This window comes from Lontra canadensis, unplaced genomic scaffold (assembly GCF_010015895.1).
Source record: "Lontra canadensis isolate GAN:19392208 unplaced genomic scaffold, GSC_riverotter_1.0 scaffold1, whole genome shotgun sequence".
Lineage (NCBI taxonomy): Eukaryota > Metazoa > Chordata > Mammalia > Carnivora > Mustelidae > Lontra > Lontra canadensis.
Window position 1 is genome coordinate 122,979,284 of NW_022630995.1, and position 142,771 is coordinate 123,122,054.

General features: G+C 38.0%; 1 protein-coding gene across 3 annotated transcripts; it reads left to right on the forward strand.

Annotated features, from left to right (window-relative positions):
* Positions 1–52,651: 52,651 nt before the first annotated feature.
* GUCY1A1 (guanylate cyclase 1 soluble subunit alpha 1) lies at positions 52,652–111,896 on the forward strand. 3 transcript variants are annotated; one of them, XM_032862910.1, is made up of 10 exons: positions 52,652–52,867; positions 52,993–53,066; positions 83,712–84,071; positions 87,483–87,544; positions 90,982–91,040; positions 92,383–93,092; positions 94,654–95,139; positions 98,663–98,806; positions 102,424–102,578; positions 111,506–111,896. In XM_032862910.1, the coding sequence occupies exons 3-10, from the start codon at positions 83,817–83,819 to the stop codon at positions 111,705–111,707; spliced, it is 2,073 nt and encodes a 690-aa protein (XP_032718801.1). In that variant the 5' UTR covers positions 52,652–52,867; positions 52,993–53,066; positions 83,712–83,816; the 3' UTR covers positions 111,708–111,896. The 3 variants fall into 3 exon arrangements, with proteins under 3 accessions (XP_032718801.1, XP_032718780.1, XP_032718790.1); XM_032862889.1 differs by having other exon boundaries at positions 52,652–53,066; XM_032862899.1 differs by lacking the exons at positions 52,652–52,867; positions 52,993–53,066 and adding an exon at positions 53,385–53,664.
* Positions 111,897–142,771: the final 30,875 nt, after the last annotated feature.

A 142,771-nucleotide genomic window follows, 5' to 3' on the forward strand; every position in this document is an offset into this window, starting at 1 on the left:
ATCCTACCCATAAATAAATTTGAGATTCATAATAATTTCAAATTGCTCAAACTTATCTGTACTTAGGGTCTCCTTTAATTCACCAATTACTCATTCCCCAAATCCCTACAGGGTAATATCTAACCTCCCACAGACTATTAAACTTCACCCCTTTAAGAACACTAATGACTTCTGTGACTTTAAATATAGCCCCTTCTTCCTCCTTGCTACCCCCAGGACTACTTGGAGATACCAATACTTCTCTAGGCTCCCAGGAATAATATGGAGTCACCCTGTGTGTCAGACATGGTGCTTTGTGACAAGAAACAGAAACTGGTGCTGGCCATCTGAAATAAGAAAGAATTTTTAGCAGAGTCAGGGACCTCACGATCAATGGGAAGCTGCAGAACTGCCCCCGAAACCTGGCAAGAACAAAGAGGTCTTGACAGCAGGATTCACTGACTGCCCAGTTCCCACTCCTAAAGCAGTATGTTATTCTCACACTCCAGACACCTTGCTTATTTCGATTTCCAAGCTTCTTTGTATAGGAGTCAACGTGTCACTCTTCAAGAGTCAAAAGTCCTAGAGAGAGCATCTGAGGGACAAGCCAAACACATGACCGTGCTTCCTCCTACTTGCAGGCTTGAATGTTTCCACAGAATCTTTCCACTCTTTGTTTTCAGGAAACTGTTTCACTATTATTTAGAGAGGGAGAATGCCTCTGGCTGGTTTTCTCTGCTTCCTTTGCTAAAGTGCTAATTGTAGACATAGCCTCCCCTCTCTTGTCTGTCTCTAAATTTTCTCTCCTAAGTCACACTCCATACTTAAAGAATACCTCTCCTAGCCTACATCTTTTATCAGCCTTGACTTCTCTTCTTTTTAGTCTCCACAGCCTGCTAGATATTTCTACTTGGATATATTACTGTAATTTCAAATTCAATATATTTAAACCTAAACTTATAATCTTCCCTCTCCTCTCTCCTAAAAAACTTTAATACCACATTATCCCAAGCATACACATAATGTCAGCCTTCTACCTTGAGTTATTCTTAATTCTTAATAAACCACAGCTTTAGTTCCCATGTTCTCTTCCAACTTGTTCATCTGAGATATGAGTTTATTTATTATCCATTAGTCACCCCATGTGCAGAATGCCTGGGTTCTGCAACAGGTTCTCTGAAGGGCTTTGTTTGAAATGTCAACAGCAAATGCAAGGAGTTTCAGAAACTATTTGAGAAACAGACACTGTTTTTAAGTTTTATTTAAATTCCACTAATTAGCAGACAGTGTACTATTGTTTCAGGTGTACAGTACAGTGACGTAACACTTCCGTACAACACCTGGTGCTTATCACAAGTGCCCTCCCTGTTCCCCATCACCTATTTCACCCATCCCCCACCCACCTCCTCTCAGGCAACCATCAGTTTGTTCTCTATAGTTAAGAGTCTGTTTTTTGGTTTGCCTCTCTCTCTGTCCTTTTTTTCCCCTTTGCTAATTTGTTTTGTTTCTTAAATTTCACATATGATTGAAATTCTATGGTATTTTTCTTTTCTGACTGGTTTATTTCACTTAATATCATACTCTCTAGTTCTGTCAGTGTTGTTGCAAATGGAAATGGCAATATTTCGTTCTTTTTTATGGATGAGTAATACTCATATATACAAATTAGTGTTTTCATATTTTTTGTGTAAATACTCAGTAGTGAGATTACTGGATCATAGGATAATTCTGTTTTTAATTTTTTAAAATTTTTTAAAGATTTTATTTATTTATTTGATAGAATGATAGAATGAGACACAGCGAGAGAGGGAGCACAAGCAGGGGGAATGGGAGAGGGAGAATCAGGCCTCCCACTGATCAGGGAGCCCCATGAAGGGCTTGATCCCAGGACCCTGGGATCATGACCTGAGCCAAAGGCAGATGCTTAATGACTGAGCCACCCAGGCGCCCCTATTTTTAATTTTTTGAGGAACCTCTATACTGTCTTCAACAGTGGCCACACCATTTTGCATTCCCACCAACCAAATCACTGTGCAAGAGGGTTCTCTGTTCTCCATATTCTTGCCAACATTTATTGTTCCTTGTGTTAATTTTAGCCATTCTGACAGGTGTGAAGTAATATCTCATTGTAGTTTTGATTTGTTTTTCCTTTATGATCAATGATGTTGAACATCTTTTCATGTGTCTGTTGGCTAACTATGTGTCTTCTTTGGAGAAATGTCTGTTTGTGTCTTCTGCCTATTTTAATTGGATTATTCATTTTTTGGGTGTTGAGTTGTATAAGTTCTTCTAAAAAATATTCATTTATTTGTTTTAGAGAAAGAGAGAGCAGGGGGAGGGGCACAGTGATAGCGAGAGAGAGAAGACTCCCCACTGAGCACAGAGTCCAATGCAAGGCTTGATCCCAGGACTCTGAGATCATTACCTGAGTCATAATCAAGAATCGGCCACTTAACTGACTGAACCACCCAGGTACCTGTATAGTTTCTTTATATACTTTGGATACCAACCCTTTATCAGATACATCATTTGCAATATCTTCTCACATTCTATTGGTTGCCTTTAGTTTGTTTAGATTGTTTCTTCCACTGTGCAGAAGTCTTTTATTTTAATGATGTTCCAATAGTTTATTTTTACTTCTGTTTCCCTTGCCTCAGGAGACCTATCTAGAAAGAAGTTGGTAAAGCTGATGTCAAAGAGGTTACTGCCTGTGTTCTCTAGGATTTTTATGGTTTCAAGTCTTACATTTAGGTCTGTAATCCATTTTGAATTTATCTTTGTGTAATCCATTTTAAATTTATTTTTGTGTTTGGTTTAAGAAAATTGTTAAGAAAGAAAAGAAAAAGAAGAAGGAAGGAAAGCAGGGAGGAAGGCAGGCTGTAAATTAAAAAGTACCTAATAAAACTTGAGGAGATCCAGGTTCTACTTCCATACTTCCCACTAATTACCTCTAGTAAGCCATTAAATATCCCCTGGATTTCAGTATCTGAATCTATGAGATGAGGCATTAGGTTATGTGGCATAGGATCTTTCCTAGTCCTAACACTTTATGATTTTCCTTCAGATGACCTTGTTTTCCAGTTGGTGGTATTAAAGCTAAGTTATCAGAGGCCCCTGATTTAAGTAGAGTTCTCAACAAGCCCCTCAAGTGGTGCTCAAAATTGCTGAAGGGGAGTGAAAGAGTCTATCATTCTCCAATTCCCCTTCCTAAGAAATCAGGATCTGAATCTGAAATGCTCAGCCAGAGTTGGGGTGCAGTGTCTGGGAATCTGGGTCAATTATAGGATAGGCATCTCTCACCCATGGGCTAGAGTATATAGCACAGAAGGATAATCTAAAACGTCATCTTGGGAAGAATCTGAATCAGAAGCTAATTAAACTGTGCAAACCAATCTAAAAGAGTTAGGCAGAAGGGAGAAAAATACGTAGGAGTTGGAGAAAGATTCTAGGAAATTTCTCTTAGGAGACTTGACACAGGATCTTCATGATCTCAAGCTAAAATCTTTGACTTGGCTGCTGTTGCTGCTGCTGCTGCTGCTGCGTGTGTGTGTGTGTGTGTGTGTGTGTGTGTGTGTGCATGTGTGTGGACAGAATATTAAAGCTATAAACTAAAAAGCAATGGGCTAAAATGTCTATGAAATGTTAGAAAGTGAAGGTGAAAATTCATAAATTATTCCTTTAATCGTTTTAAGACGTTTGATAGTGAAGGGAAAAAATGTAAGTAGTAGCAAGAAGAAGATTGGGAAAAAGTACTTATTAAAAACCTGGTGCACATATGGCACAATTCTAGAGAGTCAGTAACATATATCACAAACATCAACCTAAAACTGCACTGTGATTTTAATGTAAAACTTAAATTATCATAGTTTTAGACCCAGTTTAGACTGCCAAACATTTCTGATGAAAACACACATCATAAAGAAGAAAGCAGATTAAGTAAGATGGTGATTTATCAAATCTTACAAGACTTCTATAGGTCTTCCTGAAATAAGATGGCCTTGCTGTCTCACATTTGTGACCCCAGGATGAACTGTTCATGGCTTCTGGAGTTGTTAGGGTCATGACTACCACAATGAAATTGAATACACTCAGGGGATTCATCATACGATACTGTACTCCGAGCTACAATTTATGACTAAAACTTTTCACAGAGTTCTATAGTTTAAAAATGTGTGATAAACAGAAAATGAGACTGGTGTGTGGTAGAGGTTGGTGATGACATCTTTTCCTTTTAGAATTCCATCTGTCACCATAGCAAAGAAAATGTCCATGTATCGTTGGTGTTCACACAACCTTCCACACTACTTAGGTATGTGAGAACTGCTTTGACTACTTTTCTTTCACTGATTTATTTATCATTTGTTCATGCAGCATGACTAAGGCACACCATTTATGCACTAGGTACTAAGAGAGAGGAATAAAATGACAAAAGAACAACAAATGCCATGTCCTCAGAGTTGACCACCTAGTAGGGGACATGAACAATAACCAAATAATTGCAATGCAGTGAACATTATTATTATGGGAGGTACAGAATGCTATAGGAACACAAGAGTTTGCACCCACTCAAGAATTTAGAAATGAATTCTGAAAAGAACACAATTTCAGCTGAAACAAAAGAAGTTAGATAGACAAAGAGGGAGCAGTCTCTTCCAGGCAGATGTATCAATAAAAATAGTCTAATTATGCTGAGATTACAAAAAAGATCTCCAAATGTCAATGGTTTACAATTACGAAGGCTTGTTTGGCTTTCATTCTATGTGTCCGTCACGGATTGGTTGCAGATTTGCTCCACATCTTCTTTTTTTCCTCCAGGACACGAGGTGATGACTCATCCTCCAGCTGAAACACTATCTCTCTGTGGCAGAAGACAGATGTCTCTTAGAGTTATCATCCAAACGTGCCACGTGCCACTTTCTGCTTACATTTCACCGGACAAAGCAAGTTGTGTGGCCCAATCCACAGGGCAATGAGGTATAATCTCCCAATGGGCAGGAAGGGAACCATATTGAGAACTGGATTTAATGGCAGAAGAATTAAATCACCTGTCAATGGTTTAAACAAAGGGATAGACCAATACAGAATTTGGTTATGTGTTGGGACTTAAATCGATTTCAATTAGCTTGAGTTTAGATGAAGAAGCCGGAAGTGATCAGGCATAATGCTGGTCAGCGAGCATGAGCCAGATTAGGCAGGTTCTACAGGTCAGTTAAAAAGTGAGAACTTTATCATGAATGTTTTTTGTAGCCTTTGATGGCTGACCGGAATATGGAAAGTAGATTAGAAACGGACCAAACTGCAGTAAGAGGGGCCAGTTAGAAAGTGCTGGCCTTCATCGGTGTGAAAGATCATGAGACCTGAATAAAGGCAGAAGGAATGGAAAAAGCCACTAAGATTTATGGTGTTTGGAAAACTGACTCTGCAGTGGTTTGAGAATGCTTGGAGGTGATCAGGGAAGCAAGTAAAGATGAAGCCCAAGTTTTGTTTCTTTGGTGCAGTAGTATCAATCTCAACACAGAAAACAGAGAGGGATTAAGTTTGGGAATAAAATGGGAAAGTCGTTTGGGGACATTTTGAGGATGGCTCTCCTAGAACACATTCCACTGGAAGTATACAGGAGATAGGTACACATTTAAATCTAAAGCTATGAAGGAAGGAAAATCTAAGCCAGAGAGATAAATATGGGAGTTGTCAGGATATTGTCTGTAAACTAAGCTAAAGAATGACTGATGTCATCCGGGGTGATGGTATGAAAGGAGAAAGGACTAAAAGTTAATGCAGCACAACACAAACATTTTTCTTGTGGAGAGATTTTCTATGGCCTTTATTAAAAGCATGCTCCCCAATACCTTTATTAGTCTGCCGGAAGAGGAAGGGCCTTCATTCTTGAAGCAGGTCCACAGGTGCTTCTTCAGGATCGTCAACAGCACTCCGTATACAGTGTCAGAAGAACAATGCAGTGGTGAATCCCACAGTTTGGGTTTCAGTTCCCTGCTTTGCTCATAGCAACATTGTGCCCTTGAAAAACCCCCTAATCAGCCCTGTCTTAATTCTCTCATTTGCAACATGGGGATACTAATCCCTCTATTTCACACTGGGCAAGGCTGTCAGGACTGGCAAAGCTGAATGATGTAGACGGAAAGCTCTTTGGAAGCCGAAAACTATCTTCGAAATGCAAGTTGGTATTATAATGTCCACTCTCAGAAGGGAAATTCCTAAATCTATTTCGAGGTCTCATAAAATATGGAGAAAATAGAAAGTTCTTTGCCAAACCTCATAAAAGAAAAATTGACAACATTTCTGACATGACTCATTCTTCCTTTGAAAACCAACTATCAGATAAGGGACAACTCCTTTTAAATAGAAACTTAAGGAAAGCAAAACTTTTAAGAAGTCTTTTCTATGTGAGGGCTGTTGTTTTTCACGTTGCTCATTTCGGAGGTGTCTATTACTTACATATGAGTTGATCTCTGGCCCTAACCTTAACCCTAATCTTTGTCCTTTTTTCCCCTCAAGCAGATACATTTGAATGGTAATAAAGTAGTTAAATTTTCCAATGATGTTATCAAATCAGCAATCTTTCTTGGGAAGCTTTTTGTATTAACCAAAAACTTTGAACATCATTATACTTAAAAAAAAAATTAATTCCAGAAGACTTTTCTAGAGATAAGAAACCAGGAGTTGAGTGTTTGCACTGCCAATGGCCCAGTGAATGTGTTTTCTATAACTTACGTTTTCAAACAGTAATTACAACTTCCTTTTCAACAATTTTCATTTATTTAAATTAGAGCCAAGCTTCACTGTCATTGTTTATGTGTTTTGTTCTTGTAAACTCCAATGTAAAAACTCTTTAGTACTCACTAGCCAAGCAGTTTATGAGAAAGTTTGGACTCTTGGCTGTACATCAAGTGTTTTTTTTTTTTTTAAGTGTTATTTTGAATACTCTGTCAAGAGTAGGACTTATACTTTCAATTTACTATAATCTCTTTGTTTTATTTTCATAACCCAAAATTGCCCCAAACATGAAAGCAATATGAAAGTTAGTATATGTCACAGAATGCACTGTGATTTAGAGAGAAAAAGAAATAAAACTTGACTATATACTTCATTAAATTTTAGTTTTGTAGAATAAAACATTAACTATATTTTCAGAGATATATTGATAGAAATTATGATGTTTGCAGTTAATTTCTAAACTGTATTAACTCTAAAGATAATATATATTAGGTATATGGGCCATCACTTACCACCTCCACCCCAAAATCCCTAACCTGTCATTATATATTTTCTCAATGAGTCCTCAGGATCTTCCTCAACACAGTGCCCCAGGCAGCCTCTTCCAATCACTTAGGCTTGGCAAAGAAGATGAAACAGAGTTGCCACTCTGAGACCAACAGTCTCAGTGATGTATTTTAAAACAGAAATGCATTTCATCCTACTTTATATCAGATATAGCTTGTATGTAGATACGATCTTTGAATGTAAAAAAAAACCTTTCTTGTAACTTAAATTATACTATAAACACGAAACTTTCATACAACTATTTTTTATAGGTATTAACACTACTTATGGTATAATAGATTTTTTCTCTTTTATCAGTACCCTCTGTGTCACCCTTCATATCATCCAAAAATAATAAAGTGTTTGCTAATTGTTAACCATTAAATGCTCATTTAGCAATTATCACTACACTCATTTCAAACAAACTGTTAATTTAGGAAAGGGAGAACATGTGGATTTTAGATCCTACACAAACTTCTTTATCATTTCTATGACTACAGCCTACTTTTTCATATTTCAACTAATCATTTCATTGCTGTTTGCAAAGCAATAACAAAATGGACACTTTTAATACACTAATGGGGAAAGTTATTATTTTTTTGGAATGCATCCTTTTGTCTCTTATTGAAGAAAGGAGTTTCCCTCTTTTTTACATTCTTTTGGGACTCTTCCAAATGAAACTCTGCTAACTGCATTGTAAAGTCACACCAGGTAGCTTTTGAGATCATGCAGATGTGTGTTGACAAAATAGCTATTTCCAACTTTGTACATTGTCTTGAAAAAAGTGTTTTAATGACTGGGAAATGACATTTGTTAAAGAAAACAGGTCGACTGAGGGTAAGCAGCTGTTTCTGTTTTAAATATTCCACCTGTTGGACCACATTTTTTATCTGTCCCTTTTTCAAATCTTCAACAGATTCATCTTTTAGCTATTATTTACTTAACAATAGATGTCTGATATTTGTAATTTTGATATGTGCAGCAAGCTGTTCGGTGTTATACTGTACCTCCTGGCTGGGACTTTTGGGAATTCTATTATAATGCACAGTTCTTGGTTGATAGCATCAAACAGATTTCCAGCTGCTATGAAAAAATGCAGTGATATCTCATCATCTGTAGCATTATGATGTGAAATCTTAGAAATGTAGTTCCTTAAAAATACATCTTTATACATTGGCTTTGAACCAATACTTAATATATAGCTTTCTAGAGAATCCCTATTTAAAACACACTTTGAATCAACTTAATAAATCCTTGCTATGAAAATCTTTTATGGCTACTTATCAAAGAATCTTTAAGTAAAACTAATAATAATTATAATTATCGTAAATTTATGTTTGCTGATTTTTTATCATGCATACAGTATTATTGTAATATAGTCATTAAAATACATTTAGATTATTTATATAAATCACTACTTAAACATCTTGAATAAATGGATTATATATTAATTCATTCAATGTTAAGTGATTTTTATTAACAATATTTCTTGAACATATACATGCCTATTTTCACATATACCCAAAACTTCAACCACCAACCACATACATCTTCTTTCACCAGATTTAGAGATACACAGATATGAGACACAGTTCCTATTTTCAAGGAGTTTATAGTTTGGTGGGAATTTAAGTCAAATAATCAGCCTGTTCAAAAAAAACTTGATCAAGGCTGATTCATCTACTTAACTTGTTTGTTGACAAAATTAATTGAACAAACCACCAGCAGGTGTAAAGCAATTGAGTAGAAAGTACCTTATAGATCCTATTATAGAAAATATCCTGCCGCCCCAGAAATCTCACAACTCATGAGCAGGATCATAGCACCTTCAATTTCTCTTGAATAACCACAAATCTCAAATAAGAATTAAAGTGGCATATGCTACAATTTGTGTGGCATTGATAAGCCCCAGAACACTTAACAGGTCCAATTTCCATGATTCAAACATATGGTCAGGGAAAATGTATGTTCCCTCTCTCAGAACCAGAAATCAATAATTTGAGGTATTTTCAATTAATTCTATCACACACTACAGATTTTATTAGGTAACAATAGAACTAAAGAAATGTTGGTGTATGGGAATCATTTAAACAAAGAACTATTTGAAATTTAAGTAGAGTTTAATATGTTCACAGATATATTTGAGTAGATCATAGTCAATAATTTGAATTCTTCTCAAATGATACATTTATCAATAAATTATAGGAAACTAACCTAATGAATGGACTTGGAACTGTCTGAAATCCAATTATTGGTCACTCAGTGATCAGTAACTTGGGAATGACCTATCACGGAATACCCTGGGAAGGCCCACAGAGACTCTGTATAGCTCTGGGTTAAGCTGCAGATTTGAATGGTGCATGTGGCTGGTATTCTCAGAGGTGGGCAGTCTGCAATTTATACAACCTTCAGTTGCCTCCAAAGTGCAAATGGCTTGATATTAATGTGATTAATGGTTTTGATGATTAATATGATTCTTACCTTTATGTCAAGATTAGCCCTGAGTTTGCTAAGAGAAAATTCACTCTGTTCCATTCAGAGAGACTGTATTAAATGAGTTAGAAGTTCTAAATTATGGTTTGTTAAGATTCGTTGTGTATTCAAAATTTGACAAATTTTAACAAAATCCTCAAGTATGTGCAAGATTTGATTGAAAAATAAATTAGATTCCAGGTTATCACTGTAAGAGTGGCACTGTCATTTGCATCTCCAAGTGTTTTCTTGAGTAGCAGGTGAGGAACGACATCATAGTAAGCACTCCTGGATCCATCTAACCAGCTCCCGCCTGTCTGTACCAGTCCTTCTTAGAGGTAGACCAGGAATGTGGGGGTATGACGCAAGTCATTTTTTGCATTGGGGAGACGAGAAAAGAGGAAATAAGCTCTGAAAAATAAATTGCTCTGATAAATAAATAAATCTCACAAATACAGACTAGTCAAGGGAAGTTCAGACATTTGAGAATGAGAATAAGAAAAAGAAAACAGGGGCACCTGGGTGGCTCAGTGGGTTAAAGCCTCTGCCTTCAGCTCAGGTCATGATCCCAGGGTCCTGGGATCAAGCCCCGCATCAGGCTATCTGCTCTCCAACAGGCTCTCTGCTTGGCGGGGAGCCTGCTTCCCCATCTCTCTCTGCCTGCCTCTCTGCCTACTTGTGATCTCTGTCTGTCAAATAAATAAATAAAATCTTCAAAAAAAAAAAAGAAAGAAAGAAAGAAAGAAAGAAAGAAAGAGAAAACAAAAATAAAAACACCCCTTGAGACCACCGAGTCAAGGGCAGCAGATTTGCATTGTCAGCTGTTTCTGATCCAACTCAATGCCCCTTTAGCCACCTTTGATGATTATTGTAAGGGAAGACCCTCCCTGCTAACTAGGCCACTCATCTTAGGTAAAGCCTCAAAGGGAATGAATTCAATGTTAAAGTTCTTATTCTTTAGCAACTTTTTAGCTTTATTTTACTCATCTGTTCAATAAATATATATTAATTTCTAATGAATATGACATAGTCCTTTCTCAAACAGCTCATAGTCAAGTAATGCAGACAGATGTAAACAAAATACTGCACTATAGTATCCTAAATCTTAAATAAGAGCAAAACAGAGAAGAAGCATGCTCAACTTTTATTTACAGTTTGGGCATAGAAAAGAAAGACTTCACAGATGAGAGAAAGTTAGAGCAGCAAGGGGAAGGAGTAAAGACCCGTATGAACGTCGATACCAATCTTGGCTTCTCTAATCTCTGGAATAAGGAGAAATCTCCATGGAATGGTCTACAAGGGGCTGCAGTTGGGTCTTTCTCACAACAGAGCTAAGTTTTCCTGCATCTTGCAGATGGTGATAACCTTCTGGGAAGAAATACAAATTCCTAGGAGACTAAAGAGTAACATGAGTCCAAAGTGGATATGGAGCTGAGAGAATGTGATTTCTGGCTCCTCCCCGGACCACTGTGTTTTCTTTATTTTTTAAAAATATCTATAAATATTTATAAACATAAATATAAATATCCAAATATTTATAAATAAATAAATATATATATATATATAGTTATATAGTTATATAAATACAAAATTTGAAGCCTCTGGAACCCAGAGCTAAAACAAACATCAATATTTATTTATTTATTTGAGAGAAAGAGAGAGGGGGAAGGAGATGGACAAAGGGACAGGGAGAGAGAGAATCTCCAGCAGACTCCCTGCTGAGTGCAGAGTCTGAGGTTAGGCTCCATCTCAGGACCTTGAGATCAAGACCTGAGCCAAAACCAAGAGTCAGACACTTAACCGACTGAGCCACCCACACATGTCCATGAACCACTGCTTTTAAACACAAATCAAAATCAGAAATTGTTCTTACACATTGCCAAGGCCATGTGTTTCTTTCTGCTGTTTCCACACCAGCTACACTCATCTCCCTTTCATTCTTCCAACATGCCATATTTCCTAACCTCAGGGTTCTTGCATATCCTGTTCCTTCTGTCAGAAACACTATTCCTTCCCCAACACTACTGAATTGCCAAGCACACTTTGTATCTCAGCTTCAACTTCATTCCCCTTGGAAGGTTCCCTGACCATATCTCTACTTCCCATCTGATTCCCCATTTACAAGTTCTCAGACCTCCCTGTTCTTTTTTTCATAGCACTTAGGTTGTTTTTAATGATATATTTGGCTATTGTTTCCCATCTCACTAACTATGGAGCAGAGGGCAAAATATTAAACTGTTTTGCTTACCACTGTATTTTGTTAATGTGTATTTAGTCTCAATTTTATTTAACAAATAAGAATATATGCTTAAACCAATCTGAAAATGTTCTCTTTGATACACTCCTTTTTGTTGTGGCTACTTCAGTGGTATCCTTCATTTCTGAATCTCAACATAGACTACTCAAATCAAATGTTTTAGTTTTTTTCTATTGCACTTTCTAGTGTATAATCTCAAAAACCCAAAGGAAAAATATCTTTACTTATTCCAGAGTAAGGCTTAAGGGAAAAATCTTTAATGTCCACTTTTTCATTTCTGCTCTTCTTTTGATGCATCTAACTTGGCAGTTATAAAAATTTTCTTCTGAGAAAGAAAAGACCTCTGAGCCACAGGCCCTTCTAATGTGAGGCATAGGAAATTTCTGTTATAAACAGAGGAAACCGGATGTTTCCTCTTCCATAACTTCTAAGAAAATTATTATAGCTAAAATATATTCCCACCTAGGAATAAAAGAAATTTAATTACAAATACAAGAGAATCCCTCATCACAAAGATTTATTTGCTTGATCTAGAGAAATAGATGTTAAACAACATTCTTACTAACTTGACAGGAATATTTGCTGTTTGTACATAATATAGATAAGTACATTTTAGTTATTGACAAGTCTACACCATTTTCTGCTAAGGCAGGTGATTTTATGTTTATCAAATACTTGAATTGGTAATGATAACTAGACATTGATTCTTCTTAGACCAAACAAAAAGCATTATAGTTGAAGACTTGCATAAGACTTTATAACTGTGGGTGCTTGAGTCTTCCCACATAATTTATATTCCCAATCAAACAATTTTGGGAGTGTAAGAGGATACTAAAAGTAATTAAAATCATATAACTTCTGAAACATTTAATTTTTTCTTTAATTTTAGGAGAGTTTTAGTATATTGTGTATATATACATATAATTTTATATGTCTATTTTCAAAAGTGTTTTCTTCTTAAAAGTAACATATTTATATAAATTAAATCAAAATGATATTTTATTCTTTTTTTATCTTGACTACTTTGAATATAATATAAGCCAAACTGTCAGTTTCAGCTCTGAAATGTAGAACTAGGAAGTTGTCACTCTCATTAAAAAAAAAAAAAAAAATTGAATAAACTGAACATCAACTACTTTCTTAAAACCACCAGAGAACTGAGGTGGCATGGAAAACCATAATCCCCAAATCCGAAGAGATAGGAGAATCAAGAAGACCACAGCTTGGATCTACTTACCAACAGCGGAAATCGCTAGAGACATAACTGGTAGGAAATTTGAATAATTATTTTGATTAATAACTGGATGTTGAGAAAGGTCTGGGATGAGAGTGAGAAAGTCCTGGAGGCCACAGTCTAGAAGTGTTTCCATATTTGTGGATTTTACTTCCAGGCACCTCTCTAGGTTCTCATAGTGGAGATCCAAGAAGAACAGTAGGGGGAAAGACAGAAATCATTGTGAAACATGCCCACTACATTTTCCATAACACAAACCCATTATCTAGGGAAAAGATTTTACCAAAACCATCTTATCTGAGGGAAAGGTATTTCTCCCACTCCAACCTTCTGCATTACCTAAGGGAGGAACACATACAACCACTGGAAAAACACTATGACTGTCACATACTCAAAACTGAGATTCAATGATAAGATTATAGAATATTTTCCATCTTCCACATCTCACCACCGTATCAACAGAACCCTTGTACAACAATAGTGGATCACAGCTGAAATTGCCACAAGATGCAAATTCTCCAGAAAGAGGTATACTTAGGGAAGTCCAGAGTCAAGAAGGAAGATAAAAACAAGAAACTAAAAGAATTTGAAGACTCTGGAACCCAGAGCTAAGGCAAACATCAAGCACAGCTCAATGTCTATCATAACATAAATTTTCACACTACATGCCTATTTTTCTTCAATTTCTATTACCCAGTATAAGACATGCAGCTATTTCCAAAAGTTACAAGTCATGGTAAAATGCAAAAGAAAACAACAACAATAAAAGCAAACAAACAGAAAACCCCACAGTCTAAAGGAACAAATCAAGCACCAGAAGGAGACTCAGATATGACTCCAATGTTGGAATTATTAGAGCAAATATTTAAAATAATCAAAATTAGTATGTTAAGTGGTCTAATGGAAAAAGTAGACAACAAGCAAGACCAAATAGGTAATATAAACAGAGAGATGGAAATTCTTAAGAAAGAATTAAAAGAAAAGAGTAGAAATAAAAATTAGGATAACAGAAATGAAGAATGACTTGGACTGATTGATTAGAACAGGACTCAACCAAGGAAAGAATCAGGGAACTTGAAGATAGATTATTGGAATCTTTATAAACCGAAATGCAAAAACAAAAAAAAAAAAAAAGAATGAAAATATAGAATAGACCATTCAAGAACAATGGGAAAACTTCAAAAGATATAACATATTTGGCAAAACCACAGTGAGATACCACCTCACACCAGTCAGAATGGATAAAATTAACAAGTCCGGAAATGACAGATGCTGGCGAGGTTGCGGAGAAAGGGGAACCCTCCTACACTGTTGGTGGGAATGCAAGGTGGTGCAACCTCTCTGGAAAACAGCATGGAGGTTCCTCAAAATGTTGAAAATAGAACTACCCTATGACCCAGCAATTGCACTGCTGGGTATTTACCCTAAAGATACAAACGTAGTGATCCGAAGGGGCACGTGCACCCGAATGTTTATAGCAGCAATGTCTACAATAGCCAAACTATGGAAAGAACCTAGATGTCCATCAACAGACGAATGGATAAAGAAGATGTGGTATATATATACAATGGAATACTATGCAGCCATCAAAAGAAATGAAATCTTGCCATTTGCAACAACATGGATGGAACTAGAGGGTATCATGCTTAGCGAAATAAGTCAATCAGAGAAAGACAACTATCATATGATCTCCCTGATATGAGGGAGAGGAGATGCAACATGGGGGGTTAATGTGGTAGGAGAAGAGTAAATGAAACAAGTTGGGATTGGGAGGGAGACAAACCATAAGTGACTCTTAATCTCACAAAACAAACTGAGGGGTGCTGGGCAGAGGGGGGTTGGGAGTGGGGGGGTTCTGGACATTGGGTAGGGTATGTGCTATGGTGAGTGCTGTGAAGTGTGTAAACATGGAGATTCACAGACCTGTACCCCTAGGGAAAAAAATATATATATATATGTTTATAAAAAATAAAATTATAAAAAAAAAAAGATATAACATATTTGGAATACTAGAAGGAGAAGAAAGGGAACAGAAGAAACATTTGAAATTAAAATGGTTGAGAACTTTTCAAAGTTAAGGATAGCAAACCACGAGTGAAGGAAAAATAGGGAACACCAATCAGAATAAATACCAAAAAAAAAAAAATGACACCTGGGCATAACAATATTCAAACTGCAAAACTACAAAACAAAGAGAAAATCCTTAAAGAAAATGGAGAGAGGGTGGGGGGGGGAATATAAACTGTAGAAGAATAAGAATAAGAATTATACTGGACTTCTTATCAGAAACACACAAAAAGAGAGTAGAGTCAAATATTTACAGTATTAAGTGAAGAAAATCCACCCACCTCGAATTATATATCCAGCAAAACTAATCTTTGTAAGTGAAATGGAAATACTTTCTCAGACAGGCAAAGTTGAAGAGATTCATTGTCAACAGACCTGTATAAGAAATGTATAAAATTCTTCAGAGAGAAAGAGAATAATATAGGTCAGAAACTTGGATCCACATAAATAAGGTGTTGGAAAAGGATAAAGTTTTTTTTTTAATTTTTCTTAGTGTAATTTATCTAAAAGATGATTTTTTCTTTAAAGTAACAATGTTAAAAGTATATTGAGTGATTCTAGTTATTGATAAATAATCTGAATGATACCAGTGTCATAGGGATAAGAGCAGGCTTTGGGAATATTCTGCTATAAGTCACCTATACTACAAGTGAAACAGTCTAGTATTAGTTGAAAGGTAACTTTAAATGGTTAAAAATATATATTGGAAAGCTGAGGGCAACCCTAAATTTTTTTTTTTAACATAAGTATAACTGATACGCTAAGATAGGAGATAAAATAGAATCATGTAAAATGCTCTTTAAACCCAGAGAAAGCAGAAAGCAGGAAAGGAAAAGAAACAATGAACAAATGTAATGAATAGAAAACAGTTGCAGACATGGTGGATGTTAACTGTATCAATAAATACCTTAAATTGTATAAATACACTAATTAAAATATAATAATTATATGAATGGATTATTTTAAAAACTCAGTTGTATTTTATATACAATAATACAAACACAGAGGCTAAAGTAAAACAATGGAGAAAAATAGACAATGCTAACACTAATCAAAGGGAAATTATAGTAGCTGTGTGAATCTCACACCAAGTGGACTTCAACATAAGGAAATTTATCAGGGATCTAGAAAGGTTTTTGACAATAATAGGGTCAATTCTCCAAGAAGCATGACAATCCTAAAGGTGAATGTACAAAACAATAGAACATCAAAATAGGCAACACTGATTGAACTGAAAGGATAAATATACAAATCCACTACTGTTGTTAAAGATTTCAACATCTCTCATTTATTAATCCATAGATTAACCAGGCAGAAAATCAATAGGGGTAAAATTGACCTGAATAGCACCACTAACTAATTTGATCTTATTGACATTTGTAGAATAATTTATCCAACAATAACAGATTACACATTCCTCTTAAACCCATGTGGACCATTTGCCAAGATAAACCACATTCTTGGCCACAGAATACACATTAACAAATTTAAAAGAATACAAATCATAGGACATATTTTCTCTGATCACAAAAAAATTAAACTAGAAGTCATTAAAAGACAGATAGCTGGAAAGTCCCCAAATATTTGGAAATTAAGCAACACATTTCCAAATATGATGGGTCAAAGAAGTCTCAAGTGAAATTTAAAAATTTTGAGCTAAGTAAAGGTGAAAATTCAGCTGTCAAAATTTGTAGAAGCAGTGAAAACATGTTGAAAAAATATCAAAAATTCGTGGAGAGAGCTACGAATTTGAAAGCAGGAAACAATCGAGAAAATCAACTCAAAAGCTGACCATTTGAAAAGATAAACAAAATTGATAAATCTCTCATCCAGGCAAATGAAGAAAAAAATAGAGAAGATACAAATGACTAATACCAGAAATGAGAGAAAGGTTATCATTACTGATCACATGGACATTAAAAAAAAATGCAAAAGGAATATTATGAACAACTCCATGCCCACTAATAAGTGAAATGGATCCATTCCTTGAAAGACACAAATTACCACAGCTCATACAAAGAAAAATGAATAGTCTTATCTCCACTAAGGAAATTGCGTAAAAAATTTAATAACCTTTCAGAAAACAAATCACCAGGCCCAGATGGTTTCACATGCAAATTTGACAAAACGTTAAAGGAATAAATGATCATAATTTTCAACAATTCTCTTTTGGAAAATAGAAGCAGAGGAAATATCTTCTAACCCTTTCTATGAAGCCAGTATTACCTTAATATGAAAGCCAGATAAACATTACAAGAAAGAAAATGATGAATGAGTGCAAAGCGAGTGAGTGAATGAGTGAGTATGCAAAGTGAGTATGCTGAAGGGATTCTGGGAAAAAAGCAGGCTATCACATAAATATTAATACACTATGGAATTTAGTTAGTAATAATTTGTCATTATTGGTTTATTAATTTTACCAAATGTACCCTACTAATGCAAGATGTTATTAATAAGGGACACTAAATGTGAGGTATATAGGAACTCTCTGTAATAACTTCTGTAGTTTTCTAGAAATATAAAACTAGTTTTTAAAATAAGCTTCATTTAAGAAAATGTTTTGCTCTATGAAAAACACCACAAAAAGAATAAAAAGATGAGTCTTAAACTGGAAGAAATTTTTTGTGAATCATATATCTGATAAAGGATTATGCCCAAGTATACAAGAACTTAAAACTCAAGAGTACAAAAAAAAATTTTTTAATGGGTAAAATATCTGAAAAGACACCTTACCAAAGAAGGTATGCAGATGGCAAATAACCACATGCAAAAAGTGCTAAGCATTATTTGTTATGAAGGAATTACAAGTTAAAACAGCAGGATACTAAGACACACATTATAATGGCTAAAATCCAAAATCTGACAATACCAGTTCCTGGCGAGAGTGAAGAGCAACATGAACTTTTATTTACTGCTGGTTGGAATTCATAACGGTACAGCCATTTTAGCTCAACTGCCTTTGAGCTATTTACAAAGCTAAGCGGTCTTACCATGGACTCTAGTATTGCTTTCCTAGGTATTTACTCAACTGAAATGAAAACTTAGGCATATCCAAAGAACTTCATATGAACGCTTATAGCTACTTTATTCATAATCACTAAAAACTAGAAACAACCAAAATGGACAGACTGCAGTGCATTTATATAATGAGACATTATTCAGAAATGAAATTAATGAGCTATCAGCGAAAAAGGAATGGATTAATCTTAAGTGAAATTAAACAAATCAGTCTGAAAAGGTTACATATTGTATGATTCCAATCACATGACATTCTATACAAGGGAAAACTCTAGAAACAAGAGAAATGATAGTACTTTCCAGGGGAAGAGTTGAATAGGTAAAGCACAGGGGGATTTTTTTAGAGTTACTCTGTATGATATTGTAATGGTAGATACATGACACTATGCATCTGCAAATTTGCATTTCCAGTTTTCACTCTGTATTCAGAAATGTACAGCAAAAGTGAATCTTAATGCGTGAAAAGTAAAACAAATTTGTTTAGGAGGATGAGGAATCCCAGGATGGACTGTGCAAAGTGATGAAATTATCTAACTACATTACAGATATATGAAAAGACCTCACTGAATAGAATCAGGAAAATAGCTGCTGACCTAAGTAAATCTGGATATGAGTGGAATCTCTAAGATGAGGCAGGAGAAACTATGCACATTATATTCTAGCTGATAAAGTTGTTTCCTATTGGGGTAAAATTAATAATTCTGATTCTACCATACATGTACACTGGAATTGAGCAATAAAGCAAGTGGATAGCAAATGCAGGGAGCCAGCTTTCTCACTGGTGGAGCGGGAAGTTACAGTTTAGCCAGAGAAAGAGACTAGAATGATCCACATGGTAACAGATTAAGAGTCAGAGATATCAGTGTGAACTCATGTTTAGCTTAATGTAGATAGAGGTGGTTACATAGGGAAATATTAATAGATATAAGTACAGACAGTGGTTAAGATACATGCATATATTTCCATGCTATGTCAGCTCAGGAACCTAAAAACAGTAACACCCTACCATCAATGAACAGACCCAACACCAGATCTTGGTCCTTAATATCTTTCTTCAATAAAAGGAATCAAGCCTCCTAGGGGATGACTGGATCCAGGATGGGGACAGGAAATATACAACATTACAACACTAGCTTGTATCATCTTCCACTGCCAGAAAATAAAAAGGTGCTCCAAAAACAAAACAATAGATATTAGTCAAAAGATAAAGGAGTCATTTGGAAGAGTTCCCAATGGCCAAAGCTGGAAAAACGTGAACAATTAAAAAAAGTAGTATTGGATTACAATCCCAAATATAACAGATATCTGAGTCCACACTGACATACACAATTGATTGAATAAATGGATAAATGGAGAAGAGACAAATATCTCCTGCAGAAGAGTTTCAAATAATCAATGTGGACACTCTAGCCTCAAAGAAATGCAGCCTAATGCCCCACTACATAAGTGTGAGCTGCAGCCTTCCTTCTACACTGTATGGCAAGGAGAGGGTATAAAAGGAATAACTTTTAAGCAGAGAAACGGACAAACACTACCTCAACCTCAATCAAGATTATCATCAACACTAAAGTCACATTGATAGTGTGCATCCTTGATACAATGTGATGCCAATGGCACTTTGCACCTGTGGTCTTTCCAAAAACATGTAAACTCAGTCTAACCATGAGAAACACATCAGACAAATCCCAACTGAGAAACATCCTACAAATTACCTAACTAGTACTTGCCAAAACTGTCAAGGTCATTAAAAAAAGAAAGAAAGAAAGAAAGAAAGAAAGAAAGAAAGAAAGAGGTCACAGCCAAGAGGAACCTAAGGAGGCATTACTAAATGTAATGTAATATGCTAGAACAGAAACAAAAAGGCAGTTAAAAGCCAAGAAACTCCTAATAATTTACAAATTGTAGTTAACAAGAATGTATCTGTTTATCTATCTACCTAATATGTAGTATATAGATATACATTTTTTTAGGTGGTGGGTGGAGTCAGAGGGAGAGGGAGAGAAGGAATATTAATCAGGCTCCACACCCAGTGTGAAGTCTGACGTGGGGCTTGAACTCACAACCCTGCTATCATTACCTGAGCCAAAATCAAGAGTCCAACACTTAACCAACTGAGCCACCCAGGCTCCCCATTTAAGTCAATTTTGTGTAACTTTGTTTCTATTATTATGTTCCTGGGTAATTTTTTAAAAAAATTTACCTGTTCAGTATGTTATTTCTATATTTAATTCCTTATAAAATTGCATATAATCCTTTTCAAAGTAGCAATTTCTAGGCTGAGCATATGTCTTTAACAACAAGTGCCTTTTATGTGTTCTTTAATAGGAAGATGCCCATTATACTGCATTTGAAAAGGGAGATGAATTATTACTGATTGTCTTTTTGACATGTTAAAATGAAAAGCCTTTCTTTTGCTGTAGAATACCCAATACTACAAGGCAGCATAGCGGGAGCTGTAAGCACAAAGGAAAGTCTGCCAAACCAGTTCCAGATTATTGCAATGCAACTATTAATAATAATACTGCACTTTTAAAAAATGAGAACTCTATATTGACACGAATCCAGTTGCAACAAAGGGATTATAAGAATAAACAGTAACAGTCATAGGTCATGTGGGACACTCCTGCGTAAACCTGGACTTGTGGTTTTCCTATGTCCTACATTCTACTTTCTAATTAATGCTACAAATGGACTCTCATTGGCAAAGTGAATAATATGCAAGCTAAGTGAACTGCCTAATATCCTATAGACATTTTCCACTCTTCTCTGAGCAAACCCTAATTCTCCAAGGTAGGGCTTGAGGCTTAACCTCTAAAATAACTTTTTGTCTATCACAGGATTGTATTCTAGTTGCCTGATGCCAACTATGAGAGTAAGAGAATTTTACCTGTAGAATATTTTTAACAAATGCCTCTAAGGAGACATTTGTAAAACTAGTGAAGGTAGTATCTTCCAGGACAAAAGAAAACTGGGACTCATCAAATTTATATACCAATTGATAATAACTGTTTTTGTGCTCATTACATAATAAATGTTTTTTAATAAATATATGTTTTATGAGAGTGTATTACATTATGACCTGTGGTAAGGTTGTAGAAAAATGGCTAATCTCCACCTATCTCAAAAAAAGAATCTACAAGATGTGCATGATCAAGAAGCTTTGTGTTGTTTACAACAATGTTTTTTTTATTAAAAGATGTAATCTTTCTTATAAAAATTAAGCATATGAAGCTAAATCCACAATTTTTTTTAATTTTAATTTTTTTATTACATTCAGTTAACCAGCATGTAGTACATCATTAGTTTTGGATGTAGTGTTCAATGACTCATTAGTTGCATATAACACCCAGTGCTCATCACAACACGTATCCTCCTTATTACCCATCACCAGGTTACCCCATCCCCCACCATCCTCCCTTCTGTAACCCTCAGTGACTTTCCTGGAGTCCAGAGTCTTTCATAGTTTGGCTACCTCTCTGATTTCTTCCCGTTCAGTCTTCCCTCCCTTCCCCTGTGGTCCTCCACACTATAATGGTTTTTAATAACATTTCCTATCTGAATAAATAACATAACAATATATTTGAATATAGGATTTATTCATCCAGCTGAAGCTTAGAGATTGTGCTGTTAAAATGCCTCATATAAAGTTTCAAGAATAGAATTAAAAATATCACAGAAATAAAATCTCACCTACACATATTGCAGTGTCTTAAATCTTGTGTATAATTAAGCTCAGTAAAACACTTACGATCTATTTACAACACATATGCACAATTTATTTTTTGCATTAACTACAGTAGAATATACTTGGACATTCTTGAATTTTTAGCTAGAGTTGTTATGAAGCAATTTTTACACTTTCCAAGTATGAACAGATATACAACAAGTGCAAAAGGGTATAGAATTTTTAAGTGCTTAAAATTTTACTTCTTCCTGCTTCAAAACTCTTAGTCTGTTCTCAACAATAGCTGTTGGAAACTGACATGATGCACTTTCAGATGGCAGACAAAAGAATGGTACTGATGGACGCCCCCCCCCCTTTTTTTTTTAGAGAAAGAGAAAGGGAGAGGGAGAGTGACACAGAGGGAGAGAGAGAGAGAGAGAGAATCTCAAGCAGGCTCCATACCCAGCTCGACAGCAGACTCAATCTCAGGACCCCAAGATCACGACCTGAGCCAAAATCAATAATTGGACACAGAATTGGCTGAGTCACCTAGGTGCCCCTGATGGACCTCTTTAAAATCGCTGTCTAAAGATTTAAATGTCTGTCAAAGCACAGCAAAGTCAGGGAAAATACTCTGGGTGATACTATAATAACAGATATATGTCATTATATATGTGTCCAAACCCATGGAACATGTAACACCAAGAGTGAATCCCAGTGAAACTATGCACTTTGCAGATATGTGGCAATGTTCATTGATCAGTTATAAGAAATGTACCACTGAGGTGGGGCATGTTGATAATGGGGAGTCTATGCATGCGTAGGGTACAAAGGGCATATGGAAAATCTCTGGGGATTCCTGGGTGGCTCAATTGGTTAAGCACTGGTCTTTTGATTTTGACTCAGATCATTATCTCAGGTTTGTGAGATCAAGCCCCAGGTCTGGTTCCACACTCAGCGGGGAGTCTGCTTGATATTCTGACTCTCCCTCTCCTCTGCCCCTTCCCCTGCTTGCTCTTTCTCTCAAATAAATAAATAATTCTTTAAAAATAAAAATCTCCATACCTTCATTTCAACTTTGCTGTGAGCCTGAAACCATTCTAAAAAAAAAGTCTTTAAGAAATTAATTTTAAAATTTATCACACTTAAATTCTAAAATATTAAAATTTTCATAAAAGATCACAATGCTTAGCTAAACAAATGCAAGTTATAATGTTGCTATACATAAACGTCTTCTTTGTTTAAATCTTATGCAAAATTAAACATATGAGACAAAGGCATTTATTACTTGGAAACAAAATTGTTTACATTTTAAAGACTGAATTTGAGAGGGTCTATCTATGAAAGACATTTTTTGGATCTAGTGATACATGTAATCTCTGAGGCTATACTTTTGCAATAGTGATGTTCCCTTTACGTCCAAAATGTCAGCATTTGACAATATGACTGCCAGTTGTTAGGGGATTTGTCATAAATCCATTTAAAATTCTTCCAACTGTATAAAATCAGTCAACTTAAAATTGTTTAAACTAACTGAAGACAACCTATTTGAAGGTTCTTTTTTTTTTTAAGATTATTTATTTGAGAGGGAAAAAGAGCAGAGTGAACAAGAACATGGGCAGAATAGAGAAGAAGAAGAAGAAGAGGGAGAAGCAGATTCCCCACTAAGCAGAGAGCCCAATGCAGGGCTTGATCGCAGATTGCTGAGATCATGACCTGAGCCAAAGGTAGACACTTAACCGACTGAGCCACCCAGGTGGCCCTGAAGACAACCTATTTAGAACAAAGTTTATTCTTGGAAAATAAGATTTTTTGTGGGATTCATTTTTTCATTTAAAATTAAAATAATATTTTTGAATCTCATGGGGAAAATTATGTTTTTATGGTACAGATTATTTGTACTTGATTACACAACAACATTTCAGTGAGGAAACGTGTACTGCAATTTAGCCAGACAACAAAGAATTAACTTACTCTCTTTTTTAGAAGTAGATCCCATGGAAGCTGTTTTCTAATCCCTTATTTAGAATTCTAAATTTCACAAAAATATCTTTACTGACATAATTTGATTTTATCCTTGAGGCAATCTTTTGAAGTAAATGTTATCATGTTCTCCACTTTATATGTGGAGAAAAAGAGGATCAAATAGTGACCAGTTCGTGGAAACTAAAGAATGAAGGTTTCTAATGAAGGTGTTGTCCTCCGCACCACGTTTCCTGAGTTCCAGTGGTGTACCCTTGCTGTGCCCTGGCCCTAGGGACAAACAAGACATGCTACTTGACCTTTCCACAATCTATGTCTCTCTATCCCACAACTAAGGATATTCTTTATATTGGGCTGGGGCAAGCACAGGGGCGGGCCATTGTGCAAGTCATGCTAATACCAGTTCCTTTGGTGATAATGAGGCAGGCTGCCAGTTTTCGGCCAGAACATGCCTGCTCCTTCACTTATCGCCCTGTGCAGGCATCTGCTGGGCTAATGTGGTGACCTCATGTTTCCATGTGGCCATTCTATTCCCATGCCTTAGTTCTGTGCTTGGGTCACATAGGCACATGAATCTCATAGGCTAGCCTTTCTCCACTAGTATTCCATGCAAGCCCTAGTCTCCAAAGAATGTTCTATAACTGGTATCATTCTCCATGCCTAGGAAAGATCATTCATTACATACCATGGATAATTTAGGGCCTCACCATTTAATTTTGTCCTAGTTCCAATTGAGAAAAGCCGATGTAGGTTCTCTGTTCTTTAGGCAAAGTGGTGTCAAGACAACACTGGGCTTGGGTGCTTGAGGGGCTCCATTGGTTAAGCATCTGCCTTCGGCTTGGGTCATGATCCTGGGGTTGTGGAATCCAGGCCACATCAGGCTCTCTGCTGAGCAGGGAGTCTGCTTCTCCCTCTGACCCTCCCCTGTCTCATGCTCTCTCTCTCTCTCAAACAAATAAAATCCTAAACAAAACAAAAACACAAACAACAACAACAACAAAAACCTGGGCTTATCTTTAGCTTTTTGTTTGTTAGTTTTGTTTTGTACATGTCAGGACAGGTGGAAAAAAAAAAAGATTACAAATTTTTAGAAAACTAGACATGATTTTGAAATGGCAAGGTTCATGTGAAGGAGATGAATATGTCCAGAGAGTTTTGCAAATCTGTTTTATTTCCTTTTTAGTTATCATGTGTCCTACATCTTATTTTATAACTGTTCCAAAAGCATTGTACAGACTATGGTTTGTTCTAAGAATATTGAAACCCATGAGCCTTGAACTTGTTCCTTTCTCTGTGCCCTCTGATGGCACATGCAGAAGCATTTAGTGGCACTTTACTCAGCATGGGTTCTGAACAACTGTTGTCCACAGACTTCTTGCTTTGGTTTTATTCCAAAAAATTATCTAAATAATTAATTATATATTTATAATGGCAACATTATTATACCTGATAATTGTACTCCCATTTCCACAGGAGGACTGTTGCTAATACTAGAGGAAATAGTTCTTTCAAAATCTGTAAGTGGTTTAAAAAACAACTGTAGCTTAAAAACAATAACAATCTTTGACCCAACAGTTATATTCCTGGGAATTTATCTGCATTAATTACTCATGAGTGGTTAGACATATTGGAGTAATTGATAGTAAGGAGAATGTAATCTCATTTTAAGAAGGGAAATATGGTTTTATTTCTGCATTATTTGAAGTTTTATGGTAGGCGTGTGAATGAATAAAATAGTAAGGATATATCTGCCAAAATATGATACAGGTTTGTTCTGAATGGTGAATGTTCCATGAGATTTTAATTTTTATTTTTAAGTTTCTCTCTATTGATCATTTTTTTCCTCCAAAAATTTTGTGTTGCATTATTATTAAATAATAAATGAATGTTACATTGAAATTCTAGGTGTTACTGAAATGCTGACATAGCCAAAATATATTATCACAGTTACAGAATCTCAGAGATGGATGGGGTACAGTTGGATCTCACCTTTCCTAAGTACCTTCCCAGTACAACCCAGCAGTCCTGACAGAGGGCAAGCCAGCATCTGTTGGTATTACTTCCAGTGAAAAACTTCATAGGCTCTGTGCTCTTCCATTATGATTTTGGATTATTATTTACTGTATGAGAGATTTTTCACTTTGGTAGGAACCACTTTGTCTGGATAGGCTCTTGAAAACTAATCATCTCAATAAAAATAATCAGAATTTAAGTTGGAATGCTTTTGTATATAATGAAAGATATTAAAATGATCAAAAGCAATTTAGGTAACCAGTTTTCGGCTTTTCCATCCAACTTAATGTTTCATTGGCATATACAGTTGCCCAATATTTAAAGGGTTAATATAAGTACTTAAAAGTTGAACAAGGGAAAGTTCAAAAATTTACTTTAACAGAAGTGACCATTTTACCACAACTCAGATTATAAAATCAACTGTTTGACCATGCCTCCTATTTAAAATGCAGAGAAAAATGCTAGCAGCCAAAAAACACAAAAACAAAACAGAACAAAACCAATGTGGGTGCCTGGGTGGCTCAGTCGCTTAAGCATCTGCCTTCTGCTTAGATTATAATCCCAAAATCCTGGGATCGAGTCCCTCATTGGGCCCCTGCTCCATGGGGAGCCTGCTTCTCCCTCTCACTCTCCCTCTGTGCTCTCTCTCTCTCTCTCTCTCTCTAATAAATAAATAAAATTTAAAAATAAATAAAGAAAAATAAAAATAAATTTTTAAAAAATGTGAAAGAGATGAATTATTAATCTGGCTCTCTGGTAATACATTAAGGGAATACGCTTTTAAGTAAGAACTATTAAGAAAACTATTGTAACAGAGAAAAAAATTAAAAGCTTACTTTGAAGATAATTGCAAAAATACCTTTAAGAAATAAGTAGCTGGGGGCACCTGGGTGGCTCAGTTTGTTAAGCATCTGCCTTCAGCTCAGGTCATGATCTTAGAGTCCCAGGATCAGGTCCCATGTTGGGCTCTCTGCTTAGCAGGGAGTCTGCTTCTCCCTCTGACCTCTCCTCTCTCTTCCCCTCTCTCTCATTCTCAATCAAATAAATAAATAAAATCTTAAAATAAAAAAAGAAAGAAGTAGCTAAAAAGCATTCTGGCAAAGCTTTAATGAAGTTTAATGTTTTATTGGTGAAAATGTTAATTAAGTAGACAAATATATATGTGTGTATATATATATACATATATGTTATAGATAATGGGGTTATAAACATATTAACAGAAAGTTACATATATTGGCATATATTGAATTACATAATCACATGTAATATGTTTTATACATAGTATGTGGGATAAGAGAGAGAAATAGATGTAGAAAGGGAAAGAGAGACAAACTGGCAGACACACACACACAGAGTAAGCTGTGAGCCCAAAAGGAGATTTATAACAAGTAGTTTAAAAAAGAAATACCAGTCAATGGTAAACACAGTATCACTAAGGTTTGTTTACACTATTCAAAGATCAACAAATGTGGCAAAATATACATATTATAAATAGATAGATATAGAAACAGACCTATCCTGATTCACAAAGAAACACATCAATATAAGTGGACTCCTAAGAATAAACCAAATTTTGTTGCATACAAATTCCTTTGCCAGGATTTCCCGGTTCAGTCTGGTTAATTAAAATTTTTGGAATTTTTAAACAACTTTATTCCTAAAGGAAATATATAAAAAATTGTTTGTTTTTAAATAATACAAAAAAATATGCCACAAAATAAAATTCAGGCCCGAGATTTGATACTGTTGTAATTTTTTTACATTTTAGTAAAACTGAAATTATTGTCCATTTTTCACCTTGAGTATATATTTTTAATAAGAAACATATTGTAATAATTATGTTCATATTAAGTAAAAATTGTTATTTTCCTCATTTTAAAATTCTGTAACTCTTGTTTATTTGAAGCTGATTAATTTCTTTAGAATTATAATACTCTGTGAGAGTATCTCTTAGAACGACATTGATCTTTCCAATAGAATAACAAACTAAATCCATTGAGAAGGAAAAAAATAAGGAACATGTTTTATTTCTATTGTTTGTATATAGCACAAAATGCAGCGATAATTTTATGAGACTATCAATACTACAAATGCATAAAGTAACTATTATCACATTATCACAATGTGATACAGAGATGAATAGGATACAGTTAGATGTCATCTTTCCTAAATTCCTGGTTTCTTGTGTTTATGACAAAATCGTTCTGGAACCCTCTGCCAAACCTTCAAGCAAACTAGAGTTTACATGAGAATTTTCCAATTGTTAACTCTGTCATAGAGGGTTGAATTGTAGCCCCCCAAAGATAGGTCGACCTGCAACCTCAGAATGTGACCTTATTTGGAACAAGGGTCTTTGCAGATGTAATTAAGATATGATCTCAAGATGAGAACTTCCCGGAGTAGGATGGGCCCTAAATCCAATGAAAAGTGTCTTTATCAGCAACAGAAAAGTTGATGACATGGTGACACGGGGGGATGTCAGTAAGATGGAGACAGTAATTGAAGTGATGCAGCAAAAAGCCATGCAAGACTAAGTATTGCTCCTTCTTAGCAAGAAGAAGCTCTGAGAGAGGCATGGAAAGAGTTCTCCCTCAGAGCCTACCCTCCAACACCTTGACTTCAGACTCTTGGCCTCTTGAACTGTGGGAGAAGAAATTTCTGTTGTCACAAGCTGCCAGGTTTGTGATAATGTGTTATGGTTGCTCTAGGAAACTAATTCATGTGGTGATTCTCAGGAGATGGCTGAAGGAGAAGATGGTCTACAGATTGAGGATTCTATAGCCCCATCTTTTGGTTACAGGAATATGAGTGTAGTTGAATAATAATAAAATGAATAATAAAAGAACTGGCATCAATAACATTCAGCTTGTTCTATTTTCAAATATCTAAAACAAGGGTAAGTTCTAAAGGAGATCTCAAATTATCTTAAGGCTAATGCTCATTTGAGTAAACTTATTTATTTTAATTTTTAAAAATTTTTAAAATTTTAATTCCTGTAAGTTAGTATACAGTGTTATATTAGTTTCAGGTGTCCAATATGATGATTCAACACTGATTAAATTTAGTTGAGTAAGAAGAGTGTCAGGAATTTGAGTAAATTAGTTTTGTTCTCTGGACAGTCTGAGTTTTTGGATAATTGTGATATCTTTCTTCTTGTGTTATGAGTAAACTTTGCTTCTCAATATGGTGGAATCATGTCCTGTGACCTAAAGAAAGAGTTACAGCATTCTGATAATTGCTTTATCACCACAAAAATATGATCTGTGCTAAGTACTCACCCCAAATGTCCACAATACAGATAGACATTTATTGCAAATACTTTTATATTTTCTCTATGAATTTCTGCCAATAAGAGGGGGAAGAGGGACACCTTCAATGAAAAATAAAACACTGGAAAAGCTAAGCTATGTTCTTTCCTGAAAAGAACAGAAACACTTCTTTCTTTCCTTAAAACAGTTAAGGCATAAGTAGATGATCTTTGTATAACTATTTAGTGCTTCATATAACTATTCCATTTGCCAGGAAATTTAAATAACTTTTAGAAGAATCCAAGTGTGAAGTTATATTGTTTTAGAAAGTTCCATTCCACTTAGTTATGGAAAAAAAATCAAGATTAAATTAAGCAAGTTCTAAAAATAAAGTTTATACTGGAAGATGGAAGAGAAAAATTAGACTAAATTAAGAATGCAATGTTAATTAATGTTTTACTAATTCAGGGCTATGGTTATTGCAGTTTTGCACTGTTATAGAAAGTTTAAAATATGCCTTAGCAAGGAGAATTACTATTAAGTATTTCCTATTTTTAAAGGACACTGCATGGTCTTTTTATGTTGGTTGAGTTAATCAAAAGGAGTTAATAATCAGTATATTAATTGTCATAGAGTTGGTAGTAAAATGTCCTTAAAAGAAACATGATTCATAACTAAGTGAACAAGTAAAGTTTTCTACAGAAAAATTCATATTCTCAAAATTATATTGACTTTTCTTGAAAATATTGAAATACTTCATATATTAGGACCATTCATTTCCTCTTTTAGGGAATACAATTAAAATGAAATTGCTGTTGGACATAAAATTCAGAATGGATTCAGAATATAAATTATACTTGTTATGTGAACATAAATGTACAAGTATTTTCTAGCCTAAAAAACGGGCAATGTTTATCCACTTTGCTTTACTTATTCTCAAAGAATTAGCATCAGTAACTATTTTACTTCTGTTAAAGGTGTCTGTTTTTGAAGCTTTACCCTCTTTGGCCAACCTAATTTTAAACAAAGTTAAATTACAGGCATTTGAAGTTACGATGTTTATTTTCTACTTAATGGAAGATTTCTTCTTTAAGTTTATGCATGTCTATCTCTTTTTTTTTTTTCTTTTCTTTTCTTTTCTCAGTGTTCCAAAATTGTTTCTGCACCACACCCAGTTCTCCATGTAATATATGCCCTCCTTAATACCTACTGCCAGGTCCTCCCAACCCGCACTCACCTCCCCTTCAAAACCCTCCATTTGTATCTCAGAGTCCACAGCCTCTTGTGGTCCATCTCCCCCTCCATGTCTATTTCTGACACATATGAGAGAAATAAAAAAATATATACTTTTTATGGTTTTTGTTTCAACTCCTTAAATGCCTTCACAATACTTACATGTTAAAAAACTTGTAACCAGGAGAAGCTATGAAAATGATTCAACCACACCCTTATCCTACCCCAAGGGAAAGTGAAAAACACTACCGAAAAGCTTAACTTTGTTAATAGTCTCATTAAAAAATAGATGCATCTGTCCTATGTCAGGTTGCTAACCATGAAATGGTTATAAATAAGAGCTCGCAAGAATAATTCAAAATTTTTGAAAAATAACCAAGTAGCTCAATGTAAAACATGAATAATTTACTGGAAATTAATGAATATCTGAGAAGGGTAGATAACCAGCAGCATTCCAAACTACAGTAGTCTTTTTATTGAAGCACAGTAATACTAATGTATGCTAACATTTGATCTACTGCATTATGATTTACCAAAATTGGAAAGAAGTCTTGACATCAGATTGTATCATCTGTTTCATCTGTATGACCACAAAGCCATATAGTTTTTCAGTCTCTTTTATTGTTTTTCTGGTATCTATAATAGTAATTAATATTGATATAGTTCCTTCCTGAATATTACAAAAAAAAAAAAAAATCTCCTTTCAATTTTTCTCTCTCCCTGACCCACAACTGTGACTTCAAACACAGAAAATCCCATTCTCCAGAGACCATTGTTCCCTGTATCTCCATCCTCCCTTTCCTCAGATCCATTGCCCACAAAGCCCCAAATCTCTATGAGCTGCATTTATGTAGTATTTGGAGCTGCTGCTAATCTCACTTCATTTAACAATAGAAACCATAGACAAGAATAATATGGCTAACTGGTACATGATGATTTTGACATTGTAGAGACGGAGGAAGACGTCCTGAGTGGAATGGAGGATGAAAGAACCCTCCATGATAAGACTGGAGAGATGGCAAATTAAGGAAGGATTCCAAATTTGAAACATCTGACAGTCTGCAAGAGCACTTGGGTGACATGAGCAGAGGGTTTGTGTTCAGTAAGTTTATCCTCTGACAATCCTGCCACACTGTAGGGAGTGGAAGGTGGGGGTCACAAGAGTGTTAATGGGGGAAGGAGATAGGGAAAGTTGGCCCAGATAAGTTCTTGTTTTAGGTCTACCTTCCCAACATAATAATTGTTAGTAACCTCTTCATTCTCATAAATGACTCAGTTTAAACAAGTAATCCTGCCAACCTAGGACCTATCACCACTTCTGATTTTTGAATAATTTAATATAGCCAAGATTTCTATTTACTAATTATAACTGCCTCTTTTACTCATTTTCCATACAGAAATGCCAGTTCAAGTTTATTACCAAATACGTTAAATTATTTTGCATTATAAATTATTTCCGTATTTCAGCTGATAGTTTTAAAGACCATTCTAAATCTAGAAGGAAAAATTAAGACAGCAATTTTACTACTATTATTATGTTTTTCTATCTAGTAAACAATTGTTCTTTAGCATACCAAATTTCTAGTTATTTTAATTTACCAATTTTAACACCCAAAATAAAATAGTCATTATTTGTAGAAGAAACGCATGTAAGTAATAAGATAAAAATGCTCTTGCTGCTCCACTATGATTAAAATAATTAATTTTGGGTGCCTGGGTGGCTCAGTGGGTTAAAGCCTCTGCCTTCAGCTCACGTCATGATCCCAGTGTCCTGGGATAGAGCCCCGCATCTGGCTCTCTTCTCAGCAGGGATCCTGCTTTCCCTCCTCTCTCTGACTACCCCTCTGCCTCCTTGTGATCTCTGTCTGTCAAATAAATAAATAAAATCTTTTTTAAAAAAATAAATCCTTAATTTTACTTGATAATTCATCAAAACTTCCTGGACATTGGCTATTTACTTTCCATGGCCTCTAGGATAAAATAACTATTCTGTAAAAGTAACAGTCTCAGTTGGTTCTTATGTATTTGTTTACTTTTCTTTTATTTATTTATTTTGCTTTTTAAAATGTTTTATTTATTTATTTGACAAGAAGAAAGAGAGCACAAGTGGTAGGCGGGGAGGCAGAAGGAGAGGGAGAAGCAGGCTCCCTATTGAGCAAGGAGCCCATGCAGGACTTGACCCCAGAACTCTAGGATCATGACCTGACTGAAGACAGGCACTCAACAGACTGAGCCAGCTAGGCATCCCCGGTTCTTATATATTTGATCTCTATCTTAGATAACAAATATATGGGGAAAGCAGACAGAAAATATTTGGAAATTCTTAATAGAATTTGTTTAATTACATAAACCATAATTAACATGTGTGAATGTATTTGTGAATTTTCTTAAAGGTTTTGCCTTGCCTTCTTGGTTCCCTTTGTTATGATCATCTAACATAATTATGCATGCCTTTCAAGCAGGTCCAATTTTTTTGTTCTTTCTATTATTATTGGTATTGTTTGGTAGGTTATCAATACATTAAGAATTTTGTCTTTTTAAAAAAAAATACATCATGAATCTTTAAAAAATAATCTGAATCAAGTGTGAAGCATTTTCTGAAATTTGAAAATATAGACCTTAGAAAACTTCAGTAAATACAATAATAATGTGATCTAAATCATCCTTCATCCTTCTATCCATTCAATAAGTAAGGATAATTAGGAGTTCCTATTCTGTGTCAGGCACTATACTGGATACTGTATGACTTCATAAAGTTACTTAACCTCTCTGAGCTTCAATTTCCTAGTCTATAAAATTGGAATAAAAATTTACACTTCCACCTAGAAAATTATTAGATAGCCCCAAATTCTCAGATTCAAATATCATCAACTCTTTGAAATTGTTCATGGGAGCGCCTGGGTGGCTCAGTGGGTTAAACTTCTGCCTTCAGCTCAGACATGATCCCAGGGTGCTGGGATCGAGCCCTCCATCAGGCTCTCTGCTCAGCGGGGAGCCTGCTTCCTCCTCTCTCTCTGCCTGCCTCTCTGACTACTTGTGATCTCTCACTCTGTCCAATAAATAAATAAAATCTTAAAAAAAATTGTTCATCACCCTTCATGGGGTATTAATGCACCCTCTGAACATTTCTACCATAACATTTGTATTCCTGTATTGCAATTATTTTTTTATTTTCTTCCATTTTTAAACTGTAACCTCCTGGAGGGCCATAATTAGATCACTTTTTTGGGGTGCAGGGTAATTCCCAACAATTAGATCAATAGGCAATTAATGACATATTATTGAATCAGGTGAAAGAATCAATCAATTAGTTGAAATGTTATCATTAAGGCATTAGTTTATCTCCTGAAATGGTAGAATGTTTCAATATATGACCTTAATGAATAAATCTGAAATACAGTTGTTTAGATTAACATTCCTATTGCTCTTGATGCTTTAAATGTTCTTGGTATACCAGACAGCTCATTCAGGCATGGCAATAGAGCTGTCTTTTCTCTCAGCCTCAACTCTACCTCTCTTCAGTGTTCTCCTCTGACCTGCTCTTTTCTTTTTCTTTCTTTCTTTCTTTTTTTTTTTTTTTAGTGGTTGTACCGACTTTATTACTTTTACTAAGCCATTTCATCTTCCTCACATTCAATGCAAAGAAGTAAAACAATATAAAGAAGAATATGTCCTTGTTATTTGCAATAAAAAGGATCCGCTTCCATTTTGCAATCTTGGGCATGTTATATATTAAGGAGAACATAATGGCTCAAGTAGATCAAAGCACCCTTTTGATTCTGACCCACTGAACAGAATCTCATGCATATTTGGTGACTGGGCTAACTTCATGGGAGCTGTGATATACTGAACCATTTCTGTGATATCCTGAGATCTTCCTACATAAGAAAAGACCTTACACAAGAAAAGATAACAATCAATCTGTCCATAAACTCTGTCTGCAGTTTCTTTCTTTAAGTTGGAAAAAGGGGCCCTTTCTTGAATACATGGATACAAGTATTATTGTGATCTAAAGATTGTTGGATTGATATTGTATCTGTTATAATGAAAATAGGGTGTACATCAAAACCACTGCCTGATTAAGAAACTTCCACAACTTGTCAATTCTTCAAATAATGAAGCAAGGTCCTTTTCTTTTTCTTTTTTTTTTTTAAGATTTTACTTATTTATTTGACAGAGACAGTGAGAGAGGGAACACAAGCAGGGGGAGAAGGAGAGGGAGAAGCAGGCTTCTCACTGAGTAGGGAGCTCCCCAGGGGATTTGATCCCAGGACCCCAGGATCACGACCCCAGCCAAAGGCTGATGCCTAACGACTGAGCCACCCAGGTGCTCACAAGTTCCTTTTCTAGGCTGACAATGAGTCCCGGTAAGTCCATGTTTGCTCTCCTAGTCTGTTGCAAAGGCAAAGGAGGATAAGAAATCCGGTCCCAAGGTGTACTCTGGAGCATTACCATTGACCACTTAACTAATAGGCACTCCATCTCTATCCGACACAAAGATAGCATGGAGCCCTTCAACACTTGGTAATACTTTATACAGAAATCAATTTAGGTCATCCGCCATGATGAACCACTTTCTCCCTCAGGATCAATCTCCATCGCTGGTTTTCTGGGCTGCCATGTTCTCTCACCTGTCATTCCAGGAACAAGCTTCAAAGACCGTCTCCTCTGAAAGCCATCCTCACGTGATTTGTATCTCCTCTGTGCTCCAGGAGACCCTTCCAATGCCCCCGATGACCAGTGACATGAATGATGTGCTCTTTTTCTAATACCATCTCTGTGCTCAGAACTTCTGGCTAATTAACTCAAAACTGGTGGTTTTATTTATACCTCAGATGAGTAAATGCAGTATCCTATAGCAAATATATTGTAATGGGCTAATTGATCAAAAACACACCTATGCAGTATTTGCAATAATAAAATTTATTTCAAACTCTGTTGTTGTATCAGAGAGTCTTGTCCATTGAGCCTCTCAGCTGGCCCCTTCTGGAATATTCTTGGAATGAAAGCAGGAGCATAGAAACTACAGTTCCCAGAATCCCTCACCAACAGGCTTTAGTTCCAATGTGTGAGCTTCAGAACGCTGAGAAAAAGAGAAGTGCTATTTCCCTCTGGCAGCAGCAGGCGCCTGCACTGATTAAGGGCCTGGAGAGATTTGTATCAGCCACCTGCTCACAGAAGGCAGCTAACATCATCAGTGGTATCTTCCTCTTACCTGTACATTTCTCTTCAAGCCCTTCTAGTAGTTTTCTTAGCACCTCTTTCTGTCTGAAATGCATGAAGTGATGTCTGTTTTCCTGAAGAAAAATATTCTGATATAGTGGTCATAATAAACGTTAAATACTCGATAGCTGAGATATGTTAAAAAAAAAAAAAACCTTATTGGTTGAATTTGAACAGTTGAAACTTCTTACCCTTTCACCTCCATTATCCTTCTCTACTTTATTTTTCCCTACAGCAGAAATCACTGACACCCTATATATTTTATTCGTTAATCTTTTTTTTTTTTTCTTTTTCTCTTTCTTTTGGGGTTGGGGGGAGGGACAGAAGTTTTAATTTAATTTCTTAAATTTAAAAAAAAAAGAAAAAGAAAAAAGAAAAATGTTAAGCAGGCTCCACACCCAACATGGACCCCACTCCATCTCACAACCCTGAATCATGACCTGAGCTGAAATCAAGAGCTGGACGCTTAACCAGCTGAGCCAATGAGGCATCCCTGTTAATCTTTTTAATTGCACAACAGAGTAAAAGTGCCATGACAACAAGGATCCTTGTTTATCCTACTGTTGAGTCCCCAGTTTCTAGAACAGTGCCTGTTGTATGATTGTTATTCAATAAAAATATATTTTTTTAATTTTTAATTTCTTTTCAGCGTAACAGTATTCATTGTTTTTGCACCACACCCAGGGTTCCATGCAATCCGTGCCCTCTCTAATACCCACCACCTGGTTCCCCCAACCTCCCATCCCCCGCCCCTTCAAAACCCTCAGATTGTTTTTCAGAGTCCATAGTCTCTCCTGGTTCACCTCCCCTTCCAATTTCCCTCAACTCACTTTTTAATGAATGAATGAATCTGAGAAAATGTTTTTTCTTTTTTTCTAAATGTCAGGATCAGAAAAAAAGGGGGGGGGCAGCCGCTAATTATGGTAAGAAGAAACAGAGCATGCATACTTAATTCTAAATAAGTCCTTGTCCTATTTGACTGGTCCTCCAGCTTTGCTCTTCCTTCATTGTCTACTGCCGTCTCTGTAAGTTTTAACTACCTTGGAAAGGGTATAAATCAGCCCAGCACTGATTAGTATTCTGTCTAATGATTTATCATTAAATTCCATTGTGATCTATGGCTGCTTGTAATTTTAATCAAGAAGAATTTAATTTGGGGGTTGATAATTTTGATACTTCAGATGAATATTCTAAATATATAAGCATTTCCTTCAAATGAATTAGGAATAAAGCACTAATACCTTAATCAAGGGCAAAGGGCATAAACTGACATTTCAAAAAATAAGGGATAGTGGTAGTAATAATGACTAAATGAGTACATAAGATATTCAGAATCATTTATGAAACTAATGTAATCTGAGATTCACTTTCCATGAAAATGTTTAATGTAAAATAAATCTCTAATTAAAATAATAAGCAGGTGGAACATTCTTTATATAAAATTCATATTATAAGGTGATTAAAACTTATGAAATGATCTGGCAATTGACATTAATAAGCATAAAATAACTCATTTCCTAGGACCCAAATTCTTGGGAATGAATAAAGAAAAATATAAGGCATGTGAACAAACCATTTATATTTACAAAGTTGTTCATCCATTTTTAATTATGTTGCTCAGTTCGTTTATATCTTGTCTCTTTATTCTCTTTATAGTGTCTTTGATGAAAGGAATTTCTTAAATTAAAAATAGTCAGGGTTTAGCAATCAATTCCTTTGTTCACATTTACCTTAAACATATGACATGTTTATTATTTTTCTTTTGCTTCTGTCTTGCTTTCAGATCATCTGACTGGAAATACCATTTTTTCCAAAATGTTTTCTATTAAGAATGGAGTAAATCTGGAGCACCTAGGTGACTCAGTTGGTTATACTCTAGAGCTCATCTCAGGTCTTGATGTTAGGTTCGTGAGTTCAAGCATCCTATTGGGCTCCACACCCAAACAAATAAACAAATCAATAAATAAATTTTAAAACTGGAGTACATCTTTAGAAATTCTTTTATTGATAAGATGTTGCTTGTAAAATCACCCTCTTCTTACTGTATCTGCCAGTTCTCACAAGACAATTTTGTTGAATATACAACTCTGAATTGACAGCCCTTTTTCTCTAAGCACTTTCTAGCACCTTAGAGGTAATAACCTATTTTCTTCTACTCTCAATTGTTTCAGTTAAGAAGCTAGCAAAATTGGTAGTCAACCTAATTGTCATTCCATTGTGGATGATTTGAATTTTTTTCTGGTCACTTTGCAGATCTCTTTATCTTTGGTTTGGTCATTTCATCAAATGTTTATGAGTGAATTTTTTAAAATTGTATTTATTCTTTTTGAATTGTTGGACTAAGAAGAAGATGGGTGATTGAATTAAATTCTGGAAAATCTTAGCAGTTGTCCTTTTTAATATCACCTTCCTACTAACTCTCTACTCCTTCTTGGTGGTATCCTTCGTAAATCTTCACCTGACTTTCATATTTTCATCCAATTTGTTTTCTAAATTATGGTTATTTCTTTAGATCTATTTTTTAGTTTATTAATATTATTTTCATTTTTATCTAATCTGCTATTTAACTCTTCCAACAGAAGGGCTATTCTCAATCTTCGTATTTGTATTTCTGAAAGTACCTTTTGGTTCTTGTTTCAAACTGGTCAAATTCTATATTCTGGTTCCTTTCTTACACAATGACTGTTTTTAACGTATAAAATATATGAAACAGGGGCTCAGTCAATTAAGCCTCTGCCTTCAGCTCAGGTCCTGATTTCAGGGTCCTGGGATCAAGCCCTGCATCAAGTTTTCTGTTCATCAGAGAGTCTGCTTCTCCCTCTCTCTCCATCTGTCCCGCCTCCTTGTGCTCTCTCTCTCACTGAAATAAATAAATAAAATCTAAATATATAAAACATACTAATTTTATATTCTTCGAATAATTTCTACTTTTACAGTGTTATAGGTCTGATTTCTAATTTATTGAGTTCTCTCTATCATTTATGGTTGCATCTTTCCTCAGGTATTTGGTGACTCCCTTATGATAGGCTCATTTTTCCTGGGACTTTATCTGTAGAAGTTCTTTGAAGACTTTCTTTAAAGTGGATTCCCCCCAGTGAGGATTTTCGCTTGCATCTGTAGGCTCCTGCAGCCTTCCCAATGTACGATCACTTTAAACCCAAGGTTCTGCCTGTAGATTTTCAAGCCACCGAATCTGTCTTTTCTTCCAATTCCAAACTGTGGAAGTTCAAGCAGAGGATCAGGAAACCTTAGGAAAGGCCTGTTTTTACCACCCTGCTCCATTCTGAGTCAGTATCTAATGAGAGAAAAAGTACCTTGTGAAAACACCGCCTCCAAGATTTCTATTACGTGTGTTATCATTTCCTATTTGCCTTTGGTTTTGGCTTTTAGGTGCCCTACCCGTGTTGCCCCATAACCCAGGTACTGGCCTACTGTGAATAGGTACATGGCCTCAAAGGAATCACCAACTACCATGCTTCCCTACCAGGGAAGTCTTCCTTTCTCACTGAGTCTGGTTTCAGTCTGTCGCTCTTTCTGGGCCTCCAGCCTGGTTAAACCCAAAAATCATGTTTAATTTTTTTCTCGAGCATCATCCAGTGTTCTGTCACAGGAAGGGTGTCTATGTACATCTGCTATGGTGTTAGAAAGGGAAGGCCTCTTTTTATTACTTGCATTACTTTTATAATCCAACCAAAATAGAATATTTTAAAAAGTTAGAAGAAAGAGATTTGGTAAGGCACCATTTCCCTTAGGTAATATTGCCAACTGCTCAAACAAATTATTTCGTAAATATAAAAGCAGCAGCCATAACTGTCATTTTCATCAAATGAGATTTCAACAACTCTGCCTGTGCATAATTTTCCTATTTTTATTTTTAAGGTCAAAACAGAGTTCTCTTTGCTTTGAGTTTGGAATCAGTTTCTTTTTCGTTTTCTTTTTTAAGATTTTATTTATTTATTAATTTATTTATTTGACAGAGAGAATGAGAGAGCAAAAGAGGGAACACAAGCAGGGGGAGTGGGAGAGGGAGAAGCAGGCTTCTTGCCGAGCAGGGAGCCAAATGCGAGGGCTCAATGTCGGGGCTCCATCTGGACCCCTGGGATCATGACCTAAGCTGAAGGCAGATGCTTAACAACTAAGCCACCCAGGTGCCCCTGGAAGCAGTTTCTTTTTTTAATCCCTGGCTCAGGACGTGCCTTTTGGCCCCGACTGGCAGGACTATTATCTAAGAGCATCAGGCTCTCTGGCTGCTTTTTCCAGTTTTGAGATCTATGTGCTTCACTTCTCCCCGAAGGAGCAGAATACATGATAAGCAAAGCTCTAAGAAAACATCTTGACTTGGGAAGTAAGTCGAAAACCCAAAGCAAAACTGATGCCCTTTCATTGGAGGTTTTTGACACACACACCTCACTAGCTCATTAGCATGACACATCCCCGGGGGATGAGTGTCCTGTGTTAGACTAAGGAAAACTACCAGGACATGCCCCCACTGGGCTCCTTCACGAGAGGCATATTATTTTTCTCACACCATATTTTGCAGCTGTAAGTTAGAAAAAAGGAAGAACTACCAGAGGAATCAAGACAAGGTTTTATGTGTTACAATATTTGAAAGGCGAGAGGGTGCTTTACTGACTGAAGTATACATTTCATTCATTGGCCATTATTTGAAAAATTTACAAACGCGGCTTTGCCCACAGAGAGCTTGCTTTCCAATAGGTCAGTAGGTAGGTCATGCTGCTTGGAATATTTCTCTCAAAATTTAAAGCTGCTAGATGTTCACATATTTATATTTGCATATAAAAATTCTCATCTTGAGGAAATGTTTTCATTTACAAGTAATATTCTATTAAGATGGTGATATTTTTAAACTCTATTTTAACTCTGCTCTACAGGAACCCCCTGAAATAGTGTTGTCATCCTGTCAAGGAAGATTCTTGGGAACTTCAACCACAGGAGCTCTGGGGTTGTTTCCACATTGGTGCTTAGAGATAAAAAGTGTTAAATTATTTCCAACTCTCTGTATAAGGCATTCATTTAATCAGTGATTACTTTTTAACATGCCCTGCCGTGAAAGGAAGTAGGAACAACTCAACCTGTATGACATTTGAAGAACGGGTAGAAAATTACCTGAGCGTGGTTTTCCTTAATAGTTTCTTCTGTAAGGTGCTTTGTTGAGCAGATTTCCAGGGCTTTGCCTACCTCAGTAATCTGCCTCGCTCTGTCCTTCTCTTCCTTCTTTCTCTATCTGTCTCTATTTTCCTTTCTATAAATACATAATTAAATGGAAACATACTACCCCTATTTAGTTAACCATTCTATTAAAAGCTAAAACTATTGAAACTCATATTCTCCACTCCTTACTTGGCAGTTTAAACTCATGTCAAGCAAAGAATGTAAAGAATATATAAACAGTTTGAAGTGCAAGTGTTGAAAACACAAGCCTATTATATAATTGTGTCAAGAATAGGTACCCATCCAAGGAATTCTCAATAAGACAACTTTACTACCTTGAAATATCTGTTTCTCATACTTAACTATCAGAATGATCTGTAGGTGCTTGTTAAAATGCAGATTCCTAGGACCTACCAATACCCAAAGAGTCCGATTTGATCTGTTTGAACTAGGACTCTTTATTTCATATAATTAAGCTCTTTGCAGATGACCAGGATGATTCATACCTCAGGATTACGAGCCAGATGGCCTGAGTCTGAGTCCTGCTTTTGCCACTCACTAGCTATGTACTTTTGGGAAAGTTACTTAATCTTCCTATACCTCAACTTTCTCGTGTGTTAAGCAAATATAATAATAGTGCTTACCTCAAAGGATTACTGGAAGAAACAACTGACCTAATGTACTTAGAATTGCTTGGCTCATATTTAACTTTAACATCCCACCATGCCAACTCTTATGATTCTTCGTGACCATTAAAATGTTACAATCCCAGAAAAGAAGTCGAAGTCATTTATCCTTCTTTTAATGACTTTGATTGTGGATGGTGTTTTTAAATCAACTTCACTGAAATAAATTTACATACAAGAAAATACACTCGGGGCGCCTGGGTGGCTCAGTGAGTTAAAGCCTCTGCCTTCAGCTCAAGTCATGATCTGGGGGTCCTGGGATCGAGCCCCACATCAGGCTCTCTGCTCAGCAGGACCCTGCTTCCTCCTCTCTCTCTGCCTGCCTCTCTGCCTACTTGTGATCTCTGTCCACCAAATAAATAAATAAAATCTTAAAAAAAAATACACTCATTTTAAGTGTATAGTTGGATGAGTTTTAATACATGTATTAACCACCACACAAAATAACCACCACCACAATTATGATAGAAAACATTTTTATCACCCAAACAGTCATGTGTGCCCCTCTGTTGGCATCTTCCTATCTTGGCTGCCAACAACTCCTCGGTCATCACAGATTAGCTTTGCCCTTTCTCGAATTGCATACAAATGGAATCATGCAGTATGTATACTTTTATGTCTTTTTTTTTTTTTTTGCCCCCCAGCACAGTGTTTCTGAGATTCATCCTTGGGATTCCTTCTCTACTGTTGAGTGGTATTCCATTATACGAATGTACCATAATTTGTTCATCCACTTATCTGTTGCTGGATATTTGAGTTGTTTCCAGTGTGGGACTATTACAAATAGTCCAAATAATCTTTGTTGGAAGCTGGCATTAATTTTCCTATTTAAAAGACAGAAAAGTAAAAGACTCAGAAAACAGAATCTGTCTGTATATGGTCAATTATTTTGGAAAGCCTAGAAATCTTGTAAATACAGGGTAGGGGTGGAGACCAAGCTAGAGTAGAAATTGCAATATTGAAAATTAAGTGTGTTTTGAACTAAGTTACAGTGAGAGATTGACCATAGCTATGGACTTTTTGTTTTGTTTTTATAAACATAATGTCTTTGTAGGGCTGAACTCTTCCTTTTAAATGTGTCAATTTTTACTCATGGGAAATATTTTTTACCGGGTAGAGTTACACTCAATAAATACCTTTGAGTAAGTTTTTCAAGTCTTTCTTTTGCAGTCTCCATTAAACCATTCATCTTAGGGACTTCCATGTCAATGTCTCCTTTCTACATTTCTTTTCAATTTCCTAAAGTCAATAGCAGGAAATATCTGGAGGTCTATAGGCTACTACTGTGGCCTCCTTTCAAAGCACAATTCTTGGAATACTACCGATGCTGTATAATTATATCGGGCTAAAAGAGTCAAAATGACTAGTACTTTAAGACATGAAATTAAGATATGCGGATCTCCCATATCAGTATGTTCAGCAAATTTTTCAAATACAAGAATCGGTAAGTCCTCTCCGTTTTCATCCAAGTACAAGGATGTTACATTTATCTGGAAAATGATGGCAAGGCATCTTTCACAGTCTAGATAAACTGAAGATTTCCTAAATCACCAATCTTGGTTCCATTTTGTTTCATGGTTCTTCCTTTCAATTTCTCTCTCCTTTCACATTCTATAGTATGCAGCAAGAAAAACCCAAGTCATGCCTTCCAACACTTTTCTTAGAAATCTCTTCCACTAGAGGTGGCTGGGTGGCTAAGTCATTAAGTGTCTGCCTTTGGCTCAGATCATGGTCATGATTCTAGGGCACTGGGATTGAGCCCCACATTGGGCTCACAGCTCAGTGGGGAGCCTGCTTCTCACTATCCCACCTCCCTGCTTGTGCTCCTGCTCTCGTTCTCTCTCCCAAATAAATAAATATAATCTTAAAAAATAGATCTCTGCTAAATATCCAGATTCTGCCTTTCTGGTACTTGCAGACTATAATTCAGCTAAATTTCCTGCCATACAGCTTTTCCTCCAGTTTCCAGTAACAGATTCCTCATTTCCAGCTATATCGTCCCTGGCATCACTTTTAACATCATAATTCAATTTAACATCATAATTTTAACATCATAAATTTAACATCAAAATTTAGCATCATAATTCAATCAGATCATGACATATTAAGTATTCTCCAGAATGTTACAGGCTCTCTCTACTACATGTCTACTTCTCTACCACATTTTGGAGTCCTTGCTAGCAGAGTTAACATACATATGTCCACTAACACTGCATTCAAGCAACCTAGGCTTTTTAAATTTAGTAATTTAAGGAAATTTAGGAATTAAGGAAAAAGATAATGAAGTTATCATTCTTCCAGCCTTTGTCGTTGCCCCATTGCCCCAAACGTGTCCCAAACACATTGCTAGGTGTTTGTTACAATAGCACCTCACACTCCAGTACCAAAATTGGTACTCATTTCCCATCGCCACTGTAACAAACAACCACAGACTCAGTTGCTTCAAGTAACACAGATTGAGACTCTGAGATGAGTCTCACCAGATTAAAATCAAAGTGCTGGCATGGCTGCTTCTTTTCTGGAGGCTCTCAGGGAGAATAGGTTTTCCAGCCTTGTCCAGTTTCTAGAAGCTGCACACACGCCTCGGTGATAACTCCTTTGCATCGTCCAAGCCAGCAATTCCTGGTCAAGTCTTTCCCATGTTGCATCGCTCTGACTCTGACCCTGACTCTCTTGGCTCCATTTTTCATTTATAAGGACCGTTGTGATTACAGTATGCCCATATGGATAATCTGGGATAACCTGCCACATCTCAAGTTCTGTTGACTAGCAATCCTAGTTCTATGTGCAACCTTAACTTCCCCTCCCCCTCTGCCTCGCGGCATAACATAGTCATAGTTTTCAGGGGTGGCATGGGAACCTTGGGGCAGGGAGGGCACATCATTTTGCCTACCACTCTATTTATTGATAACAAACACCACCGGTTTGAGAAAAAGTATAAACATTTCTGTCATCATTAGAATCTCTTAAAGTCGCAACTGCTTCATGAATGTCGATACCAAGATGAGACATTTAGGGACCCCCAACCCTATGTCGTCTGTTTTTCCTAATTGAAACTTCACATTCTTTTTTTTTTTTTTTTTTAAGATTTTATTTATTTATTTGACAGGCAGAGACACAATGAGAGAGGGCACACAAGCAGGAGGTGTGGGAGAGGGAGAAGCAGGCTTCCCACCAAGCAGGGAGCCCAATATGGGGTTGATCACGATCTGAGAATCACGATCGGAGGCGAAGGCAGATGTGCAATGACTGAGCCACCCAGGTGCTCTTAAGATTTTACCTCTTTATTTGTCAGAGAGAGAGAGAGAATGAGAGAACACAAGCAGGCTTCCTGCTGAGGAAGGAATCATGTCCTGGGATCATGACCCAAGACAAAGGCAGATGCTTAACTGACTGAGCCACCCAGGCGTCCTGAAACTTTCACATTCTAAAACAGACATTTTGGAGTACTAAAACAGTCCCAGTAATGACAAGTTAGCAATGTGAAGTTTATCTAACTAGCTGTATTTAAAACAAATTGAAAGTAAATCATCTTAAGAAGAAAAGGAGGGGAAGAAGTCATAAAGAGGAAAAAGATAATGAAGTTATCATTCTTGTGTTTGACAAGTTATCCTGATAAACAGTACAGTCAAGTGGTTTGTCTGTTTGCTAAAAAATAAAGTGAAGTTCTTCCCCTGACATATTAAAAAAGTATACAATAATATTCAATGTTTTTCATATCTTCCCTGCTGCTACATTGCTCCCATCCTTGTTTCTCTCTCAATTCCCTTTGGTTTATCAGTTTGTGTTTGGTTTATGAACTAGACCAAGAACCTATTAAAGATTAATCAATTAGTCTCATTACTTTATTAAAACTGATTTGGTAATAACTTCACAGAAAAAAAAAGAGAAAATACTAGTCCTAAAAATCTCGGGGTTTAAACAGATTCATTGAATCTGTTTCCACATCTAGCATACTTAATGTGTTGATATTAGATCAGTGCTTCTGAAACTGTAATATGCATAGGAATCAACTGAAGATTTTGTTAAATGAATATTCTGATTCTGTAGGTTTGAAATGAGGTTCATAACTCTGTATTTCTGAGAGGAGGACAAGTCACGCTGATTCTGCTGATATGCAGACTACACTCTGAGTAGCAAGACATTAGATCACATCTCTGGTTGCCATTGTCTTTTGGGAGTGTGAAAAGAATACACATTTGAATGCTTTTGTGCCATTGTCAGTTGTGGGCACAGGAAAAAAACCAAAGCATTTTTTTTAAAACCAAAGCATTTTGAGAAGAAAAACTTGTTTTTCTGCCAAAGATGCCAGGGCTACCAAGGATTACTGTCAACCCAACACTTGTCCTTGTTAACAGTTTATTAAGTTGTCATGACAAATTTCCTATTCTCAGTAAAGTGGAGGCCAGTGGGTTTTAACCTACACATTACCTAGAAGACAGAAGGATGGACCTGGAAGATGATGAAATATTCATATATTCATTCATCCACTCTATAGTTATTTTACTGAATTCCTCTTATGAACCATGTTCATTGCTAGGCACTTAGGCTGCAAAGATTCCTTCCCTAACAGCAAGGAACTCTTAGCAATTTTTTAGGGCATATCAAACATCCAGAGTAGAACATATGCTTCATGATCACCCAGCACCCTAGATTGGTTATTTTTCCCACATTCTGCATTGCCTGACAGTCACAAAGGATGGGAGAAGGAGAATACAAGCCCTCTCTCTAGCTGAGAGTCTATTCTTGGTAAAACTGAGTAGCCTGGGGGACAGAGATTACTGAGGATAAATGTAGTACTTGGGAAGGACTTTGGTGTGCACTGGGATATAAAGATGGTGAAGGCAGAAATGAATGAGTTAAGCAAGTCACGTGCCAGGATGAAAGGAATATTGATAAGAGTAAAGGAACACAAAAACAAAAAACACAGATTTTAAATAAGCTTACAGTCATGTAAGCTTGGCCCCAACTGATTTTTCCACTTTATCTTCCTAGACTTTTGTTTGTGTTTCATTTACTTCCTATTTCTATCTATGGACATCACTCTCTGTTTTTTGACTATTGGTCTTCATGCCTTCCCACCTCCATGCCCTTGTTCACAAGTTTCCCTCTGCCTGAAAACAAAACAAAATAAAACAAAGAAAAATCTCCTTTGATTAAGGAGTCATTCCATTTACAGTTGCACCCAAAACCATAAGATACCTCGGAATAAACCTAACTGAAGAGACAAAGGATATGACTATAGAACAGTCATGAAAGAAATTGAGGAAGACACAAAGAGATGGAAAAGCATTCTGTGCCAATGGATTGGAAGAACAAATATTGTTAAAATGTCTATGCCACCTAGAGCAACCTACCCATTCAATGAAAGTCCTATCAAAATACCATCAACTTTTTTCACAGAACTGGAACAAATAATCCTAAAATTTGTATGGTACCAGAAAGGATACTAAACAACCAAAGGAATGTTGAAAAAGAAAACCAAAGCTGGTGGCATCACAATTCCGGACTTCAAGCTCTATTACAAAGCTGTCATCATCAAGACAGTATGGTACTGGCACAAAAACAGACACATAGATCAATGGAACAGAATAGAGAGCCCAGAAATGGACCCTCAACTCTATGGTCAACTAATCTTCAACAAACCAGGAAAGAACGTCCAGCGGAAAAAAGACAGTCTCTTCAACAAATGGTGTTGGGAAAATTGGAGAGCCAGATGCGGAAGAATGAAACTGGACCATTTCCTTACACCACACACAAAAATAGACTCAAAATGGATGAAAGACCCTAATGTGAGACAGGAATCCATCAAAACCCTAGAGGAGAACACAAACAGCAACCTCTCTGATCTCAGCTGCAGCAACTTCTTGCTAGACACATCTCCAAATACAAGGGAAATAAAGAAAAAGAGAAACTAATAATATCTGATAGAACTAAATGTTTTATCAAATAAAGAACTGGTATCCAAAACCTATGAAGAACATATCAAAGTCAACACCCAAAGAACAAATAATCCAATCAAGAAATGGCCAGAGGACATGAACAGACATTTCTACAAAGAAGACATCCAAATGGTCAACAGACACATGAAAAAATGTTCAACATCACTTGGCATCTGGGAAATACAAATCAAAACTACAATGAGATTCCACCTCACACCAGTCAGAATGGCTAAAATCAGTAAGTCAGGAAATGACAGGTGTTGGTGAGGATGTGGAGAAACGGGAACCCTCCTACACTGTTGGTGGGAATGCAAGCTGGTGTGGCCACTCTGGAAAATGGTATGGAGGTTCCTTAAAAAGTTGAAAATAGAGCTACCCTATGACCCAGTAATTGCACTACCGGGTATTCACCCTAAAGATACAAATGTAGTGATCCGAAGGGGCATGTGCACCCGAATGTTTATAGCAGCAATGTCCATAATAGCCAAACTATGGAAAAAGCCCAGATGTCCATCAATAGATGAACAGATAAAGAAGATATAATATATCATATATATATATATATATATATATATATATATATATATATGAATACTACTTAGCCATCAAAAAAGGAAAGAGATCTGACCATTTACAAAGATGTGGATGGAACTAGAGGGTATTATGCTTAGCGGAATAAGTCAGTTAGAGAAAGACAATTATCATATGATTTCACTCTTATGTGGAATTTAAAAAACAAAACAAAGACAGGAAAAATAAAACAGGATGAAATCAGAGAGTGAGACAAACCATAAGAGACTTTTATTTTATTTCTTTATTTGACAGACAGAGATCAGAAGTAGGCAGAGAGGCAGGCAGAGAGAGAGGGGGAAACAGGCTCCCTGCTGAGCAGAGAGCCCAACTGGGATCATGAACTGAGCAAAAGGCAGAGGCTTAATCCACTGAGCCACCCAGGCACCCGAGACTTCAATCATAGGAGAAAAACTGAGGGTTGCTGGAGGAGAGGGCTGGGGGGGATGGGTAACTGAATGATGGACAATAAGGAGGACATGCAATGTGATGAGCACTGAGTATTGTATGAGACTGATGAATCATTGATCACTACCTTTGAAACCAATAATACGTTATATGTTAATTAATTGAATTTAAATTTCAAAGACATCTTTTTTCCTTTTTTAAAAAAAAAATTTTAAATTTCTTTTCAGTATACCAGAATTCATTGTTTATGTACCACACCCAGTGTTCCATGAAATACATGCCCTCCATAATACCCATCACCAGGCTCACCCAACCTCCCACCCCCCGCTGCTTCAAAATCCTCAGATTGTTTTTCAGAGTCCATAGTCTCTCATGGTTCATCTCCCCCTCCAATTTCCCCCAATTCCCTTCTCCTCTCCATCTATCCATGTCCTTGTGTTATTTCTTATGCTCCACAAATAAGTGAAACCATATGATAATTGACTCTCTCTGCTTGACTTATTTCACTTAGCATAATCTCTTCCAGACCCATCCATGTTGATACAAAAGTTGGCAGGCGCCTGGGTGGCTCAGTGGGTTAAGCCTCTGCGTTCGGCTAGGGTCATGATCTCAGAGTCCTGGGATCAAGGCCCGCATCAGTCTCTCTGCTCAGTGGGGAGCCTGCTTCCCCCTCTCTCTCTCTCTGCCTGCCTTTCTGCCTACTTGTGACCTCTCTCTCTGTGTCAAATAAATAAATAAAATCTTTAAAAAAAAACAAAAAACAAAAAACGAAAGTTGGGTATTCATCCTTTCTGATGGAGGCATAATACTCCATAGTGTATATGGACCACATCTTCCTTATCCATTCATCCTCTGAGGACATCTTGGTTCTTTCCACAGTTTGGTGACCGTGGCCATTGTTGTTATGAATATTGGGGTACAGATGATCCTTCTTTTCACTACATCTGTATCTTTGGGGTAAATACCCAGTCGTGCAATTGCAGGGTCATGGGGAAGCTCTATTTTTAATTTCTTAAGGAATCTCCACACTGTTTTCCAAAGTGGCTATACCAACTTGCATTCCCACCAACAGTGTCAAAGGGTTCCCCTTTCTCCACAGCCTCTCCAACACATATTATTTACTGTCTTGTTAATTTTGGCCATTCTAACTGGTGTAAGGTGGTATCTCAATGTGGTTTTGATTTGAATCTCCCTGATGGCTAGTGATGATGAACATTTTTTCATGTGTCTGTTAGCCATTTGTACGTCTTCATTGGAGAAGTGTCTGTTCATGTCTTCTGCCCATTTTTGACATGATTATCTGTTTTGTGTGTGTTGAGTTTGAGAAGTTCTTTATAGATCCTGGATGTCAGCCTTTTGTCTGTACTGTCATTTGCAAATATCTTCTCCCATTCTGTGGGTTGCCTCTTTATTTTGTTGACTGTTTCCTTTGCTTTGCAGAACCTTTTGATTTAGATGAAGTCCCAAAAATTCATTTTCACTTTTGTTTCCTTTGCTTTTGGAGACATAGCTTGAAAGAAGTTGCTGTGGCTGATATCGAAGAAGTTACTGCCTATGTTCTCCTCTATGATTCTGATGGATTCCTGCCTCACATTGAGGTCTTTTATCTATTCTGAGTTTATCTTTGTGTACAGTGAAAGAGAATGGCCAAGTTTCATTCTTCTACATATAGTTGTCCAATTTTCCCAGCACCACTTATTGAAAAGACTGTCTTTTTTCCACTGTGTATTTTTTCCTGCTTTGTCAAAGATTATTTGACCAGAGTTGAGGGTCCATATCTGGGCTCTCTACTCTGTTCCACTGGTCTATGTATCTGTTTTTATGTCAGTACCATGCCGTCCTGGTGATCACAGCCTTATAGTAAAGCTTGAAATCATGCAACGTGATGCCCTCAGTTTTGTTTTTCTTTTTCAACATTTCCTTAGCAATTCGGAGTCTCTTCTGGTTCCGTACAAATTTTAGGATTGTTTGCTCCAGCTCTTTGAAAAACGCTGGTGGAATTTTGATCAGAATGACTTTGAAAGTATAGATTGCTCTAGACGGTATAGACATTTTAACAATGTTTATTTTTCTGATCCATGAGCATGGAAGGGTCTTCCATCTTTTTGTGTCTTCTTCAATTTCTTTCATGAGTGTTCTAAAGCTCCTCGAGTACAAATCCTTAACCTCTTTGGTTAGGCTTATTCCCAGGTATCTTATGGTTCTTGGTGCTATAGTAAATGGAAATGATTCTCTAATTTCCCTGTCTGTATTTTCATTGTTAGTGTATAAGAAATCAACTGATTTCTGTACAGTGATTTTGTATCCTGCCACATTACAGAATTGCTGTATGAGTTCTAGCAGTTTGAGGGTGGAGTCTTTTGGGATTTCCATATAAAGTATCATGTCATCTGTGAAGAGAGAGAGAGTTTGACTTCTTCACTGCCAAGTTCAATACCTTCTATTTCTCTTTGTTGTCTGATTGCTGTTGCTAGGACTTCTAATACTATGCTGAACAAGAGTGGTGAGAGTGGGCATCCTTGTCATGTTCCTGATCTCAACGGGAAGGCTGTGAGCTTTTTCCCATTGAGGATGATATTTGCTGTGGGTTTTTCATAGATAGATTTTATGAAGTTCAGGAATATTCCCCCTATCCCTATACCTTGAAGCATTTTAATCAGGAACTAAATTTCAAAGACATCTTAAAAAAATAAAAAAGGAAAATCTCCTTTATTTCATCTTTTCATAATGACCTAATTTTTAAGAACTAACTTTAATGTTGCTCCATTATGAAGTGTTTCTCCTATCAGAAGATATCTCTTCTTCCTCTGGGCTTTTATATCACTGAATTTATTTTTAAAAAATAGTAAGAGATCCTCTCTCAATTATGTTGTCCACTGAAAGAAAGCCACGCTCATTAGGTAGGTTCATCAATGCGGTATTCATTGTCTCCCTGAGGACTATAGCCTGGGTAGTATTTCAGACTGCTCTGAAGAACTTCTTCAAAGCTTGTGTGCTACAGGGGATTATAGATACAAAAGGCGAAGGGTGCATATGTAATTGTTCTTCAAATACTCACACATCATAAGGTATAATTCGGTTGTGAAAATATATATGCAGTTGTAAAATGTAATACAGTTGTAAAAATTAAGTTTTTCTGCTTTCTAAATAGACACAAGAAAGACCCTTAGTCCTCTTAATACTTTATGTTTCTATCATATTTGATTATTTAAAACTATTGTTTGCATTCCTCTACTTAACTGGTTTTCTAGTTCTTCCTGTTCTTGATTTCTTCTTGAGATAACCTGAGAGAATCCCACAAGGCTGACATAGTCACCTACTGCAGATTTAGTTAGTGCACAGTGGTGGTCTTGGGTTTAAAGAAGGAACACATAATAATCAGCATTAATTATGGATTCACAATGAAACAGCATACTGAGATTTTTTTAAGTCAGAAAACTGACCCAAAATGAATAACAGAACTTACTTTTCTGTGCTGAAATTCTCTCTCTTTCTTTCTCTCTGTCACACACACACACACACACATCACCAGCACCAGCACCACCACCACCACTAGAATTAAATGCACTGAACCAAGCAGAATCAGGACTTTACTGGGAAGATGCATAAGTTTTGCAACCGCAGAATAGCATTTGCAGAGGCGTAGATTGGCTTTAAAACCTGTAAAACAGGAAAAGAAAACCATCCATTTGGTATTAACTTCCCAGTAGAATTGTTGGAGGTTTTAACTACTGTAAACGACAGTTTTTCTGGACGAGTGCATAGTGCAGATTTTTTTTTTCCTAAGTGAGTCAAATTTTCCTTGAGTTTCCTCCCTTTTTTGTTTCCTTTCCTTTGTCCCTGTCCCTCCTCTCTGGTAACTGCTGGGCTAGCGACTGGGCGGCCGGAGAGAGGCCAGGACTCAGTTCTCCTGCCCTAGCCTGGGCGTAGTGGCTGGGACTCTAACACAGAGCAGATTTTCCAAAGCAGGTTCCTTTGCAGTTTACCAACTCTTTGGCAGCGCTAAACGCGAGGCCAAAAGGCCAAGAGCAGCCTGGAGCCGCCCCAGGCGACCGACACCTGCCCGGGGTTTGGGGGGCTGGAGGGTGGGGAGAGGGGGCAGGGAGCGTCGCGAGCACATCTGCAGGACCCAGACCCCAGTGACCTCACCATGGTTGGTTTTAGTCGCTACTTTCTTTTTCAGTCTTTCGGTGCAAGGAAGGGGAAGGATTCTGGCAAGAACTTGATTGAATGCAGTAGGGAAAAGGATTATAAGGGATCATTTGGAGTCGTCAGGGAGAGGGAGAGAGATACAGAGACAGGGAGGGACCGCGGCCAGAGCTGATTGAGTGTTTGGGAGCAGAGCGGGAATCCGGTTTGCAAGGCACGTCGCGTCCCGCCCAGCCTGTTGAGCAGGTAGACAGGAGTGAGCCCAAGTGTGAGTACCGCGGTCGCGCGTTTGGTTAATGCACTCGCGCCCGGACTGACAGGTGCGGCTGCAGGGTCCCTTCTCCCGCTCACCCTCTCCAGTCCCTGACGCCCACTGTCTTTCCGCGTTCGCAGTGGGGATTTGCCGGGCGCGCCCGGGAGCTGCCCGAGATCCGGAAACGCAGCCGCCGGGTCTGGGAAGCCAGCGAGTAAGTGGTCTCTGCATGCCCACGCGGCTCGGGGTTCCCCAGAGAGGCAGTCCTTCTCCCCCGGCCGGTGGCCTGGGCTCATCCCCTTTCCCCTCCCTGGGAAGACTTCCGTGCGCTCCCAGCTGCTCGGCCCCTGGGGGCCGGAGCCCGGTTCCCACGCTGGGGAGGAGCGAAGGAGCAAAGGAGACGGCGCCCGGGGGGCCCTGCTCAGGGCCCGGGAGGGGGGAGGGCGGTTTGCGGGGCCCGAGGGAAGAGGACTGAAGGGGGTGGGCGCCGGGCCGTGCAGCGCCAGCGCTGGCGCTCGGAGAGCCGGGGCGTGAGAACGCGCGGGGCGCGCTGGGGCAGCTGCTCTCCCACGGCCGGGGCGCCGGGGCCTTGGGCGCACGCGAGGGTCAGCTGCGGCAGCAAAGGGCGGCCGGGACCTTAGAGCCGGCGAGGGCTCGAGGCCGCGCCCCGGCTTCACCGCAACTTCACCCCGCCGGCTGCTGCGTGGGCGAGCCATTCGCCCTTGTAGGGAGCAAACCGCTACGGTCGCGGAATTGCTTAGAGAAAGCAACCAGCAAACTTCCAGCGGGGCTGCTCGGGGCTGAACCGAAGAGTAAGAGAGAGAGAGAGAGAGAGAGAGAGAGAGAGAGTGAGTGTGTGTGTGTGTGTGTGTGTACGTGCGCGCGCGCGCTCGCGGTCTAATCTGGCAGACCAATTTTCTGTTCTCATTAAGACCGCAGCACTTGGGGAAATGGTGAGCTGGGGATAAGGGCTGTCTCTGCGCGTCGGGGCTGTGCCTGCAGCCTGTTCCTGCTGAGCTAAGCGGCCTCACGGTGGCATTTGTGTGAGGGGCTGCAGTGCTTCGTGGTCATGTGATTTCAGGCTATGGATTTCATGCGTCTTTCTTTTGCTCACTTATTTCCTGTGGTTCTTCCTTTTGCACTCGATGAGCAGTTTGCATCTTCCGAAGTAATACAGGTTGGACGCCTTCATGGTAACCGGTCAGAGACACCGGGTTTCCAAGGTTCTGAAAACTCGTCTGAGTTTTAAATACAACAGGCCATATTGTGTGTGTGTGTGTGTGTGTGTGTGTGCGCGCGCGCGCGCATTTATTATGTATCAGTAGTGATTTTCCAGGATCAATCTTCCGATGGTGATATCATTAAATGTCTCCTAAGTAAGTATACTTGAACTAGCCTTGGTGGGAGCATCATTAACCCTCTGGTTACATACATAAACGTTGAAGCACTTAATGATAGAGGTTTTTATAGCTTGGTTCATAGTGTGGAAGTAATCTGTTGCTTTTCCTAAAATGGCTGTATTTTTCTTCAGGAGTGGTCCTGTCAAGTGCTGTACTATGAAGAGTGGTAAAAAATCAGTAACAGTAAAAATATAACAACAATCTGAAAATCTGAAATTCCAAAGCAAACTTTAATTTGTCAAAAAGCCCTATAAGCTTCATTACTCTTTAGGTGAGACTATCTGTGTAGTCTGTGTTCGTTAAGTTCTTAAGCGACTGAGTCTGTAGATCTCTGTCAAGGAGTCATGAAGCCCTTGATATTGTATATAAACATTTGAGTCCCCGCATTTTTAGGGCGATAGTCCAGAGTCCTCAGATATCCAAAGGGATTTTTGACCCAACAGAAAACTAACCACAAAGTTAAAATATAAAAGCTTTACTTTTTCTTGTCAAAATGATAGGCTTTCTACATAAAGCCTGCAGACATAAAATGGTAGGAAAAAATCTTGAATAACTCATGTTACAATAATTAAACATTTCATGTAAGATAGGCCGCCTTGTGTGTTTTTAAATGTATCAGGAAACTTAGATAGAGGAACTTTATTTAGTAGAAATTTGTGATAGATAAATAGGTATATTCTGTTTCTGCTTTTACTGTAAGATCTCTTGCTAGTATGACACAGGAAATTTTTAAAAAAATTCTATTTTTCTCTATTTGAAACCAAACAGAAATATACTTGGTGTGGTGTTTCAAAGTGTGTGAATATAAGTAATCCCTTAGAGGCCTTGTTTTTAGATGTCTTGTTTTAGATGGTATAACGTATCTAAGATAGTTTTCTGTCATTTAGAGAATGGAAGAAAATGTAAAGGTGTTTGACTTACATCTGGTAACAGCAAAGGAAAGAGAAATGTGGGCAACTTCATAAGCCTTAGTCCTTATAGTTCTTATAACTATGGTTTATGAAACAATCTTATTTTAAGGCATTATTTTGAAAAACTGTTTTAATATTGCACCAAAAACTAAAGAAGTAATAACTAAAATTAAATTACTTCGGTTATAAATACGTCAATAAAATATTCTTGTGCCTAAATGTCAACTGTTGTGTCATAGATATTTTTGAAACAAAAAGACTTAAATCTTTAGTTAATACCAGGTTTGTCTGTTTTCTTATGAATTAAAATCGATAACCTGGAATTTTGTCAGAAACCATATCAGGGAGATTAAATCTTGTATTTACATTTGTAGATTACATTTGCTAACAATTAATAATGACTGTAGGGAGGAGAATATTGATTTTTTAAAAAATAATATCAGTACCCAAAAAATCTCTAGTTAAAATCAAATTTGCCTTAAGAATTAATTTCTCCAAGGAAGGAGAAGTAGAAAGCTAAAGCAGTATTTGAATAAACCAAAAGGTATGTTACTGATGGGAAAAATTTTGGGGGAAAATTAGATATTGAGAATATTTTCTATATGTCAGATCTGCCAGCAAGTTGCTTAGCTTTTCTTTTTTTTTTGCTGAAATACATAACTTTTATGGCACTGATTTTTATACCATTTAATTATAGATATTCACCCAAGCTACTTTTCTTAAATACTACTAATTACTTTTCGGCATATTTGTAGGAAAAGATATTTTATTTCATAAAATAGCAATAATTTTAGGTTTTAGTCTCTAGGCCACCTGGATTTATTCAGTAAATATTTATTAGGTGCCCTATGCAATAGTTTTGAGTATCTCTACCTTGACCTGATACAAGAAGAAGTTTTGACAATTTTTAGGTCTTTATATGAACAAATTTGATGTCCATAGACTCGTTGACTTATTTGGGGTTAGAATACTGTTTTGACTATTCTGAATCACATTTGCTTATTTTATTTCTCTCAAACAGTTTGGAAGTGTCTGACCTATTTCATATTATTTTCTCTCTCCTGGGTTCAGGCCAACAGATTTTATCTTCCTATAGTCATGAGGGTTATACAGTATGAATAGAATTATTTGCAAGGAGTGAAGAGCTGTAGGTAAGCTCCCTCCTCAGCCTACAGTAGGAAAGAATGAATGCTTTATAAAACTTGAGGGTCTCTGGGGCATGGTTACCCCTCGCCACTTCTTGTAGTTACTCCTATCACTTACCCAAAATGCTTTCTGGCAATTAATACTAGTTTTATAAAATGAACCCTCCCTTTCAGAAAGTCAAAGGCCACTCAATTTAATTAACTCACATACCACCTCCTTCTACTCACCACAGTAGGAATTAGCAAGAAGCCAACAGAAGACAATGGCTTTGGGAGTGAACACCCTGGGGAAAGGAAGTTGAGCAGACCAGAAAAAAAAAAAAACTTCTTAATCCTGAATTTCTTCCAGGTCTGACCTATCTACATGTCTCCTTTCTCTATGGGGCATTACATTAAAATTACCTGTAAATATGCCTGTATTGCCTACCAAACTCACATCTCTTTCAGGATACTCATCACTGGGTCCATAGCCTGGCACGCAGTAGGTGTCTAATAAGATTAATTGTGTTGTCTTTGTAATTGTTGCATTAAGGTGGTTTTTTTTTTTTTTTAATTCTGTTCAAGAATACAATTTTTTTTTTTTTTAAGAAATACTCGTCTTGCACTGACGCCCTGTGGAATATTCTGGTCTTGATCATCCAGAGACTTTGCTGTGCTTTTTTCTCATATGGCTTTCAGCCTGTTCAGAACTGCTTGTAATCTACTGTTTCTTTCGCCATCGTCCAATTACCCTTTGTTTTTTTAATTTACATCTTTAACCTGTGTTACTCTGCCCCCATTACCAGTGCTTTTTGACCTCCTGAACATTCTGCTTTCCTTGGGAATCTAAAATAATGGGAGGTTGTTCAAGGGCTTCATTCAACATCTACGATTGGCTTTCAGAGGACCCTAACCTGCTCGACCTCCCGGTGGGGGTCCACTAATATTCACCCCCTCGGGCCTTCTCATCCCTCAGGGTTGCCCCAGCTGGACCAAAAGCTAAGCATTTCATATTTCTTACCAACAACATCTTATCCCTCCCCCACCCCTAATTCCACTCACTCATTAGTACCCAACACCCTTCTCTCCCATCACTGTTAGTTGGGCACCCCAATTTTCTCATGTTTTCCTCTTTACTTACCACACTCATCTTGAACGGCAATGTCAACTCTGCTCCAGACTTCAGATCTCTTGCCTCCAGAGCTCCAGAATCTGATTTACTCTAACTTCAGCTTAAGAGCTGGTTAGTAGGGCACCTGGGTGGCTCTGTAAGTTAAGTGTCTGCTTGTGACTCAGGTCATAATCTAAGTGTCCTGGGATCGAGTCCCACCTCGGACTTCCTGCCTCATGGGAGTCTGCTTCTCCCTCTCCCTCTCCTCCCACTTGGTCTCTCAATCTCTCTCTCTCTCAAATAATAAATAAATAAAATCTTAAAAAAAAAAAAAAAGAGGTGGTTAACAGTGCTAGGAAGCTATTTTATCCTCTCTTGGATAATTCCATATCAAATTCTCCATAGTACTTGTTCCAGATTTTTCCAGATTTTCCAATCTGCCCACTTTAGCCTTACTCTTTTCATTCTTAGCAGATGACCTTATTTCCATATTCACAGAGAATATTAAGTTCAACTTAGGCAAAGCATTTATCAAGATTCATTTGGAACTTAGGACGTATTTCTTTATTTGACCCATCCTGAGCATAAGAACTCTCTTCTTATATTGAACAATACTATTTATCTCTGTAATATTTATGTGCTGATTATTACCTCTTAGAGTGCTAATACAAAAGGCTTTTATATATGACACCTCTTGGGTCTCTATGGGTCCCAACCAGTTCCTTCAACTCATCTATATTTGACATGCCTTGAAAGTCTCATCATCATCAGGGAATTTCTCTTTTGGATACCCTCCTATTTTTCTTAAAGTGTGGTCCCTAGAGCTGAACATAGATAAGTGGACTGATATAATTGAATATATCTGGTTACATCCTCTGGATACTGTATACTAATCATCCTAACTCTAATCTGTCTTTCCCCCACTTTTTTTTTTTTTTTGCATCCACACTACACTGTTTAATTATGCATCCTTTTATCCATACTCTGATGCAGATATACTTCTCCCCAGTTATGCATTTGGCCATTTGAGTTGGGATTTTTAAAAATACTTACTGCAATTAAATTTGATCTTTACCTTTAGTCTGTTGTTCCAAAAGGTCAAGGTATTTTTGGATTCTAATTCCTTGATAAAGATTAGCCATGCTTCCCAGTTTGGTGGCATTAATAGATTTGATTAGGATACAGTTAAGATCTTCATCCAAATAACTGCAAAATGCTGCTCTGGAGGGACATCTGGCACGATCCTAGATCCTAGACACCTTCTTCTTGCTTTACATTAGTCTGTGAATCAGTAGTCCTCTTTATGAGGATGTCCCCCCAATTATATCCTCAACTAATTCTCTTTCTTTGGCATTTACATTCTTTGTGTAGCCCAGGAGTATACTGTGACAGATGCGGTCAAATTCCTTGGAAAAATGCATTTCCACTTTCTGCGGAATAGATACCAAATTATTATTTTTACGTCATGATATGCTCCCTGTGACCCTTCACTAGCTTGTAGGTAACAACACCTCACATTCTGAATACTCACATACCATAGTTTTACAAATCTCTTGGGAATCATACCTATAGGGAATGTCAAGCTCTCTAGGCTAGAGTTCGTGGAATCACCTTCTCTATTTTGAAAATTGAGACAATGGCTGGATTCTTTTCTACCAACCCTTCTCTTCATTGTAATATTTTTAAAGATGATTTTAACTAGTCCCTTATTTCATCCACAGATGCTTTCATTACTTTGTAATGCGGTTCCTTCACATGAGTAGATTTAAACTCGTTTAGAATATTTAATATCATTCTATACCTTGGGCTTTAAATTTGTTATTTTGATTTTGGTCTTACTTTTGCCAGTATGAATATTGCTTTCTTGAGGAACAGAGATGAAACAAAACAAAAATAGAATAATTCTGCTTGACCAGTTCCGTGCCATCTTTTGAATTTCCTCACCTCCCCTGCAAGTCCTTGAACTCTTCCTATAACCAAATAAATGCCATTATCTCCACTTTATCTGAAAGATAAATTAAAAGAATTGGAAGAACTTTTTTTTTAATTTATGATTTTTGGAGGCTTCAGTTTATTTTATATTTTATGACAGCCTTCTCAGAATCTCAGTCTCTTTTTGGTACTTCTCGCAATAAGGTTTATTATGGATTATATTCGTCACTGGGCTACATACCAGCACAGTTTATGACACAGTCGCTGACTTGAGGGAATTTGAAGTCTGCATGCAGAGATAACAGAACCCAGAAGTAGTCTCAAAATTACACACAGCAACATTTACAAATGAGCTTAATATCAGTGGTGCCTTTTTAGGAAGGTCTGAAGAACTTAAAGGAAGAACTTGGCAGGATGGAAATACTGAAGGCTCTCTAGAGAAGATCTGGCTCTTCGTTGAGATTTTGAAAGAGGACTGATGTGGGACTTTGCAGGACCTGTAGGATTTAAATATAGAGAAGAGTGGGAAGGGTGCTCTGGGCAGAGAACAGGAAAGGCACAGAGCTGCAAGTGGGCGAGTGGGTTGAGCGTGGGGTGTGCGCGTGTGCGTCCACGTGCGTGCATGTCCATGAGGAACCGGGGTCTGGAGGGAGAAGGGGTAACAGCAGGTTTCCTCAAGCACAGCTTTGAAGTATTCCTTTGTGGAAAATACTAATACTACCTCTCCCTCCATTTCTAGATCTCTTTTTCCTTTGCTCAGTTTTTGGGAGGCCCATACCTACTCAACCTCATAATCTCAAACTAGTCTCTACTTCTCAGAAACTTCCCTTGACCTTCCAGCCTGAGTTAAGTGCTTTGTTATGTTTTTCCTTCAATGCCCTGTGCTTTCCCATCATATTATTATACTACCCTGTAATTGCTTGTTGAATTGCCTGTTTTCACCAGGACCCTCCTATTCGTGGCAGGAGGTACCATTTCTGCCTAGTTCTTATTCTAGTCACAGACACCTAATAGAAGTGTCCCATGGATCCTCAGCACTCAGTAAAAATGTGTCATATGATACAGGCCTTCTTGGAGTGATGAGGCTATGTTGGGGCATATTTATAAAAAGATTTAAGGTAAAGAGAGGTTAAATTACAAAAGACCAGGATGCCAGGCTGAGTTTTGGCTTTATTAGGGAATGTAGAACTATCTTGTTTTTTTGAGTTTAGGGACAGGATGCAGCACACGCATGACTTTTTATTAAACCTTCGTAAATCAATTCAAACTATTCAAAATTTGATATGTTTTTCTAGATTTAATGAGGAAATTATTTGGCTCCTTACCTTGCATCAGGTGTTTCCATGTGTGAGGTTGAGAAGACCCTGTAACTTTAATGCCATTCGTTTTATTAGAAAAGTTTTGTTCTTTTACTAGTCTAATTTTATTTGAAGAATGTTGTAGCTGCTAATTGTTCTCAATTTTCAATCATTTTGCAGCTTCAGATACTCTCTATTATTAAAGTTGTTAAATGTTACATGGTTTATATTATTAAGTTAGTAACACACAGGGTGAGGAATTTCAGTGTTCCATTGGTATAATATAAACTTTTGAGTCGTATATTTGTGAGCATAAAATTTAATCAAGATAGCACAATGGGTGGAGGATTTAGGGGATTAGAACTGTAACATGGAAGAGATTTGGATAAACACATTAACCTTGTCAGTACTTGATATGTCAAAATTTAAAACAAGATATTCTTACAATAGATTAGTATTCATTTGTAAATGTGATTAACAAAAGACTTTTCCCAGTGAAGACTCTTTGGCTAAAATTCCATTTTTTAAGTGTTTTAAAATATTCACAGTCACTAATTGTAAGCAACATTCTTCTTTGTCCACCTCTACTCCCAAATAACAGTTTAATGCGCCGTGCACCTCTATTTCTGGTTCTTTTCTCCAGTGACTGGCTTAGAGTAACTCTTAAGCTCTTGTCGTGTGTGTTGTCTTATGCTCTTGAAAAATCTGCTGTGGTATATAGGAGAGCTGCGATCTTTCTTCAGACAGTCTGTTCCTTGGATAGATAGCAAATTATCCGAACCTAATTTGTTAGCTTTCTTCATCTCCTCTTTCTCTGCCACCCTTTGAAGCTATAAGAACTTATCCTGATTTAGACTGGATTACCACCTGCAACTCATTTGATAGCTTGACCAAGGGTAAGAAGGTTGCATTTGAGAGGTATCATAAGGCCATCTACCACAAAAGTTTTTCTTCCACTGGTCGTCGCCTAGGGACAACTGCTTTGGATCAATGTAGTCCTTTGGATTTTATCTTTAGGAGGTCCTGGTATAACTGTTTTACTGGGAAGAAGAGCATTACCTTGTTTGCCCAACAGCAAAAGTCACATTTATTATGTTGCCTTCTATCTTCAAGCAAGAGTATGGTTTCTTGGACCATAGACCTTCAAATGCAAGAGAAAAAGAAAACTGAAAGACCTAGCATGTAGCGCCTAAATGAGAAAGGTAGATACAAGTAGGGTACACTGGGGACAATATGGTGTTCAGACAGGAAGCTGAAGGTTAAAAAAAGTTTAGGGTCCTGAAAAGAGTTGTTTCTTTGTACTTTTGTTCCCTATCCTAACTGGGGGTGCTTAGGATGTTTTCCTCACCTACATCAAAGCAGATTAACATCAGTTTAGTTATATTTATCTTAATATTGGGTCTGTTTCAGTACATAGTGGAAATTGGTAGCTGTAGGTTGTCACAGTCTGTTTTACACACGGTAAAATGTGTTTAGCTCTGTTTCTTTACATTAACTGTCCTTGGGAAATAATCACTGGTCATTGTTTGAGTATCAAGAATCTGCTGCATGCCATGTATTAAAAACCATGTTAAGTGCTGTAGAGATCATGCAGTGTTCATAATTTTAAGTAGTCTGCCAGCCTTACTTACTTTACTGTCTAACTTTGCTGGTCAATATCTTGGTTATTCTCTTACTTGGATTCTGTGTTATGGAATTGGTCAGCAGGCTCTTTTTGTTTGTTTCTGTCATTGTCTTCTGCACATCTTTTTCTTCTTCTTGGAATACCTTTGTTGTTTTCTATGCCTTGTTGTTTCATACTTATTCTAGAAGATGCAGCTTAAGTCTTTTTTTGAGAAAACCTTTACCAGTGTACTGTGTCATATTTAGATGCAGATTTTCTGGGGCACTGGGTGACTCCGTCGTTAAGCGTCTGCTTTCCAGCTTAGGTCATGATCCCAGGGTCCTGGGATCCAGCCCTGCATCAGGTTCCTTGCTTGGCAGGATGCCTGCTTCTCCCTCTCCCACTCCCCCTGCTTGTGTTTCCTCTCTCACTGTGTCTCTTTGTCAAATAAATAAATAAAATATTTGAAAAAAAAAATGGGTGCAGATTTTCTGTCTTCCTATCACATGTCATGAGAGATCACACTTTAATTGAATTTGTGTGCTTTTAGTCTATCCACATCCGATTCCCTACATGAAGCATTCCTTAAAGGTCTAGGGCTGGTTTATTTTTATTGCTTTTTGTTCTGGGTTTCTGAAATCTCATCTCTTAGAAAGTAGTCATAGATGCTAAATAAATATTTCTAGGATATATGAACAAATGGATGGATGGATGGATAAATTGAAGAATCAGGTAGAAGAAAGAGGGAAGATTTTTAAGGGAAGTTTAGGTCGAGTAATTTTAAAGAAAGGTCCTAGAGAAAGCATGTTGTGATAGAGTCCAGAACAGTACATAGACTTTGAAGAGGAAATATATTTTCTTGTCCAGTATCAGAGACAAGGATATTAAATACAGAATTAGTGTGACATTAAGGTAAATGCTGTGGAAGAAAGAAGTGGTGTTACCCAAATGATTTGTGAAATATAAACCTAAAGTGTATTATTTATAAGCACTAACTATGTATTTGGTAAAAGAACCCACAATCATTATATACTTCTTTGACGTAAAAAGTAATATATCTTTTAAAGATTTTATTTATTTATTTATTTAGAGAGAGAAAGAATGTGAGCGGGAGGAGGGGCAGAGGGAGAGGGAAAGAGAGACTCTTAAGCAGTCTCCTCCCTTAGCATGAGACTGACGCAGGGCTTGATCCCAGGACTCTGAGATCCTGACCAGAGCAGAAATCAAGTCGGACTCAACCAACTGAGCAACCCAGGTGCCGCAAAAGTAATATATTTTTTTAACATTTAACAAATTCAGGTTATTTTTGTTGAAGTATGTGAAAAAATTCCAGCCTTCCTCTGATGTATAGTTGAAAAGGGAGGAGTCATTTAGTAGTATTTTTGGGTAATTATAGATTTTTCTGGTATAAAAATTTCAAAATTTGAAAAATGATCATAACTTAAATGTTGCTTGCAGTATGGGACGTGAAACTATTAAAATCTATATTCTGTGAAGGGATCTTTTTTAATGCATGATTTTGAAACATCATGGTCATTGGAAAATACTGGTTCACTGAGTTTTGCCAGGCCTAACATGTTGATACACTTTATGTTTTATCATATAGTAACCAAAAATCACATTCATCAATATCACCATGGATCTCATCCAGAAAAATTTTTAAGTATTGGGAAGCTGTCGAATTCACCATGGCAGATGTAGAAGGTATAGCTGTGGTGTGGTGTGGAGGCTGAGAAAGTCTTCAAGCCAAGAATCCACCCATAAATACATGAAAAATACCAATAAATTTTCCTTTTAATTGGAATACATATTATTAAATTCTAACATAGCAGTTTAAGTGAAAATTTACAAGTTAGAAAACAACATAATTTAATATTACCGAAAAACAAAACAGAAAAGTGTAGTTATTTTTTGTGTTTACATGCACGTGTAAGAAAAACTCAGAAATTTCAAAATAGTGATTTGTTGGACAGTGATGAAGTTACTGGAGATAATAGCAAGTACAACCATTGATTTCTGGGAAACACAGAACACAGCAGAAGTTCTGAGAACAAACCGAGTTAATCCCTGAACATAAATACATTTTTATACTAAATCTACTACCTTAGAGTATTCTACACAAGCACACATTCTGTTAGGTGATAAAATGAGGACATTGTTAGATGTTGTATAGCTTCTGGAAAGCTGCACTCGTTACCTTTGAGAGAATGAGAATGAAAAGGGCACCTGTACCTTAGTACTGTTATGAAAAGAGTTGTGATGTTGCATATCCTTTAAAGGGCCTCAGGGCATCCACAAGAATTTGCAAATGATACTCTGAGAACTACTGCTTTAGGTCAACCAAGCCTGTAACAATGTAACATACAGGTGCTAGAATAGTTTTATACCTAATTTCAGAAACTAGGAGTCAACATTCATTAAATACATATTATATTCCAAGCATTTTTAAAACTGAATTAAAATGAAAGCATTATTGAGCCCCTGAGAAATATTCTGTGTTATCACTTAATATACAGATGGGGAAATGGAGTCAAAAGCAGAAAAGTAATTTGCCTTAGTGTCATACCTTCAGTTAGGGGTGGGTGGAACCAGTGTTTGTAGGCAGTGTCCATGCTCTTAAATACTATGTTTTACCACCTTTCCTGGCTATAGAAAAGATTTTCTGGTGGTTTGTAAATGACTTTTGCCTATGATCAATAGCGCATTCTCTTATACAGTAGTCTACTTAGACTCTAGAGCTAGGTTTCGAAGACTTGTGAACTTACAAAAATATGCATGAAACAAGAGATAATTAAGGCATCTGAAAGAATTTTGATAGAAATTCGGTTAAATTAGGGATACCTGCGTGGCTCAGTCGGTTAAGCATTTGCCTTGGGCTCAGGTCATGATCCCAGGGGTCCTGGGATGGAGTCCTGGATGGGCTCCTTGCTCAGCAGGGAGCCTGCATCTCCCTCTGCCTGCCACTCTCTCTCCCTCTCTCTGACAAATAAATAAATAAATAATCTTAAAAAAAAAAAAAAAAAGACTCTCTTTTTCCCTCTGCCCATCCAACCCCACTCTCTCTCTCTAAAAATAAATAAATAAATAAATAAATAAATAAATATTTAAAACAAAACAAAACAAAAAGAATTTCAGTGAAATTAAAATAGTATATCTTTAAATTTTCCACCAGTCTAAAGTTGCTATGATTGTAATGTTTAGGCTATTCTTTTTTTCATATGTATTAACTCTTAAAATATTTTTTTTGTTGGGTGTATAATTTAAGAGAAACAAACTTGTTTGTTTTCTTTCTTCGGTTCTTAAATTTTTGTTTCATTGTTTGCTACTTTCCATGATTCTCTGGCTGCCTTTTTTTTTTTTCTTTTTTTTCTTTTTATGTTTGAATTTCAGAAGTTTGGTAACTAAATGCTTAGGTGTGAATTTCTTTGTATTTATCATGCATGGGTATTTGCTGAACTTCTTGGATCTGTGAGTTAATGCTATTATCAAATGTGGACTATTCCCAGCCATTTCAAATATTTCTTCTTCCTGCATCCCCTCACCTACCCCCCACCCCACCTGGGACTCTAAAGACCTTTTGATACTGCTGCATAGATTTCAGGTGCTCTCCTATTTTTATTTATTTATTTATTTGCTGTTATTCTCTTTGTGATTCTCTTGTGGTTGTTTCTGTTCACCTGACTTTAAGTTCACTGATTCTTTCCTCTGATGTTGAGTCAATTAAGTGGAATTTTTCATTGCTGGTATTGTATTTTTCATTTTTAGTATTTCCAATTGTTTCATTTTCTTTGCTAACCATTTCTCAATGGATACTCTCTATTTACACATGCACACATGTGTATTAAACTGCAAGTATGGAGTGAGTCAATATAAATTCTGGGGTGTCACTGAGTTCTAATCTATCTTGCAACAGTTAAAAGGTTGGTAAACATTTAATCAGCTTTTCTTGATGTCTGCCCTGGGGAGATTCTACCACCTTCCACCACTTCATCTGGGATGAAAATAGCCATGAGTTTCATCTCTCCCTAGGCCTGTTATTTTATTTATTTATTTTTTTGGAACCTATGTTATTTAGATTCCTCTGAGTTCTCCACTGAGTTTTTTTTTTTTTTTTTAACAACTTAGCCAGTGTGTAACTTACATACAATAAATCTCACATATATAAAATACAGAGTTGGATACGATTTGACAGATGTATACACATGTGAAACCACCACCAGCATCAATATAAAAAAGATCTCTATCACCCCTTAAAAGTTTTCTTGTGTCTTTTTCCGGTCAATTCCCCACTCCTCCTTTGTCCCCCAGGCGATCATTGATCTGCATTGTGTTCCTGCAAGTTTGTTTGCAGTATCTAGATTTTATGGAAAGGTAATGTATTCTTGTATGTGTGGTCTCACGCACACAGTTTGAGATTTATCTTCCTTGTTGTGTATATCAGCAGAGTAATAGTCTTTTACATGTATGGCTATACAACATTTCTTTTTTATCTTTTGCCGTGATCAGAGACATTTAAATTGTTTCCAGGTGTTGACTATTACCACCACCCCCCCAAAAAAACTGCTGTCATTGTTTGAAAATAAGTTTACCTTTCTTTCTGGGTGAATACTTAGAAATGGGATAGCTGAGTGGTATGAGAAAGCATGTTTAACATTTTAAGAAACCACCAAACTATTTTACAAAGTGATTGTTCCTTTTTACATTCCCACCAGCAGCATTTAAAAAATTCCAGTTATCCCACATCATCACTAAGTCTTGGCATTGTCAAACTTTTAAAATTTAGACATTCCAATGGGTTTTTGCTTTATAATTAATATTATTAAACTCAGGAAGAGATATTTATGGGCTATTCATATATATATGTGTGTATATATATATATACACACACACATATATATATATATATATATATATATATTTGGTGGAATATCTGTTCAGATCTCTTGCCCATTTTTAATTGAATTGTTTGCTTTCTTAGCGGTAAAATTTATATATTCTGGATTTAATTACTTTGCTGATATATGTGTGGCAAATGTTTTCTCCCAGTGTGTGACTTAGCTTTCTGTTTATTTAATGGCATCTTTTGAAGAGTAAAACATATAAAATTTTGATGAAGTCTAATTTATTATTTTCTTTGATGTTTCATGATTCGTTTTTTTAATTTAAACATCTTTGCTTCATACAAGGTCACAAAGATTTTCTCCTGTTTTCTTCTACAAGTATTATCATTTTAATCTCCACATTTATGGCTATGATCCATAGAGAATTAATTTCTGTATGTGGTGTGAAATATGGATCAATGTTCATTTTTTTCCATATGCATATCCAGTTGTTCCAACATCATTTATTGAAAAAGCCTTTTTTTTTCCACCCTCATTGAATTGCCTTGATATGTTGGTTGTATAATTGAATACACAAATCTGGATCTGTTTTGGGGCTTGCTAGTCCATTAATCTCTATGTTACTCCTTTCAAACCAAGACCAAACTCTTTCAATTACTTCAGCTTTATAATAATTTTTAAATAAGGTATATAAATCTTTAAATGCTGTTTTTCTTCTTTAGTATTGATTTAGCTATTCTCTATATTCCATGTATTCCATTGAATCCTAGTATCATTTTTTCCATATCTCCTAAAACGATAGCTGGATTTTTAATTGGGATTGCTTTAAATTTATAGGCTATTTAGGGAAATTGGTACATTAACAATATTAAGCATGATATACCTCTGCATTTCTTTGGCCTTCCTTATTTTATCTGAACACTGTTTGTAGTTTTCAGTATAGAGGTCTTGCAAACCTTTGGTTAGATTTATTCCTAAGTATTTCATATTAATTGATATTATTATATATGGATTTTTAAAAATACTAGTTCCCAGTCGTCTACTATTAGCACAGAAATTACAACTTATTTTTGTAGATTAGCATACTTCCATGTGTAGTTGTATTTGCAGCTTTGCTAAATTCACCTCTTAGTTCTACCTGTTAAAGGCACATTTCACTTCATTGTGCTTCACAGATACTGTGTTTTTACAAATTGAAAGTATGTGGCAACCCCAAATCCAGAAAGTCTTCTAGAGATATTTTTCCAACAGCATTTGCTGACTTTGTGTATCTGTGTTACATTTTGGAATGATCATAGTATTTCAGAATTTTTCATTATTATATTTGTTATGGTGATCTGTGATCATTGACTACAATGCACTGAAAGCTCAAATGACAGTTAGCATTTTTTAGCAATGAAGTACTTTTCAGGGGTGCCTGGATAGCTGAGTCAGTCAGGCTGCCAACTGTTGATTTTGGCTGTGGTCATGATAGTGGTGTGGTAGGATTAGGCTCTCTGTTGTTGGGGGGGTGGCTATTGCTCAGCAGGGAGTCTGCTTGGGATTCTCTCTCTCCCTCTCCTCCCACCCCTCCCCCCAAACCCTGCCCTCTCGCTCACCTGCTGTCTAAAATAAATAAATCTAAATCTAAAAAAGTAAAGTACTTTTCAATTAAGATGTGTACATTTTTTAGACATAATGCTTTTGTATACTTAATAGATTATAGTATGGTATAAACATAACTTTTATTTGCATTGGTAAACCTAAAATTCACTTGACTCACTTTATTGCAATTTTGCTTTATTGCCGTTATTTGAACCTAAACTTTCAATATCACTAGATATGCTTATGTTTGGTAGATCCCTTGGGAATTCCTACATGAACAATTATCATAGATACATACAACAAACAGGGACAGTTTTACCTCTCTCTAATCTTTCTGTCTTTTATTTTTCTCTCTTATTGCAATGACTAGGATCTAACTTCAATACAATTGATTGGGTGTGGTGAGAGGAGGCATCTTTGCCTTATTTCTGATCAAAGTAGAAAGTGTTAAGTCTTTAATTGTGGTACGACTTTTACTGTAGTTTATGCGGACTCCCTCTGATAGAGTTTTTAAAACTATAATTATGTAGTTTATCTAGCTAGTTTTCATTCTTGGGGCTGGAGTAGGAGAGAATCTTGTGATTTTCTATAATCTAATCAGAAGTGAAGACACTGTACTTTGACTTTAAGCTAACTTGATACAGATGTGGATAAGTATTTCTATTTATAGAAGACTACCAGTATACATAAATAAAGAACAAGAGATTTCCCATTCTCAAAATCCTTCCTTCAAACTTGGTATTTCTCAATGTCATCTATAATCGATCACACTGTACTATCTCCTCACCATAACTCCTTGTTCCTTTCACCTTTACTCTACTATTTTTATTGAAACTTGTCTCATAAAAGCTATAAATGTCTTTTAAATCTAAAAATCAGATGACGTTTTCTCAATTCTTCTGCTATGGGCTGAATTGTGTCCTCACCCAAATTCATACGTTGCAGCTCTAAAAATCCCCAACGTATTTGGAGGCCGGGGCCTTTGGGAGGTAATTGGGTATAAGGTGAGGTCCTGAAGTGAGACCCTCATGATGGGATTAGTACCCTTAGAAGAAGAGAGAGCAGAGAACTTGCTCTTTCTCTCTCTCCTTGCACCATGTTAGGCTACAGTGAGAAAGTAGCCATGTATAAGCCAAGAAGAGAGCTTTTACCGAACCCAACCATGCTGGCATCTGATGTTGAGCTTTCAGCTTCCAGAACTGTGAAAAATGAATGTTTCCTGTTTAAGCCACCCAGTCTATGATATTTTGTTATATTGGACCGAGCTAATAGACCCCCTTTCCCTCTCAGACTAGCAAAATACACTTCTTTTTGAACATGTGTCCTCTTCTGTTTCCATTCTCATCACAGTTTTCTGATTGCTACTTCTCAGTCTTAGTCATAACAATTCTTCTCTATCTCTTAAATATGAATATTCCCCCAGGATAATGAATTCGGCAGTTTTCTCTCTCTACTTGCAGCCCTTGACATTAAACAGTTTGAATTGAAGTCAACTTTAAGAGCTTCCTCAGTGTGGAGAACCACACACTCATGTCTCTAATGCTTAATTAAAAATTCCAATTTTCAAATATATCTCTACCTAGATGCCCTGCTAATAGTTCAAGATCCATGTGTACAAAATGAAATTCAATATTCCTTTTCTCAAGCCTTCTATTCCCTCTTTCTGTTAATGGCACCGTTATCTTTCCAGACAAAACCTCAAAGTCATCCTGTTCCTCGGGTCTAGTCATTTGCCGCGTGATGCCAACTTTAATTTTATAATATCTCTAGAACCTATCCTTTCCTGCTCCTTCCCACAGCTTCCTTCACTCTGCACATTAACTTACACTGTTTTCCCTCTCTGGGCTGAGTTTTTGCTAACGACTTTAGGGCCAAACCCTAGTCACTTTCAAAACTAAGCTCAAATTCCATGCATTCCAAGAAGTTATCCCTTCCTTTTTGCTGCCAGTGTCTTAAAGCAATGTTTCTTATAAATATCATTATTTTTCTGCCTGTGCCTATCCTCCACTTCTTATTATAGCCATTTATGAAAATATATTATCACCCATACTAGACTCTGAAGAAAATTAAAGAAAAAAATAATTTTGTCATTTTCAGAAACTCAATAAATATTGATTGAATTATAAGTTCATTTATTAATCTTTCATTATTAAACTTGTTTTCAAGAAGCAGCACATTTTATAGGCTCCAATTTATTAGCCTTATTTTACTTCAATTTTGTAACTTTTTTTTAACTGTTTTGTCTTTTATATTAGATATAATAATGGCCTAATATTAGTATATTTTATTGACATTAGCTCATATTTATTGAATACCAAATAATATATGATGCTGTGCTCAGTGCTTCTGAAGAGCAGTGAACTGTAGGAAACGTGTGGTTTTTCACTTAGCTACTCTCACAGAGAACTGGGAAAGAGGGTAGGTAATTACCTAAGCCTTGTTGGCTTCTTTGTCACACTTTAGTAAACTTCATAAATTTCTATCTATAACAAGATTTCTCCTTTCCAAAAAAGGTAAGCAATAAATAAGAAAAGAGAAAAGGAAAGAAATAATAAAAAATAAATAAGTTGGTGAAATAAGTTGGTGAAGGTAGAATAATAAAATAGAAAAGGAAAATATATAGGAAAACATTTTGAAACACTTTTCTTCTCAATTTGTATATCATATATAAATATATAAATATAAATATAAAAAATAAATATATATATAAATTATATAAATATATATATATATAAAATCAGCATAAACACACAAGATCCAGTGAAAATAAAATGAAAAGATTGAGTGAATTTGATAATAAAGATTTAATCAGCTACCCTAACCCCTTCCCTGTTTATAACAGATGAGTTCAAGCCAGTCGTTCTGTCATTTGATTACAGCATAAAATAACTCATTGGAGGGACTCCTGGGAGGCTCAGTTGGTTAAGCATCTGCCTCAGGTCATGATCCCTGGATCCTGGGATCGAGTCCCACATGGGGCTCCTTGCTCAGCGGGGAGCCTGCTTCTCCCTCTGCCTGCCATTCCCACTGCTTGTGCTCTCTCTCTGGCAAATAAATAAGATCTTTAAAAAATAATAATAATAAAATTTTAAAAATAACTCCTTGGAAGTCAAAAATTGAATAAATTGCGATATACATGGACCAGTTAGATTGAGTCTGGAAACATACCTACTTGTTATTTATTTATTTATTTATTTTTGAAGATTTTGGGCACCTGGGTGGTTCATTCAGTTAAGCATCTGCCTTTGGCTCAGGTCATGATCTCATGCTCAGCCAGGAGCCTGCTTTTCCCTCTCCCTCAGCCCCTGCCCCCCACTCCCAGCCCCACCGCCCTGCTCATTCTAGTTCTCTCTTTCATTTTCTATTTCAAATAAATAAAAAAAATCTTTTTTTTTTATTTTAAAATTTATTTTAGAGAGAGAAAGTATGAGAGCAGTAGGTGGGGGGAGAACTTCAGGCAGACTATGCTGAGCGAGGAACTGAGGTGGGGCTTGATATGACAACCCTGAGATCACAGCCTGAGCTGAAAATAAGAGTTGGATGCTCAACCAGCTGAGCCTCCCAGGTACCGAGGTGCCCCCATACTTACTTACTTACTTACTTTCTTTCTTTCTTTCTTTCTTTCTTTCTTTTTAAGATTTTATTTATTTATTTGACAGAGAGAGACACAGCGAGAGAGGGAACACAAGCAGGGGAAGTAGGAGAGGGAGAAACAGGCTTCCTGCTGAGCAGGGAGCCTGATGCAGGGCTGGATCCCAGTACCCTGGGATCATGACCTGAGCTGAAGGCAGACACTTAACGACTGAGCCACCCAGGTGCCCCCCTCCCATACCTACTTTCAATTAAGTGGCAAAGATTGGATCATGAGTAAGGTTATTTAGAAAATACCCATACCTACTTTCAATTAAGTGGCAAAGATTGGATCATGAGTAAGGTTATTTAGAAAATATTTTTAGGTAATTGAAAAAGGGCTAAAGATAGCTTCTTGAGAAAGTGCAAAAGGTGATGAGAAAATCATGAAAAAGAGTCTGGGGAAATACTGTAGAAACTACAGACAGCCAAAGCAATGTTATGGTATGTTTTAATATTAATTCATTAATGTTATTAATAATGATGTATGAGTGAGATGTAAGTCTCTGTTTGAACTAAGTAAAAATTTTTTTTAAGCTGAAGTATTTTCAACTCTCAAATTATTAAGGGTGGAACTTGAACGAAAATTACTGTTAAAAAGGGGTGCCTGGGTGGCTCAGTTGGTTAAACCACTGCCTTCAGCTCAGGTCATGATCCCGGAGCCCGGGGATCAGGTCCCACATCGGGCTCCCAGTTCCATGGGGAGTCTGCTTCTCCCTCTGGCCTTCTTCCCTCTCATGCTCTCTTTCTCTCTCTCAAATAAATAAATAAAAATCTAAAACAAACAGAAAACAACAAAAGAAAAAAAAAACACAAGGAAAATACATGGACAGTACTGTATCATATTTTTTGAAAAACAAATCTGTGCATAAGCGGACCAGTGCAGTTCAAATTCATGTTTCTCAAAGTTCAGCTGTATATTGGAGTAAATTCTGGGCTGTCCATCTGCCTGAGTTCCCGTCTGACCCCATTACCTCAGTAACTTTGGGGTTTGGGCCAACTCATTGAAATCTGACTTCTGTTCTGCCATCTGTAAGTAGGAAGAGTTACAATACATAGTCTCTAACATCTTTCCTAGTTCTAATCTTCTGTTATGTAAATACCTATGTCTTTAGGTTCACTTTCACTTTTGTGTTCAAAATTGCTTGGGGCTTACTATGAACAGGAAGGCTTCTTTTAATTTTTCCCATTTTGAATCACTTAGATGTAAAAATCATTAAAATAATATGGTTGTGGTTTTGGATTTAATGGGAAAGAACTCAGCCTTTCTCAACATGCAACTTTGTGAGTATCTGAATATTTACCTGCAAAAGACACATCCAGAAGCCAAAATTTACTTCTGGTAATGATTTCTTTTCATTTCATCATTATGTAAAATTCGAAAGGAATGGAATCTGTGCTGGACTCTTGCTGTCCTGGTTCTAAGCATGAGCATCAAGGATCTGTACCCCATTGCTGGTGACAGAGGTCATATTCTATCTCAAGAATCAGAAGATCTCAGCTGCTGAGCTGAGAACTCAGGAAGGCCCCTGACTATCCATCATGTCCCCAGGAGCTTCCAGGGGAACATCTTTCCAGGGTCTCCAGGGTGGGATTTTGGGGTGAATTGTAAATTGTAGAAGAGAGAGGTCTTTTCAAAATACAGCCTTTACATACCTTCTCCTCGCGTGTTACCCACCCGGCCGTTTCATGTGCTCACCATCCCAGAAGCTCTCCAAAACCCCTTTGAATAGGCTTTTTTACGGAGGCTTCATTAGATAGGGATGATTGATGAAATCATTGACCATTAGTGATTAACTCAACCTTCAGACTCTCTCGTCTCTCTAGAGACCAGGCTGGGATAGAGAATTCCGATCCTCTAATCATATGGTTGGTTCCCCTGGCAACCAGGCCCCATCCTGAAGCTATCTAGGAGCCTTATCACTTTGGAGATTCTTTGGGTTTCAGCAGTTGTGTGCCAGGAAACAACAGGCAGAAGCCAAATATATATTTCTTATTCTGTCCCAGCGTGGCCGTGTTCCAATGAAACTTTATGGACACTGAAATTTGAATCTCATATAGTGTACATGTATCATGATTATTCAACCATTTAGTAACATAAAGACAATTCTTAGCTCTAGGGCAGAACAAAAACAGGCAGCAGGTTGGATTTTGCCATTGTTTGCCAACCCCTGCCTTAAGAGGTCCCAAGAAGGGCACCTGGGTGTCTCAGTCAGTTGAACATCTGACTCTTGATTTCAGCTCAGGTCATGACCTCAGCGTCCAAGATTGAGCCCTCCCCCTGCCTCAAGCTCTGCGTTGGCATGGAGCCCGCTTAAGATTCTTTCTGCCCACTGTGTCCCCCCGCCCCACCCACTCTCACACATTCTCTTTCTCTTAAAAAAAAAGTGAGGAGAATTCCTGAAAGTCCAGTGTTTTCCTGAGTGGTGGTTTAGCTCTATCTGACCTTCCCAGTCCTGGCCCAGTGTAGACCTCTTCAGTGCCTGTGTTTCTACTATTGATATATTTGTTCCTGTTCTTGTTTTTTCTCTTTGTTGAGAGAAGGTACTTACAAGTCTTAAGTTTTCATGGCTTTATAGTTTGCAGCCCTTTTTCTCAAGGATTGAGAAAAGTTTCATGGGCTGCATTAGAAGACTCAGGAGAGTCATTATTGTGTTTTCTTTCAGAATCTTCTTTCCAAATATAACAGGTTAAATCTATTTTCCTCCACCAGAGGGTGAGTTCTCTACTAGTCCAGTTACCCCTTCCTTCCCACCAAAAATGAGGCCACTTTGATATGATATCTTCTCATTGTTAAAATGTTAATTCAAATGCCCCATAGGTGTGACAGTCAAAACCAGAATCCACTTTACCCTTGTTAGGAATCCCAACATCTCTTATTTTAATCAGACTCTGGGTGACTTAACTTGATTTCACAAATATCCTAAAATTAACATGCTAGTTAATCTCTACCCTACCCATCTCTTAAACCTTTCTACAAAAGAAGTACACACTGAGAAGTTAACACTGAGTCAATATGGAGAACAGTTAACATATGAAAGCAGTGATTGAAGGCAAGATTGGTCGTATAACAATATGAGTCATTTGCCAACCTAGCATTCTAGGAAAGGAAATCAGATACCATAGAATTTCTATTTCAACTTGGTTGTTACAGGTTTATTTTGTTTAAAAATTTTCCACATTGGGAGTAAGGTGGGCTTATAGAAAATAGTATGTACTTCACTGATGTAAAGCATGCTTGATTTATATCACAGGTTTGGTTTCATGAGTGGAAAAACAGATTTAAAATTTAGCATAGTCCATCAGTTTTTAATTCTAGTATTTTATTAAAGAAATTTGGCATGCGACTCAGCTAATGGGATTATATATGATAAAACCAAATTAGAATCTTACTCTTCTGGACTATACTGTAAACTCTATTATTTTATAAACCAATAAAAGGCACCCTAATACTGACATAGATATTATTTTCTTGGTATGCATTAATGTTCTTCAAGTGGAGAATGTTTTGCAAGTTTGTATAGGACCAAGCAGTTGGTGTATATTAGAGTTCCCTTAAACTGGCTTTGAAAGGTAATAGGAAGGGTGTCATAGGTATAAAACATGACTCAGTCTTTCTGAGGAAATAGAATAAATTTGTCAGTCTTTTATTTAGTGACTTCTTTTAGCAGGATTCTCTTGTACAATGCCTTTGCGTAGATTATCTTTCCTAGTCCTTCATACATCCCTGTTTCATCATCATTTTACCATTTTACAGTTGAGGTAACAGAAGCTCAATGAAATTAAGAAACCTTTCCATTGATGCACTACTGCTAAGTAGGAACTGTGACAGTCAACATTAATCATTATGTGTTGGGCACCAGGCACTTTCCTAAGTGCTTTGCATTTATCAGTTTGTTTAGTTTCAAAACACATTAATGAGACAGTTGCTATTAGGATCCCTATTTTCCAGATGGAGAAAGCGGAGGTGAGGTTAAGAACTTAATTAAGGTCACAGAGCTGATAGATGGTAGAGGCAAGGACCAGACACAGACCAGCTGGTCCCAGAGCCTGAGCTCCATCACTGCTCCACTAACTCTACTACCTGAGGGTACAGTGGTGTGAACTGATGTCACCAAGCATGAAGTCTGTCTCCTACCACTCATCTCCAGAAATAGAGGTGTAAATATAAAATCTTGGGCACTTAAAAAAATCGGCATTGAGCAAGAGGGCAAATAATTGTGTACATGTATGTATGCATGTATATGAAATGGAAGAAGTGTTTCCAGGTCTTCCTGGTCGGCCAGAATTAAAAAGAAAATAAAGTAGAGAAGTTCTGATGTTAGATGGTCATTAGTTTTATTTTCCCACTTAAATGAAATTTATCGGTCAGCCCAATTGTTTAAGCATCATGGACTTGTTTTCATTCTACAAGTTTTGTCAGGCTGTATTATCTATATCATAATGGACTTTGTAGGCTGTTCAAGAATGTGACCTTACCGAGTGCTTTTTTTGCAGGTAGTTAAGGCAACTTTTTACCTTACCTGCAAATTTAAATCAAATATTGTTAAGAGTATAGGCATTTCTGAAACAACACCATATATGTATTCCTGAAAAACCTTGTGTGCTGTAAAACTGCACTAAAAATAAAAGAGCTTGTGGGAGGAAAATGTGTTAGGGTGAAACCAGCCCAAAGTTTGAGCACCAACAAAAGCAGTAACAATCGTAAAAGCTATATATACCAGCTTAGGTAAAAACAAAACAAAGCAAAAAAAACAAAACCAGTTGCATTCTAAGGAATTCTAAAGAATACTGTACTGCTGCAATCAACGATGAGTCTGACATGAGGGGAAAGGGTGAAAGTAGTTTGATGGGAAAGAACTATAAGAAAGTGCAGAGCCTGCAGAGTTAGGGCGCCAAGGAAGAATATAGAGGAAAACCACTGCAGTAAGTACTTCCAAGATGGAACATGAGGTCAGGAAGAATGTGGAGTAGTTAGAGATGCGGCATAACTGCTACTTTATACTGACATTATTCCCCTCTTTATGACTGCGTCTGAGCCGGTTCACATCACAGAAATACACAGTATTTAGCTGAAAATAGATAAAAACAAAATGGCTCTTTATGGTGTAGAAAGGAATTCCATTTTGCATTTAACTCCTTTCATACTAATTGTTATGTTTTCAGTAAATGTATTTTTAAATGACTAAGTCTCTAAGGAACTATTTTAGTAATAAAACAATGATGGGAATCACAGAAATAGCTGCAGGAAATTGTTTTATATATTTCAGGAGCAGAATATTGGAATATTTATCTGATTTCCTTATGACCTACATGACTTACTCTAAGTGGTAATTATATTTAATTTGAAGACATACTAACTGCATGTATTCAAATTTCAGTGATAGTCACACTAAAAGTCTTAAACATAGAGATTTAGGATTTATAATCCCAAAGGTTTTGCTGCTTAGTTATAAAACATTCTGTGAACGTTTTGATATAAAAACTGAGAATCACATAAAATATTCCGTATTGTCATAAAAACAGAAACTTAGAGTTAAAATCTCTCTACTATAGATGATACTAAACTCTCCTATTACTTCAAAGATGTCAGAGAATTGCTCCCAATTCCAACGAAAAAAAAATGAGAATCATACCCGCCTTGTTTTTAATAGAGAATTAATACAGTTTGAGGTACCTGGGTGGCTCTGTTGATTGAGCATCTGACTCTTAATTTTGGCTTGGGTTGTGATCTCAGGGTCCTAGGATTGAGCCCCATGTGTGTCTCTGTGCTTAGCGGAATCTGCTTCTCTCTCTCTCTCTGCTCTGCCCTTCACACTTTCTCTCCCTCTCTCAAATAAATAAATAAATCATTACAAAAAAAAAAGAAAATACAGTTTGTTAAACTAGAATTATCAGTATTAAATATAATTTTCATTATAATTATTATTAAGCATAAGTTGTATGGGTACTCTAGCTTTAGGGAGGCAGTTGCCATCAGGTGAGGGGGGTTTTCTGGCATTTTGACCCCTAGAACTGAGGTTGTTGTTGCCCTTAGAGTTGACTTCTTTGTTTTGGGAAGGTTGGCGGTATGGGCTCTCTAGTTAACAAAATTCAAGGTAAGTACCCTGCACTCTTCTTAAAATAGCTGAGGACACCTTACACTGGTGTGCAGATGCAGTCTTGGAAGGGGAATGCTCTGTTGTATAACATAAACTGAAGTCAGCTTTCCCACCTCTGGGCTTTTGAAGAAGGAGAAATTACTTTCCAAAAGGAGATTTTAGCAAAAGAGTTGGATTACACTGACTCCCACAAGGTGTTATGTAATAGTGAAAACCCAAATTCTGGGCTCAAAATGATTGAATAACCAAAGTCATGGGAAATGGATTGTGGACTCTTTCATTGCTCTCCATGAGCCCTAGAGTCTTTCCTTGGCTGCAGTATTGAGAAGAAAATTCAGAGGAAGACGTCTTCAAGGTCCTTTAGCCCCCATATCCAGTCAGTAGCTAAGGGCTGTAGATTCTCTACCTGAAATACTTCTGGAATTGATCCACTTTTTCATGCTAAGGTCATTATTTAGTCCAACCCAGATCAGCCTCGTGGTTGATCTGACACATTTCTCATTCTCCATTCCAAATCATCCTTTAAAAATACAATCTAATCTATTCACATTCTTACATCTTAGTCTTTCAGGTGGTTGCTCTTAGAATAGTTTTTCTTTGTTTAACCAGGTTTAGAGAGCCCTCCACAATCCTGAGCTCTGCCTGTCTTGGCTCCCTCTGCCATCACCTTGCTCTCCCTGACCCCATGCTCTGGCCATGCTGGAATTATTTCAGTTCCTAGATCATGGCTAGGTCTGGTTCTGTTTGGAACTCTCTTCACCTGGTTCAGGGTCACAGCTCAGCTCCTCACATGCCTCCCGGGACTGGGTATGGATTCCTGATTTGTGCTCTGAGAGCACTCGTCCTTCCCCTTTCTGGGGAACTGGTATGTCAGAAAGAGTTCTCCTGCCAGACTGTGAGCTCCAAGAGGGCAGGCGATGTCCCTTATTCACTGCTCTGTCCCTGTGCCTGGAAGAAGGCCTGACATATAGTAGGCCACCACAAGTACCTGTTGAACAGAATGAAAAGTGAATGAAGGTGAAATATCAAAGAGTCTGTGGGAGTGGAGATGATGAAAAAGAAAAGGCAAATGGCACTTGAGATCAAGTATGTTAAAAGCCAAAAGGTTCATGAGCTTTAACTTTTCGGAGATTATCTTGTCAGGGTGTCAGTGACGCAGCAGAAGCAAAAGCCAGGAATTGTAGACTTAGGAATAAATTATTTTTTAAGGAAGTGAACACGGTACCTAAGTCCTGATCTTTTAAGAAGTGTGACCATAAGGGACATTGGCTTGCCTTTTTTTTTTTTTTTAACCTTAGTCCTGGGAGTGACTTGGACATTCTTACCAGTTTTTCTAATACTTTGGTCTGCTTTCCTGATAGATCACAGGGGAAAGTTCTATAAATAGTTCCCGCTGCAAAATTAAAAGAAACACATTGTAAAAGGCTGATTTATGGGATTTTATTTATTTCTTTCAATTTTTTGAAGAAAAAAACATTTTTAGATTTCTGGTCTACCTGAAAATTAAGCTTGACACCAGTTTATGAAAATGGTAACGGCTTTGTGCTGCTGGATGCAAACTTTATCCTCACTAAGGCAGTTTTTGTTTTCTAAGTTCTCTTCTTCTTTCAGCTACTCTTAAAAATTTAGACTTTGGAATTCGCTCTTAAAACACATCCCTTTCACACAGATTGTGGCCTGGCTAGGTGCTAGGCCTGAAATTGGAAATCAGATATAACTATTTGCTTTTACTATGGAGACTTAGTTCTTAGGCTCCTCCCCCCACCCCAGCTTCTAATTTGAAATCTGCTCTTTAGGACCTGCTGTCGTAAAAGAGGATTTCGATGTCAGAGTTTCCTTTCAGATCTTTTTATAAGTAGAAAACAAGACTTTTATGTGTAACTCTGGAGTTGGAATCACGGACAGGCCCCTTACCTGAACAATCACTCATCTTGGCTATTAATATGAGGCCAGCAGCTGGGTCATTATTCTCACCATAGCAGAGTTAATCACTTACTAGTAAAAGGAAGAGAACATTTAATACATTTGAGGGCTGTTTAATCATCAACCTTGAGGATGGCAGATACCTCTCCAAGTTTCTGAGAACATACATCCCACTGCTCACCAAGGCCTTGTCACCAAGTTTATTACTTTAATTAAGTTTTTTCCCCTTACCGTGTTACTCTCACTTCCCCAATCAGCCACTGACGAAGCCATTTCCAAAGTCACTGCTAAGGTTACACCTGAAAATCATCACTTGTTTAGTTGAAGAACGTATTCTGTATTCCTAGCAGGCAAACACAAAACAAGCATAGGTTTCCAAGGTATCAGCACTGAGTGCATCTGTTTCGTAATGTAATTTCATCGGCTGAGCAGATGAAGAATGCTAATTAGCTTGTTTATACATATGTGATTTAATGAGACTAAACACTTAACTGATCTTAAAGTAAGCACAACTTGTTTCCTGTTCCTGTTTTTACTTAATAAAAAACAGTGTTAGACACATTTTCTGGGAATTATAGTGTTGTGCAATATAGGAGAAAAAAGAATTTCAAAGTTGACTGGTGAGTTTTATCTTGCAGCACGATTGAATAGGAGGCTGAGAATCAAAATATTGGGTTTGGGGACAAGGGTTGAAATTCAACATTAATGAGAAGTTAAACTTAGTGAGAGACTTTATCATAAACTCTTTCATGACAGACTCCTAAGTCCAAAATTGAAATTCTGATATGTTCCAGAATAACTTATTCTAGGGAGGAGTTCTATACCTTCATCAGATCCAATCTAAAATCTTCTAATTTTTTTGTTGTTGTTCTTGCTTGATTTCTTACTTTCTTACTTTCTTTCTTTCTTTTTCTTTCTTTCCTTTTCTTTTGAGTACTCTCTTCTTCTAGTTATTATAGTTAATTTTGATATAACTGAAATCATGGCATTCAGTTAATATAGCTCTTCTTCCTGAAAATTAATATAAAATAATGGTATTATAATTTTATAGTTATTTAATATTATCCACCATGCTGCCCTTTTTTACTTTAAAGTTGTACAAAACTGAATCCACGTAGGCTGCTATGTTTGGGGAGTGAATTGGGTAGAGGAGATGAGAAAGTGACTCTGGCCCTATAGCAGAATTCTGTTTGGATTAAAATGCTTCAGTTAACCTGCTCAGCTTTCTAAAACCAGGAGTCAGCAACCTATGGCTTGATCCAAATTGAGAGGGTGAATCTGAGGGCCAAATCCACAGCCTGTTCTTGCAAATAAAGTTTTATTGGAACACATCCATTCCTCCTTTGTGTATCAGCTGTGGTTGCTTTCATGCAGCAATGGCAAGAATTAAATCACTGATAGAAACCCACAAAACTGAAATTATCTACTCTCTGGCCCTTTACAGAAAGGTCCACTGTCCGCTGATCTAAAGCATTTATGAGGGTGGGAGTTAGTGAATAGTAATAGTTACATTCAGATGCATTTAAGACTGAGTGACATATATTTTCTCAGAACTGAATCTTAAAATAAATGTGGTTGAAAGCCTGGGATTTTTAGGTCTTTCAGACTCCAAGTAACCATTCCCCTCTGTCACTGAATTACCTTTGGGTCACTCAGTAGCCTGCTGAGAGAACTCCGTATTCTATTCTAGCAGAAAATGTCATCTGCTCATGAATAGATAGGATCTTCCTTGTATCTTCTTGAAGACTCATAAATTACATGTGATCACAGATTTGGGGGAGGACTTCAAGTAACAGAGAGTAGCAGCAGCTTCTACTGACCTGTCAGCATCCGTAATCTTCCCCCATACCTAATAATTTATGACACTCCCCAACGGCTGTCAGTTGACAAATTTAGCTTCTTTAGTTGTCCCAGTTAAGAAAATGAATTGTCCATTGTCCTAAACTTATTAGAGAACTTATCTGTGACAAATTACAAGCTATGGCTTGTACACTTTAACAACATATTAAAAGCACTGAGGCACACAGAAAAGAAGTCACTGAACTCCAGTTCTAAAGACTGAAATATAAGGCTTTACCTTGGATCATTCAACTACTCCCAGCCTATGAGCAGGAGAATTATGTTCTTATTTGCTTTTTAATATAAACTTGTAAACCATATCTTTAAATGAATCCTGGTTTATGAACTAAGCCTGATGATGTAGAAACTGGTCTAGGAATTTGGGTTCATAGAAAATACATTGGCTCTGGTGTCACATGGACCCTAGTTTGAAGCCTAGCTCTGTCACTTTTCTAGCACATCAAAGGAAAGAAAATAACCTCAATTGTTGAGCCTCTGGCGCATTGGGGATAATAATAATGTGCCATATGGTTGCTGTGAGGCTTAACTGTAAATACAGAATCCTCAGCACTGTGCCAGGCATGTCATTGGAAGTAAGTAAACTAGGGCTCTTTTGCACTCTTTGTGTGTGTGTGTGTGTGTGTGTGTGTTTAATTTTCAAAGAATGGAAACAATGATCCCAGTTAATCAAGATCATTAGTATTACTGACAAACTGAATTTCCAACCAGACAGTTTCAAGTGACAGATAACTAATTATCAATGGGTTGTGGATTGTGTGTGGGGATTCATGGTCACAACATCAACACAAACAAAAGTATAAGAGAAATATGCTGGAATAGCTATATGTATGATTTCAGCTGGCCTCTGGGAGGAGATGCCTTCTTAGTTTATTCCAGTGTCATCTAGACTCAGATCCAGAGACCCAGGAGTATTGAAAAGTAGTATTTGTTTTTAATTTTGATGCTATTTTTAAATTATTTTGCTATTTATAGAAACAAGTATCTTCTTTTGCTGTAATCATTTCAATTAATCTTTTTTCATCTGAAATTCAGAATTTCAGATCCCAAAACATATCCTTGAGCAGCACTACATACATTTTTTTTTCTTTTAAATATTGGCAGACACTGGTTTCTGTTATCCTGATTTTTCAGAAAGGAGAGCATAATGAGAATGCAGTGCTTAGCACTAAGATGTAGATTTATTTATACTTGGCTTTTGTCATAAAACTGTAAAGTTCCATTCTTGTGGAATCAAACTAGACCAAATGGGCTATAAAAATGGAAATCAGTAATTGTGGTAGGGACAGTTGGGAGAAAATTATGCTCCTTTTGAAAACTACTAAAACCAAGTATTTTACTAGTATACTAAAATGCACAGATACTAAATAAAGATCTTTACCAAGTGGTTCATCCACTTTGTAACTGACACGTCCACCAGAATTTTCTTCTTCTTGAAAATGACACTTGAATGTATCGTCTTTGCTTTTTTACACCTATATTTTTCTGTTTTCCTAAGTATACAAAATCATTTACCTTTCTATTCTGACTTTCTACTTCCATAGACACCTCAGTCACCAGTATCCTTGATCTGTTAGTGGCATCCATTGGTCAGTCCTACGGAAGAAAAACAGCTCACCCGGAAGTACTCTGTAGCAGCTACTAACACCATGTTCTGCACCAAGCTGAAGGATCTCAAGATCACAGGGGAGTGCCCTTTGTCCTTACTGGCACCTGGGCAGGTTCCCCAGGAGCCAGCGGAAGAGGTAGCAGGAAGCTCAGAGAGTAGCAAAGCAACTCTGCCCATCTGTCAGGATGTCCCTGAGAAGAATGTACAAAGAAGTTCTCCTCAAAGAAAGACCAGTAGGAGCCGAGTCTATCTTCACACATTAGCGGAGAGTATTTGCAAACTGATTTTTCCTGAGGTGAGTGCTTTACCTTTTGAGATTTTACTGATATTGTGAAAATGGTAAAAGAATATTTTTTAAGGAAAATGTTAACCCTTGCTTTCTCACTTGCAAGGCTATAACATCTAAACACACTTCTTGAAAGTGATTGTGTTCTTAAATTATGTTTACTCTTAATAAATGTTTAAGATCTTGAATTCTTTTCAGCAGGATCCTGTACTCTGATGAACTTTATGACTTTGAGCAACTGCTTAACTCCTCTTATCCTCACCTTCCTTATCTGTGAAATGATGGTAATAACAGTACCTGCTCCTAGAGTTTTAATGAGCATGAAGGGACTTAATCCACAGCTCTTGCCATACCATAAGTGCCTGGTAGTTGTTACCTATTCTCTTAAAATTAAATTCCTGGAAGAATAACTTACCTCATGTCCATTTTCTTCTAATTCCAAAGAGCATCATATGTTCCCTGCCAATTTGTTGAGTTGGGAAAATCTCCATTTTCCTTCTCCAGCTCTGCATCTGAGGTCTCTGCGAAAGCCAGTTCTTGACCTGCTTCCTTGAGTCAGCATCATGGCCCTGTGCTTGCTTGCCCATTAGCTTGGACACTTCATGATGTAGCTCTGTGAGCTTCATAGCCTCGTGTCACATTGATATCTGGAGCACCTTCTGCTAATCCACCTATAAGAGAAACTGGGGACAGGGCAGTACCTTATGAGGTCACATATCTTAGAATAGAAGGGTATGTGGAGAGCTCCTCTCCCCCTGCAGGGCTAACAAGAAGAGTAGCTGACAAGTCTTCATGATGTCTTCCTCCCTCTGGCAGTGTTCACAGTTTTCTATAAACTCACTTTATCTGGGAGATTGGACATTGACCTGATCCGACTCCAGCTATAATAATCCACTGAACATTTTTAATTCACCCAACACCCACCCTGTTTTGTGCGGAGCACTGAAAAAACCATGGACTGCTGACTTTTCAAACTTAAAGGAACTTCGGAGGTAATCTTGTTTCATTCCCAGAATGACTTAGGGAGGTTAAACGACTAAAGTCCTACAGCTTCCGAAAGGTAGAGCATTACTGCTGTCAACGGTATGGCTAGAGTGACTGAGAAAGAAGAGACTAGCATTAAAGCTTGAAGATGGAGAAATTAGAATCAACAGAAAGTTGGGGGAGTTTACTTCAGATACAGTATTAGCACAATAGTACTTTGGTTAATGGCCTTTGAAATGGAAATATGTCATTATTCTCACGCCACCCCAGTTACTAGACAGCCAGCTTTGGCTGGGATGAGCGATGTCGTCCTTCTCAGGGAGTTGGTTGGCATCATCCTCTGGGAAGTGGTTGGGACTCTCATTTCCAAGAACAGAGTGAGACGCGCAGAGATGAACAGATGGTGAGGATGGGAAAGCTGGAGAGCTTCCATGCCTTCCCTGGGTCCTGTCATTACCGTGTTGGCTTTATTATTTTGTTGGATAAATTTTGAATTCCTGCCATTGAAGTCAGACAAATGTTGGAATCGCTTTTAAAAACATCCTGAATACCAACTCTAAATGATATTTTACCTTTTCTCTTTTTCTTCATTTGGAATAATCTCTGTTGTTTGTGAACTCATAGGAAAAAACATCAAAATTTGACTACAGCGTCATGTAGCAGGGAAGGCAAAGCTGTTGGAACTCTAGGGAGTAAAATGGGTAGATTTGGCATTAGTGACTAGAACTCTGACAACTGAGGCGATTTGTCTTTTAACAGTAAAATGTCCTGGTGCTGAATGCCTTTGGACTGGGCGGTGTTCAGTGTGGATTACTTCAACTGTCCAAACATCAGCATGTCTTTAGTCAAATATAACTTTTTTTTCACTGATTCTTTTTCATGTGGATAGATTTAGTCAAATATAACTTTTTTTTCACTGATTCTCTTTCATGTGGATAGATTTGTATGTAAGCCTCCATACTTCATAAATATTTGACGGTCTGCTAATCTCTCTTAACAGCTTATTTTCTCTAACTTGTTGGTAAGTAGGACGTAGAGCATTTAGTTTGGCTAAGTTTAGTTTAGTTTCAATTCTATCAGCAACCTAAGGGAGAGACTCAAAACAGCATTGGACAGCATTGTAGTTCTTGCTTTAGATAATTAGGTTTAACTCCGCAGTCATGGTGTTTTGAGTTTGTTTGGGGGTTTTCTTTGGCGGGGGAGGGGACAAGTGTCCTTAGCAGATTTAGAACAGGGAGATGACATTCCAGTTGTGGAATGGACCTGAAAATGTGTTATTGCTCATCCAATGCAAAATTTTCATTTCGTTTTGTTTTTTTTTTTCAATAAATTCCAGATTTTTCCCCCTAAGCTCGATATGCTCTTTAAAACTGAAAGTCCTTTCCATAACTCATTTTATTAAAACAGAAGCTTGCTCTATTTTGCTTAACTTTGCTGCCTCACTTGACCAGTGGAAACTGTAAGAGGGATATAAATAGTTCTTAGGGGAAAAGGAATTTCCCAACTTGGAACACAACCAGAAAATTCTTCACTTTCCTCTGGGCAAACTACAGAAAGAATCAACAGTTATATATACACATATAGATACATATGGTTTTTATATGGAATGCAAAACATTGGCAGTCTAGCTAACCAGTACTCTATGTCCAGCTTACCAACTAGTTAGAGAAAACAAGGTGTTAAGAGAGATTAATAGATCATCAAGTATTTATGAAGTATGGAGGCTTACATACAAATAACTTACAATGTGGAAAAACTCATGAAATACTCAGAAATCAAGAGAGTAAAAAAGTAAGGTAAATGTGAGATTTGTTTCAAATCAACGATCAGCTGGCCTTGGTGAAAGCTTGGTTTAGAAAAAGGGGAAAGACGGAGATAGCTCAAGTTTTCTAGGCCAGGACCTGTAAATCAAATATGAAATATAAACTTGCATTTGTAGCTGAGAAAATCAGCGGGGGGTGGGGGGGCGCCGGGTGTAGGGTTTGTCAAGAGAACAGGAATTTGCTTGGCTGGAGCCATGCTGAGATTGAAGCCTTGGCAGCACGTCCAAGAGGATTTCCTGACCCAGCGGAAGTGGTGCCCACAATTCCTTCATGGAAGACCTGGCATTACCAACTGGAATCTTCTATTTGGATTCCGATTCAGCCTGACCTTGTTTTGTGGCTGTCAGTGAGACCACCCACAAAGGGCGAAGGCTGTAAGCCATAGCCCACATCATCCAAAGTCAAATTAGTTAAAGGGCATTGTTTCTTCCCAGAGCTGAGAAACTTCTAGAAAATCAGTCTCTGTTTCCAAAGCGTAAATTCACCACACTCATCAGTAAAGTGATCATGTTTCTGCTGGGTAGAAACTTCCAGGACACATTTTTTAAAATATCTGTCTTCAAGTAAATTATTATTCAAGGGAATGTTTAAAACTTTTCTTTTCACTTTTTAGTTGGAGCGGCTGAACCTTGCACTTCAGAGGACATTGGCGAAACACAAAATAAAAGAAAGCAGGTAAACTGAACCACTTTAGTTGTGTGACCCTCCCGTGACACTTAACTGATACTATTACAAATAACCACCCCTTAGTGAAGGCTACGACATGTTTCGAATCGCCGTGGTATTGGAGAAACTAGACTAAGTGTTTTAACTGCCACTAATCTGAAAGTTAGTGCATTTATTTTTCACACTGAATACATCCCTGAGCTCAGATTTATATAAAATGTTTAGGATTTTACAGCTGTTCAGGAAACGGCAGAGCTGAGTTTTAAGCCTGTTCTTTCCGGAGTCCGTGATCTTAACCATGTTTCCCTATACCGCTGCTTTTAACAAGCCATAAGACATATTCTTTCCTACTAGAGGTAATGTCAGTACTTCACAGGTAAGGCGGGGATCCCAGGTGATCAGTACAGACTCCTGCCTGAAGGATACAGCCAAGAGGTGGCAAAGGGTCCCAGTGCCCAGTCCGGAGGTGGGGAGAGTAATTCCCACACACTTTAAACTTTCAGCTGCCACAGCCAGAGAAGACTGAAGAAGAATCAAAGTTGGGTGGTGCTTAAAAGGGAGGGGTTGACTCAGGAGGCTTGAGGCAACAGCTGTTTATCAGTCCTAAGGGAAGTGGTTCCACATTTTTATAACCAGTTTGATTCTATTTGTATGCGCTGGCTGAGTATCTTCCGTTTATACTTTTTTCTCACATGCTGTCTTTGAAATTTTTTTGAAGAAATCTTTCTGTAAAGGGTTAATATATAAGGGGGTTTTTTTTAAGCTGCTTTATAGAGTTAATTTTGCATAAATATCTTAGCATGTTTACTGCTGGAGGGTCATTTTATTGGCCTTGCTTTTGATTCCTTGGAATCTCAAGGATTGTTTCATTTGTAAATAATAAAATAAATACTTGTGTTCAAATTCGCAGAATTGAACATTGCAGCTTTGCAAACCAACGCCATTGTTGGGAATATTTTACACGTTCATTCATCTATTTCTCATGAGTGGATTACCTGTCCTTCATTTTCCCTGTTGACTAACTGGCCCCGGACTGCAGGCAGCAGGCAAGCCAAGAAAGGGTCAGGAAGGGTCCAGAAGGAGAGAGTGTGACTCTACGTGTCTGACAGAAGCTTTGTTTATACAAGTGATATGAAAAGCATTCCAGAATGCCTCTGACCTTAAGTCTCAGTCAAGCTGATAAGATAGCCAAGTCATTGTAGCTCCGCTGCTGTGTCTGTCTGCTTAAATCCTTGACAGCCAGTCAGATCAAAATTGATTCTCAGGGCTCTGTGTTCTGAAATGTTCCTAAGCTGGAAGCTGCAGGGGCTCAGTTAGAATGTATTCCCAGTTGTGCAGCTCTTTAAAAATACCTCAAAACTTAAAAAAAAAAAAAAAATCATTTTTTTTGGAAAGCTGAAGTTTTTTTACTGCTTCCTTGATTTCTTAAAGAGCTGATCATACTTTTAAATTGTGCTAATGATAATTATTCAGTTGTTGCAATAAGATGACAAACTTTTTTTCTCATGACTGCCTGCTGATATGCTAAATGGCTTCTCTCTGCTTTGCTTTTTTAGTTCTTGGATCTATTTTTTGTTTCCTTTTTTCCCCCCATCTTCGTTTTGGAAAGTGTGCTGTCATATCTACTGCTCTCAACCTGCCAACCACTGAACATAACTCTTTTTTTGGACTGTTTATTATATTATTTGAAAAGCAAAAAAATCAATATATTAAACAATAAACCTGTCCCTAAATGAAGACTGGAGCCCCCTGCCCCCCACCTTTTAAGTGAATTAATTTTAATACAGTCATTGTGATATCTCTTTTTTTTAATACAGTCATTGTGATATCTCTCTGGGTTGGTTTCACAGAGAGCTTTTGCTTTGTCTTTTCCTGGGATCTTCTGATCACATCAGCATATCTGTGCAAGGCTGGGGTGTGTGTGTGTGTGTATGTGTATATGTATGTGTACATGTGTGTGTATAAGCACACACATATTTGCTGGCACATACGCAAGTTTAGTCTTTTTTTTTTTTAAGGTAAATCTAGAGGACTTATTTTTAATTGCATCATTTGCTGTTTGCACTAAGTTTTGCTCACATCTCATATCATGGGTTCAGGAAATTGGCAGAATTAGGGTTCCCTGAGCAGAAATGATTTCATTTCTTTAGGAAAACAAAACAAAACAAAACAGAAATTGAGCAAATGAGAAAAATAAGCAAGTCTGAAGATGATTAATATAAAATATAATGAGAGGTTTGGGGATATCTAGACACAAACTAAATAAAAATTAGATAGTGAGCCTCAACCAATTTAGATAAGGAAGTATTTCTACCTAGCATTTTAAACAATTATAAGCAATGTACCTTTATGTGATAAAGTAGTGGACTGAGCAGTTTTCCTTCTTGAAAATATCTCCTTTTGAAACTTCTGTACATGTATTGTGTTTTATTGAAATCTGTTTAAAATTTAGATTTTTGTCTGTTTGTAAACTTGGCTTATCTAATGGCAAATTGAACTACAGATAGAATCTTAGGTGTCTTTTAACATGTGTTAGTAATTTGGCCAATTTGGTTATAAGTCATCTCTGTCAGAAATCATCAAAACATAATTAGGCAAACATGAATCAGTAAGTCATCTAGTGGAAATTACTAAAACTTTTTATTGGTCAAAATGTATGCTATTATATTATCAACTTCTATGCTGTAAAAACCAGTGCAGTGATTGAATAAAAAATAGATTTCTTTAGTTACTAATTTTTATACACATAGCTCAATGTAATAATGCCTGAGAGTTAAATATATAGAACCTTAAATTCAGCAATATATGCTACATATTTGCTTTAGAAAAGAAGATAGCGGGGGTGTCTGGGTGACTCAGTCTGTTAAGCATCTGCCTTTGGCTCAGTTCATGATCCCAGGGTCCTGGGATCCAGCCCTGAGTTGGCTTTCTGCTCAGTGGAGAGTCTGCTTCTCCCTCTGCCCACTTCTCCCTCGCCTGCTGCTCCCCCAGCTTGTGCCCCTCTCTCCTGGTCAAATAAATAAATTTAAAAATCTTTAAAAAAAAGAAAGAAAGAAAGAAAGCAAAGAAGAAAGATAATGGAACTTAAAAAGGGAAATCCATCAGTGCATGAACTTTTCTTCTTAGTTGTATTATCAGAAGAACCCTGGACAGCTTTATTACCATCTGCTATTCTGATTCCCCGCCAGTGTAAACCTCTATAGTATTAGCTTTCTAAAATAAGGTAAATATGGTAAATATGCTTCAAAAAATGAGGAAACACTCCAAATCAGGCGTATTTTGGGGTTGCACATGTCATTGCTCCTTTCTTGTAAACCTGATAGTAAGATTTGCCTCTACAGAAAATGCAACTCAGACTATTTTCTGTTGTCATGTCTGTATGTTACAATCAGAAGGTGTAGCATGCATTTGTCAGTTTGTAATTTAAGATGTTGACATATTTTCAGGAAATCTTTGGAAAGAGAAGACTTGGAAAAAATAATTACAGACCAAGCAGTTGCAGCAGGTAATAGAAATTGTTTAAGTATATGTAATTAGGGAGTAATCATACTTACAGAACTCATATTTTACCTGTAAACTAATATTTTCTACTGGTAGAAAATATTTACCTGTAGAACTAAAATTTTCTCCTAAAATATTCATATTTATTTTTGGTGACTTCCAGTATGAAGTATTCAGTATAATATATTGTGTTAACATAAAGAGTAATTCTTTTTCATGCTGTGTATTTTTGTTTGACGGAAAACATTTCCTCTTCTTTATAATGTTTATTTGCTGAGACATAGATAAGGCTGCATGGGAAGCTGACTCATAGACATTTACATGCTTTGGCCTTGAACATAACTAAGTATTCCTTATTTATTCATGAAAAATCTTATTCAACAAAGTAAAATAAAGAAATTTTTTGAAGGTTGGAAGCAATCCTGGGAAAAAAGGATTAGCGGTGTTCTCGTATTAATAATTAGTTTATGGGAAGGAAGTAGATGAGTAACTTTGTTGTACTGTCCTTTTGAAAGTTGGAGGACATGGACCAATGGGTTAAATCTTTCCAAAGGTACAAGATACTAAGAATTTAATGATGATGATGATGGTGATGGTGATGGCTAACATACTGAGTCCTTCCCGGGAGCTGGGCACTATTCTAAATAGTCTCTACACATCACAACAGTGCTATGAAAAGGGCACTATTGTTTTTCCAAATTATAGATGAGGGGGAAAAAATGATACACAGAATTTAAAAAATAAGGAAGATTAAGGAAGGAGAAGTTACAGGAAGTAAATGAATTCCAAACATTCATTCCAGTAACATTTAAACAAGAATGTTGTTTTGCTTTAAAAAAAAATTAAATGACTTTATATCATCTCTAGAGAAAAATGATAAAATTGATTTTCATGACCAGTGATTTCAAATTCATTCCTGTTAACATTTCTACTGAGGGAGGGAGGCCCTCCAGGTATGGACAGTGCCCCTTCATCAAAATGTACTGTGTTTATCATTAACAGAATGACGGGAGAGCTTTTTCTGAAATGAACTTGATTCTGTAGTACTGATTGTTCTTTTGTAAGAACAACAGTCTCTTCAGGGAGATTAAAAGTTGTGTATTATACTTAATTTATCATGGTTTCATAATTAACTGATGGAGAATTTTTATTTGGAGTTTCCAGAATTGTGGAAACTCATCGATGTGGGTAATTTGAATATAGATGGTTAATTTTGGTCAGAACTCTTGTTACCAGAGGTAAAGGGCACTAAATCCTCAAATCAAACGGTGTTAAAAATAGTAGTAACCGTGCAGCTTTTCCCAGAATGATATAGATATGGCAGAAAATGTATTCTTTGCTTTCAGGAGTTCCAGTGGAAATCGTCAAAGAGTCTCTCGGGGAAGAGCTTTTCAAAATATGTTACGAGGAAGATGAACACATTCTAGGTGTGGTTGGAGGAACCCTCAAAGATTTTTTAAATAGCTTCAGCACCCTCCTGAAACAGAGCAGCCACTGCCAAGAAGCAGAAAAGAGAGACAGGTTTGAGGATGCTTCCATTCTGTGCCTGGATAAAGACCACGATTTCTTAAATGTGTACTATTTTTTCCCTAAGAGAATCACGTCCCTGATTCTTCCTGGCATCATGAAGGCTGCTGCTCGCGTGTTGTACGAAACCGAAGTGGAGGTGTCTGTCCTGCCTCCCTGCTTCCGGAATGACGGCAGCGAGTTCGTCAATCAGCCCTATTTGTTATACTCCCTCCACATCAAAAGCACCAAACCTTCTCTGTCCCCAGGGAAGCCCCAGTCCTCGCTGGTGATTCCCGCGTCCCTCTTCTGCAAGACCTTTCCTTTCCACTTCATGTTTGACAAGGACTTGACGATTCTGCAGTTTGGCAATGGCATTAGAAGGCTGATGAACAGGAAGGACTTCCAAGGAAAGCCGAATTTTGATGAGTACTTTGAAATTCTGACTCCCAAAATCAACCAAACATTTAGTGGGATCATGGCTATGCTGAACATGCAGTTTGTCGTCCGAGTGAGGAGGTGGGACAACTCTGTGAAGAGATCTTCAAGGGTAAGGAAAATGTCATAGTAGTTGGAATATGAAATAAATCACTTCTTGTTTAAGGACTAGAAACAAAGAAGTAAAGAGATATGCATCACTTCAAATGTTTTGATAAAACATCCATTACGTTTAAGACAATTCTAGTAGCATTTTAAGGCTGAAATAAACTTAATCCTTTCTTCATTCATGTGCTGGTTACTTGATTCATTACTTCACAAATATTTATTGGATGCGGTCTACCTTTTAAAATCCTCTCAGGGTATTTTATAAACCAAATTAGATAAATATTTATATAAAAATGTGTTTTTAGTCGTCAAATACCTAACAAGAGGCATTATTCTGCAACAAACAAACAAAAACTACTTGTTTCTTAGAGGAGACAACTAAATGGATTTTTAAATCAATTTTTTAAAGATTTTTATTTATTTGTTTGACAGAGATCACAAGTAGGCAGGGAGGCAGGCAGAGAGAGAGAGGGAAGCAGGCTCCCCGCTGAGCAGAGAGCCCGACTCAGGGCTCTATCCCAGAACCCCAGGACCATGATTCGAGCCAAAGGCAGAGGCTTTAACTCACTGAGCCACCCAGGTGCCCCCTTTAAAACAATTTTTAATAGACTTGGAAAATCAGTAACTTTTTTAATTGTTAGAGAATGTTGTGGTGCTTTTTCTCATGGTAGAGAATCTGGGTGGTTATTTAGTCCAAGGAAGAAGTTTGCAAAATCACAGTTGATTGTACGAGCAAAGCTAATGTTCAGGCTTATATGTATGTAACTATTAAACATGCATAATTGCAAGAGATGTGCAGTTTGTTCCCAAAATGGAAACAGTTTTACCACTCTTCATCACAAAAGCAATGTAGCTAAATGCTCAAAATAGGTAATACTTAGAGATATTCCTTGCAGCCAAAAAATCAAGGACATTAGTTGGATACATTTTTGTGTGTGAAACAAAACAAAATACTACTTGCAACTTCCTTTTTCTCACTAAGCAACACATTTCTGGTATTCTTCCGTGTCATGGTGTGTAGGCCTGTTTCCTTTTTCCAGAGACTGTGTAGAATCCCGTCGTACACTTATCCTCTATTTAACCAGTCCCCTACTGAAGGGCATTTGGGTTGATTTTGACTCTTTGCTGCGGAGAACACACTTACACGTATTTGTTCTCACTCATACAGTAAACCAGGATGATCACCTACCCCTCACATCTCTCAAGTCTTCCTTGGTACAATCCTTTACACTATCTGTTACTACTAAAAGAAAAGAATAGCAGAAATATCAGCCTTCCCTCTGGTGAGAAAAACTTGAAGCAAGAATTTTTTGCGAGGTTTATTGAAAATCATGATCTCTATGCAGAGTTACTCCACTCTACCCATTCTCCAAATGTCCATGTGCATTTTACAATGCACAGTCAATTGGAACTATATGAAAGCATATTGTTCTTTTTCAGCAGGTAGGGAAAAAAAATCGAGTTTAAGCACAAAGGGATCGTCACCATATCTCTGTCTTTTCTTTTGTCTCAAAAAGATGTTGGAAACTAAAATAAACCACAGTTGGTTTGCCTTTACTTCCCAGGTTATGGACCTCAAAGGCCAAATGATCTACATTGTTGAATCGAGTGCGATCTTGTTCTTGGGGTCACCCTGCGTGGACAGATTGGAAGATTTTACAGGACGCGGGCTCTACCTGTCAGACATCCCGATTCACAACGCACTGAGGGATGTAGTCTTGATAGGGGAGCAGGCCAGAGCGCAAGATGGCCTGAAGAAGAGGCTGGGCAAGCTGAAGGCCACCCTCGAGCAAGCCCACCAAGCCCTGGAGGAGGAGAAGAAGAAGACGGTGGATCTCCTGTGCTCCATATTTCCCTCTGAGGTTGCGCAACAGCTGTGGCAAGGGCAAGTTGTGCAAGCCAAGAAGTTTAGTGACGTCACCATGCTTTTCTCCGACATCGTGGGGTTCACGGCCATCTGTTCCCAGTGCTCACCGCTGCAGGTCATCACCATGCTCAACGCACTCTACACTCGCTTTGACCAGCAGTGCGGCGAGCTGGATGTCTACAAGGTAGGGGCAGAGGAGGGCGAGGCACATGGGACAGGCAGAAGTCACTGAGAAAAAGCACCAGAGCCAGGACCCCCTAGTTACTGAGTTACCACGCAGATGAAAGGCTTTCTCTGCAAGCCGCGTCCTGGGAGCAGACATTGTGCCTTAATCCTGTGGGTGTACTCTAGCCAGAAATAGCTCCGAATCTGCTCAGAAACTGAGATCATTATTCCATTAAAGGACTGCCCCATTGTCTTCTCAAAGAATAAGCATAGTGTGGAGGGGTGATAGGCTGAGTGGAAGATGGGGCATAGGACCCCTGAACGGGGACAATTTAAAAGTCAGTAAATGGGACACTTGATGGTGGCAGCTGAGCTGAATTATCAAGCATGGGATCATTCCAAGTATGACTTGTAGGGAGAAAAGTGATCCTCTGTAAAAGGAAAAGTAGGAAAAAAAACATGGGTCTTATACAAACTATCTTCAAATAGGTTAACTCAGTATGGAGTTAATGTGATGCTTTGAATGGCTGAATCAGAGGAAAAAAACACTGACTTAAGGCATTATTGAAGATTCGAGGCCAAAGGCAGAGACATAGGTGCAGAGAGAGGCCTGGCTTCAAATCTTGTTTCCGCTTGTTCGGTAAGCTGAGAAAGTGAAATACCCTTTCTCATTTCTAAAACAGAGAGAGTAATATCCATCTACGGAGCTTATACACATGAATAACATACATTATGTCCTATAAGCTTCAGGAACAGGCCTGTTGCAAAGATGACGGTAAATCGTATCAGTTATTCATGATGTGGCAGGACTTACTGGATGAGTCTGCCACATACTGGGCATCATTCTACGCACGTGGAAGCTCCTTAGGGAAGTAATTATCCCTAATGTGTACTAGCCTTTTTTTTTTTAATGTAACTTGATTAGCTATAAGAGAACTAGTGAAGTAGTTTTAGTGTTCTGTGTTTCTAGAATTAAACCCCCCTTTTTTTTTTTTTTTACTAATTTAAAGTCTTTCATATTATTTTAGCCACTAGCATTAAGAACAAAGCACCCCTCTCATTTGCGTGGCTTGAATCCCATTTTAGTTTGCCACGTACAATCTGGCATTTCAGAGATTCACCCAACGTGAAATAAGTACATCATTAAGGAGAAAACAAATATTATTTATGAGACTATGTAAGCCTCTGCTTTGTTTCAATCTAGATGTCCAACTTAAAACCTTCCTTTTAAAAATTTCCAGCAGGAAATTCCAGACAGAGCCATGATCCCCTTGGGCGGGGGGGAAACAATTCCATGTATAATTACTGATAAAATAATTGGCTTTAGTTAGGTTAAGCTTGATGTCCTCTTGTGCAATTTACTATAGTTATTTGTAGATAGTTTCTATCCTGACATTGTCTCCTCTCAGAATTTTAAGAAGAAAGCCTCACTCTCCCTTGCGACTGCTACGGTGGCTAGCAGAGGTAGTAGCCCTCTTCTACAGATTTCAGCTTGTTGAAGCTAAAACAATTCAGTTATTCCAATCAAGTATTCAAAATCTGTGCTCCTTACCATGTGGATAGTAGCCACAGAGTTCCATGGCTAATCCAGCTACAACCCAAGCTAAATAGTGAATCATCTGCTCTGTCCTTATTTCTACCTTCTTTTTGCTTCTGATTTTGCATGCAAATACCTGGAGACAGCTGTAAGTAGATCAGGAAGGGTCTTCACCAGGAGATAAACGTAAGATGCACAGTATGTTTAATCATACGCTCGCCTGTGAGTGTGGTGGCTTCCAAGGAATAGTCTAGCTTCCCCCGCCGCATACCAGGACCTGTTTATACCAGGACATTGTTTAATCTCATTTGCTTATTGTCTTTTCATCTTCTGTTCATTTTTCAATTTATTCAGCTTTCATTTATTGATTGTTATAGCAGATATTCATTGTCATCCAGGATTGGTCAACTTGAGCGAGAAGAGCTCATATGTGGGGGGATAGGAGGGCAGGGCTGACCAATGCCAGATTTCCATGTGACAAGGTGAATGCCTGGTTGGGAACACAGGTGTACAGGTGCTATGATAGCAGAGAGAATAGGCATCTAGTAGGAGTGAGGGCACCACTTCTTTTAATTAAATAAGGTGCACTTATTGGGCATCTGAGATATGTCAGCCATTATTTTAGGCACTTCTTATATATTCATTGCTGAAGAAAATCTTATAAGAGGCACTACCACCTGGTTCACTTGTTAGCAAATATACTGGGCACTGGTAATTTAGGAGTTAGTAAAACAGGCAATTTAAGAGAGCTGACATTCTACTGGGGAAGAGGGGAAAATGAGCAAATGAGTCAACTTTTAGCATTCCAATGTGTGTGCTATTCTGGATAAAGTTAAGGAAGGAGGAGAAGAGCAGAAGGTAAGGGTGATTGCTATTTTACAGAGGGCGGGTGGGATAGGTGTTTCTCACGTGGTAATGTTTTAGTGGGCACTGGAGGAAATGAGGGATACGCCAAGTGGCCATGTGCAGGAGGTTGTTCAAGGCAAAGGAATAGCAAGTGGGAACATGTTTGGTATGTTTGAGGGATAACGGGAGATCAATGGCACTGGAACAAAGTAAGCAAGAGAAAGGATGAAGTAAAATCAGAGATTAGCAGAAAGGTGAGAAGGACTTTGGAAGCATTTTAAGAGTTTCAGCATTGATTCTGAGTGAAATGGAGAATCACTGAAGGTTTGTCTCCCTTTCTCATTTTTCCTTTCTCCTCTCCATCCCTCCACACTAGAAAGTTTGGATAAGAGGAGTGATACGATCTAGTAAGTTACAATAAATATTTAGAGGAGAAGAAAAACTCAGTGATTATGATTTGGTGGATTATTTGTGGATTCAAATTAACTGGTAGCTTTGCCATCAGCATTGTGGACAGATAAAAATTCCCCGTTACAACAACAGTAATGACAATAATAACACTTGGAATTTATATAGCAGCTTGGTTTTCAATAGCCTTCCAAGCACCATTGTTTGACATCTTGATTTCTATACCTCGTGACTGATACTCCTGTAGACCCAGTTATAGTTACTATGAGGGTCCCCAAATCCTTTTGAAAAACTAGAATGTCTTAGCTTTATAGCATACATTTTTACTAAATTCATATGAAATGATTGAGCAGCGACTATTCAAAACACTGTATTCTAAGAGGCTATAAAATCGGCAAGTGATTCCAATACCTTTAAGTAAATTGTTACAAACACGAAATATCATTTACATTACATCATTGGCCTCTACAGAGCGCTTTACATGAGGTGGAGGGAGTGAAACGCTCCACTAGTCTGGGAGGAGATGCCACCTCCTGACGTTGTGCTCCCAGGACCACACTGGCTTCCAGAGCAGCACCTGATGTAAGGCGTCTCCACTTGATGAATTTCCTGAAAGGGAGAGCCATTTCCGAGAGTATCTGATATACTCTGATGTTCCAGAGGGCCCAAACACTGAGGTGTCTGCTCTATGACGTGCACTATCATTCTTTCCAAACTTGTATTTGTAATGCGGAAAATCTGTTATGTGCAGGTGGAGACCATTGGCGATGCGTACTGTGTGGCTGGGGGACTACACAAAGAAAGTGACACCCATGCTGTTCAGATAGCGCTGATGGCCCTGAAGATGATGGAGCTCTCGGATGAAGTCATGTCTCCCCACGGAGAACCTATCAAGGTAAGGCAGATCATATAATGCCCAGCAAATGTCATGGAGAGTACATGCTTATTAATTATTTATAATTAAAGATGAAAAGAAAATTATAATTATAATTATATATATAGAATTTATATATAATTATATATATAATTTATATATAAAATTACAATTATAATTAAAAATGCAAAGAATAGTGCATCAGTTGGGGTCAGTTGCAGAGAGCAAAATCTCTGAAGTTGTTGAAGCCAGAAGAAATTTATGATAGGGTCTTAAGGGGTGTGCAGAATCACTGAGAGGACTAACAAAGCCATCCATAAGTGAAACCTTCCAAAAAAATGACCCCCAGAGCTGCACTTGGGTCCTTGCTTTTTCTGAGATGGAGAAGCTGGCTCCAGAACTCTACCACCCCAGCCACAGCAGGAAACCACTGTGCTCAGAGAGCTGCTGTCTCTATTACTGGCTGCAGGACAAAACTGCACTTAATATAATTTGAATCAGTAACATGGAAATCCTGCATCACGATCCTCACAAGACGAGTGACTGGAAGCTGGGCTCTGTGCTAAGCATGCCATAGGAAACCCACAGGCTGCCACAGCTGTCCATGCTCTTGGAAGCCCCAGAGGTGCAGTCACAGCGGAAATCCTGGCTTCCAAATCGCTTGCAAGTGTATCTGATTCACCAACTGAAATGCATCTAGAAAATGCAAACAAGTTTAGAAAACATCATTTCCCCTGTAGGGCAGGATATTACACTCTAATGAAAATTGACTGCTACTCCACCCCAATATTTTCCAAAGCATGTAACACTCTAAAATTTCTACGTTATCTCAAAATAATGTGTTATTGCAGATGAGAAGATAATATGACCATGCTAGGCATTAATTTCGTAGAATACAAGATCTCCTTTGTTTGTCCTACTTGTAGTGAATCTGCCACTTAATTTTTATAAAACAGTTCTCGATTGATGACCCTCAGAAATGGGACTTTGAGGGGCGCCTGGGAGCCTCAGTCAGTTGGGCGTCTGCCTTTGGCTCAGTTCATGATCCCAGGGTCCTGGGATTGAGCCCCACTTTGTCTTCTTCCTCTCTCCCTGTTCCTGTTCTATCTCTCATTCTCTCTCAAGTAGATAAATAAAATCTTAAAAAAAAAATGAAAAGAAACGAAAAGAAAGGGGACTTTGAAGTCCTGTAGAATCCTATCTGGCATGCTATAAAATAATAGAGAAAAGAAAGAAAAAATGTAAAATACAAAACTATAATACTTAGAAGTGTAGCCTTGGCTCTCTTCATAATAGAAGCCATATGTTGAACCCAGCCTTTTCCCTCTTTCTTACCCTGCTACCCGATGGAAGGGAATCAAAGTGAAAGAATAGGAAATATTCCCTTTTTTTTCAAGCTCTATGTGTTTCTCCAACATGCCATTTCTATAAATCGCCTATCACTGCTGATTTCCTTACTACCGTCCACACACTCTGGCTTAGAAAGCTGCAGGTGGAGTGTTGATAGAAACCAGAGGGCCGAATGTGACAGGGAAGTCGGTCAGTGCAACGTGAATTTGGAAAAGGACTCCTGTACCCTCCTTCCTATTCTCAAGGCATCTGTGATGAGACATGGCGATGTGTCAAACGTGGTGCCCAAATGGAAGATTGCACCAGCAGCTTTCCGTTCAGGACGTGCTGTGCGTCTTCAATTTAGGGTCTTTTTCTTATGAATTTCAAATGAAATTTGTGAATTTGCTGGTGAATATGAAAAGTTCCCTGATAAGAAAGTTGTGGAGTTGAGAGCGAAATTCAGAACCGGAGAAGGGAAGAGAAGGAGGGAGAGTGGCATGGGAAGAACTAAAGGCCATTTACTTTATCTGCCTTGTTTGGATTGATTGATTATGAAATAGAAAAAAGTCTTATCATAAATTTATCAAGACAAAGCTAGAATAACTAAGTACAGAGAGAGAAACAGGTTTAACCAGGAGAGTGCCCAAAGAGGGGAGCCTGATCAGAGAAGAAGGCTTTTGCTTATATTGATCAGTTGGTATATGTACAAAACCATATTCTCCTAAAGAAGAAAATACCAGATGTAACAGATATCTAAGCTTTGCTGATTAAGATGAAATTGTGACAAAGAAGGGACTCTAAAACTAATTCAATCCTGTATTTTATAGATGAGGAAACACCGAGCAAGACCTAAAGAGACTCATAGAAAGTCACAGATTTTTGTGGCAGATGCAGGTCTCCTGATTCATACTATAGTGCTTTTGTTTGAAAATTGTGCAAAATTCATGATTTCACATTTTATAAGCAAATGATTCTGGAACATTCTTAGCAGATACCTAAAATCAGTTGTAAAACTACGCAAAACTAGGGTCTTCTGAATTCTGAATAACATTAAATCGTTGAGTACTTGACCTTTGTTTAAAATGCATATACCTGGGGCACCTGGGTGGCTCAGTGGGTTAAAGCTGCTGCCTTAGGCTCAGGTGATGATCCCAGGGTTCTGGGATCGAGCCCGCATCTGGCTCTCTGCTCAGCAGGGAGCCTGCTTCCTCCTCTCTCTCTGCCTGCCTCTCTGCCTACTGGAGAGAGATCACCAGTGTCAAATAAATAAATAAAATCTTTAAAATAAATAAACAAATAAATAAAATGCATATACCTAACAAAAATTTTTTTAAGAATTCAGATCTTATAAAAGATGCCAGTTTAAAATATTGTTTTAATTGTTCTCCAAATCACTGGTAACCTTCAGAACTCTTAAACTTTTACCCCAGCGTATCCCAGACCTCACCTTACTTCTGGATATGGCCCAACTCTGGTTTTCCACGCATTTGGGCGGTTTTAACAAAAATGTGTATGTAGTCATTGTGATGCAGGTCTAAGCCACTTCAGCTATGCTTCCTCTGTCTGTGATGTGTTCTACTTAAATATCACAATTCCTTTCTCCTTTCATGTTCGTCATTAAGAGGGGGGAAGTGTTTGCCATAAAGTTCTTTTTATCCTTTTATTCTAAGAGCCGTCATCTCCTGCCCTTCTCTGACCGTGCGTTGGGAAACAACCCTTGGGGGCCAGGATACTGTCTGTCTCCCTTGATGGACAGAGCAGGTTCCCATAAACAGAAGCTCACAGACACTTCGCCTTGTCATTCTGGTGACCGTGATAGGAATGCATAGAAATGTGGTTCAGACATTGAATGCAGCTGAAACAAAAATGCTTTATGGAACAGACCTAAGTGCATAGTGGAGAAGAGTTAAGAAGTCCGACAGATTTTGTACTAGGAATTTTTTTTTTAAGATTTTATTTATTTATTTGACAGTGATCACAAGTAGGCAGAGAGAGAGAGAGAGAGAGGAGGAAGCAGGCTCCCCGATGAGCAGAGAGCCTCATGCGGGGCTTGATCCCAGGACCCTGGGATCATGACCTGAGCTGAAGGCAGAGGCTTTAACCCACTGAGCCACCCAGGCGCCCTGTACTAGTAATTTTTAATTGGATGTGAGTAGAGGGAAGCAGGCAGGAGGTCTTGCAGAAGAGCAGAATGGTATAGGGACAGCAGAGGGTAAAATCATATGAAGGGCATTCATCCAGTATGGACCAGCGAGTGAGAAGTGTTTTACCAATGACGAGGACATTGTGTGACTTTGGGCTTTCAGATGCGAATTGGACTGCACTCCGGGTCAGTTTTTGCTGGTGTTGTTGGCGTTAAAATGCCTCGTTACTGTCTTTTTGGAAACAACGTCACCTTGGCGAACAAATTTGAGTCCTGCAGTGTTCCACGGAAAATCAATGTCAGCCCAACAACGTACAGGTACGGTTTGCACTAAATGCCTCAAATCCCTTCTTTTCACTTATACACTGTTGTCTTGTTTTCCCATTGGTTTATATTATCCTCCATAGCATTTTCTTGCTTAGATAATCTGACAAGAAAGAGAAAAGCAATAACTTTATCATCCTCCCCTTTTTTTAAAATTACTCAGCCTCATGAGAACAAGCCTGAGGTGTTTGTTGCCCAGGGGGCTCCTTGACTCATGTCCCATCCTCCCCCACTGTTCTTCTCAAAGCACGGATTCATGCTCTCCATACTTGGATGGCCGTTCTGACAGCAGCACCTTCTTGGCGCTGGCAGACTTAACATGGGCCCCACAACTTACAGGGCATGGTCCTCAACACGCCTTTAGCTCAGATGCCAGACGGGGAGATGTTCCATCTCATTTTAAGAATACAGTTCTAACAGAAAAGCTTGAATAGCAAAACATGTTCCAGACACAAGTGGTGGCTAACGTACCAAACTATACCCAGAAAGTTATTGTTCCTGTTCTCAGAGAAAGCTATTTTTTAGCATCTTCTTTCTCCTGCAAACTCCACAGCCTTTCCTTTTAGAGTTGATAACTTCTTTTCCTGTTTCACCAGAGAAGACACGAATGCATCAGATAAGTACATCACCACCTTCCCCTGGGGGCAGACCCCATCAGCCTAGTTCCCCCCCTCCCCCAGAGCCCTGGTCACAGCCTCTTGCTCTGGTGACAGTGCCGCCATCTTGCCTGCTTCTCCTCCAGAAGATCCCTCCAAGTTTGCTCTGAGTGTGACCACTTCTCGCTTTCTCAAGAACTGGTCTCCTGAAAATACCTGGTTTCTCTCTGTGATTAGTTTCTCTAGTGAAATGATTATTCCCATCAGAAAACAGATGAGTCTTCCTATGAGACTTCCTAAAATAGTATCTTCCTTGTTTCCAAGCATATTTCAGCTACCCACCCCCAACACCGCTGCCATATTTTTGTTCTTTTTCCAGTAAAACTCATTGCAAGAGTTCTTCATACTCACTGGCTCTATTTTTTTTTTTTTTTAAACTTCCTGTTGGCTCTCTGACTCACACCAATCAGCATGTGTCCCTTGCACTCCACTGACATGGTTCTTAATGGGGTCATCGGTGTTTCTTGCTAAAATCCTGGTCAGTTCTTCCCCCTTATCTTCCTCAACATCTCAATGGCAGCTGAATAGCTTGAGCAGTCCCTCTGTTGAACGTTTTCTTCCTTAGGCTTTTGTGACTCCATACTCACCCGGTTTCCTCATTACCCCCTGACTTCACCATCTCAGTGTTTTGTTTTGTTACTCTTTTCCCTACCATACCTTTGAAGTGCCCAGAGCTCTGTCCCCATTGTCTTCTGTGTCTGAACTTTATTGACACACAGGTTTTTTTTTTATTTTTTGTTGTTTTTGTTGTTTTATCCCTAGCCCCTCCCACAATTCTTCACTAAGCTACAGACTCATATATCCTATTCTATACTTCTTCTCAGATGACTAATTGACAAATTAAAAGTATCATGATCGTCTTAGAACAAGTGATTTCCTACATACAGCATCCTGATGAAATCCATTCCCCACAGCCTAGCTTGCTTTATCAATCTCCTTAAAATGGCACCACCATCTTAGACTCTAAATCTCAGGGCGATCATCGCTTTCTCCCCCTCACAGCTTACCACATCCACCCACAGTTTATATCCTGAATACATCTTTTTTCACTTTCTTCTGTACCACACCCCAAGGCAAGCCTCCCTCCTCTGTCCCACCCCAGCCAACCCAGGATCACCCTCACTCTTCTGCTTGCTTTCTTGTACACCTCCTCCCCACAGTCCATCCCCCACACAGCAGCCAGATTGTTTCTCTAAAGTATAAATCCAGTCTCGTCACTCCTGCATCAAAACCCCCCCAATGGCTTCCCATTGCAGCCAGAATAAAATTGAAGTATGTTACCACAGACCAAAATGTCCTCTTTTGATCAATGTCCTGCCAGCCTGTGTCACTTTATTTTCTTCTACTTTCTCCTTCACTCACTGCCACCCTGCCACCCTGGCCTTCCTTTTTTCCTTCAGACTTGCAAAACCCATTGCTAAATCGAGGATAATGGCTGTGCCTCTGCTTTCTACTTGTTCCCTGGATCATCCTGCGTCTTCTTCTTCCTCATAATTAGACCTTAAGTCAAATGTCACCCCTTCAAAGAGACACTGGTTAGTTAACTGCCATAGCTAGAGGAACAACTTTCACCTCACACCCTCATGTTATTTTATTTTTTCATCTTCTTAGCTCATACCTGTGTCTGAAATGGTGTTTTCTTTCAGTGTTTATTGCCTACCTCCCCTTGGAGTGTGTCAGCCTCTGGTGGTCTACACTTCATAGCCCCAGTTCCCAGATCAGTACCTGGGATGCAGTAGGAAAGCAATAAATATTTATTGATTGACCGTCCACTCTTTGATATGAAAATGAGTCACTCTAGCATGAGAATTGGAAAAGTCCTAGGAGATAGTTGTAATGGTAATAGCCTCAGAGTCTTCCCAGATAGGCCATGTAAGGAGAAGAACTCAAGTCCTTAGAGGATATGACTCCGCTCTTTGGAGGAAGTGAGAGTGATAGTCCTGAGATAACTTGAGTAGTTTCTCGTCCTTTCACTGCTGTTGAGTGTTCAATAACGTAATATATGTGCATGGACACCATGAGGAGTCCCTGGGTGGGTATGTATCCTTAAAACCAAAACTTCATATAGAAAAAAGTGTATTTTCTAGTTCTTCTATTTTAATTGTTTTCAGGAATTTCAAGACAAAACTTTTTCAAATTCTTCCTTTGTTTCATTTCTCAAAGTCTGGTTGTCTTAAATCTTGATAGGAGACATTGATATCCGCTACTCTTTTTACTCCCGAAATGTACTTTAAGATCTCGTGTCTTCCAACAGAGTATTATGACACTTCGATATACATTTTCAGCAACAGGAGAAGGCTCATAGCTTAAATCCTTAGGTTCATCATACAGGCAATGTTACTGGGCATGCACGTACAAGATTTTATACCATACATAGTGCCACCTTCCTTTTAATAAATTATTTTTTGATTATAATAGTAATATATACTCTCTCATTTTAGAAAATTTACAATGTCAGAAAGTTATAAAGAAAATAAAAACAGTTCATAATCTCACTATCCAGAGACAGTAACTATTCACATTTTTGTGTTTTTTTTAATTATTTCTTAGTATGTATTTTTATGCACATCTATAAAGGATAATGAAAATTTAATTGATACTGAACAATGTTTTTACTAAATTTCTTTCTATCTTTTGTAGAAAAATAAGGTATGGTTTATTTTTTTCCTTTTTCAATTTACTTACCTCTTACTTTCATATAAGAAATACATATGTCTTCTCTAAAGGGCAAGTGGTAGTTAAAATGCTTTATTTAGGCAAGAAATAAGTATTTAATGTGAAATATGTTTAGCCACATTTTAAAAAGTCTTTCTTTTAAAAACTATCTTATTTTTTTCCCCAAATGATAGGAAAATTTAGAATTGATAATATAAATTTCAATCAAAAGTGCACACTTTGTGAAATTTAACAACTGGATTGTGAAATAGAGACATAATTCCAGTTCTGTCAGAGTTTGGGACATAACAGTAGACTCTACTAGAAGTCATTCAAGTATAAAACCTAATTATTGGTTGAAATCTGGGGTGACATTTGTCAAAAAAATTTATATGTACACATGTAAGTGATACACTTATAAAACTTGTAAATTCAGGGCACAGAATACATATCCCACACGCACTAAAAATCCTTAACTTCAAATCTTACCTTTCACTTCAAGGTCTAATCAGTAATTTAGAATGTTGCTGTGTTATGACAGTTACACATTCCTTCATTCTAAATGGCACCAGGAGTTTTATTTTCAGGGACAATGTTCTGCCCTCTTGTTTGATCTCACTGAAGTGCAGAAAACTGAGACGAGACTAAATATTGTCCAAGTTTCAGGTCAGTGGATTAATGAGACAGGTTTATGTGGTGATCCAGGGATTTAAAGACAAAAATGGCAGGTGAGGGATATAAATGGATACTGCCCAGGGTGGGTGGGAAAGTACAACCAGGAACTGCTGTTTGCAAGAGAGATCTGAGAACCTAATAAAAGACAAACAAGACTTCAATTCTATAAAGGGAAGGAACAAAGAGAAGAAAAAGAATATGGAGAGCTGACAGAAAAAAGGAGAGTTAATACAGCAATTTGGGGAAAATGGTATCTGGTCAAGAGAGAGTAAAGAAAACTCCCACCATATGTGGATATCTGCCCTGAAACTTTTGTTGCTTTTCTTGGCTTTGGCCTCCATCAGACTTTCATCTACATGGTATTATTTTTCCAACCTCTTTTCCTTAAAAATTCTGATCTTTTTGGGACACCAGGATGACACAGATGATTAAGCATCTGACTCTGAGTCTCAGCTCAGGTTGTGATCTCAGCGTGGTGATCTCAGTGTCTGGAGATTGAGCCCCACGTCAGGCTCCACGCTCAGCACGGACCCTGCCTAAGATTCTTTTCTCCCTCTGCCCCTCTTCCCTGCACGCTCTCTGTCTCTCTCAAATAAATAAATAAATCTGTAAAAAAAATTTTGATTTTTTCTTAAAGATGATTTAATGAACATTTCTAACTCCATGACACTCTAATTGTGTTTACCTGTAAGTTTCTTTAAAAAGGATAGAATTTGTATTCAGAAGACATGCCGTTTAGTCCTAAACACAGAGTTTTTCAGAGGTGTCTTTATGAGCAAGGCACTTAAATTCAAATAGTATACTTTAAGGCCACTTCTAAGTGCTGAATATTCTATATAAATTCAAACATAAGGTTATGATTATAATCACCATATTCATTAGGAAAGGCTGGGTTGATATAGACAGAAAAAGAAAGGTCTTAATTTTATATTTTGTTATTTATCAAACCTTTATAGTTTTATGCACTTTATAAGTAATTTTTAAACATTTTAAACCTACAGAAAGAAAAATCAAAGAAAAAAAGAAAATAGGACACTCATGGCCACCCATGTGGCTAATACTAATATTTAATAAATGTCAGTATTTTTTCATTTTCTTGCAGATCTCTGTTTTATTTTTTTTTAAGATTTTATTTATTTATTTGACAGAAAGACCACAAGTTGGCAGAGAGGCAGGCAGAGAGAGAGGGGGAAGCAGACTCCCCACTGAGCAGAGAGCCTGATGTGGGACTTGATCCCAGGACCCTGAGATCATGATCTGAGCCGAACCCACTGAGCCACACAGGGGCCCCCAGATCCCTATTTTATAGAAAGAAAGAAAGAAAGAAAATAAATATTTTCCCCCTCTCCCCCCAACCCACTGCTGTCTGACAGGCTGAACTCTGTGCCCCTTAGGGTTTGTAGGAGCAGCTGAGAGCATACGTTTCCCGCAGACAGGAGGGCTCCTAAAGAGAGGCAGGAAGGCACTGAGAAGAGCATGATCAGCAGCTTCTCCCAAACTCACTACCAGGAAAGAAACTGGGCAGAGAGAGTCCAAGAGTGTCACTCTCATTTAGGTTCCTCCAGGTAGAAAAACAAAACCAGAGAAAAATAGATGCCCGTTCAACTTGTCCATATCCTTTCACGACTTGCCTTAAATCTGCGGCCTATTATGTTTTTGAGATTTTTTTTGATGAATTGTAAACTTAGTTCATTTATTTAAGCTGTTCCTAATGCAGCATTGTGCTGGTAAACCAGCATTAGGAGGAAAGTAGAGAGTCTTTGATTTTTGGCATTTACCCATTTCTATGACATACGTACTCCCACCACAGCAGGTTTCAGCCACAGATGGTTTAATTGGCTCATAAAAACCCCTGAATGTTTAGCAGTTGGCTCTCATAGGCCAGTTTGAGCCAGGTCTAGCAGTACAGGTCTGTGTACTCTAGAGCTTGAATAAGCCATGGAGAGCTATACTGCACCCCACAGATTCCCAGATCATAGGCTACGCTCAGCCCAGCTTCACTAACCATCCATTCGCTGTCCAAATTGGTCTTACCAATTTATATCCCACCAACAGTATATGAAGGTTTCTATTCCCCAGATGTTACCAATATGATGAGTGTAAATTGATAACTAATTGACGCTTATCCCATCATGTTTAATCTATTTACTTAATCTTCACAGCTGTCCTAAGAGAACTGTCGTATTATTACTCCATCTTAAGGGTTAGAAAACAGACATCTTTGCTGCTATCTCAGCCTAGATCTACCAGACTTCGAAGCTTATACTTTTAATACTATGGAATTCGGAAACTTCTTATTATGTATTACCAAATATTATGCCTTATAAATAATAGGCACTCAGATATTTATGGATCATGACTAAAGCATCATTTCATTAATTATTTTGCAGATTGCATATTTATTGATGAGGCTTTTTGAATATTCACATTTTTTTTCTACTTGAGTTCTGCCATTTTTGAAACCTAGATTTCTATTTGGTTGGTTTCTTCAGTACATAGGGTGTCAAGGTAACAAATCTAATGCAGCGCCATCTTCTGTTACATTAAGGCATGACATCACAAGCTGATGAGGTGGAGGTCATGGTCTGGTTGGGCATGAATAATATGTGGTTTTCTGTGGAAGTTGGTTTAGAGCCCAGAACTACCAACATTTCCTGTCCTGAATACATATACCTGAATAATAGGTTAGAGAAATGCTTACTAAGTTTCCATTTGGGGCGCCTGGGTGGCTCAGATGGTTGGGCATCTGTCTTTGGCTCAGCGCGGAGCCTGCTTCTCCCTCTGCCTCTGACTCTCTCTCTCTCTCTCTGTGTCTTTCATGAATAAATAAATAAAATCTTTAAAAAAATAAAAAAACTTTGCTTTTGACAGAAAGTTAAGGAAGGAAATAGAAAGAGGAACAAGTAACTTCATCAGTAGGATTGGAACTTAAAATGCATTTAACTTATATGTGGAATTTAAGAAACAAAACAAATGAGCAAAGGGGAAAAGAAAGAGAGAGAGAGATCAGGCAAGCCAAGACCCTTAACCACAAAGAACAAACTGTTGGTTACCAGAGGGGAGGTCCTTAGGGGAGTGGGGGAAATAGGTGATGGGGATTAAAGATTGTACTTGTGATGAACACCGGTTGTTGTATGGAAGTGTTGAATCACTGTATTATGCACCTGAAACTAATATTACACTGTATGTTAACTACTTGGGATATAATTAAAAACTTTTAAAAAACTGAGCAAATACAAAAAAGTGAGTTTATTGCAATGGACAAGTAGTTAGTAGCAAATAATAAAATGTGGTAAACAGATGAATATAAGAAGAAATATTTCAAATACCAGACAGTAAGAAGAGTATTAATTTGTATAATTAAATTTCCTTTTAGTCTTACTAACCTACAATTCATATAAATTCTGTTGAGAGATTCATGTTATTTTCACATCATATATATGTATGTCACATATATAGAAATATATATCACATTATATATATAAGATATATGTGTGTGTGTGTGTGTGTGTGTATATATATATATATATATATATATATATATATCTTTTTTTAAGATTTTCATTTATTTATTTGACAGAGAGAGACATAGCAAGAGAGGAACATAAGCAGGGGGAGTGGGAGGAGGAGAAGCAGGCTCCCACAGAGCAGGGAGCCCTATGCGGGGCTCGATCCTAGGACCCTGGGATCAAGACCTGAGCCGAAGGCAGACGCTTAAAGGCTGAGCCGCCAGGCTTCTATATGTAATATATCTTATATAGAACTTTTCTTTCACAACCTCTTGTCCTAGATTACTTCCCCATAATATATACAAAATAAATGAACCAATAAATGGACAATGTCTTTTCTCTTTCAACTTAGGAAGCCTTATTCTATAACACTATGTTTATGGATGGGGTTGGGGGTTTTTTGCTATTATTAGACTTTTGGATTATTTTGCATTTTTTCCCACTACTATGAATTTACTGTTATTTGAATTATTGATTTTATCTTTACAAAAATATTTTATATTTTTCCTAACATGAGTGAAATACATTATTTGGAGAATTTTCTTTTGTTATTGTGAATTGAGTCTTCTTTGTTCTTCTGTGAAGATATTTTTAAAATCATTAGGATATTTCTGCCAATCACACTGAAAATGGTTGGTTTATTAATACAGACAGTCCCCAGCTTTCGATGGTTCAACTTAATGATTTTTCAACTTTATAATGGTGGGAAAACCATATGCACTCAGTAGAAACCGTAGTTTGAATTTCAAATTTTGATCTTTTCCCTAACTAGTGATATGCCACATGACAGTCTTGTTCACCATCAGGGGGATGAACAACTGATAAACTTAACTATTCTGTTTTACACTTTCAATAAAATATTAAATAAATTACATGAGCTATTAAACACTTTATTATAAAATAGGCCATGTATTAGAGGATTTTGCCAAACTGCAGGCTACTGTAAGTGTTCTGAGCACAGAGATGCCTGGGTGGCTCAGTTGGTTAAGCAGCTGCCTTTGGCTCAGGTCATGATCTCAGGGTCATGGGATCAAGTCCCACATCAGGTTCTGTGATCAATGGGTAGTCTGCTTCTCCCTTTGCCTGTGCTGCTCCCCCTGCTTGTACTCTCTCTCTCTCTCTCTCTCTCTCTCTCTCTGTGTGTGTCAAATAAATAAATAAAATATTTAAAAAAAAAAGTGTTCTGAACACATTATGGCAGGCTAGGCCAAGCTATGATGTTCCTAGGTTAGGTGTATGAAATGCATTTTCAACTTATGGTATTTTCAGTTTATGATGTTTTCAACTTATGGAGATGTAACCCCATCATAAGTCAAGGAAGATCTGTTTGTCAGGAATATTGATTTAGTTAAGTTGTTTTTTCTTGAGTAGACAGTTACATCTGTATTAGATTCTAATTTTAATATTTTTATTTTAATCTTTTCAGATTACTCAAAGACTGCCCTGGTTTTGTGTTTACTCCTCGATCAAGGGAGGAACTTCCACCAAACTTCCCCAGTGAAATTCCTGGAATCTGTCATTTTCTGGAAGCTTATCAACCAGTAACAAATTCAAAACCGTGGTTCCAGAAGAAAGATGTCGAAGATGGCAATGCCAATTTCTTGGGCAAAGCCTCAGGAATAGATTAGCAAAATACAGATCGGCTTATTAGTCTTTGGGTTTTGACTCCTATGAGCAGGTGCGGAATCTCTGAAAGCACTTTATGATTGCCAATGACTAAGAACAGTATTAAAATTTTAGGAGCTAAATCACAATCTACTTTTTCTTCCACTTAACATGATAAAAATGTATTCACTTCAACGCTTCAAGTCTTCAGAGGGAAAAAAAAAAAAAAAAAGGAAAGGAACCTCAAAAATGACCTCTGGGGATTATTTCTGTTACCATCCCCATCACTTTTTACCTGTACTCTCAATTCAGCATATTGTACATATGTCAGATAGGTGTAGTGCCCTGACCTGCGCGGTCCGACGGAGTGACCCATAGTCTTGTGTCCTGGTGGAATGCCGTGGTTGTGAAAGTGCGTTTATGATAGTGTGCCCCCCCAAAAGCTTTCCAAATAAAAATTAGAGTCTTTGGTACCATTAGCTCTTTGAACCTTTCAGCTCTGCATTTTATTATATTTCTTCATTTCACTGTTGGTGTATGTAACAAAATAGGTTGGATATTTTTTCTGTTGCACTTTTTTTTTTTAAGGAAATAAGCAATTATGGGTTAGATGCAATATGACTATAAAGTAGTTCTTCTATAAATATCAAAGATTGTTTTATAAAAATATCTGCCATAATGTAATGTGTCATATCAATAAATACTACCTTTTGTTTGACATTTTTCTTTTCTGAACTTTGATGAAGGCTATATTAATTCATATTAGTAGTTTAATTCCTAGTAATTCCTTTTTGTGTCATGATATTTGGGATAAATGAGGGTTATAGCCTGTATTAAAATGCAATAATATCATTCTAATTTAATTTAATGAGAAACAAATGAGAGTAAAGTGAGATTCCAGGGGATATGGATATACCATAATGTCCAGAAGTAAAACATTTAAGCACACACACCCAGAAATTTGGATTTATATCAGCAGACATCCTGCATTGCCGTGCTGAGCCGTACAAAGTTCAGTGAGAAAACCTAAGTTCAGAAGTGGGAAATGAGACTTGTTCTTTTTGTTAATAGCTTATTTTTAAATTTGTGTTGGACACTTTGGTGTGTACAGATGTCCTAAGAGTCATCAAGTTTTTTTCTCAAATACACTTTTGTGAATTTTTTTTTAACTCTAGTTGAATGATCTCAATCTTTTTTTGAAGAGAATGTTAGTATTGATGAAGAAAATGATGCTATGGTTTCATTAAGAAAATTCTTAAACATTTTTCTGGGGTTGGAACTTCTGTTTTTAATGATACTAGTAGTCCAAGCTCTCTGAAGAGCTAAATAACCTGCAAGTTTGGGTTGGGATAAGGATCTGATTTTAAAAAGAGCTCAATTTCAAAGCAAGAGAAAGATAAACATTATAATTTTTAAATCAGTATTTGTAGAGTTTAGATACACTAGCCTGGTGACCTCAGGAATAAAAAGTCATTATTGATTGGCCTCTAGTACCCAGGTTTACTATGAGAGCTACACGCCAATTTATGTACTAAATGACAGCCCAGCATCTTGAAGCACTGACTGTAGCTTGTTAAATTCCAATCCTATTATTAGAAAGTACCATAGGCTTTGGGAAAATAGAGTTATAGTCTCACAATTATATGGAGTTAATAAACATGTTTAAAAGAAAAATAAATACATTTTTCTTTCTGGAACTGAACCCTTAAAATTACAAAAAAATGATATGAATTAAAGGAAATTAAAAAGCATAAAACACAATGTCTTCTTTATCAGACCCCAATTTAGTAATAATTTGTGTTCTAAGTTTGTAAGTTAATTAAAATTCAAAAAAATACAAAAAAATATTTTCTCTGTATACACACATACAATGTAAACAATGTTGAGTAAAAGCTGTATGGGAATTCCTTGTACTATTCCTGTAACTATTCCATAAGTTTGAAATCTTATCTAAATAAAAGTTACCAAAAATGTAATTTCACAGAGAAATTAAATCTTCTGTAATGGATACCCCAGGCCAGCCTACAAAGGCTCATTAATTATGGAATACTTTATGGCTCTTACGATGAACACACATTTCCATGATAGGATCTATTCAAAATTCATAGTGTGGATGCTAAAAAAAAAAAAAAAATTAAGGACTCCCTTTTTTCTCTCTAGCTCATCCACTTTGGAGGGTAACAACTATGGATACATTTTCTAATCTAGACCTCTGATGGTAGCCGGAGACAGAGAGCCTAGAGGGTAAGTTTTCAAGGAAAGTAAGGGATCCGACTTGCAGCTCTGAAGTTAGGAGTGGAATTGAGGATGGAGGAAAGAATGGACAGAGGGTTTCTGGCAGGGGTGGGGGCTGTGGGTCCTGAATATTGTTGCCAGGTTAACTATTCTATAAAGAAATGTAGGTCCCAAGAGTGCTTCCCAATCAGCCTGTTTCTCCTAATATCTGGAATTCCAAGAACAGTGTCTTCTCTTCTGGTCTTATTGTTTCCATCCATGGCTTCTTATTCCTACTATATCTCAAAAGAAAATGATTCATGCTTTTTCCTGGGTTTGAAAACAGGTATGAGCATAAAGCTGGCATGTCTGGTATGGAATTTCATATTACTCTAAAGGCCATTAGTCCTTCAGATCCTTTGATGAGAAGGAAGGAAAAGTTGCTTTAACATTTTATTAACCTTTCCTCCAAATTCCTTCTCCCTCATATTGCCAGTCAAGCTCAGGCAGACCCTTTGAAGCATGTCCTATGGTTAAGTCAGAAGCAGTCATAGAATGGAACAGAGTGTTCTATGGTGGGTCTAGCAAGTGAATGAGGTGAACAAAGGGGAGTGTCTACTCCACATGGTGTCTGAGGGTTAGACATGGCTCCCTGAGACTTCCCAAATGGGAAGGTGCCCAACTAGAGCTTTACATGCAAAGCCCCAGTGAAGTCTAGGGCTATTCTGGGGCTATATAATGCTTTTTTTAAAAAAAATAAGATACTTAAAAAAAAAAAAAAGATTTTATATATTTATTTGAGAGAGAGAAAATGAAAGAGAGAGAGCATGAGAAGGGGGCAGGTCAGAGGGAGAAGCAGACTTGCAGGGATCCTGATGCAGGATTCGATCCTGGGACTCCAGGATCAAGAGCTGAGCCGAAGGCAGTCGCCTAACCAACTGAGCCACGCAGGCGTGGGGTTTTATGACACCTTAAAACAACTTTCAAGTCTCTGTTGAAACAACAGTTAACGGTCCCAAAAAGAATGGGTTAATAAATTATTGTAGTAGTTTTAAGTGCATGGGTTTTACCTGGATAAGCATTATTAAAAAGTGGAAAGGAATCTCTCGCATATACTCATTGGGGTGGCTTGACCGATCATTCACCTTCACTGAACAATAAAACATGAAGTGTATTTTGTCTGCGCACCTTGGTGCTGCTTCACTCTTGAGTGGCTGTACCTGGAGAGTTCAGTGAAGGCAGAGCTGAAGGGTAGAAGACTGGGGATATGACCTGTGTGTGAGATGGGAAGGCTGTCACTGCGAGGAGCTAAGCCAGGGGTGCTACAATCCCAGTGTTGATGGACTTAACCATCTTCTGCAAAGCAAGAACGCAAAGCTGCAGACACCATGGACAAGTGCCATCCCCTTGTCTAAATACAAGCTAAAAGCAGGGCCAACTTGCTTTATCATGCAGAGAACACCAAAATGTACTTTAATCGAAGTTTACAGCGTTAAAATGTACATTTGTGGTTAGGCTTCTTCCCAAAGTCTGGGAAATCTTTGCATTCTCTAGTGAAAAGGGGAAGAATCACACTTGTCCTGAAAAGCATACACTTATGGGAGTAATTAGTCCTTCTTTGTCTTTGTTGAACTCCGTTTCCTTCTGTTCTTAGTATGTGTGCTTCCAGATTTTAGACAAAGTTGGCTTTCTTTTAAGTGCTCCTTTTATTATGCTGATGATCTGCACTCATTTGGTATTCTTTCTTTCAGCCACTTCAAACATTTTACATTTTGTTGCCATCTATACATTTCCTGTGAAGCAGATTTGTTCTTAACCTGTCACACCTGCATGTTTTGACTATAGCTCACACAACCTATGCACTCTTTCATCCAAAGCTATTCTCCTACCTGTGCCCATTTCTTCTATTCAGTGCCTGCATAAATAAATAAATAAATAAATAATAATTTTTTTTTGAAATAGCATAGGATCATAAATGCATAGATTCTCATTTCAAAAAATAAAAACAAACTAAGCAAAAGGAGGAAAAGGGTGATATACTTTTTTTTGTGGGGGGGAGGTGATATTCTAAAAGCCAGGTTTCTTTAATCATTAGTGCAGACTTTCTTTCTTTTTTTTAAGATTTTACTTATTTATTTGACAGACAGAGATCACAAATAGGCAGAGAGGCAGGCAGAGAGAGAGGGGATGCAGGTTTCCCCACTGAGCAGAGAGTCTGTTGCAGGGCTCAATCCCAGGGCCCTGGGATCATGATCTGAGCTGAAGGCAGAGGCTTTAACCCACTGAGCCACCCAGGCACCACATTAGTGCAGACTCTTTTTCCACTGTAATGAATTTCATTTCAGGAAAATGTTAATATTTTAGATTTAAAACTGGAATAAAAATCAGGACAAAATTTAAATGGCAGGTCAAGGACTTCTCAGATATTCTAGTAGAAGATTTTGCCTTTCAGTTTTTTTAGTATTTAATGTCAACATATTACATTGCAAATAAACCTTATAGATTGTGAAGAAATTTGCTTGGCAGAAAAATGACTTTGTGTAATGTCCAAACCTTAAAGTATCTACTAAGATGGTGGTTTAGTCTGAAATCCATTTGTTTCGAAGAAAGGTCTCTGAAGTAGTCCAGAGAAAATTAAAACAAAGTGAAACAAAAATGAACCTACAGCAATTGGACAATCAGGTATTACATAGCAGGAATAAGAGGGACAAAACTGAAGCTTTCTGGAAAGTTATAGTGACAGTGGTCACAGAATTCTATGCCTTCAGTAATAGCAATGCCCAGTGAAGCAGGGATATGCAGCATCTAGGCACAGTTCAGTCACAATAAGCTACCTTCTTTTCCAAACAAATTGTGTCTTGGAAAGTTGAAGTGAATAAAAATATGTTAGTATTTGAGAATAATTAAAGATGCCTTGCAAAATCTTATGACAACTTGATATTCACTCATCTAGAGCAATGTTCTTCAATCTTTGGATACCAGCACACTATCAGTAAGATATTTTAGCACACTGACAATATATTACATATACATAAGCATAAATGTAAATATTACTAAGATTTGTGATTTATAAATAAAATATGCTGCCCTCAATCTGATATAGTGGTGAAGCTTATTTTATTGTTTAAATGAGCATGAATACAAATAAAAATGCTAGTATTTTCTTCACTTAGCCCCAGTGAATTATCTTTATATTTTACTTTGGAAACTGCTGCAATAGGTTAGTGGGTCTTCATTTTCACTGAGTCACGTTATCACTATGAATACAGGATAAAAGATGAAGGATACAGACCATTATCCTTCCAAAACTGTACATATGACCTTATCTGTATTCCCAGAGTTTGGGGGGCTCCCTGGATTCTAGAGCTAGAACACCCCTATGAGGTAGCATAAGCCTCAAATTTTAGAACTTATTATCAAGAGAGGAAAAAATGTAAATAATATTTAAAATGAGAAGTGTAGGGGTACCTGGGTGGCTGCGTCGGTTAAGCCACTGCCTTTGGCTCAGGTCATGATCCCAAAGTCCTGGGATCCAGCCCCACATTGGGCTCCTTGCTCAGTGGGGAGCCTGCTTCTCCCTCTACCTGCTACTCCACCTGCTTGTGCTCTCTCTCTCTGTCAAATAAATAAATAAATATTATAAGATAAAATAGGGTGCCTGGGTGGCTCAGTAGTTAAGTGTCTGCCTTCAGCTCAGGTCATGATCTCAGGGTCCTACGATCTAGTCCGCATCAGGATCCCTGCTCGGCGGAAAGCCTGCTTCTTCCTCTGCCCCTCCCTCTTCTTGTGTTCCATCATCTATCTGTATCTCTCTCTGTCAAATAAATAAAATATTTAAAATTTTTTTTAAAAAATTAAAATTAAAAAAATAAAATAAAATGAGTGTATAACTAGAAGAAATCAGTGACTTTTGCTTTAGGTGAAGCCACTTGATTTTTGAAGAATAAAGGGAATTAGTTTAGTTGGTCCTGTTCTATGGAATGATTCATGGGGCTTCACATATAGGCAACTAAAGTTTTCTTTTTATCAAATATTTAACATATCAACCTATTTTTCTCCAGGTTTTGGTAAACATGTGTTGCTATAGGTATCCCAATTTTATTTTCTAATTTACATATTTCTTTTCATTTTCCTTCTGTGTCAAATAGAATCACTGTTGGACCTTGCATTGAAAACCTTGAAACTAATAACACTCCTTTTATTATTACTTTCACAGTCGTTTGAAATAACACATTTATTTTGAGTTTGGCTTCTGGCAGTGTTGCAAAGTCTATCAAAAAGCTATCCTGTGTCTCAGAAGCTTGTTAGATATTGCTGCCACATAAATATTATAATAAAAGTGTTAAATAAAAATGTTTCTAAAATTTAAAATGAGTGCTGTTTAAAAAGAAAAAAATAAGGGGTGCCTGAGAGGCTCAGTGAGTTAAAAGCCTCTGCCTTCAGCTCAGGTCATGATCCCAGGGTCTGGAATCAAGCCCCACATCGGGCTCTCTGCTTAGCAGGGAGCCTGCTTCCCCGCAACCCCTGCCTGCCTCTCTGCCTACTTGTTATCTCTGTCTATCAAATAAATAAATAAAATCTTAAAAAAAAATAAAAAGAAAAAATGAACTGTCGGGTCAAGTAAAAGCAATGTTGTTCCAAGTCACACAAACACATTTGTTCTGATGTGGGTCTAGCTGTTACAGATATAAGAAACTTCCAACACAATAATGTGGAAAACAGGATGAACAACTGTTACCCCTTTTCAAAAAGTTACTGTCAAATACGGCACTAACATAACCAAAATACACTTCTTCAGATATGTAAACCTCCTATTTTCAACAAAATCCATACCCAATTTTTCATATCACCCACCAAATCAACTTTTAAACAAAACAAAAACCTGAACTTAAGAACAAAACTCTCTTCTGCCTATCCAAGTGTAATGGTTAGTAGCACAAGCTCTGGGGAAAATTTGTCTCAGCTACATTCTGCTAAAAAACAATTTTCCATCAGTGCCTTTGTATTTTGTAGAGAAATAAGAGTACAATCTGCCTTTGGTCTACACTATCTTTTCAGGATGTTTGTATAGGAAACCATCTTAGAAAATCAAGATGAAGTTTCCCTTGAGCAAAAAGGCAGGCATATTTAGTAACTGTTATAAAAATTTGTGTTCTTGAACTCAGGGTGTCTTTCCTATAATGCAACCCATTGTGTGTGCAGGTCACTTGGTTCTTTTTACATTGTCCTGTGGAAACTGCGGTCCAAGGGAACCAGTGCAAGATCAAGCTGATTCTCTCTGTCTGCTATCATCATTGTGAGAAGTGAAGTCTTTAATCTCTGACCCAGGAATCTTGTGTCTTCTGCCAACATCCATGAAACTGTGGCAATTTAACTTGTTAATTTGTAATCGAAGTAAAATCTCACTCCTCATAGTTATTGACAGTTTCGGCAAAGCAAATGGGATGCTGACAGAGATATGACTTCCTGGAAGAGGGAGTATGAAGGTCTTGTGGGCTGATTCACAGGATTAGAGGGAAGAGTCTCTGGGAATCAGTGACAAGTATGGTAACCAAATCATATGTTCAGCAGGGTGATAAATGGTCCTCCATTTTGTTGTCTGCTAGTGAGGAAGAAGTAGGGAGGAATTTGCATGTCAAGTATCAGAAAGAAGGTTCAAAGCCAGTTGCCTGAACAGTGCCTTGGTTGTTGCTTGTACTCCTCCCAGTGAGAAAACCTCCTCCCAATCAGGCTACCAGCCTCAAGTCTACCTCATTATCCTCACTGATGCAAAGATCAGTCCTGGGTTAAAGGAAACTTACAACCCTCTTTAGACAATAGTTACAGAGGTGTACACTTACATTCAAAACAAAGGAGGGAAATTTGCATGACCTATAAGTATAAACCAGGTGAATTATTAAAATTTCAGCTAGTTCACTTGGGAGATGAGCGTGCTGGATGCACAGTGCTTGTTAAGGAAGAATGGCAGAAGCTGGGAAGTCTTAAGGCTTGGCACTTCCTACAGGCTTTCATGCTAACCTGAGATCTTCTAGAGATGACAGTCAAAGTATTTGAAGTGCTTTTCAGTAGTCTCGGTTGCCATGGTGGAACTTGGTTCTTTTGGGAGATTTCCCTGAAACAGACAAATGCCCGTGGGAAACCATAGTAAAACATTGTTACAAGTTGAATTGTGTTACTCCAAATTCATCTGTTGAAGTCCTAGTCACATCAGAATGTGACCTTATTGGGAAAAAGATCAGAACAGATGTAACTAGTTAGGATGAGGTCATACTGGAACAGATAGACCCCTAATCCAATATGACTGATATCCTTATGAAAAGGGGAAATTTAGACACAGACACACACAGAAAATGCCATATGAAGATGAAGACAGAAATTGAGGTGTTGCTTTTACAAGTCAAGGGATACAAGTTATTGACAAGAAAAACTAGAAGCTAAGTGAGGGCCCTGGGACAGATTCTTTCTCATAGTCTCATAAGGAACCAACACTGCTGACACCTTGATCTTGGAAGTCAAGTCTTCTGCCCTGGGAGACAATAAATTTCTGCTGTTTAAGTCACCCAGATACTTGTTTCAGCAATCCCAGCAACTAATACAGGCATCAGCCTTTAATACCCTGAATAGATTTACAGTGCTGATCGAAGTGACTCACTGGAGAATGAGAGACTGACACAGATCAATTATTGAAGTCAGGCATGCAGCCCCAGAAAACTCCTCTAGACTTTGCACTTAAATTGGTTAAGAAGTTAAGGATATATTCCTAGTATGGTGCAACAATTGCCCCCAGATTAAAGTGATCTCCTTAAAAAGAAGTTGCTGCTGTCCATGTCAATCACTTGTCAGTGGAAGTGAGAAAACTCCACGCTCCCAGTTGGAATACAGTGTTGCTGTGGCTGCTGTGTCAAGGGACCCCCACCTGCTAGAGTGTTGTCCAGGTCAGACTTTGGAAGTTCACTGTTAAGCCATGAGCTGGCGCTATGTGCTCCAAACTAAAAGCAAATGCTCCTCGCTTAAGGATTACAGCCACTCTTTCCCTCTTTACCCCTTTACCCAACCTTCTCTACTCTGACCTCAGCAGCTTTAAGGAGAAAGACAATTACGGGTGACACCAAGGTCTCCCTGCACCCTTGGAGAGTCAAAGGTCATAAGCACCGATCTAAATATTTGAGCATTGGGAGTCTTTGGGGAGGGATAAGGAAGGAAATAAAAATTTTATACCTGTGTACACAAGTCACCATCCTACCTGTCCTTGCTAGAATGGGGCAGTGAATTCAATTAATGAGATTCAGGCAGGAATCATAGTGGAGAAAGGAAGCAAATGTGCCTTGTGTTTGGGGCCTTTCAGGCTAATTCAGTGCATTGTTGTCACATCAATATTTGAATGTATAGTAGGAATTGATGCATTATATGCTCATTACTTCCTGTTCCTTTAATGCCAGAAGGAATTCTCCTGATCAATAAGAGCAGCATGTAGTTAAATTCTAGTAATTTGGTGCCCTGCAACTTGAACCACATCTCTGAGCTACAAGTCTCTCCTCTGACAGTTTTTTTGACTACAACCTCTGGTAAGAGGAGTCAGCCTTCCCCAGAAGTCCTCTCTGAGGTTTAGACTCGTTGCCTTCCTGACAGAGCTACTAAACAACTCTTACTCTCAAGCCTCTATTGGTTTGCCACTAGGCTCTTGTCAAAACGGAATGCCTTACCCATGAGGGTCTTGAGACTGTCCAGCCTGATATTCCCACTTCAGACTACGTTGACTCAGACTCAGTGATTAACAAGATGGAAATGGTTCACCAGCTTCACTTGGTAAATAGAAACAGGATGTCCAAGCATGCAGCTAGCCTAACCCCAGCTTTCCATGGGAAAGTGGCAGCTGTCACCACAGGGGAAACCTCATATCCTAGTCTGCTGCTTAGAGCACAGCTACATCAGCGGAGCCCTTGGTCCCCAGAGGCTTCCTACGTGTCTGGGCCTAGCTCGCTGATGGTTCAACTAAACTAAAATCCACTGGTGCCCTGGTAGAGTTTTACTAATTCCTGGGTTGTTGCTATTGGCCTAGCTCTTTAAACTGCTATATATTAGCAGACTAAAGATACCTGTCTCTGGGGCCATGAACAGTCAAACAAATCACAATTGCTGAATCATTCCTGTAAATGCCTGTGATAAGGACTGATTCTCTAAAGATATGGAACGGAATGCAGAGACTGAATGAAACTGCACCATTCACATTTCCATCTTCAGCACCCTGGATCCATCATCATAGTGAACATGGCAACGTGCTCATCATCACAGGCCACGCCCAACAACCTGTTTCAGACCTTCCACCCCTTCGTGAAGCTATCCGTGGTTCATCACCAATGTTGACACTTTTTTTGGATCACAGCTGCGTTCCAGCTGGATCAGCTCACAGCAGTCACATTATTGTAGCTCTTGGAAATATGTTCTATATTGTCTTAGTTTTCTTGGAACATTTACAGTCTAACAATGCTGTACCTTTTATTGCAAAAGCTACTCAACAATGTGCTGCTGGTCGTTATTCAACTCCTTATGTCATTGACCACTTGAGTATCATTGTATCATTGATACTAGAATGTACTTGTACATTTTCAAGTACTTGTATCATTGACCACTAGAATGAACTTCTCAAAAATTGACTAAAATCTTTTTGACTCTACTCCCACACCTCCTCTTGGTTTACAAACCTAAGGAAGTTTTAGTACTGAATGCGGTTGTCTCAAGAAAGGAATCATCTCTTCAAGGCTGCTTCTTGAGTAATGAGCAGAACGAAAAGGAGAAGGAGCTGCCAAAGAGACCTAATTTAAAAATTCAGGACTTTGGCTCTGACTTGACCCCGGCCATGATCTTCTTTCTGTTCCTAACAGAAATCCCAGGCCTGCATAACTTCCTAGCCTCCAGGCTGGTAGCCCAGATACCATGGGACCTAGAAAATTCAGACTAAATTTGGATTTGGCTACTTGGTTTCCCTTGTGGGGTTAACATGGTCCTATATCAGAGGATGACATCTTGATTGAGTATAATTTTTACGGGAGTCCCCATATAGGCCAAAGGGGAGAATTCAATCAATTTATCTAAATTATATTTAAAAATGCACTTGTCTTTCACCATCTAGCCTTTCCAGGTGAATAGTCTGGATGAAATTAGGGGAAGATTTACAAAAGGTGAAGTTATAGCTACTCAAATAGGATCCAGATTCATGGTGATGAAGGAGGAGCAAAAACCGTGGCCCCTGGGGCGTGAACACATTGATTCCCAGGAGATGTGGCTGAAGGAAGTGTATTAATGATCTTTATCATCCAGAGCCACCCCTGGATCCTTCCTCATAAATGTTTGCCTTAGTTTGGCTCCAAACTGTTTTAAATGCCTTAAATGTTGCTGACTACTGGCCTGCCATTTCCTAGGAGACAACTCTAAACATGAATTAATTACTGTTCCCTTAACATTACCAAATCCATCAGACACAGAGGATGGCTCCAGCCCATGCATATCCTACACAAACCATCTTTCACCCTGTACCTGTAGCTGCTGCTCAGTCATATCATGGCCCTAATGAACACCATTGGCTGATGGCATGGATTTATGGGACGGGTTGGGCCAACTGTGCTCAGTGCTTCCACAAACAAAGACTAGACTCATGTATTCAAATTGAACTGGGAACCCCACGGTCTACTATCTTTTTGGGAAGCAACAGTGGAGGCTTTATCGACCTGTTTCCCCTGACTAAAGTAGGTTTCACTTGAGATTCCAAGAACAGTAAACAAAATCATTCTCTTTCCAGGGGGTGCCACATGCCACCTGGTACTGTGCCCCTCACGTGGAAGCCCAGAATTAATTTTCCTTCGTTCTGAAAACAGTGATTTGTACTGTAGGGGTATGGGGTAATAAGGAAGGAATATGGCACCTTGCAGTACCAAGAGTAGACACCTGAAAAGAAGTACAGAGATCTTTCCAAATGGGACCATCCTTGATTACTCAGGGAAGCTTCCTGGAGGGATAACAGGCTAATTATTTATGCATATCCTGGAAACAGACAGGAGTCATACAGTTAGAATAGCACAGTAAAATTTCTCCCAACTTTAGCTGAAGTCAAAGTCACCACGTACACACTTGAAGGCTTCATACCCAGCCTCACTGGTCTGGGTGATTATGAATGATGATGATAAAATTGCCCTAGACTTTCCCCTTGCAGGTCAAACTGGAGTCCATGCAATCTCTAACATGACCAAGTGGAGAGGTCACTACAGAAACTTGAAGAGAAGTCCACTTGGCCTTCTAAATTAGACTTGGTGGTTTATGGGGCTTGTTCAGCTGTTTGAGTCTGAGATTCCGGGGCAAGTCTGAGGTCAGTATTCAGCATGGCCTCATTCTGCTGCCCAGAGTGCTGTTGATACTAACTATAATTAAATGCTGTATGAACCAAATTGAACAGATTTGGACTCAGTTCTTTCAATAAGATCAATCAGGGTGCTATACTTATAAAATTAACCAGAAGCCAAGGTGGATTGGAAACTAGCAATGAGGGGTGCCTGGGTGACTCAGTGGGTTAAAGCCTCTGCCTTCGGCTCAGGCCATGATCCCAAGATCTTGGGATTGAGGCCTGCATTGGGCTCTCTGCTCAGCAGGGAGCCTGCTTTCTCCTCTCTCTCTGCCTGCCTCTCTGCCTACTTGTGATCTCTGTCTGTCAAATAAATAAGTAACACCTTAAAAAAAAAAAGAAACTAGCAATGAATATTGTTGGGAGATAATTTTCTATGCACCTCATGCTTATGTGTATCTTATGAGTAGAGGCTCTGACTGCCTTTTTTTCCCTAGTACCTTTTTCAAGGTCATTTGTATTGAAAATTACCTCAGAAGGTACAGATAGTATCTCCCTCTAGAGCAAAGGGAGATACTATGCCTACAGTCCAGGATAAAATATTCAGATTCCCTTAAGTCAAAGTTCCTAAGTTATAATATAACCTACTGCATGCCCAGGGGCCTCCTAGCCCACTGTGCATTATCCTGTGGGAATTGGAACTCAAGAAACTGATTATTGACATTGCTATGGGTAATACCGTCCTTAGTCACAATCCCTAGTCACCGTCCCAAGAGTGTGATGTCTTCTGCCAGCATCCTTGGAACTTCCTCAGGCTAACTTGTTAGCTTGCCAGTAAGAAAAGGTTAGAACAGAATGCCAAAATTTAAAAATTAGATGATTCTGCATAGAAATCTAGATCATAGATCTCACTAAGGAATTTCAGCATACTTAGCATTACTGGCCCACAATCTATCCTGTTAATGAAAGGCTGTCCCTGAGTAGCAGCTGCCTCATTTGGGCTAGAAAAATACTCGCTGGCTCACTGCATTCCCCAACACTCCTTTTGTCTGAAATGTATCCAATCTGTCCCTCATTTTCTATTACTTAGCCAACCCAGTGGGCTCTAGAGATGTGGCTCTTGCATATTTCACTAGGATAGCAAACCTGCTTTAAGAAAATAATGATAAAATTGAATGTTCACTGTGTCAAAAGAGTCTTTCCTTTATAACTCATAGCTCATATTAGGATTTCATTAAATATCTACCTTTGGTACATCTAAATGTGATTTCATGTATGGTCTCCAGAACTGTATGTAGTTGTCGAGAATACAGTTTCTATAAAGTGGTATTTATGTTAGTACTGTTCTCTCATAGTTCTGATATGAGATAGTTGTGTCTTTATTTAAATTGTAGATGGCACAGTGTGGTAGCTTTGCATCCTAGAGCTGGCCCAGTAGTACAGACATTAATTAACTTTTGGATTCAGTCCCCACAGAATTGTTGTGTCAATAACTTGAACATGATGACTCATGATGGTATTTCTGCCTGATGATTCTGAGACCAGATAAAGTCCACATTACACCTTGTCTTCCTGTTTACAGAAGCAGTAATCTTCATAACTGGAATCTTGATTCTTAACCCAAGGGTAAGGCATAGTCCCACACCCATTTGGATGGATAGTGTATAAAGCAAATAATTTCCTCAGCTTCCTGTCCTGTGAAGCCTGTATATGATACAGGAGGCAGAAGTATTACTAGAGTGAGCAGTCAAGTATGCGAGCCCTCAGCTAGTACTGTTTATTTAAGGTAGGCTAACCCTCAAGTAAATAAAACCTAAAATGTTAGTAGCCCACATGAGGTTTATCTCTTTAAAAATTGGGTGGGGTGGGGGGGGTGATGCTTCACTAGTCATTCAGGGCCCAGATGGACAACCCTCTCATCTTCAGCAACACCCTTAGCATGTTATCACCCAGCAAAGGCAAGGAAATGTCTCTGACTCATAGATTGTTTATGCGGATAATGGGTGTCACCACTTTTTGCTACAGCATAGGCTATGAAGGGACTCTGGAGGGGTTCATTCTCCTTTAATCAGATGCTCTGGTCAATCAGTTCTTGCATGTTCTCCCACTCAACCAGTTGCACACTAAGGGCAATTTTTTTTCCAGGGCAAGTTTTACACTAAGAGCAGAAATCTCATATAACAACCGCTAACAGGAGCTCATCACTACCAGAGCTGGAAATAGTCTGTACAGAATTTTCTTGTGGCCAATGAAACCTGCATAGGAATCTCTTGTAGTTTTTTACAAGGTGTTCCCTGAACATTGGGTGTCATTCATTTTTCAAGCCTGATAGCAAGTGAGAGGAGACCAAGAGGACCATGCATTAGACTTCATCTGGAATCCAGACAGTGGACCACTTGCTTTAGAATCGTTGGAGGAATAGGATGCTTGCTAAAGTTGCAGAATCCCAGGGAAACAATCACAGACCTAACAATTAGAGTAGGAGGACTGGGGCCCAGGGATCTGTATTTTACACAAAATTCTCAAGAAATTTTTATCAGCATTTTCAGTCCTAGTAACCTATTATAGTTGTTCCCAAACTGTTGGGGTCACTTAGGGTTTACCCCTAGGTGTCAAGATGTGCTAACAACTAATATTTCTCCAGCCCCAGGGATTGCTTGGTAAGCATTTCAACCCACAGTTCCCCTACTTCCTGGACCATAGTGATATTTACGGAGGCAAGGGATATGCAGCTTCCTTGGATTCCTTCTATCCTGCTTATTCCTCGTTCTCCAAAGCTTGACAAGGGAAAAACTGTACTCTAAGATGGCTGACCAAACCAGCAAGGGAATTCCAGTCTCTTTCTCAAAAGCCCTTCCGGGTTCTTCTTTCCTACCCCGCTTCCTGCGTGCACCAAAAGTACCAAATATGCAGAAGTAGAAGGATAAAAATTACCCTCCCTGCTCATGCTCAGGGCTCAGACCCATGGAGAACAGTCTCCTCTGAGCCCGCCTGTGTTACATGAACCTCCGAGCCTCCAAAGTCTCCCTAGTGCTGCTTGGTTCTTCCGTCAGGACCCAGTCCAGATTCCGTAACATTTGGTTCCCTGACCAGAAAACTGAACCATGCTGGCCTATTGTTGCCACTGGTTTGGGGCAATGACAGGGCAGTGATGGAATGAGGGAGGGATTGTAAGGGAGAAGGCATGCCTTGCCTAATTTTCAGCAGTCTCCCGCCTGGTCGCCTCAGGCTGGGCACCCCAGTGTTCCCAACCAGACTCAGGAGATTTGGCAGGTTAGGACCTGATGTAGGATTCTGGTAAGGCCTGGGGACCCAGGACCCAGTCAGGGCCACCTGTGAGGGTGGAAGAGTAACTGATCACTTCCCAGAGACCTCTTAGAGGTCTCATAAGTAGGGACTCCCAGGGGGAGGTCCCTTAGGCCAGGACCCCCCCCCCCAAAAGGGGGGATAGGAAGGAATTCCACAGGTCAGGGCCTCCTGGGGTAGGGGGTGTTGGGAGAAGAAGTGTAATAACTTCTGGAGTGAATGTGCAGCTTGACCTGGCTTGTCAGGCGGACTGATTCTGTGACTCCCTTAGAGTCCCCAGATGCCTACAGAGTCCGAGTGGGCCTAACCTGTTCCTGTGGTGGCCTCATAAGGTCTAAGGCAAGTCCCTTTGGGTCACCAGTCCAGGGTTTATATGGACTCACTACAGCAAGAGGCACCCAGGTCTCTTCCAGGAGGGTGGACAGGTGGGCATCTGACTGATCTCTCCTTTGGAGGGCCACCCACCCTTTTGTTTGTCTTTATGCCAATGACACAGGGAGGGAACACACAGGGTGTCCAAGAGAGCCCCCTGCTCCTCATGGGTGGAAGCTCTTCAAAACCTACGGTCTTAGACTGTATGCTCAAAATTTTAAGAAGCGATTCTCAGGAAGCTATGGGACCAAAACATCTGGAAAATTAGGCACATTATATGAACTGGAATGGGCCACCTTTGGGGTCGACTGGCCCTCCAAGGGGCCCTAGGACCTACCCACTGTCAAGGTCACTTACAAAATTATGGTCAGGACTCCCAGACACCGTGACCAGTTTCCATATATTGATTCTTGGCTTTAGATAGTCCAAACTCTGCCCCCATGGGTCCAATTCTGTGCTAATAGGAAGGACCAAAGTGTAGGATATTGGTAACCCAACTAAAATAGTCCAAAAGCTCTAAGGAAGCAAAGCCTATCAGGGAGGCCCCGCCTGGAGGCATCAGGGACAGCAACGCAGATGAGCTCTGGACAAGGATGAACCCATCAGAAAGTGTGGGGACAACAGTCTTTTTCTGACCCGGGTCCTAAAGATGAGCTGCAGGAAGACAGTGCTCCTGCTTCTTATAAGTGGCATGTGTGGGCAGATACCTGATTTAGCAGCTCTGATAGCCCACAGGAAACTTGATCCAGACAAACAGAAGGTAAAACAACAGGAGCTTGCATATTTGCCTTTAAGAGAAAAGTGGGGGAGGTGCCTGGGTGGCTCAGTTGGTTAAGACCCAACCTTCCGCTCAGGTCATGATCCCAGCTGTCCTTCAGGATGAGGACTTTAAGGAATATTTCCAAGCAACTGCTGAAACTCCCTTTGTTTCCAGGAAGTTCCCGGTATTATCTGGCCCAACATGGACTGCCCATCCCCCCCTTGTTGGCAGGAAAACATGGAGTTTGTCAGCCCCTGAACTGGGAACCCTTTCTCTGCCCTCTGACAGCACTTTGTCTCTTCTGCCTCCCCATCCCCCTTTCCCTGTTTCTGCACCATCTTGGTTGCAGCCTGCATTACTGGCTTCTAGACCATCCTTGGTGCTTCAGGTACCACTGTCAAGGAGCAAGAAGAGCATCCCCAGGACCTAACACCACCCACTCCAGATTTCCCCACGTGTCTCAGGTGAAAATTGACCAGGGGGGAAGATCCAGGTGGAACATAATTCAGCATTTAAACTAAGTTTGTTGGTTTAGATAAGATAGATGTGTCTTTTAAGCTAACAGTGGTAAATGTGGAACATTTATTCTATCAAGGTTTACTAAAGGTCAAATAACCTCCTGTTATCTCTCTTTGGTTGTTAGTAAAAAGATGACTAAAATGATTAATTTTCTCATCAAAATTTTCATGGGTAATTGTTAAAATAGCTTTCAAAGTCTTTGGTAACCTGAAACTTTAAGGTTTTGGTTGGGTGACAAATGGAATTAAATTTGTCAGACCTCTAGGTCTTTTCTAGATGGGATAAAGTGCTATAGCATTGTTTACTGGACATAGGTTTATGCTTTTGACTTACTGCAAAGAACTAAGAATACTTAAATCTGTTGGTAAGCATGTTTTGTGCTTAACTGATTTACAAGTTTGCTATTTAATAATTCTGGTCTAACAGTTCACAATTGGTTTCTCCTTGGTCTTTACTGGAGATTAAGGTTTTTAAAGAGTGCAAAATTCTGCTAAGTGTAGCTAAGACTGATGGAAATAAGGGAATCAAATCTATATGTGGAAAAGTAGAAGATATGTAAGAAAGGCAAGGAATGGGAATGCAATTTGTTGAAGGTAAAAGAAGGTAATTTTGTCCTAAATGAGGTGGTTGTTTGGAATGAAATGGCTTGGGACAAAACCTGAATGCAAAGGAGAGTTGTAGAAGGTTTATGACAGGAAATCTTTGGAAATGAATATTAAGTGTGGTCAAGATGGACTAAGATTGAAATGAACTTTAGAAAGACACTCGTATAGAAAGCTGGTTTTCTTTCTGTTCAAAAAGACAAAGTATTCTTGGGGATCCTGGATGGCTTAATGGGTTAAAGCCTCTGCCTTCGGCTCAGGTCATGATCCCAGGGTTCTGGGATCAATCTGGCTCTCTGTTCAGTAGGGAGCCTGCTTCCTCCTCTCTCTCTCTGCCTGCCTCTCTGCCTACTTGCGATCTCTGTTTGTCAAATAAATAGATAAATAAATAAATAAATAAATAAAATCTTAAAAAAAAAAAAAAGACAAAGTATTCTCAATTGTTGGTCTGTTCTTGATAAGAAAATGCAAATAGTTGTTTTCTCTCCACCTGCTTAGAAAAACCAGTTTCTATGTCTTGCCTTTATTAGGCTTTTTGTTGTTGTTGTTTGTGTGTGTGTGTGTGTGTGTGTGTGTGTGTGTTTGCCTTTATCAGGTCTTTAACATCCCTAATCCTATGTAGGCATGCGCTTTAAAACTTCCTAAGGTTTTAACAAACTTCCCCAAGATTTAAATCATGAACAAAGTCTTGTTGACTAATTAGGCTTACTTGTTTGATATGTAACATTCTGGTTCTGGCTATTGAAATATTAGGTATATTATGTATCACAGAATAACTGAGTTTCCTTGTCATTCGTCTCATGTCTATTCTGAGTTTTTGTCATGTAGCATTGTTCTAATTCTCTTGTAAAGGGAGTTATATCTTCAAGGAGATTCATATAAAGGACTTTTAGGACAGATACACATATTCAGTATATTAAAAATCCTAACACTGAAATGATTAAGAACTTCCAAAACTAAGAAGCTGCATTCAGACTGAACAAGAATCAGTAACATGGGACTAAATGAGCTGAAAAGATTATTATAATTTTGTGATCCTTGTTTGAAAAACATTGCTGGTGCCTTAAGGTTCACTCTTCCTTATTAAGGAAACATAAGATTTCTAGGACATATAGAAACATGATAAAATAATCATTTGTAAGCACATTAAAGCATTCAACTTTTCTCTCTATCTGAACCCTCTGAAACTCGAAAGGTCTCAGTAAGTATACTTTCTTCCATGGCAATCCTAGTCATTTGCATAAGTTCAGTAAGAATCTATTCTCCTTGTAATAGGACACCATTGGAAACACTGGTTATTTTACCAAGGCTTTGACTGGAATGTCATATTTGAGCAAAGACATGCATAGACTCAGATATGACCAGACAGCTTTAAGGAGCTAAGGCTGACTTTATGAAACCTAGAGACATAAAGCCTGATACCTTACTTACAGAGGTCCCAGGAACCTCACCATGTGAGTAAAGAATGTCACTTCCTGGCAGGTGCAGAACCTCAGGATACTTTGGGGATCTCATGAAGAGGAATCTGCCCAAATCTTAGAAGTATCACAGGCATGTCTGATGGAAAGTACATGGCTTGGCTTCTGGCCAAGAAAGGCTACTAAAAGTTCAACCTAGAGATTCTTTATAAAGTTCCAGGAAAGCAGATTCTTTTGCTTTTTTTTTTTTTAATTTAATTTTATTTTTTTCAGTGTTCCAAGATTCTTTTTAATTTTATTTTTTATAAAAATATAATATATTTTTATCCCCAGGGGTACAGGTCTGTGAATCGCCAGGTTTACACACTTCACAGCACTCACCATAGCACATACCCTACCCAATGTCCATAACCCCACTCCCCCTCTCCTAACCCCCCTCCCCCCATCAACCCTCAGTTTGTTTTGTGAGATTAAGAGTCACTTATGGTTTGTCTCCCTCCCAATCCCATCTTGTGTCATTTACTCTTCTCCTACCCCTTTAACCCCCCATGTTGTATCTCCTCTCCCTCATATCAGGGAGATATGATAGTTGTCTTTCTCTGATTGAATTATTTCACTAAGCATGATACCCTCTAGTTCCATCCACGTCGTCGCAAATGGCAAGATTTCATTTCTTTTGATGGCTGCATAGTATTCCATTGTGTATATATACCACTTCTTCTTTATCCATTCATCTGTTGATGGACATCTAGGTTCTTTCCATAGTTTGGCTATTGTAGACATAGCTGCTATAAACATTCAGGTGTGCGTGCCCCTTCAGATCACTACGTTTGTATCTTTAGGGTAAATACCCAGTAGTATAATTGCTGGGTCATAGGGTAGTTCTATTCTCAACATTTTGAGGAACCTCCATGCTGTTTTCCAGAGTGGTTGCACCAGCTTGCATTCCCACCAACAGTGTAGGAGGGTTCCCCTTTCTCCACATCCTCGCCAGCATCTGTCATTTCCGGACTTGTTAATTTTAGCCATTCTGACTGGTGTGAGGTGATATCTCATTGTGGTTTTGATTTGTATTTCCCTGATGCCGAGTGATATGGAGCACTTTTTCATGTGTCTGTTGGCCGTCTGGATGTCTTCTTTGCAGAAATGTCTGTTCATGTCTTCTGCCCATTTCTTGATTGGATTATTTGTTCTTTGGGTGTTGAGTTTGCTAAGTTCTTTATAGATTTTGGACACTAGCCCTTTATCTGATATGTCGTTTGCAAATATCTTCTCCCATTTTGTCAGTTGTCTTTTGGTTTTGTGAACTGTTTCCTTTGCTGTGCAAAAGCTTTTGATCTTGATAAAATCCCAATAGTTCATTTTTGCCCTTGCTTCCCTTGCCTTTGCAATGTTCCTAGGAAGATGTTGCTGTGGCTGAGATTGAAGAGGTTGCTGCCTGTGTTCCAGGAAAGCAGATTCTTAAAGAGGTCTATATGATCGCTCAGTGTTCTTGCTGAGCTTATGTAAATAATTAGGCCAGGTTTGTTAGAACTAGACTTGTTTCTCAAATAAATTAGTCCTGATTTGGCTATCTCTGGAAATGAGGGCTGTTTGGAGAGAAAAAATGACATTTAAATAATCCGCCTTTGTAGATGTAAATTCTAGATTTGATTGTCTTTAAATGTTTGTTGTTTACCTAAGCTAGATAACTTGAGGTAAACTTCAGAGAAGTTGCACAATAGCTCATTTAGACAATCTTCTTGTTTTTATTCTATGGGGCTAATAATAAACCCCATGGCACATGATTAAACACCTGGACATTAGGATTGATTCCCCAACAATTGTATAACTTATCATTTTGACCAGTTCTATGTGGCTGGGATAATGAAATCATTCCTTAAAAGCCAGAGCATACCCCACTCCATAGGGTTAACTGTGGACTTGTGGAGATAATGGATGACCCCACTTTATTTATGATTGGATTGGGTAATGCACTCGGGGATAGCCTTACTTCTTGAGACAAGTTTTCTCCCACTTGCCAGTGATCCTTTGTAATTAGAATGTTAACTATTTACCTCAAACAAAGAGGTGGTCTTAATAGTATTTTTCAGTCATATTTATCCTAGAAGCCACCATTATTGAGGTACAATTGCAAACAAAGGCTTTAGCTAAGCATACAACAGCCCTCCTGGTAAAAGGAGTCTCAAAGCTCACTATGGGACAATCTCTGACTGTAATGATTTCACATCATGTCCCGAATGTCTTAGAAACCAAAGGCCACCAATAGATGATGGAGGCTGACTTATTAAATACCAGTTACACTGATAGATATACCTGAAATAATACCTAAAATCTGTCAAACTTTAAATTCAGCTACGCTTAAGCCTGGACCTGAACATCATAGTTCCATAGAGGATAACTGTTGGAGGTCATTGATATTGTTTATTCTAGTCAACTGGATTTAAAGGAGTGCCGCAGCTATAATTCATCTCAAAGGTTCTATGGTGGGCCACCCCCTATAATAAGTAGGCTCAAACAGATTGGAAACTTAGATGTGTCCCAACACCACCAAACCTTGGGAAAATCTCCAAGGCACATCTCCTGAGAAGCTTTAGAAAGGACCCCCTCAATCCATGGTGGACAGGGACCCACATTATTGTTCTAACCACCTCTACTGCCCTCAAGGCCATAGGTATCATACAATGGATCCACTGCTTTAGAGTAAAGAAGGGTCTCACTAGTTGGATGAGTCACACCAATTCAAAGCCCAACCAGATCCTACAGACCTGCTCCAGCTCCACCTTTGACAAGACCCCACCTACTGATGGACATCTGTTCACTGTGATACCTGGCTGGTTGATGTGATATCCCTCACCTCAGGAGTTGGACTTTATGCTGCTGCCCCTTCTGACTGGACTTCTCCCAGAAACTTGTTATTGTTATTGTTTATTGGGCACCCTTAGGAACCTTAAGATGGATTGCTAAGTCCATAGAAAACATTGTTGCAATGAATTTTGGAACACTGAAAAAATAAAATAAAATAAATAAAATTTAAAAAAAAAAAGAAAGAAAAGAAAAGAAAACATTGTTGCTGGGTGAGCTGTTGCACAGGGCCATCATAATAGATAATTATGCCCTCTAAACTAGGTGTTTAAAGGGGCATCTAAGGGGCGAATGATAAGGGGAAAACTGTACTCCAAGATGGCTGACCAAACCAGCAGTGGAATTCTAGTCCCTGTCTCAAAGCCCTTTTTGGTTCTTCTTTCCTACCCTGTTTCCTGCGTGCACCAAAAGTACCAAGTATGCGGAAGTAGAAGGATAAAAATTGCCCTACCTGCTTGTGTTCGGGGCTCAGACCTTTGAAGAACAGCCTCCTCTGAACCCACTAGTGTCAAATAAACCCCCAATCCTCCAAACTCTGAGTGCTGCCTTGTTCTTCTGTCAGGATCTAGTCTAGGTTCCATAACAGGCTCGGTAGGTACAATGAGTGTGGAGTAAAAGAGGCCCTAAAATGCCAGACCATACACCATTGGATTACATCTGGGACCAAGACTAAATGACAGTTACTAAGAATCTGTGCCAAGGAATGATAGGGAAGTTCTACCATTTTATCTTTATCAGTTCTACCATTTTATCTTTATCTAGAAGATAAAATGGTAGAACTGAGACTTGGAAAAGCCTATTAATTGGTTTTCAGTGGTTTCACTGCATTTATTCTCAAATGTATAATCAATATCTTTAGTGTATTCCATGATAAATAACCTTTCGATTTTTATTCACACACTCATCACTGAAATGTGACTCATCTCCTCCGAAATTTTTTCCTACCCCCAAGATGATTAGTTTCATATGCTTCTCCCTTTTTCCTTTCCCAGCCTTCTAGTTTCACTGCTGGCTTTTTCTCAAACCTCATTCTCAACTCTCAGGATGAAGTACCTCCCTCTGCATATTCCTGATGTTCAAATGCAATTTAAAAAATAGAAAAATTAATTACTGTTGGGAAACAGACCAAATATTTTGGTAATGATAGAAGGAAGGCTTCTAGCTCTAAGAAGACTGACAGAAAAAAACCTGCAGACCCTATAAGGCACCTACCAGCACAATGAGCAAAGATAACTTTTTAGTTCCCCAAGTCAAAAAACTATTAATTAATGCTATCTATTTTGTAAAAAGGAAACATCCCCATATCTACATACTTATGTAATATATACAGTTGACTCAAATCAATATCTTTTGGATCACTTTTCATGCAGAAAATGAATAGAATTACATGTAATTGATGTTTTTTCCCACTATTTTTCCAGTCTTTGTGATTCTGTGAATTACTCAGTATTCATGTTTCTTTTTATGTTTACGTCAGCCACAGCAAGTTTCTGTCGCTTGCAGTGTAGAACTTTGAGGAGCAGACCAGCAATTTCTGTATCAGTTAATTCTGGGGAAGATAATTCTTTAGAAGGAGGATGTGGCTAACCATGGGGGGTGCACATGATCCTATATTATATATGAACTATATCAGTATGATCCTTTTCTCAGTGAAACACAACATAGCCAACAGGCGAAGAAGAGACCAATATACATAGTAATAGGATATACGTGGATATAGAATGGGAGATTTGCTGCTATTACTAATATCTCTGAAAGATTAGTATAGCAATATAACTTATAAAAATGGGGGTAACAAAATCATAAGAGACTCTTAGCAATAAAGAGCAACCTGAGGCTTGATGGAGGTGAGTGAAGGATGAGCTAGATGGGTGATGGGTATTAAGGAGGGGATTTGTTATGCTGAGCACTGGGTGTTGCATGTAAGCGATGAATCACTTAATTCTACCCCTGCAACCAATATTGCACTCTATGTTAACTAGCTAGAATTTAAATAAAATTTTAAAAAAGAAAAATAAAAGAAATACAACTTAAAATTCTATCTAAGTCAGCTTGGGCTGTTATAATAAAATACCATAGATTGGTGGCTTAAATATCAGACATTGAGTTCTCACAGTTCTGGAGGCTAGGAAGTCTAAGATTAAGCTGCTGACAAATTAATTTCCTGAAAAGGGCCCTCTTTGTTTGTAAATGTCTTCTTGTTGTGACTTCACATGGCTGGCCTTTCCCTCTTCTTATAAAGACACTAATTCCCTCTTAGGGACCCCACCCGTATGACTTCATCTAAACCTAATCACCCACCAAGGGCCCTAGTACCATCCCATTGGGAACTGAAAAAGTTTCAACATATGGATTTTAGGGGACATAAATATTCATTCCTTAATAAGATCTTCAAGAGATCTCAAAATTTGACTCAGAAGATACTGAGAAAATTGTATTAGTATCTTATTGCTGCTCTAACAAATTATCAAAAAGTTAGTGGCTTAAAACAAAAGGCTATTACATTATAATTTCCAAGGTCAGAAGTCCTACAATCAAGGTGTCCACAGGGCTGCCCTCCTTCTAGTGGTTCTAGAGAAGAATCCATTTTCTTGTCTATTCCAGTATCTAAAAGCCACATGCATTCCTTGACTCATGGCTCCTTCCTTAAATCACTCCCACCTCTGCCTGTATCATCACATCTTCTCTGACTTTGATATTTTTGTCTCTCTCTTATAAGAACCTTTGTGATTATATTAAGCCCATTCAGAAAATCCAAGATACTCTCCAGTACCAGTATCCTCAACTTAATCATGTGTACAAAGTCCATTTTGCCATATAAGGTAACCTATTCACAGGCGCTGGGGATAAGGACATGCACATATCAAGGTGAGGAAGAGGATGGGGAAGGGAGGGTGTGATTCTGCCCACCACAGCATATCAAATATTGCATATGTGGGAAGAGCCACGTCACAGCTCAGGACTCCCTATTCAGTTCACTGTACCACTTTTTTTTTTTTTTTCATATGGGTTAACTTTTGGCTTCATTAACATCATCTATACCTAAGATACATTGGAGAAACCACAGATTTCCATGGCAGGTCAAGAAAGTTGGTCTGAGTGATCTTGAAAATTATAGCCATTTATTTGTGGCCTTTTTAAATGGGTCTCTTGGCAGAGAGGAAAGAAAAGGAAAGGGGAAGGGAGGGGGAAAGATGGGGGGGAATAAGAAAGAAAGAAAGAAAGATCAGTGCAATAAAATGAATGCACATTATTTTTGCTGATAATAGCCATGGGTGGTTTGATTTCCCTTCCCTTAGGGTAATAGAATGTAGAGCAGCTTTATTCTGCTGACTTCGGCTCCTATTGGTTGGGCTGGAGTGATACAGGAAGGGATCAGGAAACCATGGTTTCTATTCTCTATAGTGTCATTTAAGATTTAAGTGTTACCTTACCTCCTGTTAAAATGGACTATTTATATTTTTATGAATACATTTCTTAAATGGATTGTAAACTCACATGTGATGAGTATTTACTGTGTGCCAAAGACTGTAATATGTCATTTACATACACTATCATATTTCTTCTTCACAATTGCCTTACTTTCACAGGTTTAGACAATTCAGCAGCTTGTCATAGTAGGGCCAAAGGCCAGGAGTCTTATTGAGCCCATTCTCATATCTCCTTTGTGGTATTTTCTCACAAGAATGTTCACAATTCATGCAATTCAGACAGAAAATCATATAATAAAAATAGCAAATCCAATGTGCATTAAGTTGTACTGTACATAAAATGCATTCATATGTATCTACTCATTTGGTCCTTACCAAAACCCTACAGAAGGTATAAAAGTTACTGCCTATAATGTCTTTGTTTTAAAGACAAGAAAGGTGAAGTTTATGTCAATTCTTTCCAACCTACATAGCTCATTGCAGATAACTTCTCCTTTGATTTCTTTTTATTCCATCATCCATTATAACAAACACCAACTGTTGATTTCTCTAGACACATAAAGGAGAAGAATGATATCATAAGGAAAGAGCTCTATGTTTGGAATCTAACGATCTGCCTTGGGGTCAATGACTAGAGCCATGGGCCTTATCATTGTATGACTCTGGGCCTTGGGTCCCCAGATCTAAAATGAGCAAAACCATCTCCCTCATAGACAAGAGAATAATGTGTATGAAGGTACTTGGTAAACTGCAAAGGTTACTTAAGGCAAGATTTTTTTTAACTAAACAGCTTTAAAATCATTTTAGTAGAAAAAGTGTTGTTTCACACTCTAATTTTTCAATAAGGATTTGATGCTTCTCAAGTGAAACCTCATTGCCAGCTTTTGAATCTGGTTAAAACACTTCAGGAATTTTTGTGTCTGCATTCCAATTTGACATTCTTTGCTATATAGAGAGCTATCATACAGAAACACCAGAAATCATAAAGATTCTTCAAAATGCATTCTAAATGACATTTTATTAAACACTTCTGTTTTGTAAACATACTCATGATTACATTTAATGAAATTGTTTTGTTGCAAATGTCAATGGAAATGAATATTGTCATATTGGCATGGGCTAATTTTAACTTTTTATGTTGCTGATAAAGTTCTAATTCAGAAAAAAAAAGCTCAAGCTCTATGTAAATGGATCAATGGACAATTTACTTCCTTTTCATTATTTTTACTCAGGTTACATTTGTTAGAAAATGAATAAATTGTTGTACTGATAGAGAAAAACTGTACTCTAAGATGGCTGACCAAACCAGCAAAGGAATTCCAGTCCCTGTGTCAAAGCCCTTCCGGGTTCTTCTTTTCTATCCTGTTTCCTGTGCGAGCCAAAAGTACCAAGTATGCAGAAATAGGAGGGTATAAATTCCCCTCCCTGCTTGTGCTCAGGGCTCAGACCTTTGGAGAACAACCTCTCCTGAGTCCACTGGTGTTAAATAAACCTCTGATCCTCCAAAGTCTCCCTAGTGCCTCTAGATTCTTCTGCCAGGATCCAGTCCAAGTTCTATAACAGTACCATTTAGTTAGGTTTGGATTTCATTTTCAACAAAAAAGAAAACAATATGAATGTCAGAGGTAGATGCAGCTGTTGGGAAGAAAGAAATTTCCTATGCCCTCAATATCTTTCTAGCTGGATCAAGAATCAAATCAACATGAGAGATCCCATTAACAGGAAGAAATCAAGCTGAGTTTCATACACACAGGGAAGTCACATAGACGTGAAATTCCAAAGACAGTGAGGCAACCTGAGGTTTATATGAGCTAAGGAGAGCAGTAAGACTCTGAGGAGTTAGAGGAAAAAGACCATTAAGAGGAAGGTGAAAGGAGCGCCTGGGTGGCTCAGTGGGTTAAGCCACTGCCTTCAGCTCAGGTCATGATCTCAGGGTCTTGGGATAGAGCCCGCATCAGGCTCTCTGCGCAGCAGGGAGCCTGCTTCTCCCTCTCTCTCTCTGCCTGCCTCTCTGTCTACTTGTGATCTCTCTCTCTTTGTCAAATAATTAAATAAAAAATCTTAAAAAAAAAAAAAAAAGAGGAAGGTGAAAGAAGATGTTTGGAAGACAAAACAAAGAGTTTGCATACTATTATACAAATAAGTATCTTAAAGAGGAATCTCTGTTAATAGGTCTCCTCCTGGTACCTGCAGGCAGTTGAGTGGGAACTTAAAAAGCTTTTTCTGAATCTGCTGGGTTTTGTTTTATTTTAACTGAAAACAATGTTTACACCAAAGTGGCCCATCTTGGGGCAGTCTGCCCTTGACCCCTACACAGCCAAGAGATTGCTGTCACTTGTCACTCAGTGCTTCTTATGTGAGTCTTTGATTTATTCAATTGCTAATTTCCTACAATCAGTAACAGGGTAGGGTAGCTCTTTAAGGTTTATGAGAAGCCTTCAAACATGTCTTATTTGATTCTCCTACTACCTTACTTTAGGAAAGTGGGCCAAATAATGTTATCATCATTATAAAATGGGGAATTGGGGACTCAGGTTAACTTGCCAAGCAGTAACTGACAAAGCTGATCTAGATCTTCTAATTGCCATGTTTTGGTTCTTTTCACTATGCGTTCATTGACAGTGGATGCCAGTTAACTTTAGGGCTGGCTAAGCCTACATTTCTGTAGGGGGGACCCAAGGGGTTTAGTCACATTAATGGTTGATTATAAAAACAGCAATAACAGAAAAAAACATTAAAAAATAATATTAACTGATAGTTTCTCAGTGCCTATGGGTGCTACTCTTATTTTAAGTATCACATTTGTATTACCAATTTTTATTCACAATAAACCTGTGAGGTAGATACTATTTTTAATCTTCTCAAGATAGGAGTGTATTGACCTACTATTTTTCCCATTATATAACTGATGAAACTGTATTCAAGAACTCAAGTGACTTGTTCAATGTTTACACCACTACCAAATCATGGGAGGGTGGGGAAAACCAGTTTGACTGAAGAATCTATGCAATTAATTACTTTACCATATTGTTCTCAGAGCTGACTTTGTTTGTTGTTGTTTCTTTTTTTCTTTTTTCAATACAGAGAAGATAAAAAGAAGTATTCAAACAAATGAATTAGTGGCTCATTCCCTCCTATTTCCTTTTGTATCAGTAATACTTAGTTACATAGCAGGACATAGACTAGAAATATCTAGAGGCTTTTATGAATTGTGAACTCTTTTGGAATAGATACAGGTAGCTCAAGTAATAGAGGCTCCGTGGAGAAATGGTAATTGGGCTTGGAACCATGCAGATTAAGAAGTGTACAAATATAAATAAAATCAGAATTGTTGAAATTAAAGGACATGCTGTTTCATGAAATGATCCAAAACTAGAAGCCCTGTAGGAAAAAACTGACAAAACAGCCAAACCTTGAAAAACGCAGACACAGACCTGAAAAAACCCTCCTAAAAATGTGTTCCCTTTTATTACCAACCTAAGGCTTATTATTTTCACATTTCTGGAAAAACCTTGAAAACAGTAGTTACAATACATTTGATATTTAACTTACTCAACTAACTTATGGTGAGTATTTTCAGGTGATATTTCTGAAGGCCACATACTGCCTTTGTATTTATTTATTTATTTTTATTTTTATTTATTTATTTATTTATTTATTTTTGTTAACTTTAGGGCTGGCTAAGCAATTCCTTAAGCTCTTCCTATTCCTACATAACTAATTCTTCTCAGCATGGGGTATACAGAGAAGAGAGTATCGGGGAGTAAGAATTCCTTTCCCTTTCAAGGATCCTTCTAGCTGGACCAAGAGTCAAATTGACATGAAATTAACAGGAGATAATCAAATTTAATAACTTACATACAGGGAATCCACACAGACATAGGAATTCCAATGACAGTCAGGAAAGTGAGACATATTTGTCATCCTGAAGTAAGGAGAGGGGGGCATTGGTCTAGAACTTGAAAAGAATGCAATTCACGGGCTAATAAGAAAAGTAGATGTTTCATAATTAGGTGTTTTCCCTGCCATACAGATAGGTCACTCAGATAACATTTATGACTGCTATTAACCCTTAATCTGGAAAAATACCCAACTTAGATTTCTCTATGTAGTTAAGGGAAGGGCAAAAATTTCTCAGGAGGAGGAGTCAAGATGGCGGAGAAGTAGCAGCTGAGACTACTTCAGGTTGCGGGAGATCAGCTAGATAGCTTATCTAAAGATTGCAAACACCTACAAATCCAAAGGGAGATCGAAGAGAAGAAGAACAGCAATTCTAGAAACAGAAAATCAACCACTTTCTGAAAGGTAGGACTGGCGGAGAAGTGAATCCAAAGGGACGGGAAGATAGACCCCGGGGGGAGGGGCCTGCTCCCGGCAAGCGGCGGAGCAACGGAGCACAAAAGCAGGACTTTTAAAAGTCTGTTCCACTGAGAGACATCGCTCCAGAGGCTTAACTGGGGTGAAGCCCACGCGGGGCCAGTGTGGCCTCAGGTCCCGCAGGGTCACAGAAGGATCGGGGTGTCTGAGTGTCGCAGAGCTTGCAGGTATTAGAACAGGGAAGCCGGCTACAGAGACGGAGCCGAGGAGTGAGCTCACAGCTCGGGCTTACCTTGAACCGGTCGCAGGCTCGGTGAGCTCGGAGCGCGGCCGGAGGCCAGGCAGACGGGAGTAATTGGGCGCTGTTCTCTGAGGGCGCACTGAGGAGTGGGACGCCGAGCTCTCGGCTCCTCCGGACCAGAGACTGGGAGGCCGCCATCTTCATTCCCGTCCTCCGGACTCTACGGAAAGCGCTCAGGGAACAAAAGCTCCCGAAAGCAAACCCGAGCAGATTACTCAACCCGGCCCCTGGTAAGGGCGGTGCAACTCTGCCTGGGGCAAAGACACTTGAGAATCACTACAACAGGCCCTTCCCCCAGAAGATCAACAAGAAACCCAGCCAGGACCAAGTTCACTTTCGAGGAGTGCAGTTTCAATACCAAGGAGAGCAGCGGAATTCCAGAGGAGGAGAAAGCAAAGCACGGAACTCATGGCTTTCTCCCCATGATTCGTTAGCCTTGCAGTTAATTTAATTTTTTTTTTCTTTTTCAATTTTTTCTCTTCTTCTGCTAAATTTTTTTAAACTTTTACCCTTTTCTTTTTTAACGTTTTTTAACTAGTTTATCTAATATATATATTTTTTTTCCTTTTTATATTTTTTTCATTATAGGTTTTCTTTTTTTATTTGTTTCTTTTTTCTTTTTTCTTTCTTTTCTTTTTTTTTTTTTTTT

What these genes read in the sequence shown, in the direction of transcription:
- GUCY1A1 (XM_032862889.1), top strand. Translation starts at nt 83,817, where the DNA reads ATGTTCTGCACCAAGCTGAAGGATCTCAAGATCACAGGGGAGTGCCCT. An exon ending in GCGAGCTGGATGTCTACAAG is followed by an intron (nt 95,140 to 98,662) that starts GTAGGGGCAGAG and finishes TGTTATGTGCAG; the next exon opens with GTGGAGACCATTGGCGATGC. An exon ending in GTCAGCCCAACAACGTACAG is followed by an intron (nt 102,579 to 111,505) that starts GTACGGTTTGCA and finishes TAATCTTTTCAG; the next exon opens with ATTACTCAAAGACTGCCCTG.